Source organism: Emys orbicularis, chromosome 7 (genome assembly GCF_028017835.1).
Source record: "Emys orbicularis isolate rEmyOrb1 chromosome 7, rEmyOrb1.hap1, whole genome shotgun sequence".
NCBI lineage: Eukaryota > Metazoa > Chordata > Testudines > Emydidae > Emys > Emys orbicularis.
The window spans coordinates 22,209,753-22,353,931 of NC_088689.1; the positions used below are offsets into that span (position 1 = coordinate 22,209,753).

Below are 144,179 nucleotides of genomic sequence, written 5' to 3' on the forward strand. Positions count from 1 at the left end.
ACACACAAATACTTTCTCTGAGGTTTCTACTTATTTTAGGAATTCTGAGTTGACCAAACTAATACTAACTTGGTCCAAGGCCTGAGCTATACACAGATCTTGCACTGGTATAACTATGTCAGTTAGGGATGGGAGAGAGAGATTTTAAACTGATAAAGTTATACCAGTACAAACCCTACTGTGGACACAGTTATACCTGTGTAGAAGTGTCTTGTACTGGGAACAAGCTATAAATATTAACCACATTTATAACTGCACCCAGGCTATATTCATCCAGGATGCAGGAGACCTCAGTTCAATTCCTCCCACAGCCTGATGAGAAGGGATTTGAACAGTGAGTTCCCTATTTCAGAAGAGAGTGCCATAGTCACTGGTCTGTGGAGTATTATCATGTGGGTCTTCTCATTCTCTTGTTGAAGCAGTTTCACTTTAATTTAATTAAGTTAATGACTCACTCAGAGAGAGTGAGTTGTTCTATAGTTTAGTGGTTAGGGCACTCACCTTCTCCACATCTGGCAGAAGGGGGAAATGAACTGGCATCTACTACATCCCAAATGAGTACCCTAAACACTGGGCTAAAGGCTATGAGGTTTTCCACCCCTGCCCCGCCACTTAGTGTGGACTTAGGCATCCTCTGAGCTCACCTATCGCATCAGGCAACATAGGCAGAAGAGCACCTATCTTCCCCAGTGTGTGGAACATGCTGCAGTTTATGGGGGAGATAGGCATCTCAATGCCTAAAGATAGCAGTGTACAGAGGCAGAAACAGGTGGTAAGGGAACTTTTACAATAAAAATTTAGGTGGCAAGTGAGTTTAGGCACTTACAGGATAGGGCAGGCAGGGGTTTGTGGATTGCAGTACCACCTAACATTGGTTGTTAGATGCCTAAATCCCTTTGTAGATCTGGTCTCAGAAGACCAAACACTCCAATAGATTGGGCTTCTCATCAGTTATTTAAAAATTACATATAGTTACATATATTGTCTCATCTATAAACATATAAACATGTTCTTTAGAGTATCAGGGGGATTTGGGAAATCACCTGTTTTACTCAGCCCAACTATGATAATTTAAATTCTAGTTTGGATAGAGAACATATTTACTCCACTTTTTCCTCTGGCATCTATTACAATCCTGTTTGAGAATTTACTGACAAACTAATCCACAACTACTTTTTTTTTAAACAGTTTAAGTCAAAATTTAAACAAAGCAAAAATAAGTCAGAGAAACAAATTTGGAATCTTTTGATTGTTGGGGAAAAGCATAACAAACCAGAGACTCATTTCACTATATTCATTTGTAATAGTAAACCACAGATACACATTCTTTGTGCATTTGTAATGTTTTTCTTCCTTCTGGTGAAGGCCTGAGATTACCCTCTTGGGTATACTGAACAGTGTGGGGTACTTCACATACCATATAATTGGCATGCACATTGGTTTTGAATCAGTTTGGGGGTGAAATTTGTTGGCTAAAGCTTTGGAAAATCTGATTTTAGAGCTGTCAGACTGGTTCTATTCACTCTGAAACAAACAAACAAAATTATTCTTTTTTAATGACCCTATGTTACTTGGCCTTTTATCTGTTTTTCCTATGGTTTAATGATGTTTTGTATTTCAAAATGTTGTGCAGTACCTCAGTAGGGGGGCACTTTATAAATAAAATCATTATTATATTATTTTATTTATTTATTTATTTATTTCCACATGTGCTAAGGAAATGACTACATGCTTCTGGAAATCTTCCAATATAATATATTTTGATGTGATGTGAGGAGATTTTCCATTGCATGTTGGTATCCATAGATTAAAAATATGTCAAAAATAACTCTTGCATCTTTCCAACTCAGTGAATTCAAAGTGGAAATAAATGTATTTAGTAGTCAAGTCAACCTTTCCTATAAGTTTGTGCTTTAGTTGCCTGTTCTTCACTATTTTGCATGGTGATGTGTTTGTTTACAGATTATTCTAAGATGTGTACATTTTGGTTTTGGAACAATGATAAAATATGAGTTAAAATGCTCTTCAGAAGGAAAACACGTTGTTTTTTGAACTAATCTTACAATTCTTCCACATGTTGCAATCCATAGGAGTTTCTTGTGCAGAAGGCTTGTAGGATCAACCTTTAGTTTATTTTGCTTTTGGTGGTGTTTAAGCATAAGAACATGAGTTCTTTCCAGACCCCATCTACCCTAAGCTCAATGAAAGCCATCACACAGCTTACCATTCTAAACCTTTTCCTAAATTATTTCCTCCTGGTCCTATCACTATCAATGTTATATGTAATCACATACACACACTGTGACATGCCTTTCTGTCCATCTCCTTCTTTGTTACGCCTACACTTATTTTACACCATAACATAGAATTCAGTTGCTTTATTACGTAGTTTCTCTCATGGGCCATATCCACCATGATTAAAACTCGGGCAGAGGTGTGTGTGTTGGGGTGAAAGTAAAGAGAGGAATCCCCCCTTCACACCCATGACACAGCACAGCAAAGTTCATCCCCATGTCTGAAACTACAGTGTATGATCCTGACATGGTTCCTGGGGGGGGGGGGGGTCCCAAGGATCCAGCTTCACTGTACCCACCTGACTGCCCAGCCCCCATCAACTTCTGCACATTGCCCCCCCATGCTACTGGTTCCACTGCTGGAGGAGCTTCTGCAGCAGCAGAGACAGGGACCATGATTTGTGCCTAAAGGCATAAATCAATTTCAAATTATACTGTACAAGTATAATCACTGTGGCCCAGATCCACAAAAGGACTTAGGCACCTGACTCCAATTTACGCACCTAAGTCCAAAATTTAGGCACCAGAGAGCCTCAAAACTCCTGCTTGGCTGCTGCCTAACCCAGTAGGTGCCTAAAATCCCTCAGTGCCTAAATTTTTTCTGTCAAAGTTCCCTTGGTGCCTACGTTTCTGCCACTGGGCATGCACACAATGCCTTACACTCTAGCCATCCAGGTGAATATCTCATGCCTAAGCCCCAGAGGATCCTCAAACCAGGTGAAGATAGGCTTCCCTCCACCTATCTCGACCAATCTGGTAGGTGAGCTCAGAGCAACATATAAGTCCCCTTGTGGATCTGGGCCTGCCTCTCTTCTTCCAATATTGCTATTTTTAAAAATATAACTATACAAAGACAACTATATTTTACCTCCCAATGTTGTTGTGATTCATTACAACTTACTTTATTGTAACTTATGTTTTCATAGTAATTTTAGTTTTCAGTAAAGCTAAAGAATGCAAACAGCAAGATAATTGCTAATTTCAATGAACCTGCCAACTGTAAATATTTGCAACATGTACTGCAGTATACATTTTACACAGATATTTATTCCATCATGTGTTTGATGAGTAAGAGTGGTTCAGACCCAGAGAAAGGATATTGATAAATAAGGAGTAAATAATACTAAATAATTAATACTAAATAAGGAGTCCTGCAATTAACACGGTGGTTTGACTACATGTGTTTTTCATTCTCAGGAATAGATTTATAAATGTAGCACCTTTCTAAGTGCTGTTTTGGATATCGTCTACAAAAAGGACGCTTGGTATCTTGATCACCTATGAATGATGTTTGATAAATGGTAAAACCATCATGACTGTTAGGAATGTACTCATGTGCCCACAGACAGAAGTTTTGTGAATTCTGTTGCCTTCTTTCTGGTTCAACCTTCTTTCGTCCTAGGCTCTAGGAAAAAGATTAAAGGAAAAACTGATAAAAATGTACATTTCAGGATCACAGTTTCACTGTTAAAGTTTGGAATGTTAGGGAAGAAATCCACTACTTTGTCATGGAACAGTTAAAAATTAAAGAAGTACTTACCAAAGTTATTATCAGAACCACTGCTGATCTGCTGCAAGCAGTTAGGTTATAAATATTATTCTCTGACCTACCAATATATACCTTTCTGGTAGCATGATTAACTATGCTGGTGCACAGACAAAGGAAAACCAGAAATAGACATCTTGACTTTTGATCTATTATTATGAATAAAATAATAATTCTTTTACTTGCTATAGCACTTTATATATTCAAAGTGCAGTACTAAATAACTGAATCTTCATAACAGCCCAGTGAGGTACATAAATAACATTATTTATGGCTTACAGATAAACAAACAAAGTGTAAAACCAAGTTTTTCAAAAGTGTCCCTTACTTTTGTGTGCCAAAACTTGAGACCCAGAGAGTCTGATTTTTCTTATGTGATGTACCCACAGCTCCCACTGAACTCCCACTGAAGTTCCACGTGATCAGTGTCTCTGAAAATTATTAGGCATTGAGTATAGCACACTGGGCAAAAAAATGGAAGGTTTTCAACATTAATGAATGCTTTTGGGAATCTGGGCCTAAGAGTTGCCCAAGGTCACAAAGGGATTCAGTAGCAGAGCAGGAATCAGAACATGGGAGTTCCTGACTCCCTACTCTGCGCACTGTCTAGTCGATCATGCTGTCTCTTTTGTTGCCATAGAAACATATCAACATTCCAAAAAGGAAAAAAAATCAAAATTGAAATTATTACGCATGCAAACGTAAAAGGCAAAAGAGGAAATTTTAAAAATTTGCTCAGAATGGTGGCTCCCTTAAGACAGTGCTTCTCAACCAAGTGTACGCAGAGGTCTTCCAGGGGGTACATCAACTCATCTAGATGTTTGCTTAGTTTTACAGCAGGCTACATAAAAAGCACTAGCAAAGTCAGTACAAACTAAAATTTCATAGAGACAAAATGAGAAAGTAAGCCATTTTTCAGTAATAGTGTGCTGTGACACTTTATATTGTTATGTCTGATTTTGTAAACAAGTAGCTTTTTAAGTGAGATGAAACTTGGGGTATGCAAGACAAATCAGACCCCTGAAAGGTTGAGAACCACTGCCTTAAGATACCTTTAAACACATATCCTATAAGCTCCTCTAGGCTACTAAACTTCCAGGCAGAGCAGCTACATAGGGAGGCCTCTATAACTCTTGCTCACCACAGAGGTAAGCTCCATGCTAGCTCCAAATAAGCTGGGAGAGACGGGGTTGTGCCAGAGGGGCACATGATCTATACTTGTGCAGATCCAGAGTCTGGGATAGCAGGACAGCCTTTATTTTAGCTCCACAGACTGTAACAGGGTATGCTACTATCAAAGCAGAGTATATTAAAACACAATATGGAACTTTTAGTGCATGGTAGCAGGGTCCACATGGACAGTTAGTGCATAGCAGGCTAGTGCACTGTAGATTTACACCCTAGTTGGCCATGCACTAACTGTTCGTATAGACATGTCCAGAGAGGTTGTGCTGCAGTCCTGAAGCTTGCTCACAGGTTGTTTCTTACAATCCCTACTTTATGACCCTGCCAGCAGGTAGGGGATTTTGGGGGACAACTTTATAATAAAAATAAACTTTATTAAGAAAATGCAAAAACAGGGAAAATTCAATAGTGAGGGGTATGGGGTTTGTTAAGGTAGACAGTTGGGGAGGGGTTTCTTTTAGTAAATAGGATAGGGGGTTTCAATAGTGGGGTACAATACAGTGGGGTACAATACAGTTGGTAACCAATTAACACAAGCCGGCAGCCCAGGATACAGTCCAGGAAGGCACAGCCTAGCAGTGGCACAGGCTTATTTCTAGCAGCAAAGGCGCTGCGGAGCAAGAAACAGATTACAGATACAGACCAAGGAGTTAGCTTGGGTCTGTCTGCTGGGGAAACAAGGCCAGCAGCTAGGACAGGGGGAGTTTGCAAGAGGGAGTTCTTACCAATCCCCAGGACAGCAGCAAGCACAGAGACAGGAACGGCAGTAGCATCGGAGGATGGAGAGAGGACTCGATTCGCTTACAATAATCAGGAGATCTCCAGGCACAAATTCGTTGTTCGTGGGAGGGGAGTTTAAAAACGGGGGTATGCTCAAAAACAAACAAGTGCGGGGAGAGGGCCCCCCAAAGACCCCTAGCTGATCAGACCAGGTGGCAAAGCAAGGACCTTCTCCGAGGTCTGATCAGAAAATGTCCAGCTTTAAAGGCAAACTCAGGCAGTTTCCCACCAGTACTTTTGATTGGCTCCTCTTGATACAGGGGAGGAGAGAAGGCAGGGGAAGGCTGCAGGTAAGCATAGGCATGCCTGGGCATGTTCTGAGCCACAGGTATGACTCATATGCTTAATTAGTTGGCCACTTCAGGTCTTGCATTTCTGGGCAGCGCCCCCCCACACCGAGCCCGGGTCTGAACAAAGGAACCAAACAAAGAAGCAAGAAGCCCCCTCTCTAGGCAGAGCAATGGCTCCAGTTAATCTGTACAAGCCATTCCTATGAATAGGGCTGTGACTTTAGTTAGCACAATGGCCGGGAGGGGCGGCCACACAGGACAAACAGAAGGGAGAGGGGAAAAAAGGAATGCAGCAGGGGGACAGCTGTAACAGACACTTTATTGCCCACAAAAAGACCATTTATTCTAACTTTTTGAGAAGAGATGAATTTCACCAACACAGCAGTGTGAGAGAGAATACTTCCAAAACTCTGCTTCCAAAACAGAATGCCAGATCTGCATTTGCACACCAAGCAATCAGTGTGTCCAGATAAAAAATCAGTATAAAAACACTTTTGCAAGTGGCTAACCCATAAACCTGTAGACTAAGAGAAAGTGACATGATTTGGGCTGCTATGCTCCACAAGAAGTCAATTATGTATGTATCACACTTGCCAGATCCTACATACTATTCTAGGTATCTGTAAATGCTATATTATACTGTTATGAGGATTGAGAAGACATACCCACATGTAATTACGCATAAGAAGTTATGTCCCAACAATCTGTGCATGTTATCAGTGCTGTTTAGTGTGCATTTTCTCTCATCACCTTTTTGAGCATCCATGAATTTTGCAAGAAAATTGTCTTTAATCTCTGGCAGGTTGAGAGATATGAACTTGCTGATTTTCTCAGTGCTGGATACTCACAAAATCAAAGTACTCTCCCACATTCTGTAAACAATGCCTGTTGTCATGGGTTGAAAATGGAAAGTGATTTTTTACTGCTTTCTGAAAAAGAGATCAAGAAAAGATAAGTTATAATATACCTTATGCCATCCATCTGTGCTATAATCTTAGTTTGCACTTTCTGACACATGCAAAAATTATGTTTTTCTTAACAGAGGCATTATCTGTTAAATCTTCTTGTACATGCGTTTATTCCTGCAAAATTTGCTCTCTGTATTTTTCTCCAAAATCATCTGAATTTAATATTCTCAAGACTTATTGAACATGCACAGGATTAAATGCAAACTTCCAAATCAGAGAAATCATATTCTCCATAGAAGCACCAAGATATCACAGAAATGTCAAGACTTTTTTGTATGGCTCATTAGTGAGCCCTCAACAAATGAATGTTGAACTACAAAAGGGAACTCAAAACTGAGTTAATCTGAGATTTAAGTGTTGAATACCATCCAGTAACCAGGCTCTGGGAGCCCATTAAGCACAGAACTAGTTTTTAAACTCACCTTTTACGCATACTTTTTATCCATTTTGTAAAATTAAAGCACTATTTTAAAAAAAGCATCTGAAAATGCATAAACAGAGTTGTAGGAAAGTAATAAATGTAATAATTTACAAATTAATTGTGCATTATATAACGTTTCAGTCCTATGTGTATAAAATGGTTAAAATATGAAATTCCAAAAAGTATTCTGGACTACTAGACTTGTCTTTTTTGCTTCTCCAAGCACCGTCTTTCGGTTTGTGTTGGAAACGGTTCATTTTTACAACTTCTCTAATGATTTTTATACTTAATATGGAGGCAGGAATATTCCATCTTATAACTGTAGATCTTCATCTCAAGGGGGCATATCTAGTTTTACTGTGCTATAATACAAAAGCTATTTGAAATAAATTGTGGTTTGTAACAGAAAATATAAATCAATTATAAAGAAAAATATAATTATGGTCCTGATCCTGAAAGGACAGGCAGATGCCAGGGTCTGCCTGCATGGAATCAGCTGCAGGATCAGGGTTTAGGTTATAACTGAAGATCTCCATTTGGTACACTTTATAAATCTTGGTTTGGTCTTGTGCTGTGTGCCTCATGACCATATAATCTCTCAAACAAACTCAGCTAGTCTGTAGCATGCTTTTGCTTAATTATAGATCTGTAGTACTTTTCAAGTGTCCAATTCTATAGCTACTCCATGCATAGAACTCATAGTGAAGTCAGTGGGATTTTCATAAGCAGATCAGCTACACCATGAATATGCCTCTAAGCCCCAATTTTGCAAATAGTTACACACCAGAGTTAAGTTATGCATGTGAGTATTCCCACTGAGTTCAGTGGGACTACTCATGTGTACTTGCTTACAGGATCAGGGCCCTAGGTAATTAATCCTGCATGGATAAAATGCACAGAGCTACCACTGAAACACATGAGTGTGGTTAAGACCCAGTCACTTACATCTTTACAAAGGAATAGTGAGTTTATTTATAGTTTTTATGTGCTGCAGGAAAATTGAAAAACAAAAGATACATATATATTGAATAATATATCTGGGAATTATTTAACAAATTAAGTACAGCAAAAAAAAAGCTATAGTAAAAATGGTTTTAAGATTACAGCAAAGTAAGAACAATGAATAATATAATCTAAGAAAGAACTATATTCCTGCCTCTGAGAAAAGTAATTAACCTCGCAGCCAGGAAGTTCCCTCACACAGAGAGATTAGAGACAGTCAGCTCTGGCACACAGTGACCTTCCAGCTCCTTTCAAACTGAAACAGTTTTCATCAGCAGTTTTTTTTTAAAAGTCAAAGCAACACAAACTTTCTCAAACTGTGTTTTTATGACATCACATTCCAGTCTCTTTAATATATCTTCCTTCTCTTTCTGCTGACATCATTCTAATCCATCATAAATAGATGAAAGGGCCTTCATTAATTCTTCCGGATAGTGAAAACAGCTACCCAAAAAATGGATGTCACAACATAAGAAAGGTCATATGAGTATGGACCAATGGCCTGTCTAGCCTGGTATTCTTTCTCCAGCAGTAGCCAATGCCAGATGCTCCAGAGAAAGGTATAAAATCCCATAATGCACTGTAACCTTCTATTCCTCTCTTCACTATTCCAAAACTCCCCTGCTAACTACTCTCTTTTAGTCAAATTCTGCTCTTAGTACACTGAGGTCAGTGAAGTTACTCTGGTTTTAAACCAGTATAAATGAAGTAGAATTTGGCCTCTGGTCTCATGTGATTGTAATAGTGCTATGAAGATGTCACCTTCTCAGGGAGGACAAGAGAAATCATCAAGAAAACTGCAGAGTTGTTCAGTAGAGGGGTAGGAATTTCACCCTACGGCAGCCAGGGACAAACTGATGACAAACTGCAACAAAGGATGCAGTTTGTTGTCTCTCCCAGATTAAATGTGCCAACTTCCAAGAAAGCATACTAGATAAATCCAAACAGTGGTTGTGTTCAATGAAACCAAGACATTCAACTCTTTGGGAAAGTGGGTTAAGTTCCCTACTTTCTATGGGACAGGGATCTGAGTATAAGACAGCCTGACTTCCAGAACTGGAGCCCAGTGTGCTATGTATGCTGTAGATTCTGATAACTTTACACATTAGTCTAGTTGAGGAGCAAAGTTATCCAAAACTGGCACTATGTGAGCTAGTTATGGCTTTCTTTTGTTTTACTATGACATCATGTTAAAATGATAGCATTCACCATATATTAATAGCAATCTATAAATAATTAATATTAACACAACTACCATTAATTCTGCCTTTATGGACTCAGAAATCAGGAAATTCTAAAAATTAAGATTGTTGCCACAAAGTAAATGTGGCCCCAAAGCACATTCTATATATTTTAGGTATGTGTTAAGAGTTGTCCTTACAAAAAGCAGAAACGGAAAATACTCTAAATGAGCAATGTAGCACAATTAATGTTGTGGGTACCACTTTAACTTTGGAATCTGCTGCATTTGGAGTGCACAACATTGCAACCCTTGTGTTGCAGAACACTATTTTTTTGCATGCAGTTTCCAGGGGTCTTTTGAAAGAAGGGAAAAAAGCAAGGGTCTGCATGCATGGATCCAATTGTAGGATCAGTGTGCATGCATGAAACTGTCGCCTTTAAATGTTCATAACTTTAAAAACACTGTACTGATTATTTTGAAAAAACTTGGTTTGATTTCTAACTCTCAGTAAAGTCTTTAAAAAAAAGAATTCAAGTTTGAAATTTCTGGCTTTAACTGTTTCAGTTATCAAAACAAACTTCCTCAAGGGAACACATATTCCCCACACAATTCAAAATTGCTTACCAAATTTCAATCAAACCTTCATACATACATATTTTATCCACATTTGTTGGACTGAGACCAATTATAGTCTTATAGAACAGCCAGCATGGATTTGTAAAGAACAAATTGTGTCAAACCAATCTGATAGCTTTCTTTGATAGGATAACGAGCCTTGTGGATAAGGGTGAAGCTGTGGATGTGGTATACCTGGACTTTAGTAAGGCATTTGATACGGTCTCGCATGATATTCTTATCGATAAACTAGGCAAATACAATTTAGATGGGGCTACTATAAGGTGGGTGCATAACTGGCTGGATAACCGTACTCAGAGAGTTGTTATTAATGGTTCCCAATCCTGCTGGAAAGGCATAACGAGTGGGGTACCGCAGGGGTCTGTTTTGGGACCGGCTCTGTTCAATATCTTCATCAACGACTTAGATATTGGCATAGAAAGTACGCTTATTAAGTTTGCGGATGATACCAAACTGGGAGGGATTGCAACTGCTTTGGAGGACAGGGTCATAATTCAAAATGATCTAGACAAATTGGAGAAATGGTCTGAGTTAAACAGGATGAAGTTTAACAAAGACAAATGCAAAGTGCTCCACTTAGGAAGAAAAAATCAGTTTCACACATACAGAATGGGAAGAGACTGTCTAGGAAGGAGTACGGCAGAAAGGGATCTAGGGGTTATAGTGGACCACAAGCTAAATATGAGTCAACAGTGTGATGCTGTTGCAAAAAAAGCAAACATGATTCTGGGATGTATTAACAGGTGTGTTGTGAGCAAGACACGAGAAGTCATTCTTCCGCTCTACTCTGCTCTGGTTAGGCCTCAGCTGGAGTATTGTGTCCAGTTCTGGGCACCGCATTTCAAAAAAGATGTGGAGAAATTGGAAAGGGTCCAGAGAAGAGCAACAAGAATGATTAAAGGTCTTGAGAACATGACCTATGAAGGAAGGCTGAAAGAATTGGGTTTGTTTAGTTTGGAAAAGAGAAGACTGAGAGGGGACATGATAGCAGTTTTCAGGTATTTAAAAGGGTGTCATAAGGAGGAGGGAGAAAACTTGTTCACCTTAGCCTCTAAGGATAGAACAAGAAGCAATGGGTTTAAACTGCAGCAAGGGAGGTCTAGGTTGGACATTAGGAAAAAGTTCCTAACTGTCAGGGTGGTTAAACACTGGAATAGATTGCCTAGGGAGGTTGTGGAATCTCCATCTCTGGAGATATTTAAGAGTAGGTTAGATAAATGTCTATCAGGGATGGTCTAGACAGTATTTGGTCCTGCCATGCGGGCAGGGGACTGGACTCGATGACCTCTGGAGGTCCCTTCCAGTCCTAGAATCTATGAATCTATGAATCTATAATAGTATATTTCAGCACAGGGGTCGGCAACATTCGACATGCGGCTCGCCAGGGTAAGCACCCTGGCGGGCCGGGCCAGTTTTATTTACCTGCTGACGCAGCAGGTTCGGCTGATCGCGGCCCCCACTGGCCGCGGTTCACCTTCCCGGGCCAATGGGGGCGGCGAGAAGCGGCGCGGGCGAGCGATGTGCTGGCCGCGGCTTCTAGCCGCCCCCATTGGCCCGGGACGGCGAACCGCGGCCAGTGGGGGCTGCGATCAGCCGAACCTGCCGCGTCAGCAGGTAAATAAAACTGGCCCGGCCCGCCAGGGTGCTTACCCCGGCGAGCCGCGTGCCGAACGTTGCCGACCCCTGTGCTGAAATATACTATTATAGATTCATAGATTCATAGATTCTAGGACTGGAAGGGACCTCCAGAGGTCATCGAGTCCAGTCCCCTGCCCGCATGGCAGGACCAAATACTGTCTAGACCATCCCTGATAGACATTTATCTAACCTACTCTTAAATATCTCCAGAGATGGAGATTCCACAACCTCCCTAGGCAATCTATTCCAGTGTTTAACCACCCTGACAGTTAGGAACTTTTTCCTAATGTCCAACCTAGACCTCCCTTGCTGCAGTTTAAACCCATTGCTTCTTGTTCTATCCTTAGAGGCTAAGGTGAACAAGTTTTCTCCCTCCTCCTTATGACACCCTTTTAAATACCTGAAAACTGCTATCATGTCCCCTCTCAGTCTTCTCTTTTCCAAACTAAACAAACCCAATTCTTTCAGCCTTCCTTCATAGGTCATGTTCTCAAGACCTTTAATCATTCTTGTTGCTCTTCTCTGGACCCTTTCCAATTTCTCCACATCTTTTTTGAAATGCGGTGCCCAGAACTGGACACAATACTCCAGCTGAGGCCTAACCAGAGCAGAGTAGAGCGGAAGAATGACTTCTCGTGTCTTGCTCACAACACACCTGTTAATACATCCCAGAATCATGTTTGCTTTTTTTGCAACAGCATCACACTGTTGACTCATATTTAGCTTGTGGTCCACTATAACCCCTAGATCCCTTTCTGCCGTACTCCTTCCTAGACAGTCTCTTCCCATTCTGTATGTGTGAAACTGATTTTTTCTTCCTAAGTGGAGCACTTTGCATTTGTCTTTGTTAAACTTCATCCTGTTTAACTCAGACCATTTCTCCAATTTGTCTAGATCATTTTGAATTATGACCCTGTCCTCCAAAGCAGTTGCAATCCCTCCCAGTTTGGTATCATCCGCAAACTTAATAAGCGTACTTTCTATGCCAATATCTAAGTCGTTGATGAAGATATTGAACAGAGCCGGTCCCAAAACAGACCCCTGCGGTACCCCACTCGTTATGCCTTTCCAGCAGGATTGGGAACCATTAATAACAACTCTCTGAGTACGGTTATCCAGCCAGTTATGCACCCACCTTATAGTAGCCCCATCTAAATTGTATTTGCCTAGTTTATCGATAAGAATATCATGCGAGACCGTATCAAATGCCTTACTAAAGTCCAGGTATACCACATCCACAGCTTCACCCTTATCCACAAGGCTCGTTATCCTATCAAAGAAAGCTATCAGATTGGTTTGACACAATTTGTTCTTTACAAATCCATGCTGGCTGTTCTATAAGACTATAATTGGTCTCAGTCCAACAAATTTCAGCACATAAAGAATTTGTTTTAGAAAGTTATCAACACTAATAAAAAATAGTACTAACTGAGCAACAGTATATCTTGGGATACATTTTTCCTTACCACAGATGACCACCAACTTATTCCCCTAAGCATGAAAACTGGAAGCCATTACACTTTTTATGTTAGTTCTTATTCAGATAATTTAGTAAGCATTTACTCAATAACATCCCGCAGCAAGGAGTTCCATAAGTCAATTATATGTCCACAATAACTAACCTGCTCCCGAATTTTGTATACTAGTGGCAATCTCTTCTCAATATATTGAACCTCTTCTGGATTTTGTACCTGTTTTAGCATACAGTCTGTGATTGATTCAGGTTGACTATGGAATATTCCAAGGTGTGGGAACTAGAAAATATAAATGTTTTGATCCAGAAAACAAACACATCAGCATCAGAGAAGCAGTTATTTTTATTATTTATATTTTCATTTATTTTTATTATTTGTATTAAGTAGCATTTGGGGCCCCAGTCGGAATTGGGATCCCACTGTGCTACCACCATAAAAAACACAGAAGAGAGCACAATCCCTGCCTTGAGGAGCTTCTGATGTAGAAAGACAAAATAGATGAAGGAAGGAGAAAGGGATGTAACATACAAAGAGCATATTTAGAATGATGGGTTGCAACATCCTGTTAGTTCTGCAGGGGGTTTTCTGAAAGTCCATAATTTAGTGGTAGTTAATGTTGCAGGAGCATCCTTTACACAGTCACAGCTGCAAGGTTGTTATCTTTACTATTGCTGCTGTTCTTGCCGCTATATGGAAAGATACTGGACTTGATGGCACTAAGCAGGAGATGCCCAGCACATTATAGGTTCAGGATCTTAGAACCTGCACAAAGAAGCAAAGCACTCGTGGAATATGTGTGTACATACATTCACAATGCTGAGGAGCCTAGACCTCAGCAACAGTGAGATCAAGCTGCTGCTGCTGCTCTTGTGTAACCTATAATTGAGACAAGTATAAGGTAGACTTCTCCTGGAGGAGAAATAGCAAATTACCTATAAGTAAAAAGAAAGAAGAGGATTCAAGGCAGCTTAGAAACATGGAAAAAATCTGTTGAAAATGTGCACTGAACGTAGAGATTTTTTGTGAAAGTCTAAGAAAGTTGCAAGGGAAAAAAGGATCTAGGTTTGTAAAGTGATTTTTAGTATGTCTTTACAGATTGATTTCTAAACCCATATGGAACACCACACCATAGGGTGATGAGATTGTGACGTTAAAAGTTATTCAATCAATTCTAATAACTGTAAAGTTGATCTCACTTCTTTCTGTGTTGCTGTCCTATTCATGAAAATGTTGCAAAAAGTTTCCAGTGGGAAAGGGGAAGCACTTTTAAAAAATGTTTCATGTGGATTTAACATCACAGCTCTAGCATGTAATTTGATAATACCCTTGTCACCACAAACTAATTACAAATAGAAAATAATAATAATCATTTCACTTGGGGCAACTTTTTGAAAATGTAAATTAATTAATCCACACAATAATGCTGTGATGTAAGGAAATAATCATGATTATCCCCATTCAGAGAAGTGGAAAAAGAGAGAGATTAAAGGTGATCTATATAGAAAAAACTGTGGTTATGTTTCTTTCCATTTCTTTATCACCTATAAAAAAGATCTGAGCACATCAGAAATATCAGTAATGTCAAGATTTCTCTGACTCTTCCTTTGTTGGTTGAAAAATTTATTTGATTCAGAAATGAATATTGCTAGCTGTCTTGGTCCTTAGTAGAAGGGGTAGAGGAATTGAATTTTAGTCACTATCTCAAGTAACTAGGTTTCATTTTCTTGGTATTGGTAATGTCAATATCCCAGACCATAGAGTAGGTTTGCTTGAAAATTTTCCAACAAAACTGTTTTTTAAATGGAAAATAGGGTTTTTGATAAAATAAAACATTTTGCATGAAGTGTTTCCTTTCCATGGAAGATTTTGTTTTCTCATCAAAATATTTTGGCCAAAACCTTTTGGTTAGTGAGTTTTCTGCTGAAAACTGGAAAATTTCAGAGGATATGTCAATGAAAACGAAAGGCTTGTTTTTGTTTGTTTCAATCAAAAATTTTCACGGGGGGAGGGGACATAGTCAGACCAGTTTTATCAGAACCCTGCCAGGTTACACGAGGCCTGGATGGATTTCTACAAAAATCAAAGAGAAAGAAGCCTCGCAGGCCTTCTTCCCCTGTCCCAGGGAGAAAGCAGGCTCACGGCCACGCTTCCTCTTTGCGGGGCCCGGTTAAGAAACGTGCCCACGGCCACCCAGCTGCTCAGGGGCAGAGAAGCCAGTGGGGCTCAGGGCCGTGAGCCAGACAGATTCTGGCCCGCGCTCCAGCACTAGGGCTGCCCGGGCCAAACCCTCCCGCCCGCTGATGGGGCGCTTTGCCAGCCCCAGGGCTGCTGCGAGCCTGGAGCAACCGGGGCGGTTGCTATCCGCTTCCCAGCGATAAGCTGCCCCTGCCGGGACCAGCGCGTGCCGCTGCTTGTGCCATGGCACCAGGCGGGGGTGGGTGCACTGGGCTGGGCTCTGCCCCCGCTCCCCACGGGCGGTTATTCCTGCCCGGAGCGAAGGGGGCTGGCTCGGGTCCTGCTTGGCCGGGGACGGAAGCCGGGTCGCCCCCGCGCCGGTCTCTCACCCAAGCGCCGTCCCGCTCGGTGCTGGGGTTGGCCAACCTGCCTTTGGGCATCGCTGGGCCCGGGCCGCCACCTGCTGCCGCGCTGCGGGGCCAGCCTGCGGCCTCAGCTGCCGGACAGTGGTTGCCATAGTCACCGGTCCGCCGCGCGACCCCTGAAACTCAGGGGCCCGCCGTTACTCCGCCAGCGGAACGCCCCCCGCCCACTGGAGACCCCCCATTTCAGGGCTGGGGAGGCCTTGCTATGGGAGAAGGAAAACTCCCTGGATTAGGGGGACCCCATTCCTTTAAAGGGGTGGAGGAGATCCCCAGTGGGTGAGAGAGGCTCCCATTTAAGGGGACTGGGGAGGCCCTGCATCAGGGGATGGGGGAGACTCTCACTTATGGATCATAAGTGAGAGTCTCCCCCATCCCCCATAACCATAAGTTATGGTTGGGGAGAACTCAGTGAGGCAGTGAAGATCCTTGTGGATGCAGGAGACCCCTCCCTCATTCTGGCACAGGGAGAGAGACCCCTTTTATGGTTGGTGAGACCTTGGTATTCATCAAGTGTAGGGCCCCTTATTCTGAGGGAGGGAGAGTACCTGTGGGGGTGAAGACTCCATCATCTGAGGGGTGGGAGAGACCCCCCTTATTGTGTGGATACCTTCCCCAAAGTGAAGGATCAGAGAGAATGGGGGACTTACACCTATACAAGGAGATTCCTCTGCTTCACCTATGGATACATTTGTTCTAAACTCATCTCCTTAGGGAAAGGAAAGTAGCTATACCTTATTTAAAGGACGCTATTTTTAAAATACAGGAATCAGCTAAGAAAACATCAGTGGGATCATTTTCCTTTGCCTTATATGCATTTTGTGATATGAGTCTATGCAACACTTTAAGTGTTTCAGGCTGTACACCAAGAAGCTTTGTGTAAAATCAACCAAGTTATATTATGAATCTCCTGCATGTTCATTTACTTAAATCAAGCTGTCATGTGGTTCTGATATTTCAATGAGGTCCCGGTCAACACGCAAGTGAAGACAAAACCATTCTTTCCTGCGTTCCAACGCAGCTGGACAAAAATGAGATAAAGAAATAAAATCTTGGACAGTCTCTTAAAAAAGGCAGTAGAGACTCTGAAACATGTTTAATTTGTTTAGAACCAATAAAGTATTTTAAAACAAGCATTTCAATAACATTTTATAATCTGGATGATAATATCTGTAGAAAAAAGAAAGAATTCTAACCATAAAAACAAGGACACTTGAAAGCAGTATGGCTGTCACAATGTTAGGATACTATTTCTGAAACAGAAAAAACACAAAAATTCCAATCAAATATTATTTGATTTAGAAAAAATATATTTACAACAGTGATTGATGTTAAAAAGTCAACATCTAGCTTTTTTGTAATTAAAAATTATTTATAAGCAGAACATTAGCAGTGGAAATAAACCCTCTCTCCCTGCCTTTTTTTTCCCCATGAGAGAGTTTGTGCACTCAGCTGTGGCTACTTCCACACTTAAACTTTGTTACACTAACTGTTGCCATAGGATAGTGCTGTGTATAAAACAGGTGCTGTTTTCTCACCAATGTATTGTCAGTGAGATATATTTCTGTGTACTTATACTGAATTGTTTTAGACTTACACACATCAGTGTTCATTTTAAAAAATCTCAGTTTCTTAGATGTGCAAGAAAATGCAAAGCCAGTTTATACTGCAGATGATAAGCAAGGCTATTTGCCACACACACACACACAAAAAAAGCAAGAGGTTAAGGAAGTGTAAAAGATGACCTACCGATTTCAATATTAACAGATGTGAAGAAAAATATTACATACTACAGCCCCAATTCTGCAAGAATTTATGCACATGCCTAACTTAATGCACTGTGAGTAGGCTCATAAAGTTCAGTGGGACAACTCCAGTATCACCAAATCCAAGTGTTCAAAAATCAAGAGTAAGGCCCAAAAAAATCATGGTATTGACTTAAAAAAAAGCACTAGATTTAAAAATAATAATAAATTTAAGGGCCTTTTATTTGCCTTCTAGCTTTGAGCCTGTAAAGTTAACATTTTCAAGCTTTTCTCTGTAACTATGAGGGCTAGAAACTTATTTTTGAAATAAATAAATACAATAAAAGCTGAGAGTCTCAAAAAATAACAGGACTCGAAGAGCTGGTATTTTAAGAAAAACAAATATCACAAATCTTGTGATTAAAATGGTGAGATTATGTCATTGTGCGTAGTCAAGCATGTGTATACATTTTTGCAAGATCAGGACCTAAATAAATACTCAGCACCCAGTAAGGAGGTTTTCATCATACTCAACATCTTACCAGTTCAAGCGACTAGGAAGGAAATAAACAATATTTTGAACCACCACTGCTTTTAAAACAATTGTAGGAAAAGTTTTCAAGTTAGATTATAAATGTCCATATGAACAATGGAATAATTAAATTATGAATTTAACAATTTAGTTAAGTGCAGGTGAGCATATAACCAGAGAACTACACTGTGAAAATTAACATTAATAGATTTTAGTGATTTTGAGATTATTATTATTATAACCGTGAGTCAAATGGGGAGATGCATTTTTATCTTATTTAGATAACATCGCATCTTAGATCTGAAAATTTTCTTTCACTGTTCTCTAACACTTTTTTATGTATGTGTATGTGAAGCTTTATTTACTGTTTAACCAACTGTTTAAAAGATTTATCTAAACATTCTCCCATTTATTTGAAACTTTTAAGAATACTTTGTGCGCTACAAATTGAATTTAAACCTTCCCGAATCTACTTTCCTATTTTCTTTTTCTTTAGTGCAAATTTATTTAAAATAGATCTGCAATGTACAAACACATCTTGTTTTCCATCATTGATTTTGACAGAATGAAATTTTTATTGTGCTCTTCATAAAACTGAATTTATGTGATACATAGTTTTAAAGTTATAGTCAAAATACAATATCCTTTCATTACTGTATGACATTTGTTCCTTACTTAACATATTAGCCTGCCATTCTATGTTGAAAGCTATAACAAACAATTGCATTACTTCTTGTGAAAATGTACCTTGGTAATGTTGCTAAAAGTATAGAAAAAAGCCTGCTGAAATGGTAAAACAACTTAACAATATTAAGCAGTGATTGGCTTCCCCATCCAGTCAGTAGCTCCACCACCCAATGTGGGTCCTTCAAGCAAATTGCCAGTCAACTCTAATGGCTCTAATTCTACCTGCGTTTAAACCTGTGAATAAAAACAAAAGCCTGCAGCTGCTTTTAAAATGTCACTCAATTTACTGGAAAACTACAACTCTGGCAAAGCTTGTGTAAGTTAATCATGGGCAGACCCTCATTACAAAACTCACTAAGTAAAAGAGGCATGAGATGGCACCCTTGTGACAATGCCAGTCTTGGAGGCTAAGGATAATGAACAAACACTCATCACTGGTAAGCTATGAAAAATAGGGTTGTGACACATTGCAAAGGTGGTCTTGTACTGCCACTGCCTGTGCTGTAAGTGTTAAAAATGGAAAAAGAAAGGACCTCAGTTTCTTGTCCTTTTGGAATGAAACCTTTCATGGGCACTGTATTTTCTTTAAAAAACAAATTATTCATACCATATAGCAGAATTTATGCAACATGAAGATCCCTCTTGTGAAATTGGTGATTTCTGGTACCAAAACCTTCAATTCTAAAATTATACTCTAAAGGAAAACCCTTCATAATTAGAGATGCAGATGTATAGAAAGAGTCCAGTTCAGTCCTCAAAAACATCTGTGTAACTCTCTCTGAAGTCAATAACCAAATCTTGAGAGTTTGCTGTTAACATTAAGGAGACCAGGATTTGGCACACAGAGAATTATATGTGAATTTCTGATGGCAGAATATGATCCAAACATTGCAACAACTACAATGCAAGATAACAGGTAAATAAGAATTCTATATTGGACGTACATCTTTCATCTGTCTTTTAAATTATTAAGTTATGATGTTTCTAAATAGAGAGAGAAAGAAAATAGTGGGGTGTAAGGTGATTGTATCTGAGTTCAGACCATATTCCAACTACAGTACAGACCCGTTTACGTGTGAATCTGCTTAGCACGCGGTAGTGCCATGCCTCCCAGTGCTACCTATTTAACACGCGAGACTTGTTAACACGCGGTACAGGAACTTGCTATGAAGCGCTACAGATTTGCTTACTAACTCACTGACATAGAAATCGACAGGAAGTGCGGAGCAGAAACATGTTGCATGTCTTTACCGCCGGGGGGGGGGGGCAGCAACATGAAAGCGCTGCCACAGCAAAGGACCCTGCAGCGCTTTAAGGTCCCTGTCCCTTTTCCCCCCCTCGGCCGCCGACAGGGGGGAGGGGAGGCAAAGGGAGCAGCTGCCCCGGGGCCAGCGATATAAAAGGACCTGCTGCGGTAGCTGGGGGATGCTGAATCCTAGCCTCGCCCCTTCCGCCCGAGGACCCGCCCCTTCCAGGGTCCAGAGCCACCCCTGCCCCGTACCGGTAAGTGTCCTGAGTTATTTTCACCTCTGTATAGTAATAATAATGTTTTTATTAGATTACACATTTGAAGTTATATTCTTGCAAAGTGCCATTAACAGATAGGCCTGCAGTATTTGAGACGCTGTGAATATGTATGTAATCCTAGATAATTAGACATGTATATATAGATATCTTAAGATATTTCAGCATGGCCCTCTTAACCCGCGGTCCGTTAACAAGCGGTCGTGACGGCTTGACTCCCGACATCCGCGCGTAAACGGGTCTGTACTGTAAAACCAAAGAAATTAAATGCAAAAACCTATATGATTTTAATTAAACTGGTGTAAATTGGGTGCGGTTCTACTGATTTTAAGGTAGTACTCCAGAGTTGCACTGGAGTACCTGAGGTCAGAATGTCATCTTTTGCCTCTTTTCTTCTTCTTACCATGACATTTTTATGCTGCACACCACAGCTGGACCAGCTTATGACTTCCTTTGTATCACACGATACCCTCTCTTTCTTTGAGTCCTCCTTTACTTAGCTTTCTTTGCTACTCTCCTTCTGAATGTTGTCAAGGCCTATCCATGAGCTGGATTATTCTATTGTTAGTCTATTGGTCTGAATCAGGCTTCTTGTATTTCATAAAGTCTACCAAGGGATCTTTTGGAAGGCAAACTAGCAAGTAGAAATCAAAACCATTTGTGATGAATCAAGTGTTAGCCCTTTGTACATTGATTTGTACTCTTTTCTATCATTTTGTTGTTGCTGATTATGACATTAATTTTTCCATTCTAATACTCAGAAGGGGTGTGCCACACCACTCTTACAGTTTTATTGCTAAAATTTAAATCATGTTTTGTTTTGTTTTGTTTTAAGGGAGCTGGGGTTGGACTTTCCACCCATTCCTTAGGACATTAGAAATTGTTTCTCCTGTATTCCTTCACACTGTGCATATAGTGGATTTGCTTGTGCTCAAATGTTAGGCTTGTTCCTCTTCTCAATCACATCTGATTTACGCTAGTGTAATTCCATTGACTTCAATGGAGTCACTCTCAATTTACCTGGGTGTAAATAAGAGAACAGGCCCCATATCTTCAGGCTGTTCTAGGGTTTTGACAGCTCTTTCCCTGCTCCATGCTTCTACTGCAGCAGTTAATGTAGGAAAGAAGAAGAAGCTGTTAAAAATCATTTGTCTAGTTTAGCCAGTAAGTGTGAATCTATTATATTTATAGTGTCCAAGGAGACATGACAACACCATTTCTACATTAATGCTTTCTCTCTGTGTCTTCGTACTACCACACACTCTGGCACAGCAAGATTTAGATTTTGTAGATGGGGGCTTGAATGTTGAAGGATGAAAGTTGTAAAACATTATGGTTTATATTATAGGAAATATAAATAATAGTAATAAAGAAAACAGAGTCAGGGAAGGCTCTATACTATAGTTGTGGATGAGATTTTCAGTCTTAATAGTTCTAAGTTCACTTATGTTGTCTCAGTATCTTTCTGAAATATTTGTAATACTTGTTTAGAGCTATCCTTTATAGGGGAGCAATTAGAGTTCAATTATCCATTAGTGCTGTACTATTGGTAACATTACACGTCAGACACAGTATGTCATGAAAACAAGACACTGAGCAAGGAAATAAATTGATATATTGGAGAGAGTTCAGAGAAGAGCTACGAGAATGATTAAAGGATTAGAAAACATGCTGCACACTGACAGACTCAAAGAGCTCATTCTAATTAGTTTAACAAAGAGAAGGTTAACGGATGACTTGATTACAATCTAAAATAATCTATATGGGGAACAAATATTTAATAATGTACTCTTCAGACTAGAAGAAAAAGGTATAACATAATCCAATGGCTGGACACTGAAGCTAGACAAATTCAGACTGGAAATAAGGTGTAAATTTTTGACAGTGAGGGTAAATCACTGGAACAATTTACCAAGGGTTATGATAGAGTCTCTATCACTGACAATATTTAAATCAAGACTGGATGTTTTTCTCAAGAATATGCTCTAGGAATTCAGAAGTTCTATGACCTGTGTTGTACAGGAGGGCAGATGATAACAATGGTCCCTTCTGGCTTTGGAATCCATGAATCGATGAAATCAGGAAAATTATATTTTTAAGTAGCGCTGTCAAGCGATTAAAAAAATTAATCACGATTAATTGCGGGATTAAAAATACTGATCGTGATTAATCCCGCTGTTAATAATAAAATAGAATTTATTTAAATATTTTTGGATGTTTTCTACATTTTCAAATATATTGATTTCAATTACAACACAAAGTTACAATACAAAGTGTACAGTGCTTACTTTATATTTATTTTTTATTACAAATAATTGCACTGTAAAAAACAAAAGAAATAGTATTTTTCAATTCACCTCATACAAGTACTATTGTGCAATCTCTTTATCATGAAAGTTGAACTTACAAATGTAGACTTATGTACAAACAAATAACTGCATTCAAAAATAAAACAATGTAAAACTTTAGAGCCTATAAGACCTTCAGTACTACTTCTTGTTCAGCCAATCGCTTAGACAAACCAGTTTGGTTACAATTTGCAGGTGATAATGCTGCCCGCTTCTTGTTTACAACGTCACCTGAGAGCGAGAACAGGCGTTCGCATGGCACTGTTGTAGCTGGCGTTGCAAGATATTTACGTGCCAGATGCGCTAAAGATTCATGTCCCTTCATGCTTCAACCACCATTCCAGAGGACATGCGTCCATGCTGATGACAGATTCTGCTCGATACCAATCCAAATCAGTGCGGAATGATCCATGTTCATTTTCATCAACTGAGTCAGATGCCACCAGCGGAAGGTTGATTTTCTTTTTTGGTGGTTCAGATTCTCTACTTTCCGCATCAGAGTGTTGGTCTTTTAAGACTTCCGAAAGCATGCGCTACACCTCATCCTTCTCAGATTTTGGATGGCACTTGAGATTCTTAAACCTTGGGTTGAGTGCTGTAGCTATTTTTAGAAATCTCACATTGGTACCTTCTTTGTGTTTTGTCAAATCTGCTGTGAAAGTGTTCTTAAAAAGAACATGTGCTGGGTCATCATCCGAGACTGCTATAACATGAAATATATGGCAGAATTATGCTCTTGTTCCTTGAAGTTGTGTTGGTGAGGGTGGTGCTTTGAGAAATTCTGTCTGCACAAGGCAAATGCAGTCAGGATGACTGAAACAGCACAGCTTATGCCTGCTGCAGAACAGTGCAATATGGGCTCCTTTCTCCAGGCCCACAAGGGAGGTTGACCTCACCAATTTACGGGCCTTGGGGGTTCATTAAGTGCACTAGCCACATCTCCTTTTGTGCTCAGGAAGAGCTATCAGCAGCACAGTCCCTTTGTCATATATGAATGTACTGTGGGAAAAGACTCCCTATGTCATATACTTCTAATACACCCACAAAAGACTATCAAGAATCTATCTCTAGACTCAACATAAATGTAAAGAACTCTCTAGCTTACTGAACTCATTCACTCTGACTGGACAATGCCATAGAATTCAATAAGGGCCAGATCTAATGCCCACTGAAGTCAATAGAAAGACTACCATTGACTTAATTGGGCTTTGGATCAAGCCCTAATGTTCTCCACCTCTACAGCAATCAGTGGGCCTTGTGTAAAACCTAATAGAGATATCTTAAGGCCTGTTTATTCTTTATCCGCCCTCCCCACCCCCCAGCATCCTAGTTATGGATACGGAGGCTTCTTTCTAAACTTTACATTGTGCTCAATTATGATTTCATTATGCCGACAAATGTCTACTTTGAGAAACATGGAGATCACGAAAGTCAATTCACACAATCTAAATAATAATACAATGCAGGTCTCTGCAGGATAAAAGCTAGTATATTAATTTAATACGAATAATAATTTCATTTTCATTAATAAACTCACTGTGCCTCCCCTGCCATAGACATGTATTTAAACAATGCTATTCTTGAGTATTCAATTAAAATATATCCTTTCCAGAAAACATGTAACCAAACATAGAGCAGTATTTCCTCGCATGCTTCACAATGACCCAACATTTCTCTAACCTCTCTCCCCATGTCCCCAAGTATTTTGTAACCTCTGAGATGACCACATTAGCACAAAAGGAAGGAGAGGCCAACAAAATGACATTTGTGTAGGAAATGCATTTTCTGTGAAGTTAAAACTAAACTATATAAAATGAGCAAACAAGTTACAATATTGTTTTTATGGTGAAGCTATTCACGATACAATTTAAAATTACATTTTGAGCTTAAACAGAGGCAGTTTGCACCACCTACTGGTATATATTGCTTACACTCAATCTTGAAACATCTGTCCATGAAAAACCTTCTAAGAAACTAGTTACATTTGCCAGATCTTAAATAATACTTACAATCTCAATTTCTTTCAGAAACCATTTCCTAAAACAAGCTATTTGGAAGCCAGATTTATTCATCTAACAAAATTAGTACATTGTACAGCTTGCTTCTGAAATACAGGAATGATTAAAACAATGCTGCCAGCCAATGAGATACAAATGTAGGTTTTCAAAGGCACTCACTCTTGGCGAAACTCTGCTCCCATTTAAATCAGATTTCAATGGGAGTGTGTTAGGCCAATGCTGAGCACCACCTATATATTAAAAGGAATACAGGAATCAATATATATTATCAGTTGTTAAAGTAAAAGATTCAACTAGGCAACTAAAATTACAAGAATCCTAAACAAACAAGATAATAAGTTTAACATGTTCCACAGTAGTTAAAAAAGAGAAATCACCCATTGAAAATATGATAGTTTTATATTAATAATCATCACCATCATTAACATGGCTTAATTCCAGCCAGGTAATGGAAACACAAAATATTCATTTAGGTTCTTTTCCATTACAAAATAAATACATAAATTAAAATAAATTTCCTACACGTCAAAGCCAGAAAAAAGCAAAAAATACATTTGCCCATCTGTAGTGAGAATACTGAAGGCAAGATTGTGGCTGGCCTGCACAGGTCCACAAAGAGTGGATGGGTGAAAGGAACCTTCTCCCTGCTGCTTACAACCTTGACGGATGATGTGTGTTACAATTTCAGTCTTTGCACTCGTGCAAGGACAAGAAACGTCTACCAGCAGCAGCACTAGACCGTCAAAGATGAAGGGAGCAGAAGGGTGTATCCTGGGCATGCCCATTCAGTAACACCTGCTAAGGGAGCTGAACCAGAGTTGGGAGGAAAACACATGGCTCTCTGTTAAAGGTTAATGCAGATCCTGCTGTGTACTCTCCCACCAGTAATCTGGCAGATGCAGTAAGAATGCTTCTGCCTATCTAGATAACTTATATTGTCTCTATCTTGCCCGTATCTGAGCACCTCCCAAACATTAATGAATTTAATGGTATGTCTACACAACATTTGGAGTAAGCCTTCCATCTGGGAGTTAACAGATTTGGGTTACTGGGCTGGCGCTAGCGCTCTGAAAATAGCTGTACACACAGCACTTTGAAGTCGCAGCCTGGGCTACATTCTGATTCTGCCGCAGAATGTCTGATAGTTAATTATCTTTAATTAAGTCTATGGCAGAGCCAGGAATTGATCCTAGTCTGGTACCCTAGCCACAAAACTAACCTTCCTTCCTCCATATTTTCCATTTGGTGCTGAGCTCCTCTGAACCACTTCTTCCCCCTACCCACCCCCCATGAGTGAAGGTTTGCATACATATAGCCCATAATATGTTAAAGGGTTCCCATAACATGAAATCCACAATATCTTCTTGACCTAATTAAATTGCTCTAGATGAGCTGAAGAAGGGAGTGATCAGTGAGGTGATAAAATTTGCAAATATAAAATCATTTAGATTATTCAAGGCTAGAGATGATTCTACAGAAACTGTAGCTAGACCTAATAAAACTGGGTGAATGGGGAACGTTGGGATATGCCCTCTGAACTATGTAAATAGAAACTGCGCCTATCATATAAGATCTATATGCAAGATTCATCCTGGAATTAATTTTTATGGCAAATATTCTATATGCATTCAAGATGGGATTTACAGTGGAAGAGCTGATAGAACCTCACAATAGTGGAGCAACTGTCATTAACATTAGGTATTATAAACAGTCTCTAAAGCTAACAATAAATAAATGCTTTGTTTAAAATTCTAGTTTTTATAAATAATCAGAATTTCCACTATCTTTATTTAGAATGAAGAACACTAGTTCCCCTAGCAATTAAACATCTAATTATATAAAGAGATATCAAGATAGGTATTAGATATTTCTTTCTTTCACTGATACTTCAGATGTCTATTAAATCCTCCCCAGTAAATCCTTGGGGAACTGTACTAGTGAACAAATGTAGCAAACTTGTCATTAGTTAGCTCTGTCTGCTGAAAACAGCCCCGTGAGATCATAGGGCACAAATCAGGTTACAAAGAAAGAGCTGTCAATGAGAAATTCAAGGTAACAAATGGTGAAATTGTCAGATGACAGTGGGATATAATCTGCAGCATCTCTCTCTGGAAAGAATCTGTAAACAGTGGGATCACTTCATCTTGTTGGCCCTCACTCACTCTGAGGTGGACATGGCAGCCATTTTCTTTTGTTTACCAACACTTCACAACAATTTTTGTGAAGGGAAGTGAAGAATAACAGTCAGCTGAATACTAGGGCTGCTTTGCCCATTTTACAGACAGAGAAAGGAGGCATAGAGAGGTGAAGTATTTGCTAAAGGTCACACACTGAGTTTTGGCACAACTGTAGGTAGAACCCAGAAGTCTTGACTAATCTAGAGATTAGACAACACTTATCCTTATCTTCTTATAAACTGATCAGAGAATGACATTTGCATTTTAGATGATGCTGGCTTGTTTTATAAAATGTGGACAGGTTAGTCTAACTTTAAAGGGAATTAAATGCCATGGTGGCAAATGCAGCAAGAAAAAACCGACACTAAATATGAATAGTTCGGAGCATCGCAAGCCATTTGTTGCAGGCAAGTACAAATGTCCAGATCCTCAAAGGTATTTAGACAGCTAACTACCATTTATTTTAATGAGAGTTGCATGCCTAAATACCTTTGAGATTCTGGGCCAAAGCTCCTGGTGCTTTCATATTCTACATCTCATCTTACTAATTAGCTAACAAAAGAACACACATGGATAGTGAGATGTGTGAATAACAACTGCATTAACTAAAGAGAAAATGGGTTTCAGAGTAGCAGCCGTGTTAGTCTGTATCCGCAAAAATATGCTCTAATAAATTTGTTAGTCTCTAAGGTGCCACAAGTACTCCTGTTATGCTCTAATAAATTTGTTAGTCTCTAAGGTGCCACAAGTACTCCTGTTATTTTAAAGAGAAAATGTAAATAAAAGTGCAAACAGCTGTCATTCGTAGGTAACTACCTAAGCTCATCCAGGTGTCAAAAAAGCTGTTACTCAATTTTAAATTATACTACCAAACATACCTCCAGGCTTTAGTCTTCAACACAAGTTAAACTGACTAGTCAGAGTACTGTAAGCATCTGCTAAAGAATGTCTGGTAATTACAGATCAAAGCAATAATTTGGATGCCATTAGTCTTAATATTAAGGAAGCTCATGGAGATAGCTTACTCTAAGAACATAAGAATAGCTATATTGGGTTGGACCAATAGACTATCTAGCCCAGGGGTGGGCAAACTATGGCCCGCGGGCCACATCTGGCCCGCCAGCTGTTTTAATCTGGCCCTCGAGCTCTCGCTGCAGAGTGGGGTCTGGGGCTTGCCCCGCTCCGATACTCCAGCTGGGAAGCAGGGTCGAGGGCCGCTCCACGCAGCTCCCGGAAGCAGCGGCATGGCCTCCCTCCGGCTCCTACACATAGGGACAGCCAAGGGCTCCGCTCCGCACACTGCCCCCACCCCAAATGCCGTCCCCGCAGCTCCCATTGGCCAGGAACCGTAGCCAATGGGAGCTGCAGAGATGATGCCTGTGGACAGGCAGTATGCAGAACTGCCTGGCTGCACCTCCGCATACGAGCTGGAGAAGGGACATACCGCTGTTTCGGGGAGCCGCATGAGGTAAGTGCTGCCTGGAGCCTGCACCCCTGAGCCTCTTCCCGTGCCCCAACCCCCTGCCCCAGCCCTGTTCCCCCTCCCACCCTCCAAACCCCTCAATCCCAACCCAGAGCACCCTCCTGCACCCAAACCCCTCATCCCCAGCCCCACCGCAGAGCCTGCGCCCCAGCTGGAGCCCTCACCCCCTCCCACACACCAACCCCAATTTTGTGAGCATTCATGGCCCACCATACAATTTCTATTCCCAGATGCGGCCCTCGGGCCAAAAAGTTTGCCCACCCCTGATCTAGCCCAATATCCTGTCTTCTAGCAGTAGCTGGTGCCAGATATTTCAGAGGGAATGAACTGAACAGGGCAATTATCAAATGATCCATCCCCTGTTGTCCAGTCCCTGCTGCTGGCCGCCACAGGTTTAGGAAGATTCAGAGCATGGGGTTGTATCTCTAACCATTCTGGCTAGTAGCCACTGATGGACCTACCCTCCATTAACTTATCTAATTCTTTTTTGAACCCAGTTATACTTTTGGCCTTCACATCAACCCCATCAACGAGTTCAAGAAGTACTTCTTTTTGTTTGTTTTAAACCTGCTGCCTATTAATTTTATTGGATGACACTTGGTTCTTTTGATATGTGAAGGGGTAAATAACACTTCCCTCTTCACTTTCTCCATACCAGTCATGATTTTATAGCCATCATATCCCCCCTTAGTCATCTCTTTTCTAAACTGAACAGTCCCAGTCTTTTTAAACTCACCTCATACAGAAGCTGTTCCATACCCCAATCATTTGTCTTGCCCTTCTCTGTACTTTCCCCAGTTCTAACAGAACTCTGTCTAGATGGGACAGAACGCCACACAGTACTCAAAGTGTGGGTATGCCATGGATTTATGGCTTTATGCTATTTTCTTACTGTCTATCCCTTAATCCTAATGACCCCTAACACTCGCTTAGCTTTTTGGATGGCTGCTGCACGCTTTGCACGGGCGCCAGTTCCACGCACCCCAACATGCCACGGATTCATTGCTGTTAATTTTATGAGGGTCACAGGCACGGCCATGAAACAAGCCGCCCCCCACAGTGGAGCCTTAGCTGAAGCCCCCGTGCGCGGCGCGCGGACACGCCCGGCCAGGGACGCACGTGCCCAAGCACGTTGGCGAGCCGCGAGCTTACACAAGGGCTGCGGCAACGCCTGTAGCCTGCCACTCTCGGCAAGTCCCGCGAGAAGAATCCTTCTCCGCGAGATTTCCGTTCCCCCTTCCCCTCCGCTTCTTGGGCAGCCGCGGCCTCACGCTCCTTCCGGTTCTGCGGCAGCCTGCCCCCGCCGGGGCCGGGCTGGCTGCGAGGACAGAGCCAATGGAGGGCACGGGGGCCCCCGCGTCCCGGGGAGCCTGTGCTGAAGCGGGCCCCGCCGCGGGAAGCGACTTAGGGGCGCCCGTCCCGCTGAAGGGAGACCCAGAAGAGCTGAAGCAGGTGAGCGGCAGCCTCCCCCGGGGCTCCGAGCCCGTAGCCAGGCGGGGAGCCCGCGGTTCGGTGGGGCCCGGTCCGCTTTTGGCTCCGCTCCCGCACCCCCTCACACGATGTTCTAGAGCCGGGGTGCCCGCTCCTCTCCCCCGTCTACACACACGCCGGGGTGTCTGCCCTGCGGACTCACACCTGTGTCCATAGCCGGGGTATCGCCCACTTTATCCTCCTGCGGTGCGTGGGAGGGGGTGTCAGCAAGCCGGGGGCATGGCCACCCGCACCGTCTGCCAGCATGCGGCCCGGTTGGCACCAGTCGGATTACCAGGTGTCACTCAGGCACACGGACATGGTGGCAGTTTCCCATTGTCTCGGTGCCTGTCAGCCTTCAACTCTCCATACCTACAGTTATAAAGAGTGCGCTGTGAAGTGACTGTCTCGGTCCGCCCTGGGTTTTCTTTTGGCACGTGGAGTGGGCTGCCACTTAGGGATAGTGTACACTAAAAACCGTGCAGCTGCACTGATGCAACTGTGCCACTCTAGCGCATCTGGTGAAGACACTGTATGCTGACAGGAGAGAGATGGCTTATTCACGCTCCTGCGGGACATAAGTTATACCAACATAGGTGGTAGTGTGTACAAACCCTAAGTGCAAAGTAGGGAAGAGGAGCATGGTCTGAGCACAGCCCTGGATGCCAGGCACATTCAAATTCATTCTAGACACAGACCCTCTCTGACTTTGGGAAACAGACTTTCCCTGTCTTGAAGAGGGGAAACAAATATGGGCCTACTCCAGAGGAGTTGCTAGGACTATATTTCTCTAGGATGAGGGAGTGCTTGTAAAGTACTTTGATAAAAAGTGCTAAATTTAGATAAAATAGACATCTGTTTATCTTGTCAACATTGCACCTTGCAATGATCACTACTGAGTTCAATTTCTTTCATTGGATTCTGCTCCATAGAGGTGACCTGATTTCAGGGTAAACATGTAAAGGTGCCTTTTTAAACATTGGCAATTAAGTGTCCTGTATGCAATTAGAGAGGGTTCATTAGCCATCCTCTTTCAGCATAACTCATAACACGACACATCTAGCTTCAGTTTCTCTTCTATCACAGTAGGAATGGCTTCTAGAGAATACCCCTTAAGTACAATTCAGTCAGTTTAGTAGGTGGGGTGCATTGCTGCCGACACTGCAGTTTGACATCTGTTCCACCTTGTATTTAGCTGAGACACTCTGAGTGCCTTTTCCAGACCTGTAGAAGAACTCTGTATAGCTTGAAAGCTTGTCTCTTTCACCCACAGACATTGAGCCAATAAAAGATATTACCTCACCCTCCTTGTGTCCTTGGACAGCTAAAACTGCACTGCAAACATGTAGTAAACTGACATACCCTGTGAGGATAATGATGAACTGCTACCACAGTGCAAACTTCCTAGTATGCCAAATTACTCTGTGTAGTGCTGTGGTGCCTGAGCTGCAGGGGAAAGAAGAGGAGCTCTCCAGAGCCACTGTTGGGATGTTTTTCAATAAAGAAACCAGCATAGCTTTAAATTCTCTCTTCTCTCTTCAAACCATTTCCCCTTCTTGCCTGCCTTCATTCTCATTGCTCTGCCTTCCCCTCTTCCTCCCCTGCAAAAAAAAAAAATCCTACTCTCCTTAATATTTCTTTGGTATTTTAATGCAACAGCCAAAACTAGGGTTTGGGGCATAGCTAGTGAATCTTTGTTGTGTTTAGCCATGCTGTAACTATGCTTGTGTGGCCCATTGGGTTGCAAAGCCAAGCCCTCTGAAAATAGTGATTAGAAATGAAATATAGGGGTCTCTCTGGTCTTACTAAACTCAGGGTTGCTAACCTTTCTTATAAAAAAGAATATTACAAATGCGTGGCTCTACAAGATAATCAGTTTTTATTATTTATTTGCTATGCACTGACAGAGTATTTGGTTCTGTACAAGACCAATAAAAATAGCCTTGTTAAATTAGGATTTCAGCTTCTTGTATAGCTTAATTTGTACAGATCCCTAGTGTAGATCTGATCTGGGGAAGTTCGCTTCAGTTTCAAATTAAAGTAAACTGTACCAGTATAAATTGTCTAGAGTAGGGGTTTGCATGGTGCAGCTACACGAGTGTCAGAAATCCCAGTGTAGACAAGATGAAGCTGCCCTGAGGCAATCATCTCAAAGAATTTTCATGTTTGTTGTCACATAAGAGATTACTGGTTACTTTTGCTATGCGTGACTGTTGCATATTCAGACTTTACACCTATTGTATGCAGCATTGGCAAACTAGAAGCTCTAGTAAAGAGACATACAGGTACAGGCCCCAGTTCAGGTCTTTAGGGGTCTGCCTGGGCTTAAGGGTCTGTTCACTCAGATTCATTTGCAGAATCAGGACCTTTCCTACACACAGCATGCACATTACTGCTATATAACAGTAACTCTGGGGTAGAGAATGAGCAACTGCACATTGCAAAACAGCTGAACACCAGAATGAGAGCTTGTTTCAGTTTTCTATGTGGTAATACTTAAAATGCATTTATGTTGCTGTTTGTTTTTTCTTATTCTGATGTTCAGATATTATGCGATATGCTGATATAGGTTGGTTACTACTAATCTTGTGGGAATGATACATATTCTGCATATAGGTATAAAACACCTTGGGAGGCTTAAAATGAAAGACGCTAATAAGCAAAGCATATAGCAGCACATGTACTTAAGGTTGTCTGACTTGTAATACACTGTCTTCAATTGTGTTAGTAATAGTATATTTACACTAGGACTGAGGTACAGTAGTTAAAAATGTAATTATAAACCCTTATTTATGTCAGCACATAATGCTTTTCACTATTATACTTAATCTGTAATGAGACCAGTGTTCTGCAGTGTGTTTTCTTAATTTAAATCATACAAAGATTTATAAAGCATTTGTTTCATTTTACAGTCTGTGGTAAATTCTACTGACTTCAGTAGCATTTCTCCCAGTACATAAAATTAAGCATATGCTTAAGAATACTACTGAAGTCAGTGGAACTCATCACAATGTGTGAAGTTAAATGTGTAAATCTTTACAGGATTAGGCCTTAATTAAGTTGGGTAGAAAATGGCCTATTGTTAATTGTATTTCTAGTATAGTCAGTTAATGGAATTGAACTGACATCAAGTAAAGTCTAGTAACTTTTTAAGAAACTAATTTATAAATGAAGGACTCTAATTTCTGTTCTGCAAACTAGGGATCAGTGTTATTTCTTGGAGGTAATGAAGTAAAAAGCAGTGCTGTGGTGAAATATTCATCTGCCCCACCACAAGCAGCATTTGCCCGTCTTCGAGAGAAAACTGATTTGAAACTTCCACCTGCCAATTGGTTACGTGAAAGCGCCAAACTGGGGCCAGCAGGAACAACCATTCTTGGAAACAGCAAGAAGAGCAAACTATTTTCAAGGTAACACTGACATCACTACAAATTGTCCTATTCTCTATTATCCCTTCTGTTTCTCCTTCTTTCTCTGTCTTTGCACTCTCCTTTGCCTTCCCTCACCCAATATGCTTTAATCCCTCTTGCTTAGGCGGTGATTAAGAATTCCAGTTATGATGGTAGATTTTGCGATGTGTATGCTGGCAACTGGACTGAGACAATCAAACTCACTTCATGTTGACTACAGACCTGCAGTTGGATGGTATCAGTTGGTCAGGCTAGATTGACTGAGTAGTAATAGGAATTCTGCTCTTTGATCACATAAGGAAAAAGAATAATATTCTGAAACAAATTTGTAGCCTCCTGACTGTTGGTCAGGAATTGGCTGCCGGCTGGGAAATTCAGGAATAGGAATGGACACATTTATGGAAATTTTCTTGCCATGCCTACAATAAATGTATGTTTTAAAAATAAAAATAGGTGGCAAATACCTAAGAAAAATAATTAGGAAAACATGGTGGTTTGATATTTTGGAAATTGGACAAGGAAAGTTCAGCAGTGAAAAAATGTCTCTTGTATCACAGCCAGTGTCAAGTCCGGGATGATCTGCTGAACGCATGCAAGTCACTCAAAACAGATTGGCATGTAGGATGAAAATCACACAGGGCTCACACCTCTTAAATTGCCAAATTAGGGCTTAAGTGGCACTTAACTCTTGTGGACCCTGTGCGCAGCAGGGAATTTTACCTCTAATCTTTAAAAAACATTAAACACTGGGCAGAATTAATACATGTGTTTTGGTTAGGTAGGCTAGTGAATTCCGATTTTTACTTTCTCTGCCTCTTTTATTTTGGAATTGTTCACAGATGGAAATGCACAAACTTCCAAGGGAAACACCAAATTCTAGTAGTTAAAGCACTAGTTCAAGGCTATGTGAATATCTCTGGTCACATTGAGATGAATGCGCCATCTGGCTTAATTTGAAAAAGTGGTCTACATAGGAAGCTCTCTTCTTTGAATTACATGCAACTTGGAGAGATACAGGTTTTAAATAAGGCAGACAAACAATAAGGATGTTGTGTTTATTAAAATTAGGCTGTTCTGTTGCTGAGTCATTTTCCATAAAACTTATTTAAGTTTTAAAAATAATAAAATAGTCAACATTATCTTAAATGGAAATGAAGGGAAGGAAGAAGTCCAGCTCTTAAACAGGGCTTAGCTCCTCCAGTTTTAATCACTTAAAAGAACACAAACTTTTGGAAAATGTATGTTTATTCCCTTCTGGCAAATAACCACTTTTCATGATATGCTAACACATTTATTGCAACTCGCCTCCTTTCCATTACAAAACAAATAAAGCATCTTGTATAGTTGCCCTCATCTCTCTAAAACACTGTGTTTTGTAATGACTGAAAACTGGATTTCAAGAACAATTTAAAGATGGCTTCAAAGAAACAACTTGTAACTTCAAAATGATTTTGTGGCGTTTAAAGCTCAGATCCTGTTGTACTTTGTAATGGCTCTGTAGATTCTTTTTTCATATAAAAAAAAATGGGTTTTCTTAAAGAGACACTAGGTACTTTGATGAACAAGCAGTTATGTTTTAAATGTCAAAATGCAATGGTTTAAACTTCTAATTTTTTTTAAATAGCTTTGGCATGGCATATGACTTCATCGACTCAGTTGGAAATGATGTGGATGTTGTGTCCGATTCTGAGGTATGTGCAATTTATAGTTCAATAATTCTTCAGTTTTGTAATTGTATCTTGATTATGGCTTATGCTACAGTGACTTTGTTTTATTTAGTAATCTTTTATTTAGTTAAATTATTTAAGAAAACCTCATTTCACTTTGGCTATTTGCTTATAGTTTAAAGGAAGTTGTGACAATTGAATAAAGTACAAATAGTTTCAGATTTTTATTTGCAGTGTAGACATACCCAAAGATACAGATGGACAGAAGAGCATTGAGGAAAGGTGAGAAGCAAAGAGGAGGGGAAAAGAAAATTGGGGGGCCCCCCAAATAATTTTACATTTGGGGAAAAAGTTGAAATGGTGAGCTGCTAAAATCAAGCATTCATGGTATTGTCCCCGTAAAGTCAGTGGGAGTTTTGCTATTGACCTGAATGAGAGCATGACGAGGACCACTTCAGTAGCCTATTTGAATGCATTACAGTAAATTTTACTATATCTAACTCAAGTTAGCAATAGGGGAAGAGCATTCTAGTAGCTTATACCCACACCTAGTCAAATATGAGTATCTAGGTTATAGTTGCGAGGAAGACCCATTGCCAAGCTGTTCCCTGACTTTCTGTCTGAAAGCTCCTACAAGAGATCTGTTCCCTAATACACTTATTTGGAACTCAGTAGGTCAGTAATGGTATGGGGACAACCGCTTATCCACTGTGCCAAGGGCCCTCCAACAAAATATTTGCATCTAAGTGAGGCATTTTTGTATATCCAAAACACTTATCAGTGGAATAATATTGTTCTGGGACCAACCTTTCCTGCTTTAAAAATAGAGCCTCCAGTTTTACCTTGATTAAATATTCTGATAAATACTCAGACATTTATCGTTTGCTTATATGACAGCTATATTATCTGTTGTACTCTCAAAAGTATTAGCACAAGATGACCATTATCTCCAAATAAAGATCTTTGTAGGGCTTGCAGAAATACAATATTTTGGGATAACTTCTTGGGTGGGGGTTGGGTTTTGTTTTTGCTTTGAAAATCTCTTGTATTAAATTCAAGCATTTAAAACATTTCTTTGGATAATTAATATTATATAACTAACTGTATTTTCTGTGGTGGTATTATGCAATAACATTTAAACATGAATCCACATTTTCTCTTTAATGTTTTCATTATGAGAATTTGGTTTTCTGTAGCATATTCAACATCTAACTTATGTTTTCAACTTCTCTTTCCTCTGCTTTCATTTTCGTGATCCTGAGTAACAATAACTCAGTCAACTTGCTGTTACAGTATTCATGCAAACTTTTTTCACTTAAAAATCCCTCTCTCATTTTAAAAGCTTTGGAGGTTTTCTTTTTAGTTAACATCAACTAAAAGGGACTTCTGTGAGCTCTGAGTTAGTATATGCTAGTTGAAATAGCACTATAATATTCGTAGTGTAGAATTCAAATTTAATATTTTTTTAATCCATTTGCAATACTTTGCTAATGAATGAAACTTAGACAAATTGGGAAACCAACAAGTCCTTTGCAAGTGCTGTTTAGGAAGAATTTTTTTTTTTTTTGGTAAGATTCCTACTAGGAAATCTGGAGAGTGAACTTGGGAGAGAATCCCACGTCTGCAGTCTCAGCCACCTTTTCGCCATCTTATCTCTACTTCTCTCCACACAGGATTTTGTAAATTTATTCCAAAAGAAAATTAACAAAATAAATGATCTTTCCCCTGCTCAGCTTGCCTTCCATTCATTTTCAACTCCTCTCTCCTTCTTCTTCCCTATCACAGACACAGAAGATTCCTATCTGCACTGCTCCTTTAACACCTCAGTGGCCACATTCCATCTGCTGATCTCCCTCATGCCTACTCTCATCTCCTCCCTTACTCTTTGCCTGAACCTCGCATTCTTCTCTGGCTCTTTCCCCTCACAATACAAGCATGCTTTAGTCTCTTCCATCTTAAACAAAACAAACAGGAAAAAACCCAATCCCCCCCCCCCCCTTCGGCCCTATTTGCATCTCCAACTACCACCCCCTCTCCCTTTCATATCTAAGCTCATTGAATGCATTGTTTACAATTGCTGTCTGGAGTTCCTCTTTTCCAATTCCAGCCAAGATCCTCTCCAATCTGGTTTCCCCCTCTTGCACTCAACACAACATAAGAATGGCCATACTGGGTCAGAACAATGGTCCATCTAGCCCAGTATCCTGTCTTCCAGCAGTGGCCAATGCCAGATGTTTCAAAGGGAATGAATAGAATAGAGCAATGTCAAGTGATCCATCCCCTGTCATCCACTCCCAGCTTCTGGCAGTCAGAGGTTTAGGGACACCCAGAGCATGGGGTTGCATCCCTGATAATGTTGGCTAATAGATTCATCAGTGACTATCTTTCATGAACTTATCTAATTCATTTTTGAATCCAGTTATAGTTTTGGCCTTCACAACAACCGCTGGCAATGAGTTCCACAGGTTACTTGTGCATTGTGTGAAGAATTACTTCATTTTGTTTGTCTGAAATCTGTTGCCTATTAATTTCATTGGGTGACCACTCACTGAAACTGTCCTTGCCAAAGTCATTAATTGTTGTGCGCGTTGTAATTGTAGCCGTGTTGGTCCCAGGATATTAGAGAGACCGGGGGGGGGGGGGGGGGAGGGTGAGGTAATACCTTTTATTGGACCACCTTGTGTCTCTAAAGTCACTGATGACCTTTTTCTTAGCCAAAGCTCAGAAGCAGTACTACATCCTCAGCCTCCTTGACCTGTCAGCCACTTTCAGCATTGTAAACCATGCTCCTCTTCTTGAAATCTTGTCTTTTGTGATTCTGTCCTCTCATGGTTCTGTTCCTACTTCTCTCGTTACTCCTTCAGCATATTCTCTGGAGGATCCTCCTCTCCTTCCAACAACTTTCTGTGGGGGTTCCACAGGGATCCATCCTTGGTCCCCTTCTCTTCTCTTTCTACACCTTATCTCTGGGTAATCTCACCTGCAAACAAATTCAACTGTCATCTCTGTGCTGACAATTCTAAGATCTACTTCTGTACTCCAGACCTGTCTCCTTCTGTCCAATCTAAAATCTTGGTGTCTCTCTCTGACATCTCCTCTTGGATGTCTAGCTGTGGGCTCAAGTTCAAAGTAGCTAAAACAGAGTTCTTAATCTCCCCCTTCCAACTCTCATTTTTCAATCACTGTGGACATCAGCTCCATTCTGCCTGTCATTTAGGCTCTTGAACTGGGTGTCTGCTTCTACTTGGGCCTTCCTCTAGGTCCTCACATCCAGTCTATATCTAAATCTTAGAGATGTCATACTGAAAAAATCTGCAATCTACAATTAAATTCTGGTCTAGGTTCTCATCATTTCAATTAATTAATCATCCTTCTCTCTGGTCTTGCTCTCATCCATTCAGAATGCTGCTGCAAAGATAATTTTCCTATCCACCATGCTTTGACCATGTCATCCCTTCACTGGCTCCTGCTTCTCTATCAAATCAGACATAAGTTGCTTGTCTTCGCTTTCAAGGTCCTTCATGGCCTATCCCCTCTGTTTATCTCTCATTCACTCCTGAGATGTTGACTCCAGCCTCTGATCGCCCCATGATGCCATCCTCTCCCATTTGCTAAAGTTTCAAACAAGCATCTTTCTCCCAACCATGGAGGAGGTGCATGGGAGATAGTCTTGCAGATGTTTACAAGTAGCTAATACATCATCATCCTTCAAAACCCTACTTAAAACTTTCCTTTTCTGTGAATTCAACTAAACACTTGATGATGGCTAGATTGTTTAGACCACTGCTCATCATGCTACCAGTTTTGTCTTATTTCTTCCTTTTTACGCCTCTGTCTATTGGTATGTATCCATCGGTTGTCTCTTGTCCTATGCTTAGATTGTAAGCTTCTTGGTGCAGGTACTGTCTTCTTTGTTCTGTTTGTACAGCGCCTACACGACGGTGTCCTGGTCCCTGTGGCAATACACATAATAAGTAGAATCTCTGCAGTTGAATTAGTAGCATACTGAGTAGTAATATCTTGAGTGCTGATATCAAAGGCTTGTTTTTTTTCCAGATATACTACTTCTATAGGAATGGGCTCTGCTCAAACTAATGATGAGCACATACATTTGCAATGACAACTTCCACTTGCAGTGTAAATTAGAATCCAGTTGCTTAATGATTCTCTTCAACTGTACTAGTTTGAAGAGAGATTTTCTGGCAGTGATTAAACTTCATAGACAAGTAATCCTGATCTTTTGTGCTTGATCACACTGGCTGCTGAAGTCTTAGTTGCTGGCCCAGGGGCCGCCTGAGCAGCTCAAGCAGCCCCTGGGCCAGCTGCACCGGCCGCTGCTGAGGCAGTCTCGGGCCCCCGGCATCAGCAGTAGGAGTTTGGGTGTGGGAGGAGGTTGGGGTGCGGGAGGGGGTGAGGGCTTTGGGTGGTGCTTATGTCGGGGGGGGGGCTCCCCAGAAGCAGTGACATCCCTCAGCTCCTAGGCGGAGATGTGGCCAGTGGCTCTGCGTGCTGCCTCCTGCCTCCAGGCACTGCCCCCGCAGGTCCCATTGGCCGTGGTTTCTGGCCAATGGGAGCTGCAGAGTGAGCACTCGGGGTGGAGGCAGTGTGCAGAGCTGCCTGGCCATGCCTCTGCCTGGGGTCCCCCAAGCACCCACGGCACTCCTGGGCTGTCCCCCCTCCTCCCCAAGATTTAGTCAGGGGTGTATAGTACATGTCATGGACAGGTCACGGGCTGTGAATTTTTGTTTACTGCCCTTGCCCTGTCCATGACTTTTATTAAAAAATACCTGTGACTAAAATGTAGCCTTATTGATAACCCATTGGGGCAGCCTGGTGTACTCCCTCAGAGCGGACTATTAGAACTACAGCTAAAATTAAAAGCGGCAAGGCTTGGCCAGAGGGGCAAGAGGAAGGGGAGGAAAGCCAGAGGGAGAAACACAGAAGATGGAAAATGGAGGCAGATACACAAGATGGTCTTTTTGCCTTCAGAAATGGTGCCTTTTGTTACTGTCAGATAACAAACAAGGCTTTCTGAAAACCTAGTTGAGGCATACTTGGTTCAGGAGTGTTAGATGACTGAATGAAGGTATTTATAAAAAAAAAAAAGGTGACTTGTCCTTCTTAAAAATATTTACTATTTTTCCCCCCCACTCATGATAGTTTTTTTTCTGAACACTCTAATTACTAAATCTTCTCTTATAATTGTGGGGAATATAACTTTTCTGTTTTGTCTTTTTTGCAAGAACATAAAAAAACTTCTGAAGATACCATACAGCAAGTCACATGTGAGCATGGCAGTACACCGTATTGGACGAACCCTTTTACTGGATGAGCTAGATATTCAGGAGCTCTTCATGAGATCATCTCAGGTTAACTATTTATTTTGTTAATGTCCTTGGCCACCTGGCAAATATATTGTATTATATATAAATTTCAAGTGCAGTGTTGTCAGCACAAAGGTATAGCAAATGTAGCAAAATTGCTGAGAATTATATAAACCTCTACCCCGATATAAAGCTGTCCTCGGGAGCCAAAAAATCTTACCACATTATAGGTGAAACCGTGTTTTATCGACCTTGCTTTGATCCACCGGAGTGCGCAGCCCCCCCCCCCCCCCCCGAGCGCTGCTTTACCGCGTTATATCCGAATTCGTGTTATATTGGGTCGCGTTATATCGGGGTAGAGGTGTACAAAGACAAAAAGGTGTTCACAAAACACTTGGTTATTGTGGATTCTCTCTGGTTGCTATAGAACTACAAGTTGCACTAGCAGATCAGACATCTTTTTAACTGAGGGCATTGTGTGCTTAAAATATCCCTTCTCACCTTTTCATTTAATGTCTTTGATATTGCTGGACAGTTTTACAAATCTATTACTCAGTCTTTTAACACTGCATGAAACTATAATCTGTTTTTTGAAGAGCAGATTTCACTGAAATATGTTAAGTATAACTGAGTTCTGATAGCAGAGTTCAGCTGTCAAGGCACTTCTGTTAAAAGATAAGTTTTCACAAATTTTCTTTTCTTTTGCGCCATTTCATGTTGGATGGGTATACTGTATCTGCTAAATGCTTAACTTAGATTCTTTTGTTTGTGTTATTTCACATTAATTTCATGCTTATTTATGCTGCTTAGACAGGGGACTGGACGTGGCTAAAAGAGTTCTATCAAAGACTAATAGATCAGAAGTGGCAAAGAAAGAAGAAGAGTAAAGAACACTGGTACCAGAAGGCTATACTTTCCAAGTTTTTATATTACAGGTAGTTTGATTATATTAATTTTATTTGCATAACTTGTGAGTTCTACCCCAATTTACTTTTCTCTTGTTCATTATATTGAAATAAAAGTTAAAGATATGAAATTGTCTCTTTATCCTAAAACAAAATCCAGAGAGGATGTAGTTTTAAGAATATAACACTGATGCAAGTAAGTTCTTTATTTAAAATATTTTAGTATCTAAGCATGATTAGCTGAAAACACATTGCAGTACTGCTCTCTGGAAAAACACATAATTTTCAAGGATTTTTAACATGATCCTGAATACCCATCTTTCTGCTCTAACTGATGAATTTACAAGATGGGTATTGCTGAGTAGTTTTATAACTAAATCAGCATTTGTCTCTCTTTTTTTGTGAAAATAAAATGCTGTAAATATTGATTAGACATTGAATTTGAGATTTTGTTATGATATTTAATCTCTTTGAATTTGTCTTTTTGTCAGCATTAATGGTGATGGGGCTGCTCAGCCAGTTCCTTCCACTGCAGAACAGCATCATGAAGATCCAGCTCCTGACGAGAGTGATGAAGCAGGAAGGGCTTCCTGGCCAGCCCCTTTTGAAATGCCTTCTTCAGTATCTGAAGATCCAGGTTCTTCTAATCAGGTTAGTATGGATTAAATCTTAACAAACCTTAATTTTTATAGGAGGGAGGTATTTGGTGCCTAATATAAGCTATAAAAATGTAGTAGTAAAGATTCCTCCTTTTATCCGAAGAAGCAGAATTTAACGTGTAGAAGAAGCCTTGCTCAGCTAGACTCTAAAAGCACCATTTTTGACTTTCTTTGAGCAGTAATATATGATACCTAATGCTTTATGAGCTGTATACAGATAGACATCAAAAACTAATTTTGCCTATAGTTGATTTTCCTTAAATAGGATTAATGTGTTTTCTATATATAATTCTAATGTTGGGTTTCATTCCAGAATGAGCAGTTGCCCTCCATTTGTGGCTCCATTTTAGTATACTTGATCATAAAAAACTGGAATATATTTATATGTCTGTATTTTTCACTTGAATGGCCTGCCTGCTCCTAGAAAACAAAAGTATGGGAGGGTCTGAGAAAAGTGATTTTTTTCATACATTGTGTTAGTGTGAAAAATCATATTTGCACATTTTTGCTCTATGTTGGTTTTAGTCAATGACAATCTTAAAGGAACTGCCTTTTGACAATTTGTTGTTTCTTCAACAGTCATACTGAAAAAAGATGGCTCTTTCCTTATTCTGTTTCCTGTGTTGTTTCCACTGAACTTCTATTTTAGCCTTTTTTCTGGTACTGTGAGGATGTGCTAAGGTGTGGTGATCATCATCTTTTGTAGCATTGACATGGGCTGAAGTGGATGAACCTGGAATCTGGAAGAATTTCAGAATACTTTGTCTTCTCACAGTGCATGTTAATATTATTCCGATATTTATTGATGTTGAAGAAAACATCCAGACTTACTGAAGCAAAATCTTGGTCAAACTGTATTTATGTTAAAGAACAGAAAATCTTGATGCTCACCAAAAGAATGTATGTAGACAGGGAGTTTTTTAAATCAGTCATTCAGAATGTATTTATCGAACTTATCTGGAATTTTCTGCATTATGGCCACGAATTTATTAAGTGTAGTAGACTTTACACTAATGAAAACGAGAGAAAGTTAGGCATCCAGAAAGATGTTAACCTCTAAGCCATTCAAGCAGCATATGCAAATATCTATTTTGTGATTATATATCAAAGTAAGCAGCGATCATATGGTATTGGCTCCCCCGAGTAGAAGCGGTTCTACTGAACTCCTACAATATAATACAAGCAATTGCATGTGCATTTTGATTGGTTAGTATTGCTCCAGACCTCAGTATAAATGCTCACAAAGGGGCCAAAATGAGACTGACTTGTGGCTGAAAACATGTGTGCAACATAGGAGCCAGGTTTTTCTTTCTTTATCTTATCAGACAGTAGAGTTGAATATTAAGGTTCTCTGAAGTTAAAGGGACTTTGTACAACATTTTAAGAGTTCAGTCTATGCAATGGATGTTTAAATACATTATGAAAAGTAGTATTGTTGTGCGTGTAGAGTAGACTCATAATTAATGTAAGTTTAATACATTTAAAAAACTCCAGCATTCTATTTACATTCAGATGGTAATGATCACCCACCTTTGTGAAGACACTACCACTAATAGGGACACTAGATGACACAGATGGTTGATAAAGAATTATGAAGATTCTCTGCTCTAGATCACCACATAGAATCTAGATTGCATTGGTAAAGGTGTCACAATTAAGATTTACTTTGAACAAATTATACTAGAATTCCAATGCAGTAGCTACAGTAAGAAACTAAAGTAAGCCACTGGCTGAAGAAAGTTGTACACATTAAAATAAAGTTGGAATTAAGGTTTTCACTTTTTATGCTTCTAATGTTCAGGATATATATACACTTTTGAAAATGGCCTACTTGACCTCAGCAACAGAATCACTCCTTATGTCCTTGTGCTTTTCACAGGGAAGTGTGCCTCTTGAACCCTCATATGTAGTGGGGCATGTGGCCTCAGCCCCCAAAGAACAAAACCTGAGTACTTTGTTCAATGACGGGGAAAACAGTCAGGTATGCTTTATGTGGAATCTGAGCGGAAACACAATCCCCAGTTTAACAAATGGTTTTAAATTTGGTCTAAATTGGATTTGGGTTGGTGGTGACGGGAGAGAAATTAAATCCTTTTGTAGAAATAGCTCTTGTGTCATCTGTAATCTTGGTCTTTTAAGTTACTGTGAACACATAGCATAGTCTTTATGTGCTGTCCTTTATTTGCCTTTTTTGCATTTTGCTTTCTCATAGTAATTCTGTGGATTGTGATGGAGAAAAAATTAACAGAGTGGATTATTTATAGGCACTTTCTTTTTTTTTTTTTAAACAAAGGGACTTAAAAATGACTTTGTTCGGAACATCTTGTGGACCTTTGAAGATATTCACATGTTAGTAGGATCAAATATGCCTATATTTGGAGGTGGAAGATACCCTGCTGTGAGCTTACGTCTCAGGTGAATTCTTAAACTAATGTGATGTGCATCCCAAACATGGCTCGTTTGTTGCTTCAGTTTCATATTCAGTTGTGTGTATATATAATTTTGTAGGATAATGTATTTCTTAATCTGCATTTAAAGATTAATTTTATACTCTAGTATTGAAATGGTAATGATTTCATAAGGTATTAGAAGGGTGTTTCTGTGATTAAGGCACTGAATTGGGACTCAGGATGTCTTGGTTCTCTTTCTGGCTCTTCCTCAGACTTCTTGTGTAACTTTCGGCAAAACACTTAAGGCCTGACTTTTGGAGGTGCCAACTATCTGCAACCCATTGCCTTTACTGGAGTTGTAGGTGTTCAACACTTCTGAAAATCAGGGTCCTTAATCTCTGCTCTAATCCCCAATTTGTAGAATGGGAGTATCACTTCTCTACTTTTCACAGATGTTGTAAGGATAAATATATTAATATTTGTGAGATGCTCAAATGCTTGTGTTGGATGCTATGCAAAATATAGTTACTGATTACTGTCCATAAATAGCTGAAAATATCTACTTGATGTTGTGGTTACTCTGTTCTCTGATTCTTTTGTTCTTGCTGTGGGTTCTTTTTGCCCATACAGAGGTGAAGGAGCCTGGTCTCCCACAGCAAGGGTGGGAGGAAAGACAAGTATACCTTTTATAGGGTGGGGAAGATGGAGGCAAGCTTAAAAAGTTGAAGCCAGTTTGGGCCATCTTTGTTCAAAAGACACCCAGGATTCACATAGCTGGACACTGTAAATGCAGCCCAGAACTGAGGTGCCTTGGAAGAACTGTGTAAGAAAGTTTGAAATGTGCTTGGTTCCAGCTAATTCTATTAATCCCTTAGTTTTCTAAACACTTTTTTTAGGGGAAAAATTATGGGTCATCTCAGTAATAATGTGGGCTGTAATTTTAAAGTGGTGAGGGCAGTAATGTGCATGCATTCCATTAGCAGTAACAGATGCTAGTATCAACACAGTGGTTAGTATAGCTCCCCCATGTGCTACTTTAAAATATAACCTTTGTCACAAATGAAAGCTTTTTTACCTCAATTTTAAGGTTGCTCTGTTCTCCTTGTACTGACACACATAGCTAAGCTTTTAACAGACATTTATCGTAACTGGTGATTTTAAAAAAACAAACAAAACCTCTATTGGATGTACCCTGATGACTTAAAAAAAATCTTTATTTGCTCCAAGCAATACCAGAAATATTTTTGTTGTAGGGATAACAACAAGCCAATAAACGTGTTGACAGGAATTGACTATTGGTTGGACAACTTAATATGTAACGTCCCAGAGCTTGTGATGTGTTTTCATGTTAATGGCATTGTTCAGGTAAGTCCTGATGTCTTACATTATGTCCACTTTACCAATTCTTTGATTAATTCAACTTATCCATTCATAACAATGAAGTTGGTATGTGGGAACTGGTAGCAACATTGCACTAGAAAAGCTCTTTTCAACCTTTTTTTGAGAACCTGTAATACCTCCATTGTTTGTCCCTGCCACATTTTAAAGGCTGACTGCAAACAAAGTCCTGGGGCTAGAGATATCACTCTTGTTAGTTCCATGAAATTCTCTTCAGATGTGGCTGAACTGATAAACAATTAAAAAGAGGCCCTTCTTCCCCCACCACCCGAAAATAGGTTAACAGCCGCCTCCTGCTGCCAGCTAATGTACGTACTTCTACCATTTGAAGTACAGGACTATGTGATTTAGTGCTGACGGTATTCAGAATTCAAGCCCTGCTGAAGATGCATGAAGGGGACATTTAGGCTATGTCTTCACTACCTTCTGGATTGGCGGGCAGCGATTGATCCAGCGGGGATCGATTTATCACGTCTAGTCTAGATGCGATAAATCGATCCCCGAGCGCTCTCCCGTTGACTTCTGTACTCCAGCTCGGCGAGAGGCGCAGGCAGAGTCGATGGGGGAGTGGCAGTAGTCAACTCACCGTAGTGAAGACACCGCGGTAAGTAGATGTAAGTACGTTGACTTCAGCTACGTTATTCACGTAGCTGAAGTTGCGTAACTTAGATCAATTCCACCCCCTTTCGCCCCCCCCCCCCCAGTGTAGACCAGGCCTTAGTTTGCTTTGTTTCCTTACTAACACACAAACCTAGGAAATCGGACATTAAAAGAATGTTATCTATGTTGAAAAGTCAAGCACTTCAAAGTTAGGAAATTCCAGATTTACAGGTGAAACTTTATTCTCTCTTCTTGTTGTTGTGTATTATGATAGTGTCTTTAATTACATGATTGCATATGTAGTTTGTTTCCACAGGACTCCTGCCTCATTTGGTGTACAGCTGGATGCACAAGGAGGTAGAATTAAGGATGCCTGGGCAACTGTAACTCTTGGATGATTTTTTTTTTTTTTTTTTTTTTTTTTACTTTTTTACTTTTGAGTGCTTGACTTTGTAATCTAAACAACGTTCTTTTAACATAATCTTTGTATTTAGGATATATATTGTGGTAGCACCTAGAAGCCAGCTAGGTTGAAGCCTGTTGTGTGACGTGCTCTGAAAACATGAAAGGGCCAAGTGTCAGCATTTCCATTTTGAACTATCATTTGTTGATATTTATAGGTGTATCTTATAACTACCTCCAAATTTTAAGAAGTGTACAACTCCAAACTCTCTTTAAACTTAATTTTGCAGATTTGAAAAATCTTAAATTATACAGCAGTCTTGAAATTTGTAAAGAAAATACAGAAATGTGGTTATAAACTAGTGTGTAGTAAAAGTATGGATCTGCCATCCAGTCAGTACAGACTTTATTTAAATTACTAATATATATTGAGGCAACAGAGTTGTTAATTTGCTAGACTATACCGTTTACAGTTAATCTGTTCAGCATAACCACATTCATTCTGCATCATTTTATTGAGATTACTGTACGTGTTAAATGCCAGACCACAGAATTTCTCTTTGTTTGGCCCTGACAAGTCCTTTTATTAAAAGAATCCTACATGAAGCAATTTACAGTACAAAGGGTATAAGTAGTAAAATTACACAAACACAATTGGATGCAGCACTAAATTCATAGCTCATAATTTGAGGGCTTTCAGTATTAGCAAACATAATAATGGAACTCCTGTTTTCAGTTTAATAGATTATGAAAGGCTTCTCTGTTTGTATAGCCAACCTTAGTATATATTATGAGGATTTTTCAAAATGTGTTTAAAATACATTCTATACAGAAATATGAAATGATCAAGACTGAAGATATTCCCAATTTGGAAAACTCCAATTTTTCTACCAAAGTGATAAAGGATATTGCTCAAAATATCTTATCTTTTCTGAAATCTAACTGCACCAAAGAAGGACATACTTACTGGCTATTTAAAGGTAAGCAATTCCTTGGTTGGGATAATAAGTAATGTTTGAGACCTATATATTGTCAGGTTGGCTAATGGAAAAATCTTCTCTTTCAGCAAGTGGAAGCGATATAGTAAAGCTCTATGACCTCACCACTCTTTGTGAAGAAACTGAAGATAAATACCAAAACCCTTTCACAATGCCAGTGGCAATTCTCTTGTACAAGTAAGTGTGTCTTACAGAAGCAAAACTCTGTTGCAATATTTTATTTACTTACTTAATGTCTTAATTTAAATCTATCTGTCTTGGGCACTTAGGTACTCTGGCCATCAGTTAAAAAATGCAATCCAAAAATCATAAAACCAAAACATCACCACATTCCCCTTATATGTACAACAATCAGCCAGCCAAATCATGATATTAACTGAATCAGTGTCTTGCCATTCCTCAGATTTCTCGGTCACCTGAGTCCTTCTCTAGAAGCCTGCTCAAAAACATGGGATTTGTAGAATGCTTAGATGTGCAGAAAATAAAAAGAAAAAAAATTATAATAGGCATTTCAGTGACATTTCTGTGTCTACTATTTTGTTCAACTTTCTTTTAGAGTTGCCTGCAATATGATGATGAAAAAAAACCAGAACAAGAAACACTATGGCACCATTAGAACATTGCTCCTTAATTGTGTTAAGTTATTGGATAAAGCCAGACATCCACAAGTAAGAATTCTATTTTAATGCATTTATTTTTAGTGTAGAGATGTGTAGCTTGTATATAATGAAAATACAGATGTTGATGTTCTACCTTCAACTAAAAGCACTAATAAGGTAACCAAATGCTATATTAATTACAATGTGATTGCAAGTGTTAATGGGCTCATCTCATCCTCTAATGCAGTGGCAGTGGGCCTTGGTTATAAAAGTTCTCTGGACTGAAAAGTGACAATTGAAATGTGCCTGCATTATTTTTTTTTTAGGCAGAACCTCACTTTTCTTACTTTGAAGATCAAATCACCAGTGTGGGTCTAAAATCCCTCCTTATGATTAAATTAAAACTTCACATTAACTTTTCTTTGGGGGAAAGTTCTGTAATCAAGATCAAGGGTCTTTCATGCTTAACACTGTACAAACACATATTAAGAAACCAGTCTCTGCCCTGAAGAGCATCTAATCTAAATAGACAAGACAGCCAGAAGGTAGGAGGGAGACACAGACTTGCATGGCAGAGCCAGGAATAGAACCCAAATGTCCTGACTCCTAAACACTAAACTGTGGTGCCTCTCAAGTTGCTGATTGATTGGCATCTTACATATTCAGCAGCAGTAGGAAAGGCAGTAGAAATGTCTGAAGCTAGAACACAGAAGGCTTATGCTGCTTCATAAAGCTGCGGTTTCAGAGGTAGAGGCTGTTTCTATTCATACTCTAAGCCAGTGGTCCCCAACCCTTTTCGTCTGGCACGCGCCAGACGATGAGCCAAGGAGGACCGTGGCGGCGGACGAGCATCTGCCGAAATGCTGCCGACAAGCGGCAATGTCAATAGGTGTGGCCGCCGAAATGCTGCTGACAAGCATCATCATCCAGAGGCGCCGCCGCCGATAATCGGCGGCGACACCTCTGGATGACGCTGCTTATCGGCGGCATTTCGGCGGATGCTCGTCCGCCGGCCAGTATGCGGGCGCAATTAGATGCCCCGGTGGGCGCCATGGCACCCGCGGGCACCGTGTTGAGGACCCCTGCTCTAAGCCAAACCAGAATCTGGTTATATTGGGGAGAGTCAATCCTAACCCAGAAAGAACTGGCTATGGGGTTTGGGGAGGTCATGCAGGGAAGTTGCACTTGAGGTGCTCAGGTCTGGACTTGTTGCTTTAAATCTGGCCCTGAGTATTCCTGCTGACAAACCTGAGCTTGCTTCCCTTCTGGCAGCAGAGGATAATGGGATCTGTGTGTCTCGTTCAGCATCCTCTGTCAGAGTCTTTTCTCTAAGGTAATGATGTATTAGATTGTGAGAATCTAAAGAGGCTTTTGGGCTCAGATGTAGAATTGCAGAATGGACCGTGATGTCTCTGAAGCAGCTGTGCGGACAGTAAAATGTATTATCGTGCAGACCACAATACAATATTTTTAAGGAAACATCATAAACTTTGCAAAGAAAAATTATCTAGAAAGATAGCTAACACTGAAGCTCATATATTTACTCTAAAATTTCACTTAATGTTGGCAGTTTCCTAGCCTAGATTTAAAACATTTTATTCAGACTGTTACTGTTGTCAACTGAAAATTGACTCTGTACATGTGAAAGGCAGATCATGAAACAACCAAATGGTGGTTGTCATCTGGACTCAGTGTATAGCTTAGAACATAGGGAGTTAAAATTATCAGTAGGATGCTATGGATCAGAGTTGTGAAGTGACATAAAAATAATCTTAAAATATAGTATTACAGCTCATGGATCACTTTTAAAGTGGTATATCTATCACCATGGTAAAGGCCATGATGTTAGCTTTCACTATTCTACTTCATTACATCTGTATTTTGGTATTCGACATAGTGTTGGGGAGGTAGGGGAAGGGATCCTGAACGGTCTTCCATTCCTTACCTAATCTTGCATAGGGGAAGGGAGTGACTTCTAGTTCCAAATTCATTGTTGCTCCTCCTTGCACCTAGGTGGTGACCTCCTCCACCTCCTGGTTCTCATCACACTGGTTGCTCTTATTCATGCATTGGGACCTCAAAACAGCTACTACTATTTCCTGAAGTACCTGTTTCATAGATACATAGAGGGCTTCAGTTTTCAAAGATGTCCATTAAATATGGTGGAGGTAGGAGGAGAGCAAAAAAAGTAGATATAATAGGTGAGACTTTCAAACTGTTTTTCACAAGAGACTTCATAGCAGTGTTATTAATGACTTTTTTACAGCCTTCCTCCAAATGAGGTATTTAGACTGCTGAACAGACAAAATACAACTAAAGTCCAAAATATAATAAACCATGGGGGCTAATATAAGCTTTTTGCATGAACACTCACTGGCTTTAAAAAATTTTTTTTTTTTAAATGGAGATAACTAACAGTACATAAATACATTACCTCAAAAATAACTTGTAGTCTGTCTCTCTACGGTTTTATACTACCATTCACCACAGTGGTTTGCAGGTGACTTATACCAATATGTGAATTAAACTTCTATAAAGCCAGATGATTAGCCAAAAAGTCCATTGATATATCCAGGGGTTTTCCTCACCATAGTCGTGGACTTATTTACATCACTGAAAAAATCTGGATATACTGTATGTGGGATTTTATTAAACTAATCTTCAAGTGTGGCTATGATCAGAAAACCTTTTTTAAAAACAAACAGAAGGTTATATAAGAGAAAATGCTACATTTGTCTCCTATTATTTATTTGTAGTATTGTACAAAGAATCCCTGTCATGAACCTGTTAGGCACTGCAAAAAACACAGAACAAGAAACCAGTCCCTGCCCCAAAGAGCTTAAAATCTACATATAAGACCAGAGACAACAGATGGATAGAGACAGACTGATGGAGTACAAGGGAACAATGAGATAGTAGTAGTAAATATAATAGACTGTGTTCTCAGCACACTACCAATCTAGGCCACACAGGAAAGGAGGGTTTTGAAGGAGGATAATGAGTTCATGGGGAGCGTCTCCCAAGCCTGAGGGCAGTATAACAGAAAGAATGAAGTTGCCAGTTTGAAATATTAACGAGTGAGGAATGGGCCCAACTGGAGGTGAGAGTTGACCTTTCAATACTGAATGTGAGATAGGTCGGGTGGGGATAGATCATAAAGGGCCTTGAAAGTGAAGACAAGTAGTTTGTTTGATATGATAAAGAAGGTGCCATAGAAGGGACCCAAAGAAAGGGATGACATAGTCAAAGCAACAGGCTGAGAAAATTATCTTTGCAGCCTCGTTCCGAATGGATATCAGCGGTGCACAATTACACTTGTCAGGCCCACAATGAAGGGTGTTGCAGTAATCAAGATATGAGATGAGGAGAGCCTGGACACGCGTTTTAGCTGCGTGGATGGTTAAGAAAGGACATATTGTTGGGCATGTCTACACAAACACTTCCTGCATGTAAAACTGTGCTCTAAATCTATAGCACTCCACTGTGTTGTGCCCTGACCGTGAGGACGCTACTCCTGTGCACTAAAGGTTCCCTAGTGTGTCCCTATTAGAGTGCTGTAGATTAACACCTCAGCTTGCCATGCAGTACGTGTTTCTGTAGATATGCCCCTAGAAATGCAGTATTGTGAGCTCCTGTGATTTTTATCGCAACTCTAGCAATTTTGGGATTTTTTTTAACCTGTTCCATGAAAACATGATGATAGGCTGCCAATTCATTAATTTTCTCTTATTCAAAGTGGCCACCATCTCTGTTCCTGTCAGTGGGGCTGTAGCCAGCAAGATGGTCTATCTACATGGGGAAGTGCCCTTAATAAAGTTGGCTGACACCTGCCACTGTTCTCACTAAGGCTGAAGCCACAATGACAGGCAAAATGGCTGACGTGCTATGGCTCAGGAGAGCTAGACAGGACACAGGGACTGTGAGGTCAGCTGAGACACTGCAAGATGGATGGACAGAATGAGTAGGAGTGGGATGCTGGGGGGACCAGGAGGCAGATCTTGGAATTATAAGGGAGTGGGAAGCAGGGGCTGTGGGGACAAACGGGAGGCAGAGTGTGGGTTCAGAGAACTGTGATGGGGTGAGAGACGGAGAGCATAGAATGGGAGCTCCCTCAGCCGAGGGATAGTGGTGGGTGTGGGCAGCCCTGTCTGAGCAGCCAGGGGAAGGCAGAGTTGTGTTGCCAGCTCTTGCAAATAGATCATGAGTCATGGGATTTTGGCAGCTGCAGGAGGAGCTCTCACAATGATGCAAGCAGCTCCTCTGATCCTGTGATTTTTTTTCAGGGCTGGGCACATGGGCGAAGCTGTGTGAGAGCCTTGGAGCACAGGACACAGATGGGTCTTGCCACTGAGCTCTGCCTTGCATGGCTCTATAGTAGAGAGGATGATCCTTGGAGAGAGAGTGGAGCGGGAAGTCAGGGGAAAGTCCGGACCCAGCAGCAACACTTTCTTGTTTCCCACTGCCTGGGATGACTTCTCTACTTGCGATCCAGACCGAGGAGAAGGGAGTGTCAAGCTAGGAAATATATGGCAGTTTCCCTGTTACCCACTGCTCTCTCCTAAGATAGTAAGTGGAGTCTCCATCTGAGCAGCCAAGAAGAGGCATGCATTTTTGTGTGCATTAAAGGTTGACTTTTCACCTAAAAGTATATCATACCATGTATTTTGGTATGTCTTGACTTAACTTCCCTTTATTCTTCTGGCTGTGTGTGTGTGCCAGAAGAATACAGGGAAGTTAAGTCAAGACATAACAAAATACATGGTATGATGATTGGCCCCAGAAACCATGAGTATATCTCATGATTTTGGGGGATCTGGTTTGCAATTATTTTTTTTTTGATCACGTCAGGCTGGCAGTACTGAACATAGCCTGCATGTGAGGACCGAGAAAATGGTCTGACTTGAAGATAACACCCAGGTTACAGGCCTGAATAACCGGTAGAATGATGGTGTTGTCCATAGTGGTTGAGAGGAGGTAGCAGGGAAGGTTTGGAGGGGCAAAATTACGAGCTCTATTTAGCTATATTGAGCTCAAGCTGATGGTTAGACATCCACAAGGAGCTGTTGGAGAAAGAGAATAAGACTGTAGTTTGAACAGAAAGAGATGGGTCTGGAGTAGAGAGGTAGAAGTAAAGGTCTGCAGCCAGAATCTAGCTTTGGAACTCTGTAGAAGTGTAGTGCTGTTTTGCTGGTAGTCAGGTTGGATCTCAAATGACTGAGTTACTCTCTGTGTCAAGAAATGTGGCGAGAGGGATACAAAGTAATATGGAGAGGATCGCCAAGAACAATCTACTTAGGAGGGAGCTGAAGCTAAAGTTTGTTACTACATTCCTATCTCAGGGCTTTTGTTACTTTATAAAGGCAAACCTCCAAAATGGTGCAAATTTTGACCACAACCTGTTATATGTTCATTGCATTGAGAGTAGGGTTGGGATCTTGACCCTTTATAGGGTTGTAATGTTTTAGGCCTGGTCTACACTAGGCGTTTATGTCGAATTTAGCGCTGTTACATCAAATTAACCCTGCACCCGTCCACACCACGAAGCTATTTAGTTCGACTTCTGTACTCCTCCCCAACGAGGGGAGTAGCGCTAAATTCGACATGGCCATGTCGAATTAGGCTAGGTGTGGATGGAAATCGACGCTAATAGCTCCGGGAGCTATCCCACAGTGCACCACTCTGTTGACGCTCTGGACAGCAGTCCGAGCTCGGATGCTCTGACCAGCCACACAGGAAAAGCCCCGGGAAAATTTGAATTCCTTTTCCTGTCTGGGCAGTTTGAATCTCATTTCCTGTTTGGACATCGTGGAGAGCTCAGCAGCACTGGCAACGATGCAGAGCTCTCCAGCAGAGATGGCCGTGCAATCTCAGAATAGAAAGAGGGCCCCAGCATGGACTGATCGGGAAGTCTTGGATCTGATCGCTGTGTGGGGCGATGAGTCCGTGCTTTCCGAGCTGCGTTCCAAAAGACGGAATGCAAAGATCTACGAGAAGATCTCTAAAGCCATGGCAGAGAGAGGATACAGCCGGGATGCAACGAAGTGCCGCGTGAAAATCAAGGAGCTGAGACAAGGCTACCAGAAGACCAAAGTGGCAAACGGACACTCCGGATCCCAGCCACAGACATCCCGTTTCTACGAGGCACTGCATTCCATCCTAGGTGCGGCCGCCTCCACTACCCCACCACTGACCGTGGACTCTGAGGATGGGATATTGTCAACAGCCGGTTCCTCGGACATGTTAGCGGACGGGGAAGATGAGGAAGGAGATGAGGAGGACGAGGCAGTCGACAGCGCTTACAACGCTGATTTCCCCGACAGCCAGGATCTCTTCATCACCCTTACAGAGATCCCCTACCAACCGTCCCCAGCCGTTAACCCGGACACAGAATCAGGGGAAGGATCATCCAGTAAGTGTTTTAAACATCTAAACATTTATTTTTAACAGAACAGGAATATTAACAATAATAACAATGGGTTTCTCATGATTAGTGTGCCCTAGGCGCTTAAGGTTTCAGTCCTGGGCAGTGCAACTATTGAAAAAAAAAAATCTAACAATGTCCGGTTTTGCATGATTGTTCTGCCCAAGCCGCTCTACTGTTTAGTCCCTGCCAGTGCAGCTACAGTAAAATGCGGTCTATATGTCCGGGGATAGAGCTGAAATCCTCAATGGACATCTCCACGAAGCTCTCCTGGAGGTAATTGGAAAGCCTTTGCATCAGATTCCTGGGGAGAGCGGCCTTATTGGGTCCTCCGTAATAGCAGACATTTCCGCGCCAGGACACAAGCAAGTACTCCGGGATCATTGCCCTGCAGAGCATGGCGGCATACGGCCCTGGTCTTTGCAGGCTTTCCCGAAGCATTCTTTGTTTTTCTGTGTCTGAGATCCTCATCAGGGTGATGTCGCTCATGGTGACCTGCTTTGAATTAGGTAGGGGAATGTTAGTATTGGGACTGCTTGCCCGTTCCTTTACAGAACTGTAACCGGCGGTTTACAGCCACGCGGTGGAGGCGGGAGAGGAGCAGCACACAGGGATCTTTCCCTGGGACAGCCGCGAGGGGGTGGGACAGGGGCAGAGCTCATGCTTGCCGGATTGCTGGCAGCAGGGACTGGCATTGCTTTCAATGTGAAAGGAGGCCAGTGCAACTATTAAAGTTTTAAGCAGCCACAAGTCTACGGCTTACCATGTCGGCCTGCTACACAAATTCCGGTGTCCTGCCCCGCTTCTCTGATCTGCACTGCAAGACCCCAGGCACTGAATGCGAAGGCCGAAAATTCGACCTTGTCCTGAGTGTGCATGTGATAGGTGCTGTGCATGGTCTTCTTTACAGAGAAAGACTATGTTCTTTGTTCACAACTAAATTTATCTTTCTGAGGAATTCACTCCCTTTTTCCCATTCCCACAGCTGCGACTGTCTCCCAACCCAGCCTGGCATCACACTCCCAGAGGCTAGCGCAGATTCGGCGTAGGAAGAAGAGGACACGGGAGGACATGTTCTCGGAACTTATGGGCTGCTCCCGAGCCCAGGCAGCACAGCAGACCCAGTGGAGGGAGAACTTGTCCCAAATGCACCGTTCACACATGGAACGGGAGGAGAGGTGGCGGCAGGAAGACCAGCAGGCGACTCAAACGCTGCTTGGACTACTGAGGGAGCAAACGGAGACGCTCCGGCGCCTTGTGGATGTTCTGCAGGACCGGAGGCAGGAGGACAGAGCCCCGCTGCAGTCTATCTGTAACCGCCCTCCCCCGCCACCAAATCCCATACCCCCCTCACCCAAAGTCCAAAGAAGGAGGGGCGGCAGAGTTCGTGAAAACTCTCACTCCACCCCTGCAGACTGCTCTACTACTAGAAGGCTCTCATTCCCCAAAATTTGACAAGTCCTTTCCTTCCCGCCTCACCCAAGCCCCCGTCCAAGTTTCACCCCCCAGTTTCATGTGTAGTTGCTAATAAAAAATACGTTTCTGTTAATTACTGTTTCCATCATGTTCTTTAGAGGAGAGTCTGTCTGAAGGGGGGGAAGGGGGTTGGTAATTGGACAGAACAGTCACCTTTACCAGGGTACAGAGGCGGGGGCAGGTTCAGCAGCAGGGCACACACACATTGCAGTCACTAGTTACCCTGGTCATTCTGGGAGGTGGTTTTAGTGTTCTGTGGGGGGTGCTCTGTGACTCTGTGGCGGGGGAGGGCAGTTACAGATCTTATGCAGCGGTCCTTATCCTGGATCACGGAGCCACGCAGCAGGGGATCTGTAACCATCCTCCCCCTGCCATACAGTCACATAGCCCCCCCACACACAGAGTCCCGAACAGGAGGGGTGGCAGGGTCTGTTGAAACCACCAGTCCACCACCGCGGAGCCTGTCATTCCTGGAGTTTGGAAGCGTCATTTGCATCACTACACTACACCCGCTCCCCACCACAGTCTGTGTCCCAGGTTCAACACTTTCCCACGAAAACAGTAATAAAGAAAACGGTGTTCATTAACAAAATTCAAGTGATTTTATTTTTAAACGTGTGTTGGAAGGGGGGGAACGGGGTATGTAACTGGAGAGGATACTGAACACTTAGTGGGTAAAGAAACGGGGGCAGGTTCAGCTTCTCTGTACACAAACTGAAAAGTCACTTGTTACCCTGCTCACTCAGGAACCTAGCTTTCAAAGCCTCCCGGATGCACAGCGCGTCCCGCTGGGCTCTTCTAATCGCCCGGCTGTCTGGCTGGGCGTAATCAGAAGCCAGGCTACTTGCCTCAACCTCCCACCCCGCCATAAAGGTCTCCCCCTTGCTCTCACAGAGATTGTGGAGCACACAGCAAGCTGCAGTAACAATGGGGATATTGGTTTCGCTGAGATCACAGCGAGTCAGTAAGCTTCTCCATCTCCCCTTGAGACGGCCACAAGCACACTCCACCACCATTCTGCACTTGCTCAGCCGGTAGTTGAAGAGTTCTTTTTCAGTGTCCAGGGCGCCAGTATAGGGCTTCATGAGCCAGGGCATTAGCGGGTAGGCTGGGTCCCCGAGGATGACTATAGGCATCTCCACATCCCCAAGAGTTATTTTGTGGTCCGGGAAGTAAATACCTTCCTGCAGCCGTCTAAACAGACCTAAGTTCCTGAAAACACGAGCGTCATGAACCTTGCCCGGCCATCCGTTGATGTTTGTAAAATGTCCCCTATGGTCCACCAGTGCTTGCAGCACCATTGAAAAGTAGCCCTTTCGGTTGATGTACTGGCTGGCCTGGTGGTCCGGTCCCAGGATAGGGATGTGAGTTCCATCTATAGCCCCACCGCAGTTTGGGAATCCCATCGCGGCGAAGCCATCTATGATGGCCTGCGCGTTTCCCAGGGTCACTACCTTTGAGAGCAGTACCTCAACGATTGCGTTGGCTACTTGCATCACAACAACCCCCACGGTAGATTTGCCCACGCCAAAGTGGTTCGCGACTGACCGGTAGCTGTCTGGCGTTGCAAGCTTCCAGAGGGCTATGGCCACTCGCTTCTGGACAGTCAGGGCTGCTCGCATCCGGGTGTCATTGCGCTTCAGGGCAGGGGACAGCAACTCACAAAGTTCAAGGAAAGTCCCCTTCCGCATGCGAAAGTTTCGCAGCCACTGGTATTCATCCCAGACCTGCAGCACTATGCGGTCCCACCAGTCCGTGCTTGTTTCCCGTGCCCAGAATCGCCGTTCCACAACATCCACATGACCCATTGCCACCGTGATGTCCTCGGCGCTGGGTCCCGTGCTTTCTGACAGGTCTGTGCTACTCTCAGACTTCAGGCCCTCACCACGGTGCTGTAGCCTCCTCGCCTGATTTATCTGCATCTGCCTCTGGGAAAGGTGGATGATAAGCTGCGAGGCATTGACAACGGCCACAACTGCAGCGATGGTCACAGCGGGCTCCATGCTCGCAGTGCTGTGGCGTCCGTGCTGTCACTGACCAGAAAAGTGCGCGAACTGATTTCCCGCCGGCGCTTTCAGTGAGGGAGGGCGGGAGTGACGGTTGGATGACGACAGTTACCCAAAACCACCCTCGACACATTTTTTTCCCCAGAAGGCATTGGGGGCTCGACCCAGAATTCCAATGGGCAGCGGGGACTGCGGGAACTGTGGGATAGCTGCCCACAGTGCACCGCTTCCAATGTCGACGCTTGCCCCGTTAGTGTGGACTCACAAAGTCGAATTACTGTCCTTAGTGTGGACACACACGTTCGACTTTGCAATATCGATTCCACATATTCGATTTAAGTAAAATCGAACTACTCTCGTAGTGTAGACATACCCTTAGTTTCCTGTAAATTGTTTTGTCACGCACATCTGCAGAGCCAGTTTCTGCTTTGTGCACCAGTGGTGTGTTTATCTTTAAAATTCTGATTTAAAGTTTTATTGTTCGCAGCGATGGATGTATTTGAGCTTGATTTTTCTTGATAATGGAGCTAAGGTTGGAGGATGTTCTTGTAAATTAAGCAGATTTAAATGTATTCTTCATTAGTAATCTTCACACTTATGAATAACACCTTTGGATAATCAGAATATAATACCTTGTATATCAATAGTGCCTTTCATCCAAGTATTTGAAAGCTTGACAATATTAATTAACCTTATCAAATATATTATGCCTGTTTTTGTAGATGAATAAACTGAGACATTGAGTTGAACATCATCGTGCAGCTAGTCTAAAGCAGTCAGAAATAGAATCCAGAAGTCATCATCACTCCCCCCACCCCCAGATACTGCTCTGATCAACTGTTGTCATAATACCTTTCAATTGTAGAGTCACTTCTTAAACCTAATATTAAATATTTCATTACAGGACTTCTACAGTGCAAAATGTATAACATCCATATCTGTACAGTCCATGTGGACTGTATCTTAGTAGAAGTCAAATACTATTAAAAATGACTAAAAGTTGTTAAGGGAAGAGTGATCCTGGAAGAGTAGTTTAGTTTTGCTCACTAAACAGCTGTAAACTTAAATGTATTAATACACTAAAAAAAACCCACAGACCATTATTCTTTTACTGTAGTGGCAGTCTTTTTAAATTGGCGATGACATTTTAAGCATATTAATGCCTATTTGCATGCACTGGTTAGGATTTTGCAGATACCTGTACAGTCTTGTGCGTGCATTTATTGGACCCTTTTCTAAACTTGTTCTTTGTCTGAGTGGAAAGATGCAAACTTCTATTTGAGTGGCCTACTTAAAAACTTGTTAGTAACTTGCAGTACTGGGATACTCTAAAATACTTTTTTTTTTTTTTTTTTTTTAAATAAGATTATTGCTTCAGCGAATTACATGCTCTCGGAACTCTTCCAGTTAGATGAGCCTAAAAAAGAAGGTGCAGAGTTTCCTTTAAATGGGAACTCTGATGAAAGTTATAGTGAAGAGGAAGAAGAAATGCCGGATAGTGATGAAAATGGTTCCTACAGCACCAGCTCCGATCCGCCAGATGACAATAAAGCAGTAGCTGTAATCAAATCTGTTGGAGAGTTATCGGTACCAGAAAAATATAAATCTATTCACCAAATACGAGTAAGTTACAGTACTAACAAGCTGTGCTGAGTTTAAGGGGAAAAAAAGGCTTGAAATGAACATAGTGCGGCTTGTATAGTCAAAATATAGTTAACTGTGAGCAGTTCCTTTTTATGAAAAAAGGAACTGTTTAAAGACCTTTTATGCCACCAGTTATTTGTGTACCTGAGATTAATTGGACTATGGGTCAGAAAGGAAATAAAATCTTTTGGCCGAATTGTGGCTCTGAGTTTTATCCTATTGCAGATGCACGTTAATATTGTTTTTGCTTTATTATCTTGGGTGTGTATTCTACTTGCCTGTTAATTTCTGCACAGACACCTATAGAGAAATTACTCATCCTTGTAGGAATAATCTGAATATGGAAATGTATTTAACAGCTGTGGAGAATTAAGGGTGGTCTATACTAAAATTTGTGATTTCCCAGCATATCTCTGGAATGTACCTAATCTGAGCGTTACTCCATGGATTTGCAGGGAAGTTACTTCTAGGGGTACGTCTACACTTACCTCCGGGTCCGATGGCAGGCAATCGATGTTCTGGGATCGATTTATCGCGTCTTATCTAGACGCGATAAATCGATCCCGGATCGATCCCGGAAGTGCTCGCCGTCGACGCCAGTACTCCAGCTCAGCGAGAGGAGTACGCGGCATCGACGGGGGAGCCTGCCTGCAGCGTCTGGACCCGCGGTAAGTTCAGACTAAGGTACTTCGAATTCAGCTACGTTATTAACGTAGCTGAATTTGCGTACCTTAGTCCGAATTGGGAGGGTAGTGTGGACCAGGCCTAAGCTACCTCCTTGTCCTCTCTCATAATTTAGGAATCTTTGTTTGAAAGTGTGGTTGTGTTGAAGCCATTCTGAGGGAAGAAATCTTACCTCCTGTCCCACTTGCATGTATGAAAAGATGCTTCTAATTAGGCAGCGTTAGTGTAAACCATAATGCTGTCTGCATGCACCTCAGTCATAAATTTTCCAAAAACTTGTCTGGTATATGCTTCCATAATATGTAGAGAGCAAAAATATAATGCAGTTACTATCTGTCAGCCTTCACCAAAGCAGCTTTTCTTTAGTACGATATTTAAAACAACCAAATAATGTGAAACTGAGTTTTGTCATTTAGCTCCCAAATGTTAACAATGTTTCACTTTGCCTCTTGACAGTTAATTAAGCCATATCTGTGGCAGTGAAGCGCTTGATTGCCTCATGCTTAGTTATCCTGCAACATGTATATCATATCAAAAAGGTTGACTTTTCTTATAAGTCCCTATGCCAAATAAAATTGATATTCTGCAAAATCTGTCTATCACCTGTGCTGGTTGATATCCTGCAAGCTTTAGTACCTCAAGGCCCCTCTGCTGAAAATATAGCACCCTGTCGGTGGTGGAAGCCCTACATTGATTTTTCTTCTTAAAACTCAGATTCATTACTGGAGGGTACTGCACTTCTATTTGCAGGGATTGGATTGATGATATACTGGCAGGATTTCATCTTTCTCCCATACTAAAAGTTGGTCAATGGAGATTGTTCCTGTCATTCAGAAAAGGTGGTTAGGGGGAATTCATCCCTCCTTGCACAGTTAGAGTAATGGGTTATGTGGAAGGAAATAAAATTTACATGCCTGCCCGCATGCTCCCTCCCCTACCTCCTTCTAGGGTCTGGGGCTGCACTGCAGTCACTGTATGGCTGCTTTTCTGGAAAAAAGGCTGCTACCCTTCTATGGCCCTTACTTTAGGTTTTTGGGTCACTAAAACAGGCTGACTATGAATTTTGGTCAGTTTAGGTAAATAATCTAGTTAAACCCTACAATGAAGACAGTATCTTCAGTTGCTGAAGTAAAGGAAATAAATGTTGTGGTCTAGATATAGTATGAAGTTTAGCATACTCCATTAATGGCTTTCATTATAGTCTAACGTATCCCAATAAACTGGATTTTGCTGTCTATCTTTTAAAGCTTCATAGTTAGTTTGCTTGTTTTTCTTTAAGTGGGTCTGCCGCCTTAAATTTTTTTTTTTTTTTAATTAAGCCTAGTTGTGCATTTCCTGTTTGCCATGACACTGAGGAACGGTGTAGACTTGTGCTCAGCTATGTTCTAGAGGTAAGTTTCCTAATGCTGTTCTGTCCTGCTCAAAATGTGTGGGTTTTGTTATGTTTATATTTAGTTCACCTTCCAAGTAAATACTTAATGAAAGGCTTTTTCTTTTTAAAGGGCTTGAAATCTGTTGACAGCAGCATTAAAAAAGACGGTGACCTTCCTGCAGCCGACCCCAACACCCCAATCCCATTAAAATACGAAGATGAATCCACAAGTGGTGGTCCTGAGTGTCTGGAAAAACAGATGGCTTTGTTTTTAGACAAAAGTAAGCTGAATTGTTTTGCAAATAGGACCTTTTCAATGGCACAGCACACTGCTGCTATTTTATTTTGGTCGTCTAAACAGTGTACTTGTAAATCATCAATTACGCCATGCATTGAAAAAGCAAAAAAGTATATTGCACACAAACAGAAGTGGAGAATATAGGCCTTTCCTTTTAAATATGAAAAGAAACAGGACAATAGGGATTCTTTTAGCATATTAAAGATCCTTTTATAGTAAGTACATAAGGTTACTGCATTTTATTGAGATGTGGCTTGCCACTGGCTTCCATAAGGATTTCATTTTGTTCATAGATTGTGATGTCGTGCCCCCTTTAGATTTTTTTTTTTTTTTGGCAGTGTTAGGTTTTGTCACTTAGAGAAATTATTTTTATAAGACTGTGGATTTTGGCAATAATTTTAGTGTCAACATCATGCTCATTGTTGTGCTACACATGCGCATGTTGCCAACATATAAAATGTTAACCAGGATATTATTTACTAGCCTTGCAGTTATAATTCTGCCTTTTATGCAAGAACAGTAGGAAGTGTTTGAATGAAAATGTCTTATTTGAGTGTGTTTAAATCACTAAAGCTGCAATAGCCTGCATTTACTGCTTCACCATAGTATTGGAGCACCTTGCTATAGTGTTCTGGCTCTATGTAAAATAGCAATAAGACACAGTTGTCCTGTAACCATAATTCAAAAAACAAATGTAGGGGTTCTTAGATGCGTAATTAAAATTTAATTTTTAGTTAGTTTCCTTCCATTAATCCAGTAGTTTAGTTGAAAGCTGAATTGGCTGCTAAATATTTTTTTGGGGGGGAGCTGAAAATGACAAGGTATATTCAGTGGAGGGCAGCTTCTTTTTCTATACTCTTCTAAAGAGTTAACTTTTTAGAATATATATTAAACATTGAAATCTAGCTATAAATAGCTATATTGTTGTAGATGAAATACTAAGAAGATTATTGCCATGAAGGTAGGTAGTGACTATTGCTTCCAAGATATAAAATAATATTGCCAGGCTTTGTCAACTCTTAAACCAAAAAAGTATACTAAAATTTCCCAAGTCTTTCTGAATGAATAATCATTGAAAAGGTCTACTATTTCTCCTCCAATTTTGATTTACAATAGATGGTGTCACTTGGAAGTCAGTGATTTGTAGATCTGCAAATGACATATTGGGTTCCCCCCCCAATTACTGGTCCAGAATTTAAGACTAAACACACCACCAAATAGCTGCATTACAATCTGAGCTAGGATAAACACCTAAGCAGTACCTCTGATTTCAGTCTCCCCTTTCAAGCAGCAAAACTAAAGTCTTTCAGGGTACCAGCTAGTGTTTGGATAATAGAGATTGAATTTAAACTAGACCAAGAAATTTCAAAGATAGGTGAGAAACAAAGTTTCTCCCTTTATTGTACCTATGGTTTGTTGCGCAAAACATGTGTAGTATCATGCTTCTCCTGAAATCTTTCCCATACATGAAGAAAGAGTTGGGGGGGTGGGGGGGGAGGAGGAAGGCAGGATCAACAGCAGTTTTCCCTCAAATTTAATGTTTTAAAAAGAACCTTTGCTGACACCCACTGCACTGTGTGTCTGAACTGTTTAGGTTGCCTGTATGATGTATCATACTTGTCCAAAAAAGAGAGGTGTGCTCTTCTCCAGGCTGACTTAACGATGTGGTTCTATAAGCCAAACCCTGGGGTCTGCCTTCCTATACAGAAATGAGTCTCTGGCGTGAACATTGTAGATCTTTGTCTGCTTCAAAGCCCCCTGAAATGATGAAACAGCAGTCTTTGGTGCCAGGACCAGGACCTTTGGCTCCAAGCAGTGGCGCATTCTGTCTGGTACCAGGGCTACTCCAGCATCAAGGAAACAGCCTCATCAGAAGAGTCGAAGGATGCCTTGGCACTAACAGTGTGGAAGATTTCAACAGTTCCTTCTTCCAGGCAGAAATTGGACAGTACAATTTCCTCATTGCTGGAGATGATCTCAGAACCAGGGAAGCCTCCACTTATTGGCTCTTGTCGATTCTGAGCTAATACTAGGGTTGTAAGGATTCAGTACAAACCAAAAAAGTCACATTTGTGGATCCGGCTCCAGCCCCAGCTGCAGGGCCGGGGCGCACAGTTCCGGCTACGGCTCCGGCTCCAGCCCCAGTTTCAGCAGTTGACAACTGAAGTTGAAGAAGTCACTGTGGTTCCAGTCAAGTCACAGAATCTGTGACTGCCGTGACCTCTGTGACTAAATCATATTCTTACGGATTAGATTTAAGATTTACTTATTTTATTTTTGTATTTATAGTGGGCTCATTTCAAAAGGATAAACATTCCAGTCAATCAGGAATGATTCCTGGATCCTGGCAGTATAAAATGAAACTCCAGCTGATTCTGAAGTCATCGAAGGCTTATTATGTTCTTTCTGATGCTGCTATGAGTCTTCAGAAATATGGAAGAGGATTACGATACATTAAATTAGCTTTACAGTGCCATGGTAAGTAATTGGAATATTTTCTTCTTAAACAATGCACATACACAAACTGGCAAATACTTCTGCCACACATTGAAAAAGTCTGTGGCATCTGAGGACTGAATTTGGCACATAAATCCCATGCTTTTAACAAATAGATTATAGTAAAGAACTGGCTTGGGCGGGTTGGACACAGGGAAACCTTTTAGTTTGGATCATAGGTTTCTTCTGTCTCATTCCCTTTGTCCCCATTACAAAATGATCACAATTTGCACAAGTGGCAGTTTCACTTTGAAGGCAGAGGGGTAGGACTCAGCGTATAGATGGCAGAACTCAGTGTATAGACTGGGACTTGAAGTCTGGTGCCTGGAATGTGTGGAAAAGCTAAAATAGCACCTTTATTCATTATACTTGGCTTGAGCTATTCTTATACATTCCTCATTTTCAGAAGTGCTATATTCACTCAGAAACTTTAAGTAGATACCCATAGAGTGGAGTGCGTCCCCAACTAATACTGAGGCTTTGAGTAGAATGATGGAGAATATTCTGATTCTGTTTCCTGGTTATAACACTGTGAGTTTGAATAATCAGAAAATATAATGGCTTTAAAGTGAAATTCTATTCTGTTTAAAAAAAAAAAAAAAGTGCATTGCGATTTGCCGTATTCATTGTCTTTCAATGAATTGTGATCAAGCTCTATTTGTTAGTAAAAATATGTGAGGGGAATAGTTTCTAATTGTCATCCCTAGAAAATCAGTCTGAGATCTGAAAGTCAAACTCTTCTTCCTGGTTCATACATCATCATTAGTAATAAAAATTCTGCAGGCCAAATCCTATTGTCTTCAGTGGTTTTACACAGTTATAACTGAGGGAAGGTTTAGATCTTGCATTTGTAGCTTAGTTAACAGTTCTGTATGAGCAGGGATAGAATTCAGTCCATCTTCCTTATCTGTAATTGCTGTGCAGTGTTAACAGGGATAAAAAGTAGTATCTGACTCGGACTACATACAGGGGTCAGAACTGTTGTGTAAAATGTTACCAGTCTTACATGCAACAGAGGGTCCTGTGGCACCTTTAAGACTAACAGAAGTATTGGGAGCATAAGCTTTCGTGGGTAAGAACCTCACTTCTTCAGATGCAAGAAGTGAGGTTCTTACCCACGAAAGCTTATGCTCCCAATACTTCTGTTAGTCTTAAAGGTGCCACAGGACCCTCTGTTGCTTTTTACAGATTCAGACTAACACGGCTACCCCTCTGATACTCAGTCTTACATGGTCACTCTTCTACGAATAGTTAAATTTGGATTCTACATGTCTCAAGTCTCTTAGTGCTTAATTTTGCTTTTTTGGGTTTTTCCCCCTACCAGATACTTATTGCTGCCTCTGCACCAATATGCCTGCAGAAGTGCTTCTGTTTCTTTGTCAATGTTTAACCCTTTGTGGCGATATCCAGCTAATGCTTGCCCAGAATGCAAATAACAGAGCTGCGTATCTTGAAGAATATAACTACCAAACAAAAGAAGATCATGAAATATTGCACAGTCTTCATAGAGAATCCAGCTGTCAAGGTATAACATCAAAATAATAATATATTTGGCTGAATTAGTGTGGTCCTGTCAGCCAATACTTATCCCACAGTGTTTCCTCAGATTTTGGCAAAACAGTATAGTATATCACTTCTGGGGGTGGGAGAACCTTTTGGTGCTTTGGTGCTATTTCTTTCTTGTCAAAAAGAAAGCTGAACATAGAAATTAAAATAGCTTTTTAGGAATATGACTTTTCTGGAGAGTATATGATAAAATCATGTACTTTAAATATATCTAGAGTTTCTTTAAAAAAAAATTCTTTACATCTTTCAAGTAATGGCCAAATTCTGCCTTTCTCTAGACTCTGTGGAACCCCTTTGATTTTTGGGCACAACTCAGTCATTTTATCAAACCTTTACTACTACTACTACACTTTTTTCATAGTCCCTAAAATAAATAAAATTTGTTTAGAAAGAATTTATAATTGACATGCAGTTTTTGCTGTTTGTTTTCCAGTATTTGCGTGGGCCACTGACTTGTCTACAGACTTGGAATGTCAGCTTTCAGTTAGCTGCAAATGCTATGAGGCAGCTAATGAAATCTTGCTTTTTAGTAACTTAAAAAAACAAAATCCAGAGCAGCATACACAAGTCCTGAAGAGGATGGGTAACATCAGAAATGAAATTGGAGTATTTTACATGAACCAGGCTGCTGCAGTGCAGACTGAGAGAGTGGGTACGTATTATTTTTTTTGCACTTGTTACATACACTATTCTATTCAGAGGTTTACATCAGTGAAGCAGTGTAACAGTGATTATCATTTTCAGCAACAGTGTTTGAGAGATGCCTCCTGAACTCTTCATTCCAGGAATAAAGGGAATTTCAAAGAACTTCTTTGTAACAGATACTCTCTCCTGTAGCTAATGGTATATTAGTGCTTCCATTATAAGCAGTGTTTTTCAGAGTACTCAAACTTACATGTGAACACCTTAGTCTGCACTAAAATATGGAGAATCTTTATAGTAGTTATAATTCCCTGGAAAAATTAAGAGAATACTAGCACAATTCTCCTCACAAAAATGCCCTCAAAATGTCAGGCTGCTATTGTAGGATATTATTGCCAAATTTCTGATTTGATGATTACTTTTCTGTCCTTTCTTTTTCTTTAACAGAATAGTATTTAGCTGAAATCGAACCTTAATGGTAAACTTTAAGCAATTGATTATTAAATAATTTACTGATGGTTACTTCATAGCATAGTATCTGAGTTATTTTTATCTACTTACTACTTCTTTCCTACTGTAAGTATCTTTGAGGTAATTGAGTAAATTAATTGTCTTTTTAATGATGGTCTTTGTCTTACCAGCTCTCTGTTAACTTTCAGTGGTTTTTGACTTAATGTTATCAGAAGGCACTGACCGTTTTCAGCAATATAGTTCAGGGTACCGTTTATTGGCTTATTCAAAATTTCAACCTCTTTATGACACTAACCACATACATCATTGCTAGTTGCCAAAAGATAATGGATTAAGTTTTCCTTTGCTCTGGCCAAGACCGAGCACTCTTGGTGAACTATTAAATCTTCAGTCTTGACTTGTATGCTTTTCTGGAATTTAACACTATATAGAAACATGAGAACAATAATTTAATATAGATGTTGATGGTTTAAAAATCTTTAAGAAGCTTGAATTAAATTGTAAGACCTCTTTTTCCTTTGATCTAGTGAGCAAAAGTGTATCTGCAGCAGAGCAGCAACTGTGGAAGAAAAGCTTCTCTTGCTTTGAAGAAGGGATTCATAACTTTGAGTCAATTGATGATACAACCAATTCTGCCCTTCTTTTATGTAACACTGGAAGACTGATGCGAATTTGTGCTCAAGCACATTGTGCTGCCGGAGGAGATTTTAAGCGAGAATTTTCCCCAGAAGAGGCCCTTTACTATAATAAGGTAAAAGGACTGTTGATCAGATCGCAGTTCCTTGCTTAAAAGAATGGGCCTTGCTATTTTGCAGTGATTTCCCACTAAGCATGTACATAAAATACATTTCTCTGGATGGATCACTTGCTGTAGTTCAGCATTTTCAAACTAATCTTTATTGTGAGCAGTGGAGGATTAGCCGCTGGGCCCGTGGCTGGGGGCCCTGGTCAATTGGGCATGCCCCGATCCGCTCTGCCCACCCGGCGCTCCTGCCAGGGAGCGGGGTTAGGGTGCAGGGGCTTCCCCTGGCAGGAGGGGTGGGCGGAGTGGAGCAAGCCCCTGTGACCTGATCCTACTCTCCCATGGCAGTAGCGCTGAGGTGTGTGGGGGGACTGCAGGCGGAAGGGGTGGGGAGGGGCCCCACTTCCTCTGGCCCAGGGCCCCACAAATCCATAATCTGCCTCTGATTGTGGGGTTTTACCTTTGGATTTAGACACACTGATTTCTAAGCACTTTGAAATGGCAGAAATGTTATGACTATTTCAAGTAAAGCTTTAAATGTAGAAACTAAAAATATTTTGTAATTTTGTGTATTGATTTCATATTAATTGAAAGTGGTATAGGAAAATACTAAGAATAAACATAACTATGTAAAGAAGGAGCTCGCTATGAAAAAAAACAGGTATATGTTTTGTCAGTTACAAAAAGTGAAGTTGGTGGTAGATTTTTTTTTTTTCTTTTCCCTGCCCTCCCTCCCCCGACAAGCAGGCAGTTGCTCTCACAAATGCACGCTTAATTTGTGAGTGCAATTTCTGTGAAGCAATGTGCTGATTTCAATATGTGCACACAGTCACTTACACATGTGTAATTACACATTCAAATTAAGTGTGAAGTGGCATGTCTGATTTTAGAAAATCTGACCCTTAGTATTTTGATTAGTAGTACTTATTCCAGATCTGATAATCTGTAAAAAGATTGCTGTTACCTTGCTTATCTGATGTTATACACATAATTTATGAGAGGTAAATAATTTTGATATTTCTCAACATATGTATTTCTGTTTGTCCCAGGCCTATAATGTCTCTTGTGCAGTGTTTTTGAATGGTTACATATGGCAATAATATTGGGACTTGGAAAGTGGTATTTAACATATGACCTTAAACTAACATTAAACTCTTTAAAAAACTACTTTTTTTTGTCTTTTAGGAACCATATAATTTTATATTTTAAACATTCAAAAAGTGTATTCAAAATTGAGTTTTCAGATTAGCTATAAAACAGTCCTTAATGGAGTTTAGGACCTCAGTTAAAGGAGAGCAAAAATTGTGAACATATCTGATGGAAACACTATAACCAATAAACTTAAAGATTACCCTTGCTATAGTTAAATATTGTCCTTTTTAGATTTTGCATCATTCATTTCATGATTGGACAGATCACTAAGCTACTAGGAGAAGCTGGGGACATTCAGTCTTCTCCGTCTCATTGCTGACTGATTGGTAAAGGTCTCAGAAGAAAATAACATACATTTAAATAGCACTTTTAATTCAAAAGGATTCTCAGGGCTTCCTGAAGTACATAGAAGACCACTGATATACTGTTAAAGTAGAATTTGACAGCACTTTTTAAGATAGAGGGATCTTTTTGACCTGAACAGTGGGACCCCCCAACTCTTATGAATAATGCTATGGAATCTTTAGTATCTGTATAAACAAGACCTCAGTGTGTTAGGTCTTGGGCAGAAATCCTCCTGGCAACTCGGTGGGCTCAAAATACCCAAACTGGACAGTTCATTTGTGCAGGAAAAAGAGTTGGATAGCCTTTGCAGTCTCCTGTACATGAAGCCGGGCTTTGCAGCAGTGTCTTTGTAGTATCATGTTGGAGGTAGGCTTGTGTGTGGACAGGGAAGCTGGATGGACCATGGCTAGGGAGTGTCTAAAGTACACCACATTTCCCATGTTTGTGGGGACTAGCTGCTCATTGTATAATGTACTCTGCTTCCAGGATTGGGTGGATTCTGTCCCTGCCCTTGTGTAGCTCCCTTGGACCAAGCCCTCCCTTCTACACAAGAGATAAGGATTTTATCTTTGCTTAATTTTGCTTCCATTTCCATACCTACACACTGTAATGTAAACATAATTTGTGTTGTATATTTTTAGTCTGAATTAAACTCCAATTTTGTATTTGCATGGTATTGCCAGTTAGATGTAGGAGATGCATGATTTAAATAGATTACAAAAGTGATTCTGAGGAAAATGCTAAGAAAATGTCCAGATGAGTTGTGAAATGCTTCCATATTAGAATGAGTAGAGGATACTGGATTGTTACCACTTACTATGCTATAAACCCGTGTCAATAGCTACTGCTTTACTACACATTTATTATATTCTATAGGCTATCGATTACTATCTGAGGGCTTTAAGATCACTGGGCAAAAGAGAGATGCATCCAGCTGTTTGGGATTCTGTGAACTGGGAACTGTCCACTACCTATTTCACTATGGCAACTCTGCAGCAGGATTATGCACCATTATCTAGAAAGGCTCAGGAACAGGTAATGAAAGAGGATTTATAACAACATCCACTGAAACAAACATTCTTCATGGTTTTTTTTGAAGAACAAGCAGAATGGTAGAGAACTCCTGCTCTGAGCCAAAGTGCATACATAATTTGTAAATCTTTGTAGGATAAAAACTTGTGTAGCAGCTAACAGAATACGGCACATTAAGAAGAGTACACCGTAAATAGTTATATTGTCATATCTCCTTTTTTCTTTTGTAGAAACTAAAATATAAACTGCTATGTAAACATCTATATGTTCTTTCATATTGGGTCTTCGTTATTTCAAAGTAAATGTTTTGACATTGCATCATGAAATCTTGTTTTTGTAGATAGAGAAGGAAGTTAGTGAGGCCATGATGAAATCTTTGAAATACTGTGATGTTGATACAGAGTCTGCACGACAACCCCTCTGCCAGTATCGGGCTGCAACTATTCACCACAGACTGGCTTCCATGTATCATAGTTGCTTGAGAAACCAGGTAATAGTCCAGAATTTTGAGATTTTTTTTTCTTGTGTGCTGTAATTTATGCTCTGTATCTTCTTGGCATATGTGCAACATGCCTCAAGTGGCACGCGACCAGGATTCATCATCAAATTTGGTCCACTCAATAGCTTCCCCGGCTTGGGCTGGGTACTGACGAGGAGTGCAATGTGTATGTGTGTGTGTGTATATATAAAAATATAAATACAGTATGTATACATTATACTCCTGTTTATCTGAAACCCTATTATCTGAACACCTGCATTATCGCATCCCTTCCTTGTTCCCCATGTATCTCATTCTGGGGGACAAGGGAGGGATTTGGATAATGCGGCATTTCGGATAATAGAGCAGAAACCCCTGGCCAGGATCGTGAGGAGGATGACTAGCCTGGCCATGAGGGAGGCCCCCCTGCTGCTGAATGGCTCCTGCAGCAGTGCAGGGCGCACTCTGCAGCCCCCGTCACGGGAGTGTCAGCAGGGACATGACAGCAGAGCTATAGAGGGCTTCCTGTCTTGCCACAGGGCTGGTGACAGCTGATCACTGCAGACACAAGATGTGGTGGGGGAAGCTGTGGTCTTGGAAGGGAGAGCAGAGTCCTGGCCGGGGGTAGGGGGACTCTGTTTTGCCCCACATCTGGTGAATGTAGGGATCTCGTATCAGTGACAGTGCAGGATTCCTCTGCAGCCATGCTGTTATGGAAGTGAGTGAGCTGGGCAGAGCAGAAAATCCAGGGTAAGACTGCGAGGAGGATGACGAGCCCCCAGTTACAGGGGAGGCCGCCTCGCTGCTGAATGGCTCCTGCTCTCTCGATTATCTGAACACCTGATTATCCTAATAAAATCCATGCCCTCCATGCTAGTCAGATAATGGGGAGTATGCAGTATATGTATACATGGGTGATATTTTTAATGATTATAATCTGAAGTGGATTTTTGTTTACAAATCCTGACCTATGAAATTTATGAGCTCTTTTAAGCAAGGCTGTCACTGTGTTTGCATACTGCCTAATACAATGAGGCCCAACCTGATCATGGCCTCTAGCATTACCACAATATAAATGTTTAATAAAACACATTCTGCTCTCTTTGAAGACTGGCAGTTTCTTCGCCTTCCATGGCATTCATCTGATTTTTTTTTTTGTTTGTTTTTTTTGCTGAAGGTCGGTATTCATAGCTGTGGGTTATTTTCTTATAACATAAAGAAATGGTGGTTTAAAAAGTGCTTGTTGCTTTCTAACTTTATTTTGCTTTTGCACACACATTACACTGTTTTACATATGGATTCAAATTGTGGTTACATAAGGCAGTAGATTCAGAGATTAATTTAGGATTGTACACACATCTTCAGTGGACATAATATATATATGTAATATTGAACATGGGAATGTCTGTATACTTTTGGTTTGATGTTTTCTCAAAGAAGTTAAATGTCATGACTCATTTCAGTTTTTCAATATTATTATATAAACAAAAGTCAAAAACACTTCATTATATGAAAACCACAACAATGCGGAGTTGTAGGCTTGAAACATTAAGCAGTCAGAAGCATGCAGAGTTGCAGGCTACTAGTCCAGGTCTGTTTGGCCACGCAGCATTCTGTAGCTGAAGACCAACTCTGGTGTAGTGGATAGACCGAGCCTATTGCTCAGTTTTGAATGGATGTATCCAAAGTTTGAAAAGATTTGTCCTGAACGTGCTGGACACTAATGTAATGGCACCACTAGTGCTTTGAAGTCAGATGGATTATCAGCATTCTTCAGATTTTTTTCCACCTTTGTTACAGCGGAAAATTGTCCTTGATAATGGATGAGAACATTTTATTTTTTGGATTTGGAGCTTCTACTTTAATTGCAAATAAAGGGAGAAAGTTGTGATTTTTGCTGAGCAACCACTGCTTTGCAATTTCTTCTTGTTCACCTGAGCATTTCTTTCCTGTGTATTTTGGATGAAGGAGGATGGGCAAGATGTGTGCAGGAGTAATTGCCTCATGCAATCTCTCTTGTACTTTTGCTTTGTGTGGTGCAAGATCTTCCTTCATCAGTAGATCTAGTAATATTTCGCATACAACAGCAATTGTTGATGTGTCTCTCTGGGATGTGTCAAGTGCCAGAGCAACTGGTTTCAATTGACTGATCGAGTTCTGTGCTTCTTGGTAAATTCCTTGATTATTAATTATACTGACCACTTTGTCTTCACATTCTGCCTCATAATCACTCACAATCCTGAAATAATGCAGCCAGTTTTTAATGTGTTTCCAGGCATGATGTTTGACTGTTCCATCGTGTTACCAGGAATTTGGGGTTTTACAGATTCTTGGACTTCTTTTAACTAGGCTATAGGCTGATGGTGATTACATATATATATATATATTTGTAAATCTACAACATATACACCAAATGCTTTGATGAAAGTCTTGTCAAGTAGATTTAGCCATTGTGATGCACATCAGTACGTAATCCATATGTTGTCATCTTGTTCCAAATTACTTCCCATATTTTGCATCTTTTTCTGTGTCTGTCAAGTAGCTGTTAGCATCACAATCGTGCAGTTCATTTGCTAATGCCTTGGCTTCTCTTGTCAATGTTGCACAGTACTTTCCAGTCTTATTGCTTCCACTATCAGCCGCTGATACAGAAACTGCAGTATTCCCTATCTGCACACAGTTAGCTATCACTGGGTCATTGTGCACATCACTCCAGCTATCTTGTAATAATGTAACTGCTTTTTCATGTATTTCATTGAGTGTTTCCACACTCAAGTCATCAGTAACTGCGTCTAACAGTTCATCTGCTACCTGCTTTCGATGGAGTGCTTTGTAGCCTGGCCTGAGACAGCTGATCATTCCTTGAAAAGTTGATTGGTCAGCAACAGAAAAGGAAATATTACAGCATGATAGAGTGCTGGGCGCTGGCAGATAAGCCACCACTCTGATCGCTTTGGCACCCATTAATGTGGGAAGCATGGGGGAGCTGAAGAATTAATTAGCACACCAGCTAAAGGTTGATAAAAAGAGACAAGAAGGAAATGCTAAGGGGGGAAGGGAGAGGAGAGGAGAGGAACAGAGATAGCTGAGCCTAGACTGATGGAAATCTCAGAGAAGTTGGATGTCTGCTCCTCTCAGACCCTGAGGTAAGGGATTAAGATACAAAGGACACTGTAAATAGCATTGCTGCATGGAACTGTAAAGGTGTTGGTGGAGAGAACATAAACTATGTAACATTGCTACCAACTGGCAGAGTCTGAGCAGGTTTCTGTGTTACCAGAGCGCAGGAGCGGTGTGTTTCCTGTTATGTATAGCCATTTAAAAAAAAAAAAAAAAGATTTTCAAGTTCTTTTGTTTCGGTTTTGAAAGAGTATTGTTTCAAACATATCCATATGTGATTTAAAGAAGTGATAATTCATCCTCATTGTCTTTGGGCAACCTGGATCTGGCTTTCTTTTGATGTACTTGGCAATGGCAATGTAGTGTTATTAGTACTTTCATCCTCAGTCTGATTCTGATACTCGCATACGTTTCAGCCAAAGTCAGTGGTTCTGGTGTCTTTATTCTTTCAACTGCATTTTGCCATAATGTTTCCTCATATTGTCTGCCTTTCTACACACTTTTCCTTTTAGTTTCTGTATCTAAGACTCTCTTTGTCATCTTCATGAACTTTCTCAAAATAGCCATGAATTGGGTCAAGTGGTTGTCCATCTTTGCTCCTGTTGGAATATTCTGACTTGAGTCCTCACTGAGTTCAGGTGAAGCGGTTGTACTCCAGCCAGCCAGATCAAGAGACAGAGTACTAGACTGGACAGTTTATCTCAAACAGAAACTGAAATTTCTGAATCTCGGAATTCCCCTTCTTTATTTGCTCAACAAACCTAAAATTTTCATTGCCCGACAAAGAAGGGAAATTCTCATATTCAGAAGGTTTTTGTTTGAGGTAACAAAGACAATATCATACAACTTTAGATTGATGCTATTTTTGTTTTATTTCCTTTAATTGAAATTATAGACTGTTACTGCAAAACTATTATCAAATAGCTAAGTATTTTTCAGTAATTTCCATTGGTATATTCTAAGAATACTTGTATTTTTCCTGGTTTAAATGGGTATTTACCAGCGCACTGTCTTAAACTAGCTTTTCCTGGGAAATTGCCGACCCGGCATTTCCCCTCTCCCCCCCCCCCCCCCCCCCCCCCCCCCCCCCGCAAATTTCACAATTGTGGATTGAGCAGAAGAGTGATTGTGGCTGTGCCCTACCCCCCAGGCAGTTTTTTTTCACTGTTACGTGAATGCCTAAACACTTACTACATAATGTACTTCTGTTACAGGTTGGCGATGAGCATCTAAGGAAACAGCATCGAGTACTAGCTGAACTTCATTACAGTAAAGCAGTGAAGCTTTTTCAACTCTTAAAGGATGCACCCTGTGAGCTCCTTCGTGTGCAGTTGGAAAGAGTAGCATTTGCAGAGTTTCAGATGGCAAGTAAGTTGGACTACAAATAAAGAATCTCTGTGGGAGAATCTCAAAAAGGAGTAAAATTGTTACTGAGACAAGGTGGGTAAGGTAATATCTTTTACTGGACCATCTGTTGGTGAAGGAGACAAGCTTTCGAGCCCAGACTTGAAGAAGACCTCCGTGTAAGCTTGAAAGTTTATCTCCTTCACCAATGGAAGATGGTGCAGTAAAAGATATTCCTTAACCACCTTTTCTTTCTAATATCCTGGGACCAATATGGCCACAACTACACTAAAATTGTTACTGTCCATTTCCCCATTTTCTTGAGAAAGTAATAATCTTCTACTGCTTTGGGACACAACCACACTCTGGGAAAGACCTATTTTAGTCCATTGCCCACTTGTGAAATTTTCAAACAAGCACCTTTGTGCTTTCTCCTGTGCTGTCCCCACCCATTTGGGAGGCACTCCCCATAAGTATTATCCACCTTTAAAATGCCTCCTTAGTAGTCTCCTCTTTCCACAATGCCTCCCCCTACCCCAAACCCCCCCCCCCAAAAAAAAACAAAAACTAACCCTTGACAACAGCTAGGCTGCTGGAATGCTGAGACCACTGCCTGTCATGCTGACCAGTCTTGTTATATTGTGTACTTGTACTTCCCTGTCTGTATCCATCTGTTGTCTCTTGTCTTATACTTTGGACTGTAAGCTCCTTTGAGTGTGTGTACAGCACCTGGTACAGTGGGACCCTGGTTCATGACATGGGCTCCTAGGCACCACAGTAATACAAATGATAATAGCTTTGTAAGACACACTGAGATCCTTGCATGAAAGTAGCTGTATTGGTCCAGAGCTCATGTCTTTCTAATTTTAGGTCAAAACAGTAGTGCTGGAAAATTAAAGACTCTGTCTGGGGCTCTAGACATATTGATAAAGACCCAGTGTGCATTCCAGCTGATCAGAAAGGAGCTTTTAGCTGAATGTGAACAGGTAAGCAAAAGGACAAGTGGTCTGATTATCTATTGCTTTGCACCTTGTGTAGTCACTTTTATACCTTTTCATTTGGGAATAAAATACTGGTTTTTAAATTGTAATTGAACTATTCTTTAAATATTAAGCTATCACAGTTCATCTTCAGGTTTTTGTTAAATTCTCTTCGTTGTGTCTGGATTGTCCTGCCTGGCCCTTGAGTTCCCGCCGGGGAGGCTAGCCCCCGGCCCCTCCCCTGCTGCCACGCGAGCAGCGCTCTGGGCAGCAGGGCTGCGTGCTCCTGCAGGGCAGCGCGGCAGCGTGTCTGGCTCCGGCCGAGCGGCGCGGCTGCCAGACATACTGCTCTGAGTGGCATGGTATGGGGGTCGGGGGGTTGGATAAGGGGCAGGGGGTCCCGGGGTGCAGTCAGGGGACAGGGAGCGGGGGGGGGTTGTATGGGGCAGAAGGTTCTGGGGGGGGGCAGTTGGGACAGGGAGCGGGGGGGGGTTGGATAGGTGTGGGGGTCCCGTGGGGCCTGTCAGGATATGGGGGTATGGATAGGGGTCGGGGCAGTCAGGGGACAGGGAGAAGGGGGGGTTGGATAGGGGGTGGGGTCCCGGGAGAGCGGTTAGGGTCGGGGGGGTCCCAGGAGGGGGTGGTCAGGGGACAAGGAGCAGGGAGGTTGGATGGGTCGGGGGTTCAGAGGGGGGCAGTCAAGGGACGGGAAGCGGGGGCCAGGCTGTTTGGGGGAGGCACTGCCTTCCCTACCCGGCCCTCCATACAGTTTTGCAACCCCGATGTGGCCCTTGGGCCAAAAAGTTTGCCCACCGCTGTTCTATAGGCACAGAGAGAAGGCACAAGTTAAACAATCTTATGTTTTGAGGCTAAACCCATTTTGGAATCCTGTCAAGTTCTGCCTTGTCAGACAGCACCAGAATAGTTGGAGATCTAAGCAGAACTGAAGTTCTGCATTAAAATGTTGAGGACAAAAATAGTATACCCAAACCTCATTATATATTATTGGCATGACATATTGTAACTCGGTCAGATGAATTCAAGTTAATAAGACCAGTTTTAATGTAATCCTAGTAACACTGGACCTAACTGTAGTTTTATTAAAGTTAATTGCCAAAATTTCAAAGAGAAATGTAGTTCTGAATTCTCATAGTTCTGCAGAGATTGATTGGGACTGATGTATTTCTGCATAACGGGACATGAGTCTTTCCTTTCCAGTAGTAGTCATCATCTATAGTACACTTATTGATCTTCTGAAGTCTTTGAGAGTTGCATATAAACTTCTTTTGAACGAGGTTTATATTTTCCACTAAGATCCACCATGTCACTCAAGTGTTAACAATTTTGAAGGTCATTTGCAGTTGAGCCCTATCAGCGGGATCCTGATGGTTGAATAAGTAAATATTGCTGCTTATGCTGAGATACATTTGTCATTATCCAATGGCAATGATAATCTGAGCAAGATACTAAAATCCATGCTTTCCCATTATTTTCATAACTAAATTTGATAGAGTACATAGAACATATTAGAGCTACTTCAAAAAAGTCACAGCCAGCCTTATGTAACTGGTGAAAATGCTGATGTAAGTTACTACCAAAACAATTTCATAAACAGCATGGAATAATAGCCTTGACATTAACATTGTATATTTTAACAAGTGAATTAAATTGAAATTGTACTATTTGAACCTGGTTTAAAAATATAATTTGCTAGCTGGGTTAGGTGAAATACCTTTCTGTTTTTTAGATAAATGAGGATGTGAAAAGTAGTGATGAGAAGACACCACCTGGTGACTCCTCTTCTAACCTTAATAAAGATGAAGTAATAAAACTCCTCAGTATATTTGAATCTCGATTGTCATTCCTCCTCCTCCAATCAATTAAATTGCTAACGTCAACAAAAAAGAAAATTGGGTAAGTCGAGACTTGTTAAGCTTTGGTAAGATGCATCCTGGATTATATGCATTGTAAATTTGATTCTATACATATTACACACATGCAAGAAAATGCAGTGTTTGTATATGTCATTTGTATTTTTTTGGAAAGATAATTTGTATGTGTGCGTGTGTAAATGATCAAGCTACATCTCAACTCTGACTTACTCTTCTGAGTATTTACTATTTTGTGATTTGTGTAACTGAGGGAATGACCTAAAAAAATTGTCTGCTCTTTGTGTGTGGGCAGATTCTTGTATCTGTTGTTTCCAAAGAACTGCCTAAAATCTTGAGAAGAGAAAATAAAAACAACCTATGAATGGCCGTAACAAAAAGAAAAATTATCAAAACTTTATATTGTCCCTGGTAGATAGAGAGAGGGAGTGTCTGTTTCACCATGTTTCATAATGTCTATCTGCCCCTCATCCCGGTGGAGGGGGCGCGCGGGGAAGGTGCGTGCACATGTACAGGGATAATCTATAACTTGCACTGCAATCACCTATTGGCAGGTAGCCTAAAATCTCTCTGACTTTTGGCATCATCTTTCTATAGTGATATATTGTTTGTGCCGCATGTTAGGTGGATGTGCTTTCCTTTGACATGGGTGGGTCTACCTTACGTTTCCACCTATGACAGAACATTGCTAACAGACACTGGGAGACCCATTGCAAAGTACTGAATTTTGCGGATGATGATGTAGTTTGAAGTATGACATTTACGGTATGCTGAAGTCCCCACTACAGCTAAAAAATATGAAGTGATGTTTTTATGTGCAAATTTGGGGCTAATGCTTAGCAAGGTTGAACTGTATATTTTCTAAAATAAGTATTGGAGTGGTAGCCAAAGCTTTTTTTGTGTAAGCATTTCCTTATGTTCTCAAACAGTATCTAACTGCTAGGATTTAAATCAAAACAAAAACATGGCCTTCTTTCTTTCTTTCTTTCTTTCTTTCTTTCTTTCTTTCTTTCTTTTCTTTTTCTTTTTGAGTTGACCTTAAAGTGCTCTCTAGAATAGAGTTGTGGCAGTGTAATGATTGCCGACACCAGGATCACTCCTCTTGAATGTAATTATATTTAATCTTGCCTAGGGAGAGCCAGAAAATACATTCTATCCCATCAGCTGCAAATATGTGGTGACCTCATCAGCTGAGACTGTGTAGACACTACGGCAGCTTGTAGAGCATCAGAAATAGCATAAATAATAGCAAAAAATCACCTTTTTGGAGTCATGTTTACAAAACCTGTTCTACCAGCTAGTTCCAGTCTTGTGTACATTGACAGGGTTTTTTTCTTTATTGTTGAATGCTGTATTAGCTGCACAGTTGGCATTAAGATCGAAGTACTGTATTTTCACATTAGAATACAGTCGCTGGCCAGGGTTTAAGCAGCTGTTATGTTGGATGCTCTGTGGCTAAATGCAATTTAGGGAAGTATCCATCCTCCTGTATACAAGGACCATAAAGCAGAGGGGGGAGAGATGTATATATGGAAGGACAAAAGACTAGAAAAGAGCCTGACTTTTTCTATGTAGCAGCAGTAAGGTGCCTTTAATTTTTAAAAAAGCTTCCACAGGGTGGCAGTGTAAATATACGCAATGCCAAGGACCAGAGTATAACTATAATCCGTCTTTTTAAACAAATTGATGTGCAGGGTAATTGACTAACACTAGTAATTGTGTTGGTTCTGTGCTATCATACTTCATAGCCTTGAAGAGGGTGTGATGTCAGAGTAGAATATTTAGATTTTCTTTTCCCATCTACTGTTCTAATCACTAATATTCTGTTTAAATTGATAGGCTGTATACATGGTACATACATTTCAATTTAATTATGTTATAGTGTTTAATTTTTCAAGGTCTGCAAAATAAAAGCAGAATGCTATTGTCATACAAACTTAATACAGCTAATGTGTGTCATTCAAAAACTGTAGAAGTGGGTAAGTTAAATTCTCTTTTCTCTCTAACCTTTTTACATGAACTGGGCATACAATATTTGCACCCTATTTGTCCATAGGGTGAGGGGGGAATGCCTACCCTCCCCCATGCCTCCACACCAATGGTTAGCTTGGTCAGATTGGAAATTGAGTAATTGCTCCTGCTGATCCATGGTTATTGATGCACTCATTCAAGGGGAATACAGAAGGGAATTTTTTACCTCATCTTTGAAACTGCGGTGCTCAAGCCACAAAAGTTACAATCTGGCTATAACCCTGCATAAAAGCAAGATGTGTTTAAAAATTAAGTGCTTAAGCAGAACTGAATTTGGCTGTGTAAAATTGTGAGCAGGGGAATAGTAATTCAAAGTGATGTTTCATCCTGGGCATTTTTGTAATTTGTCCTGGAAATAGCTTGCATTTCAGTGGCTTTTTTTTTTATTGAATACCTGTTCTCTGTGTTAAATAAACCTGCCACTGCTTTGGGCCAAATGTTATGAACTAATTGCTGCTTTATTTCTTGGCAATTCTTGATGGATTTACAATTAAACCAACTAGTCACATATATTAAAAAAAAAAAAAAAAAAAATTACCTGTAATATCAGTGGCAACATTGTTATTTTTTCTAAAATTTTAAAAACTGGCTTTTAGAGTTTTATTTCCTAACGTGGCATAAATGTACTGGAGAAGGGGAAGCCAGTTTAGGGATTCAGAGAGAAAGGTAATACAGTTGAAGCGATGAGCCAGCAAAATTACCTTAGCATCAGTGTTTTGAATGGATAAGTGGGGCAAGATGGCATTTGTCAAGGCCAGAAAGGAGAAGGCTGCTGTAGCCAAGACACAAGATGAGGAGGGACTGGATAACATATTTAGCTGTGTATGGAGAGGGAAAGGCAAGATCCTAAAGATATTATGTAGGAAAAATCTGCAAGATTTAGACATAGCTTAGGTGTGAGGACCCAGAGAAAGCGCTGGGTCAAAGATGATGCCCAGATTACAGGCCTGAGTGACAGGGAGAATGATGGTGGCGCCCATGGTGGCAGAGAAAGCAGAAGGGCTTGTGTAGGGAAAGATTAAGAGTTTTGTGTTGGCCCCACTGAGTTTAAACTGGTGGCTCAATAGTCATGAAGAGCTGTCAGAAAGGCAGGCTGAGATTTCTGTTTGGAGACAGGTATAGCATGGAGAAATAGAGATGGCACTTGAAGTCATGTTTGTGCATATGCTGCCCAGAGACTGTAAAGGAAGATGACAAGGTGAGGTTCAGAGCCCCATAGAACTTTTTCTGAAAGCTGGAGTAGGGATGAGGTGGATACTCTGAATGAAACACTGAAGGAGTGATTAGAGAGGTAGTGGGAGAACCAGGAGTCATGGAATCCCAGGGAGAACAAGATTTTGATGGTGTGGGTAGTCACTGTTTTAATAAATTAATATTTGCACAATGTAATTGTTTATGCTTTGATACAATGTAATAGTTCAGGATACCTATGGTTCCTTTTTCAGTGGCAGTAATGAAGAGGAGGAAGTTCTTAAGACCAACAAGCAAGTTTACTCCCTTTTATTGCGTGCAACTGCCAACAAAAGTGTGACTCTGCTAGCAAGAATAGAAGTCATTTTAAATTTGCTGGAGCAGCTGACTCAGAACAGTGAAGCTGATAAGACAGGAATTCGGTGACTTACCAAATATAAAACTGCTACAGATAACAGAAATATCAGTGCCTTGTTAAACATGGGGTCAGTGGTTTTGTCCCATGTGGTGCTTAGTTTTATTGAAGTTGAGGTAAGCATTGCCTATTTATAACATGGTACAGCTGGGAAAGAACAGGAGTTCATCGCTATCCCATGACAGCTCAATTATGATTTGGTTATTAATGTTTTTACATTTGTGAAGTGCTAAAATTGAAATCTAGAGGTAAAGCTTCCAATCTCTAACATTTGAGAAATACAAAGTTGATTTCTCTGAAAAGCAGTGGGCTTTGCAGTGATGCAAAATAAAATGTTTAGCATAAAAATGTAATCTGTTACAGTTGGATCAGTTTGATATTTTTTGTATAAAATGTTACTTCGTAAGCAAAGCGGTATTGGAAGACTTTTTCCAGTAATGTTAACTGAAACTGTACAAAGAAATTTCCCTTATATATGCAAACATATTTCCTTTTTAACTACAGTTAATACCATGCACAAAAATAAATGTGTGCCTTTTTAGCTTCAATACAAGATTTTTCAAAGATATTAGCCTTTGCTGGAATGTCATTTTCACCAGAGTGAAATGGATTTAACTGTATTTTGATTTTTTGGATCAGGAATAGTATTATCCTCTTCTTCAAACTTGAAACTGTGAATAAATGATAAAGCATATTTTAAATAAATTTTATTTATTAAAACTAGAACATACAAATCTGAGTTTTTTGTTTTTTTTTATTGCTATCATTTAATGTTTCTGTCCAAGAGATCACAAACTCCCCAATCACATTGAAAACAGGTTTAAAAAACACAGGCCTCATTTTCATATGTGCTGAGCATCCGTAGCTCCGATTAACTTCACTAGGAAATCTGAAAATCAGGCTTTAGTCTCATGTCAATCTGTTAGGACTTAAAACATGTAGCTATCTCTCCCAAAGTGTCAATGAGGAATTCAGAAGCATGAGATACGAAGTCACTTTTACTAGTGTTGCTCTAAAAATTAGAAGTATTACAACTATATTTGTACAGCAATGATCTGTCATCTGATTTGTCAGAAGTTCTTAGATGCAAGTTTTTATTTTGGTGAATAGCTATCATGTTCCTAACTCTCCTGAATCAAAATCAGATTGGAAGCCATGTGTCTCTCTCTTTTCTTGAAGTAAAAAGTTACACAAGTTAAACAGTACTGTATATGTGTTCATCATTAATCTGGATTCCCTACAATCTACCTACTAGTGGTGTTAGTGTTGGACAGCGCCTTCCATTACTATTTGTAATTGTCCGCTCCATATTCACATCAAGCAAGAAGAAATTCTGTGTCTGAAGTTGTTTAGAAATTCTCTAAATGCTAGTGCAAAACCAAAGCAGTGTTTTCTGCTTAAGACTGAAACCTATTTCATTGCCTTTCTTTTGAGAACTAGCATGTAGCCATCAGTGGGGAGGGGGAGGGAGGGAGTTGAACAGTATTTATCCTGGAAGGTCCTATATTGGGGGGGAGGGGAGCAGAGGGAGGAAGTAGGTCTCATGATGAAATCCTGATTATCATCATGTTGGAGTGCAGTTTCACTCTGAAAAGTGACTATAAAAATTATATGGCTTTTCATGTTGTATCTCACTGATCTTAATATTAAATTTGCTCATATTATGAAGAAGACATTTTTCTTGTCAAACTTGACCTGGACTCAGCAGGTCAAGGTAGATCTTTTTCATTAGACATCAGGACCCATCAAATGAACAAGCCAAATGTATTACCAAGAGAACATCCTTTTACAACCTCCTGTCTTCAAATCATACCCATTGTTATGCAGCCACCCAAATGGTTCTGGAATTGTCGTGGCTCGCTTTGGACCTTGCCATTTATTCAGCGGTGTCTGCATATGAATAATACGTTGAATCTAGATTTCTGCTAGGATGGCCATACTTTCCTAGCAGTTATATCAATTGAGGATGATTAGCAACTTCAGTGTTTTTTTTTTTAAATTTTCTGTTTACATCAAAAGCAAACACCTGTGAAGTAAGAAGGGGTAAGATTCTTCTGAATTTGTTTTTTAAGGGCTATAGTTATAGAGCCAAAAAGTAAACAGGGAGCCAAAGACTTCTAATCTAATCCATTGAGTCTGATTCCCTATAAAAATTGTAACTTCTGTAGGTAGCTTCTGTAATTTCTTAATGGCTAATCATGATACAATTCCACACTGCAGTGGAAACTAGATTGCAAAACAGAAGAAGTTCTTCTTTGACATGTTCACCAGGCATTTGTGGTTAGCAAGCTACACCTTTTTCCTCAAGCATGAAAACTCATCTGTTGTGAAGCACTGGGAAACAACTTTGGCTTGCTGTAGTCAGAATTTGGAAGAATAATCCCATTGATATACATAATCTCGTCTGTTAACATCCCTGTTCTATGGGTGTCATCGTGACTTGTTCAGTGGATATCTAATCTTTCATGATCCTATCTTAAATACTGAGTAGCTGATGAGAGAAAAACCCCCACCTAGTTATCATTTCATCTGTGTACAATCTCTAACTGTGCAAATAAATGTAGAGTAATGCGGACAAGCTTTTCCTTGGCTCCTCAACTGGTGCTGATAGTGGAGTGCTAGGAAATGCCCCCACAACCATCCATTGATGCAAAAGTACAAAACTTTGAAACTAAAGGCCAGTTGTCGTTTGTTATTGCATTGGTCTCTAACTGCTAGAAGCCCAACCTAGTACTGTAAACTAATGCAAGTTTTAAAAAATGCTTTAAATATTTGCAGAATTTATAAGAGCAGGGTCAGGTATTTTCTGCTATTTAGCATCTGGCTGAGATTATCACTTGGACTTTCGACTGCTATCAAAACTGGAATTTCAGCAGGGCATCAGTGTTTAAATCTACCTCCCAATAATTGTTCAATAGTTGCTACAAGTGGTTAAGATCTCATTTTTTAAGCCTTGATCTGCAAGGCAGCATGGTGCATTCTAACACGATTCTGCCCCATTAATTCAGTACTAATTTGGGTCCTGATCCAACAAAAAATTATGCATAAATAGCATCACTAGGAGTTCAAAGGCATGACGTTATTCATGTGTGTAAGTCTTTGCAGGATCAGGACCTTCACCATCACAGTACCAACTGATGAATCATAAGCACCAGCTCCTTCACATGTTCCCTGGGGGTCTCCTATTTGGGTGTGACCCAGCTTGACACTGTTTAGCTTGCACCAGCTGATTAGAACATAGCACGGTGGATAGACCATATGATTCATATATATGAAGATGTTAAATCCATAAAGCCAGCCCCCTCCCTTCCTAAAGCATATTCTAACAAAGTTTGACAAGACAATGTTTCTTTCGGGGTTTATGCCTTCACCAGTCAGTGTGTCTGTCACAGTTTGAGGGGTAACTGCACATATATTCCCCTTCCATTGTCCACTCCAGGAGTGCCCAGTCAGGCCTCAAGAGTCCAGCCATCATCTGTCTCGTGGCAGGAATTTGTGTCCTACTCCTTTCTGGCCAGAGGTTTTTAAGGCTGCAGGTTCCCTGCTGTACATTGTGATATCCCAGCAAGCCAGTTTGTCTAATGACCGCTCCTAAACTGTGCTTTCTCTCTGAGGACAATGACAACATTTGTACCAATAATCCATACTGCTTTCTCAGCAAGCATGTTTATGTTTAAGGCAAAAGCATTATAGGGAAAACATATTTTTAAAAGAAGTTCCTATACACTTACTAATAAACATACCAAAAATTGCCCATCAATCTTTCGGACCTTGGTAGGCCAATGCCTTCCAACTCTTCCCGCCAGGGTTGGGGGTCCCCTAGGACTAACGGTCCTGTCTGTTTGCTGAATCAAAAGGAAGACCACATGTAATTTAGTTCATCCTTTTATACCAGAAGCCCTTTCTTTGATTCCTAGTGTCTGGAACACCCAGCCTCATTGAGTATATGCAAGTCATTCCAGGGGGTGGTGCTGCTCTAGATCGGTTTGCAATCCCAAGGGTATTCACACATACTCCGCTCACTGTTTTTAGTTCTCGGAGGAGTTGTGGTAACCCTCCACCATGAAGTAGAACTCAGTCCTACAGAAAACGTTAATGAATTTAATACAGTGGTTCCCAGAGATAATGTGCGGGGTTGCAATATGTGTCACACTATCCATAATGATAGGTTTTTTTTCTTCAAATTACCAAATGCAGTATGGCTAACCTGAACCAATCAAAAGTCATGAGTCAGACACCCACAAAATTATGCATTAAAAGAATAACTGTCTTCTGTTTCTTGTGTATTTAGGGTTCATGTTTTCAAACTGTTTTCTGAACCCATAAAGGGTAGAAACTTAGGCTTTGTCTACACTACAGGGGAAATTCGATCTAAGCTACGTAATTTGTTACGTGAATAGCGTAACTCAAATCGATGTACCTTAGATCTACTTACTGCGGGGTTCACACTATGTGATGTCGACATGCTCTCTCGTTAACTTCCCCTAGTCTTAATCCAGTGGAGTACAGGAGAGCAATCTGCAATCAATTTAGCAGGTCTTCACTAGACTCGCTAAATTGACTACTGATGCATCAATCGTGGCTCATCAATCCCCCAGTAACTGTAGAGAAGCCCATACTTTTACATGAAAGCTGAGAGTCCTAGGTATAACATGATTCCAGGAACTCGGCCTTTAAGAAAAGTACCAAATATGATATTCATGCTAAAACAGTGAGCATTGGCAACACTGCGAAATTCTTTGTTCCTTGAAGTGGACACTTATGCCTTTTTATATATATATTTTTTCCTGTGTATCCAGACATGCACAAAGGCGCCAGTATCAGGCTGCAATTCCATGTTGCTATTTTGGCTTGAGTTGGGGCCCTTCAGAGTGTGCTGTGATTATAGTTCTCATGAAGCCAGTACCAACGGCCATAAAACAAGTAAATATTAAATCATCTCACTAACTCTCCATATCACCTTTTCTTTCCTGGAGAATAGCGTGGCACTCTGTCTGCTAAAGCAGAATAGAAAATGCACCTTTCTACATCTAGCATCTTTAGATTCTCAAATTCTTTTAAATCCGAATTAATAACACTTGAAATTGAAGCCAGGCTGCCTGCTCGCTGTGCTCAGATTTTGTTTGCTGTAAACAAGAAAGCTGGGCAGCAGCAGAGGAACTGATTTTTGGCTGACTCTCGTTAGCCCACATAAATGAGAGAAACCATTGCCAGGAACTGGAACGAAAACACACATCAGTTGCACCTTAGAACCCCCCAAACTCAAAGGTCACTTTGCCATTAGATGTCAGTTGGAACAGGAGCAAGCCTAAATTGTTCTGCGGGGTTTGGGGTTTTTCAGAAGCGTGCGTCAGCCACGCTTTGGGCCTGGAGAAGTGAACGAAATTTGGAGCAAAGCACTATGCCTGTACTCCACTGTGCTGTGTGGCTCAATGTCTCGAGGAAGCTCCTGTGCCTTTGTTTCTCCTTGTTGTTTATAGCGATAGCCGTTGATGGGGTTAGGTTACCTTTTGTTTTCAGACCAGGTTACTGCCATGTGGCCTGTGTTTCACCCTCATTACCACTCTTCCCAAGTGATGTTAGTGGAATCCTTCATTATCCCAACTGCCATTCTAATTTATGGGTCTCTATTTTTATCATTTTAATTAAATTAGTAAGCCCTGTTAGCATTCTCCCTTAAATTACAATTATAGATATCGGTGGCAGGAATATAAAAATAACTTAAGCCATGTATTTTTACCTGTTGGGATAGGGACCAACTTCCTCCATCAAGGTCTGATTCAGATGGTTTATGTGGACACTATTGGTCATGTGGTTATGCTGACCAGTCATTGTAAAAACAGCTGAATGGCTATAGTGCCTATAATTCTGTTCCCTGTGTTTTATAAGCAGCAATTCACTCTCCCGTCTTCTCACAGTTAATGCACTTTGGCATCTGAGCGAAATTACACAGCAGGGACTGTCAGAACACAAGTCAGAATACTAAATAACCTGGGTAATGTACCTTTTCTTTTGCTCTGTAGTAAGGTGGCCAGGCAGCCCATCTCTTGTCTGAGAATTAGGAGCTTCTACTACTGGAGAGGTAGCTGGGTAGTACGGTCTTGGTGCTATTCAAAGTACAGATCTCCTAGAGAAGTAAGTGAAACATTTCTCCTCTGTGAAATAATATGCATTCTTTATGCAGAGCCTCCACATTGTTACCTGGTCTCTCAGACTTCCTTGTCATGCCGCTTTTGTACCATATTTCTAAAACCCAGTTCAAACCCCATCTAATGGGGGAATATATGAATACAGTGCTCTGGCTATGAGCCAATGCTAGGACCTGACCTCTACAATGAACTGCTGTCACTGAGCTGAACTCAAATTAACCAGCATTAGCTCCGTTTTTAGATGCCTTCACATTAATAGATACAGAAATATTTTAACTCTTTCACTGCCGGAGATTTTATGAATAAATTGCAGGTGGAGGTGGGAACACATCTTGTGTTTTGGGGACCAAATGTTTTCTACTTAGCCTAAAGTGAATTTTCCCTAGTAACCAAAAAAAAAAAAAAAAGTGCCAGAAACTAAGCATGTGCAAATCCCTGATTTGTTGATCCAGTGTACTTCGCAAGCACACCCCAATTTCTGACCTAAACAGAGCAAAAACTAATCCTATTGCACCAGGTATTGCGGGGGGTGGGACGGGAGGAGGGAGGAAGGGTGACAGCTGTATTAACCATCTTTTTTTTCAACACATACAGGCTAAATTTTCACAACTGGCCTCTAATTTTAAATGCCTAAATGAATAAAACCCCTTTACAAAACACACGAACCAGAGGTCACCCAATACAATTAACAAGCAGCAGGTTTAAAACAAAAGGCAGTAGTTCTTCACACAACGCACAATCTGTGGAACTCATTGCCACTCATTGGCTAAGTTTATGAAGGATCGGGCCTTCAATGGCTATTAGCCAGGATGGACAGGGCTGCAACTCTATACTCTGCTGTCCCGAAACTCTGACTGCTAGAAGCTGGGACTGGATGACTCGATAAATTGCCCTGTTCTGTTTACTCGGTCTGAAGCATCTGGCACCAGTCATTGTTGGAAGACAGGATACTGGGCTAGATGGACCATTGGTCTGACCTAGTATGGCCGACCTTATGTTTTTCTGAGCTACAGAAAAAGGCAGGAGAAAAATGGGAAAAAATGGAAGTCAATGATAAAATCCTGTCTGGAGCAAAAGCAAGGGATGACAGATTACGACTACTACAGCTCAGTAAAGATGCCTCTTTCTGAGCAGTTTCCAGCAGTCTTAGAGCGGGGGGTGGGGGCATTAATACTTAAGGAGGCCTCTGTGCAGTAGTGGCGTGGTTTCTGGTATTTCTAATGTAAGTAACTGAATGGGATTACAATGGTAACTGTGTGATAGGGAAGAAAATGTATACTAGTGGCTTGAGCGCAGGTGCAGGAGTCTCCATTGACTTCCATTTTCCCCCGTATCTCTTGCCTTTTTCTGTATCTCATAAAAACATAAGAGGGAGTCTATTCCCTCTAATGCCAATGCCTGTGTGACCTTGATTAAGGGTACGTCTACACCCAGCCGCTAGTTCGGCGGCTGGGGATCGAAGTTCCGAGTTCGATTTATCGCGTCTGGTGTGGACGCGATAAATCGAACCAGGAAGTACTCGCCGTCGACTGCGGTACTCCAGCTCAACGAGAGGAGTACCGCGGAGTCGACGGGGAGCCTGCCTGCCGCGTGTGGACCGCGTCTGAACCGCGGTAAGTTCGAAGTAAGGTATGTCGAATTCAGCTACGTTATTCACGTAGCTGAATTTGCGTACCTTACTTCGACTTGGGGGGCAAGTGTAGACCAAGCCTTAGTCATTAACTTCTGTCCTTCAGTTTCCCCTATGTGAACGAGGGCTAATAATACTGCCCTACCGCTCAGGAAGTGTTTTGAGTATAATTTAATGTTTGTGAAGCACACAGGTTCTTGCAGAAGGCACTACAGGACCGGCCCTTTAAGTAGACCCAGCAAAGTCTGGGGTGAAGAGACGGTGTAGCAGAGTTGCATGGAAAGGCAGCTAGTAAATGACCTCTCCATCTTCCATCCCACACAGAGCCATGATTTGGGAGCATATGGCCTCAGCAGTTCCAAATATCTCAGTAAATGCTCCATTGTTGTTAATTAGTAATAGCCCAGAACCTTATCCCCAATATAGGAATGCTACCAGTCTGAGAAGCACCAGCCTCTACCTTAGAGGGATTCCTGTCACTTAATTTCACACCCAAGAGCACACTTGTCAAGTTTGGTACTTCAGTGAGAGTTCTGGGGAAGACAGTGGCATGGCATCAACTGGGAGACTGAATTCACCCTTGGATTAGCTTTCGTGGCTGTGGAAGTGTCAAGGCTGTATCCCCACTTTGAACTTTAGGGTACAAATGTAGGGGCCTGCATGAAAACTGCTAAGCTTATCTACCAGCTTAGCTCTGGTCCGCTGCCACCATCTTAAGAATTCCCTCCCTGGGAAGCCTTGAGAAACCTTTCACCAATTCCCTGGTGAATACAGATCCAAACTGCTTGGATCTTAAACAAGGAGAAATTGACCCTTCCCCCCTCCTTCCTTTCACCAACTCCTGGTGAATACAGATCCAAACCCCCTTTGGATCTTAAAACAAGGAGAAATCAATCAGGTTCTTAAAAAGAAGGCTTTTAATTAAAGCAAAAGGTAAAAATCATCTCTGCAAAATCAGTATGGAAAATAACGTTACAGGGTAATCAAACTTAAAGAGCTCAGAGGAATCCCCTCTGTCTTAGGTTCAAAGTATAGCAAACAAGATAAGCACTCTGGTAAAAGGTACATTTACAAGTTGAGAAAACAAAGTAAATCTAAGACGCCTTGCCTGGCTTTTACTTACAATTTTGAAATAAGAGAGACTTGTTTAGAAAGATGGGGAGAACCTGGATTGATGTCTGGTCCCTCTCAGTCCCAAGAGCGAACAACCCCTTAAACAAAGGACACACACAAAAGCCTTTCCCCCCCCCAAGATTTGAAAGTATCTTGTCCCCTCATTGGTCCTCTGGGTCAGGTGTCAGCCAGGTTACCCGAGCTTCTTAACCCTTTACAGGTAAAAGGATTTTGGAGTCTCTGACCAGGAGGGATTTTAGTACTGTACACAGAGAGCTGTTACCCTTCCTTTTATAGTTATGACAGGAAGACAGGAGGTGGTGTGAGGTGCTTCTGTGCCCCAGAAGTTGAGAAGGCAAGTTTGGCTGGATTGATCCCTTTGAATAAACAAGAAAGTTAAAAAATATATCATCTGAAGTGCTTCATCTTATAGAATGGTGGGAGGTTTTATGAAGACAAAAAGGTGTGATTTCCTCTTACCTGGGCAGAATAGGGTTCAATAACAGTAGAAATCTCCATCGCTGAGATCTCAGCTGAGGAACAGTTTATTAGAGTACCCATAGCTGGGACTTGTAAGCCAGCAGAGTCTGCTGGAAGGGAGGCCAATCCATCTGCTGCAGTACTTCTTCCCTTAGTGGAGACAAGATGATCCATGTGCTTCATGCACATCTGAGTGTGCCTTGCTAGTGCCATATTATTGACTTGCAACATAGACCCTGTCAGACCATGCGCCCGCAAACAGGCCTTCAAATAAGGATTTGCAAAATACTTTTCAGCAAAAGCTGAAGTGTGCTGACCAGTGACATGCTCAAACAAGCCCTTGATGAAGATCCAGACTACCTGGTTCCTTTGTTTTAGGCAACATTGTCACTACACTACAAACACGTTACAACCGTGTTAAGGAAGCCCAGAAACTAGGAGGAGAGTGCATCATTCCCCACTGGCCCTGCAGGGAGCAAGATAATTTAGCCCCTGACTGCTATCTTTCCATGGTGCCCCACTCCAATGTTGGGGACCTCAGGGCAGCTGCTGATTGCAGCAGCCCTGATAAGTGATGCCATGGCTACATAACTCGTACAAGGTGCAGGGTCTCCATTCTGATGACCCCTGCCCTCCTGCTGATTTCCTGCGATCCACAGGGGTTGGAGGCCAACCCTAGGGCTTGAACAATGGGGAGAGCAAACCCCCTAACAGAATGCCTGGGGACAAACTTTCTTGAGGAGAATCTGGTAGTGTTTACATCCCTGGGTTTTCTTGCAGAAGGGTGTAATTGAGTCCTAAGTTATTTGCCAGTAGACAATAAAAGGGCTATTTGGTAAATTATTAAGTGCTTGTTGTCTTTAGAGTGTAAGATCCTCAAGAACAGAACCTGTTTCGGTTTTATTCATTGTCTTTAAAAGGTATCCTGCAATACACATCACGCAGTAGCATTAATAACTGCAGTATACAGGATGCAACTTTCAGTGATTCAGTCAATATTTCCTGTTTATCAGCAAGCAATGGATGATGTTTCTGGACTATACTTCCCCCACTTTTTTTAAACCATCCTGTGCACTAAATATCTGTTACTCAGATTGGATTATAGACGTTGGTGTCTGCCAGAAAGACAGATAGTTTAAAAGAGGGGTCTAAATTTAGTAACAGGCAAATAATTGAATTCATCTTATACTAATGCTGTCGAGGGAGTAAATGCAACCATCAGAGAAACTTATGCTCATCTCTGTTCCCAGTCGATTTTTCTGCCTTTCCCGTCCTTGAACAGTAAGTTTCATATAAATCTGCTTTCAGATGTCTGACATATTTCAGACTATGAATGTGCTGAAAGTTTAAAGCTTTCCGAGTGGTATATTGCAGGGAACCTGAGCAGATTTCCAAATCCTCAACCAGCTGTAGGTTTATTTCGGAAAGAAGGAACGAGCTGAACTGCTATTTTCTACGACATAATGATATTACATAGTTGAATCTGAATGCTATACAATTTGGCTTAGTGTACACTCAATCATGCTAAAGAAAATTGTGACAGAGAAGGTCAACAATGTTTTCTAATCATTCTCTTCCACTTTTCCTTTGGGACTTGTCTATACACAGTCTTGCAGCTACATCCAGTGAGCACAGCAACACCAGAGAGTTTTAGTAGATTTTTATGATGACCAGTGTTGACCACTATTGTTGAGAAGAGTAATTAAAGATTGCATGTTGTGAGGGCTTTCAATACCCTTAGGCAAAAACTGATACAAAGTAATTCCCACAGCTGTTACACTTCTGCAATTCTATTCAGCCTAAGGAATCGAGCCACTATGGACCTCATATGTTTACTGGGCTGAGTCATACTGACATACATATGTACAACTTCCATTGACCCATGTGAATTGTAGATCAGAATTGGAATCTGACTTTTAACTACTATTTTGGGTAAGGAATTTCTTGTTTAAATAACTTCATTCAGTTCAGAAACTTTGAATTAAACCAATAGAAACTTGCAGCAAATGAGACATTTATGTGTTGTGCTGTGATGTCATGGCCCCTTACCAGCATTAAAGATTAATTACTTAAATCTTAATCATGAGGATTATAATTGGGCACATCTTGATTTAAATTTTCTTTGAAAAAGAATGTATGTTAACATCAGCTGAAAGTACCCATAGTGCTAAATTATTATTTTTCTCCTGCCCCAGAGAAACAAACTATAAACCCTATCTAACATTGACAACTATGTAACCACAGGAGTATCTTTATAATGCTTCTTCATTAACACTAATAAACTAGTATTTCTTATTACAAATAAACCTCCTTTCTTTGAAGGACAGAAACCAAAAGAATTAGAGCTGGGGACATATGAGTCGAAAGGTACAGCATGAAAAGTGTATATAGTAGCGCAGATTGATCTACTTTTAGCTCCATGACTGCTACAATTTTTGCAATATTTATATAAATACTTCATAATATTTTACTACCATGCTCTACAACCATTATCTAAGTAAATAATTATGCTTATTGAGGTAAATAGGGAACAGAATTGCAAAGCAACTTTCACAACAGATTTTTTTTATTGTAATTATAATTATTTACCACGATCTGTTTTAAACCCCAAAATGTGCTCACAAACAATATGACATTGAAGCCAAAGAGTAAAACCCTGTTTTATATGCTATCAGCTACCCACTGTGGTTTTCTGTGTGTGTGTCTGTGCGCGCGCACGCAAGTCCAACACTAGCCTTTCGCAATTTGTAACCAACTGACTTTTAAGGAACTACCATACCAAATTATCCATACTCCAGCCATGGGTTGAAATTAAAGGGAAAAAAACTAACTTGTTTCATGCTACATATGTGGCCAAATTCTGCTTTCAGATACTGACGTGCAGCTCTCATTATTTCCAATGGGAGTGCACGTATGAGGGTGGAAATTGACCCATGAAGTTTTAGATGCAGCAGTTTTTGAGTATTCAAGAAAGGGGCAATATAGAATACAAAAGTGTCCAAGACAAACCTGACCACTGACTGAATGAAACAATTTCACTTATTCCAAGTCACTCTGAACCATATTTTTGAAAGGTATTATGCCATAATGTAAAGTATATCTGGAATATGAAAAATAGCAGATATAACACTACCCAAATACTTGTTTAATAATCTGATTCCTTTAACATGGTGGTTGGTATTAGTTACTGACTTTTTATGTTTTGGACTTCTGCTGGCTAACATATGGTGAAAATCACGGTCTTCTCTTAATGACCATTATTACAGTGGGTCATCAAAATTAGCCATATATTTGATCTTGACTGGTCAATCTAGCTTTTCCACTCCCACCACACAGTGCTGTTAGAAGATGGATGGTCAAGGACGGATTGAATGATAAGGCAGAGAGCATGGCTTTTAAAAAAAAAATCCAAATGAATGTTAATATCCCTGTTAAACACTGATGAATTGTCTTAAATTTCTAGAGGACTATTACAGCAACATGTGTGGTGCTTCTACTCAGGTAAACAGCAATTCTACAGGTGAAGGGCTTTTTTGATACCAGCAGCAAGGTCTTGGGGAGAAGGGTTCTCTGCGGTGCAGCTCACTGGGATTCCTTCAGCTTCCATTGCTTCAGCTGTCGTTGGACCTATAGCAGCAAACTGAAATGACAAATAACATTTATACTCGTATATAATAGAATCAGATGTGGTGTTAGCATCAGCTCTTGCTACATTATCTCAGTGTCTTCTATCATTCTGTCCTGCCTCTAATCAAACTTAATGAACATGTCCAACTTGAATACTTAAGTGTAAAAGTTGTTTGGGGCTGAGGATTTTCTATATTAAAATAATACATCAAATTTAGCTGCTTTGTAATGACTAAGTAAAGCTTATGGCTTAGTTCACTGGTCCAAACACCTTAAAAATCCTATTGTTTTCATACTCAAGGAAGATAGATTCTAACATGCGTCAGCCTTGTCAGTGCCAATTCAAGCAGGCACTTATTCTTGGCTTATAATAATCATGAGAAAATCAAATCCTAGCCAAAGGAGGAAATGGATTGGGGAAGTCAGAAAAAACAATAACCCTCCTTCTGAGGAGAAATGTCTCTGCAAAGGCTACAACACCCTCATTCATGTTATGCATCCGAAGAAGTGGGTTGTAGCCCACAAAAGCTTATGCTCTAATAAATTTGTTAGTCTCTAAGGTGCCACAAGTACTCCTGTTATTTTTGCTCATTCATGTTAGGCGATCCTGTTGCAGGTGCTTGGCTTACCAGTAAGATGCAACAAGTCAGTATCAGTCAATAAGAGGGAAGAAGGACAAGGCTGATTGTAGTAATGTCGGGTAGTTATACAGGGATGCAATGTGCACAGATTGCTGCTTCTGAATCCTTTAAAACTTTGTGTTTGTCCCACACACTCCCATGAGGAGAATCCTACTATATGCTGAGTAACTCACCATGTATATACATTCCAGAATGCTGTAAACTTTGCTAGAGAGAAAGTGATGTGGCCCTTCTGAGCAAGTTCAAGTTACTCTACCTGTACTGGAATCATCAAGTCAGTCATTCACCAAGTCCCTAAGGTACATGATCAGAAACTGCCAGCACCAGCTTTAGTAGAATTTTTACTGAATGCAAAGAAAAATTTAAAATTTCAACAGGGAGCACAGAGTTTAAGATTATATGTAAGAGTATTTGGACTTCCTTAGATTTAAAGCCCAGAAACCCTGTTAGTAATTTTGTAGTTTCTAACTCCAAGTCCAGTAGCACCTAGAGTTGATCTAATTTATCTCTCGTCTTCTTCATGCCACAATAAGAAATACGTTGATATATTCACAACTATAAAGTACATGAGATGCTGAAAGAATTGTTTACTTCACCCTGGTTTTCCCTTCAATTGCTTTTTAAATTCATAATTTCATCTTTTTATTGGTGGATGATTTATTTCCATATTCCCTGGAAACTCTGTAGTAATTCCCAGCAACTGCTGTGATACATAAAAATGATGATCCAGTGCATACTTCCCTGCTGTTGAACTCACCCCACAAGCTGCTTCTGGATACAGCCTACTGATTCTTTTAGCCTACATAAATATTATGAATTCCTATCCCTCTTACTCTCTGCTATATGCAAATACCACCACATAACACCATGAAAGAGTGTACAAAGGTTTGTCTCCCTGAAGATGAAAAACAATACAGCAAACAACTTAATTTTCATTGTCAAGTTTCACATGGTATGATTTTGTTAGTCTGCACTGCAAGCGTGGTAACAGTAGAGATCTGTTGGGGCCTGTGACGGGGTATATCGGACCCTCTGAGGCCTCCTGCTGGAGGCCTCGTGGCCCTGACACACACTGCCCCAGGAAAGGGCAGTGGAGAGGGTCCTCTGAGCTGCCTAGCGTGGCTGTGTGGGACACAGCCAATCAGGGCCCAGCAGGTCAACATAAGAAGAGCTGCAGGGCCAGAGTAAGTTCCAGTTCCTTGCTAGAGGTGGGAGCATGGATGGTGTGTGGCTGGCTGAGGGACCTGCAGGACCTCGGATGAGGCAGCGCTGCCAGAAGCTGCGGAAAGCGAGAAGGAGCCCTGAGCTGGTTGTGGAGACTCCATCAGGACAAGGCCCTGAGGTAAGGGTGAAGACGGCGCAGGGCCATGGGGAAGTGGCCCAGGGAATTAGAGCAGCAGGGACACAGCGGACAGCTGCTATCCCCCCCAGGGTCCTTGGGGGAACTGAACTGCAGTGGCTCAGCTGGAGAGCTACAGCCAGAAAGGTCCTAAGAGAGCGAAGACTTTTTCACCAGGGAGGGAACCCTGGGGCACTGCTCTATCCTGGAGCAGGGACAACTTGTGGAGATGTTAGAGGCACTGAGAGAGACCCCTGTTGGACTTGTACCCCAGAAGGGGTTTGCTTTGCTTTCAACAAACAGACTGTGTGTAACTCAGCTGGAGTGCTGAGTCACTAAAGACACACTACAGAGAAAGTGCAGGCACATGCACTTGGCCAACGGGGGATGCTCACAAGAGGTGAGTGCACCCCATAACAGGGCCTTCTTTTCATATTTTAAAATTATATGCACTATGCTATCTGTTCTTTTCAGGTTCTTACACCATCCTCATTATTATAGTATCTGAGCACCTTCCATAAGTGCTTTACATGATGTGACTGGTATTTGTCACGTAATTCTCTCTTCCCCTCACCCTTGCCCTTTTGTGAGGATTTTTTCTTTAAAAAAATGTTTATATTTACTTTTTTATGGCTAATGTGCTCTGGGTGCTTGTTCTGGAAAGGTCAAATCAGTGCGCCTTGGAACAGAAAGTGATGATGTTTGAGATAGTTTTTAGTTTGTTCCACAGTCTTGGACTGGATGCTGAGAAAGTTCGGTCTCTTATACAGATGAGCTTTACCCTTGCAGTGGACAGTTCCCTTGTGCTTGTGGGGTGGCGCTGTCAACCACAGTCCTCAGCCTGGAGCTTTGGGCTTCGAAGATACTAGTTTATCTTTTGGATCATAAAAATTATAGGTGTCCAAAATCAGGACTTAGGCATGTGTATAAAAAGCCAAAGTCTTTCAATATGGTCAAGTAGATTTATTTCTTTAGTTATAAAAGGTCTAAACTAGAGAGTAATCCAAACAGCCCTCATTTTTGGTAAACTATGGCTCCAGATCCAACCTCTATAGCTGGTCCTGTTTGAATAATGAGCTGATTCAAATCCCGTACATTTTGGAAAAGTTTATATCCTGATCTGAACTTTACAGCTCATCTCTAGTGTGAATGTAAACTCCTATAGGAAGACATTTCTTGTGCCACAAGAGGAAAAACTATATGAGAATGTGGGGAACTGAAGAGAAATTTCCCTTCAGCTCAAGTATATCTTTCACCTTAGGTCAGAAAGTGGGCCAGAAAAGTATGTGTCCTTGTTTGTCAATTATCATCCTGAATGAGAAGAAATGATTCATTTGAAAATAGATTACCACAAAGAGGCAGCTCAAATTCATATTAGAGAGAGTCAAACAGAAGTAGCTTTATCTTTGTAATAAGTTGCACCTCATTTCTCCTTATCCCCATGATGGAGGACCCTCTCCATAATAGGTGCAGCTTGCCACCATTTCCGTTATTTTCTGAAGGTACCAACCTTATGTAATTTATATTCTAAGAAGGGACCTATGTCGTACAGCATATTGGTTTAATTTGTGTGATGATCTTAAATGCATAAAGGAAATGTGATTGTAGAACTTTTAATTTAAAAAAAAAGAAGAAGACAAAAAAGCCTTAATAATTCATTATCATCCACTTAAAGTCACATGGTAGAAGGAATTTTCAAACTGAAGAGGTCAAAGTTTAAAAATCTATTAGTGAATTATTCATTTCTAATACCTTTAAATACACAGATTTCAACAGGGGATTTACTAACGAAAGAGGTAGACAACTCATTTTAACTAATAATCTAAGATATTTTTTTTTAAAAAGAAGCACTTTGCACTAATTAGCCACTTTCAACTGATGATCTTAAAGCCCTTTCTAATGGCCAGTAAACATTATAATCTGTATTTTATAGACAAGTAAACATAGGCAGAAGAGCCTGGTGACTCGTCCAAGGTCCCAGAGTAACAGAGTGGTAGTAAGGAATAGAATTTACCTCTCCTGAGTCCCAATCCCTTGATCTAACCACTAGACCACATGCCTCCCTGCTATGTTTTAACACTTATTGGATACTTTACCTTAATTTCATTAATAAGATCACCAGAAAACTTCTGAATGTGCTGGAGACAAAATCTGACACCAGACGGACTGAAGAACGTGATGCTTGCTGGAATACCCTGTATAAAAGTAAAGAAGGAACAGCAGGTTGAAACATGTTTCTCTTGACTCTAGCTGCATATCACAACATGTTTTCCTATCAATCTCTTCATCAGTGTCTCTGTGTTGGCACCATGCTGTCAGTGGAGAAGTGTTGAAGTCAGCCAACAGGAGAGATTTACTGAGGACAGTCTGTGGGGCCTGGCCTGATTCTGATAGTCTGCCAAGACTACACTATACAATGGACCAATTGAAATTCAAGTGTTTTGTTTTGTTTTTTAACCAGCCATTTTCCGTCATGTGACGATTGTGAGCTCTTTGATGATAACAATATGGGGATCAAGATGTCTCCTTCTTTATTAATGACCCAGATGGGGAACCCTTTAGATTCACTTACTCCCGTTAAACAGGAAACTTCCATACACTATTCTCCTAACTCCCTTCACAAACACACGTCCGTTCTGGACATATTCTTGATGCCTCCCACCCTACATGTTCTCCCTGTTCACCCCAAACTCTCACGCCCAACAAACTGGAATAGCTTCAACAGGAGAGATTGAGAGAGACCCACCCCAGAATATCTATAGCCCAGTGGTTAGGGCACTCTCCTGGAAGATGTGACCACTGGGCTACTGCTATAAGGAGACTACCACCTCCTCTGTTTTTCATGCAGAAGGGCTGACTTGGCTTAAGTGCCTAACTCCAGGAGAAGGTTCATGGCTCTGTATCCCAAGTGGAGATAGACACCTAACTCCCTTTGAGGGATGGGGCTTAGGCCACACCCCTCTCCTCAGCATTTCTTACTTACTAGCTTAGGCGACTCCCCATTCAGCATGCTGGCTTCAGTGAATTCCTTATTAGGCACCTAACTCTCTCCATGTATTGCATAGGGAGCCTGGATGCCTAACTCAGGGTTGTGAACTCCACTAAGAGGCAGAGAGTCACACTTTGGGATAGATTCCCACAACCACCGCCTTATATTTATGCAGGGCACTGCACATTTAACCACAACAGAAATATCAAAAGTTAAGAGCTAGAAGCTTATAATAAACATTGTATTAGCTTCGCCTTGAATGACAAGAATGAACATCTCTAATTGCAACAGGTAATGAATTCCATAACAAGGATATAAAATTACAAGATGTCCTGGCTGCTACTTACTCACGTTTATGACCTGTAGAAACCATATGATTTCATAATTTTGACTTTAATATTCATCTGGAACATATAGATAGCACAACATAACAGAAAGGCTGGTAGGACCACAGCCATTCAGGACTTTGAATGTAAGAAGAACTTCAAAATCAATATGTAATTTAACAGGAAGTCAATGCAAATAACATGCTCAGGCAAGCGAGTGTCTGTAAGGATGCAAGGCTGCATTCAGAATACGCTGAATCATAGCTATAATGCAGGTTCCTGCAAATAAAAACATTCCAGTAATGTAATCTTGAGAAAACAAAAGTGTGTATCAGTGGCTCCAAATCTATTTTGCTATCCACTGATCTCAACCTAATCACCTTTATTAGATGGCAAAAAGAAGCTTCAGTGTGGATTTTAAGAAACAGATCTATGTGAGGATGGTGTATCATCCAAAATTTTTACACTTAAAATGGAATCAGTAACACATTCTCAAATAGAATAATCAGCGTATGAACATGGCTCAGCAGCCATGGAGAGCTGATAATTAGTGCTGGATTCAGATTCATAAAGTTGTGGCAAACACATTCAGAGACACGGTGACAGAGATCCTACATCTATGGCCATAAGTAAGTAAATCATTAAATACCCTTAGTAATTTTGTCTCTGATGTGACATGTTCTAAAACCAGACTTTTTCAAAATTTCAGTTTTATTAAGCAGATCAAAAAGAACAAGGTGAATATGTAATTGTTTATAAAATAGTTTTTTCCAGTAATCCTGATAAAAAATATAGCTTGGAAACTGGGCAAAAATTTGAAAGGTCTACCATCAAAGAAGGTTTTTCCCCCCCCCTCCCATAGAGGTATTATTATCTATATATTTTAGGACTTTCTATAATGTCTGTTACCATAGTATTTAAGTGCCATTGTATTTACTGAAATTTTCTGTGTACTTTCCCCAATTTTAAGGACTGATTCACTATATTCAAAAGATTAAAGCTATAGGCAAGGGATTCTTCTCACAATAATACCTTGTACAGATAACTGAGGGGAAAACCTTTCATAAGGTTTCACATATATGTCAGAAAGCTTTACATTTACACTGGTGACCATTGACTCTGAAATACCTGTTGTGAGAAATAATTCTTCAAGGATTCTTGGAGACTGGGATGTTGAGCAGTTTGATAAACAGTAAGGCTTTCCAGGGAAATTCCTGTAATTAAAAGAGAGAAAATACACCAGCAACTAAACAGAATTTTAATAGCTCCCATTATTCCAATACAACACTACTATAATATTGATTGCATTAAAATATACTACTTTAAAGCCTAAGATGTAGGAATATTTCTTTTAAAAGATTCCTGGGCAGTTCGTGTTACAAGATGCAATTACAGTTCTTTACATGTCTAGAGCATTTTTAATCTGAGGATGTCAAAGCACTTTACAAACACTATTTAAGCCTTGCAACATCACTGTGAATAAAATAAATATAGTAATTGCCATTTTACTAATGGGGAACTGAGCTAAAGAGAAGGATCAAGTTAGCTTCCCAATGTCAGAGATGGACTCAATAGTAGAAGCACTGAGATCTCCTGATTCTCAGTCCTGTCCTCTAATCTCCAGACAGTACAAATCCAATATACACAAATCCATGGATGGTTCACAATGAAGAATAAGCCTTTAATCTTTTACTATTACTTTGAGGAACGGTGGGGGTTTCCACAATAAGTTAACAAATTAAAATAAAGCTCTAAAGGCTGCAAGCACCTTTTTCTTTGAGTATTGTTGGAAGAACTTCTCTTTTGAGAGATCCACAAGGAAAAAGAAGAGGTGATGAATTAGGTGTTTCCCCTGTAAACAAGCACATTAGCAAATTTAAATCATGGTTACATTTTTAACAGTTGGCACAAATGACACTTTAAAAGTGCCAAATTTTGAATATATGCTGAAAATGCAGTATGCTTCATCAGAGGTGCGTACAAAACTAAAATCATTGAAAACATTTGTAGCTCAAGCCACGTCTGCAATTCAGAAGGCAGAGGCTATTTAGCATGTAAATTAAAAATGATTCCATTGCTATAGTGTGAATACATTGGCTAAAAAGATCTGGCAAAAAGATAAATTGCACTGCTATATTCTATTTCCTTTGCCTTTCAATAGAGAATACCAAGTAAAATGTAAGTTATCTCCTTCTCGTCAGTCACTCCTCAGTTTTCAGACACACACTTGATTTGCTATTCAAAGGCTTAATCCAACAGAACGTAGCTGTAGCCATCTGAGCCGTGGATAACTCCAGGATAGGTCATGCTACGTAGAGGATAGAACAGGCAACTGAAGAAAGGGACAGAATGCTTTGCAAAAGTGTTCCAAAGCTACCTCTAGCAACTTTATTTCCTTATTTGTGGGGGAGGATAGACTCCTACTCCCATTACCATGGGGTCTCAAAGGAGTCTTCCCACCCATCCTTACCCTTTGAGTTGGAGGGCCCCCATCCCTAATTGCTGCTATGCTGGGAGGAGCTTGCTGACATCAGTTGAAAGAGCAGGAAGGCTGCTCTTTCCTGGTTGATTTTGGGAAAGGGGACAGTCTTTGATTTGTATGTTTCTAATGCTGGCTTCTTCATGACTGATCTGTTAAATGGAGCCATCAGCTCAGAAGGAGATAATATATTTGGACTACAGTCTCTCTAAGATCCTTACCCATACTGCTATAAGGCTAAACACATATTCTTAAAAGGCACTATCAGCTGGTATTTCAGATCTCTATGTTGGCATTTTTAAGGGGTCTATCACTGGAATCTATGTATCCACAAACCCTATCTGATATGGTAGGCATGGAAGTGAAGACCGTAATTCCAACAAGAATGACGGCAGTGTTTGTGAATAGAAGCTCCCCCACTGGATGGGAATGAGATAACATTAACTGTATTTTGGGAGTGTTTCAATCTTTTGCTGGATTTTAGGGATTTTTTTAATTAATAATTTAGGTCACTGCTTCAGAAAACTGTTGTTGTTATTTTTTATTGCAAGTGATTGTGTACTTAGAAAACAGGGGTGAAAGATAACAGAGGAAGAAGGGATATGATTATATTTATCTGTAAAATGGTAGTGTGTAGAAGCCCCAAGCAGGATCAGGGCCTCACTGAGCTAGATGCTGGGGGGGGGGAAATAAATACGAGAGAGAGAGAGAAAAAAGAAAAACAACAACAATCTGGATAACTATTTATTTCAAGGTGCGCCAGAAGGCCAGGTGTATATGGGTAGTCGTCCCAGTCTTTTTCTATGCTACTGCCCATCACTGCTTTCTATTTAAAACGAGACGGTGGTTTGGCAGGCGTTTGGTTAACATTTTGAGTGCTTTTAACAAAAGAAGTAACACAGCTCCCTCCACCATATTACAACTTGAAATACTACATCATTCTTGATATTCTAACCAAACTTCCTGTAGTATCTATTTCTAAATAATGCTTTTGCAATTGTTATTTTTACCGCTGAAAAGAGATCCCAACATGGGAATTAATATTTTAATGAAATGGGGGTCCATGTCAGAAGCAAATGAAACTATGGAAATTACCAATCTTCCCTTTTTCCTAAATGGAACAACAAACTCCTTGTGTTTTTTTCAGCATGAAACAACATCTGAGCTGTGGACATATTCTAATAAAGTCTGTGCACACATTTGCTTTTTTATAGGATACTTAGTGTAAAATATATACTGATGCACACAACGGTCTGAGGCAAAATTCTGCACAACTATATCACTCTTTTTTAAATAAATGGGGTCCTTTAAAACTTATTAATTAATAATTCAGTTTGCCCTTAAAGAGATTTTTTTCGGGAGTCTATCAGAACAATACACCACAGATTGGGTTGTTTATTTTAAGCACTGAAAAGAGATTCTTGGTTTTCAGCATTAAGCATCAGAGTTGCCTCTGGGGAAAAAACAGACACCATAGTAAAAATCAAATTGAAGGACCTTATTAGCAGTCTACACAGATTGATCTGAATATCCTAATTGCAAACTGAAGTTTTAGTAGGACCCAGAGACATGTTAGTAATAAATTACAGGAAGCAAAAAATTGAGATAAAATGCAGAAGAGTATTCTGTGAGATAAAGGCAAAATACATTAATATCAGCCCAACCAAAACTCATGTTAGTTAATTGAAATGCCAACGTGATATCTGGAAAGTAACACTTATCCTTTTTGACTTGTGTTTACAAAGCAAAGAATAATAGTTCGATAGCTCTGTATCAATATACAATATAACAAGCACTGGCTCCAGAAGCATCCTCTAACTTACATAATCAACACTACAAACACATTAAATTCTAATAAAGCAAAAAAGATTTGTCTTGAAAACAGACTGAAACTACCTATTTAATTAAGGAGTCATTTGATCTATTCTCCTGATTAGCTAAGCCAAAATCAGCACCAAAGACATAGAAAGTGAATAACAAAAAAAATGTAACCCCTTCAGGGTATTTTTCATGCTGACAGCAAATATAAATGACATACAACCTTTTGTCTATCTAGATTTAGTCTTCTCATTTAATTCCTTATTTGTAATTTTATGTATAAGCAAAAAGAAATGGTTGACTAATAAGTGCATAATGGAAAACACTGATTCAGGACATTATTATAATTTATCTCTTACTTCAGAGGTTGTTATAAATGATTTGATAAATTGATTGCATCTATTTATAACCAAACTTAGATTTATCAGGTTGGGTATGTTCACATCAGCAACAGGAGTCCCCACTGATTGAAATTTTCTGTATTGTTATGATACATTCGGGATTGCATTTTTTGCAAATGTACTGAGACTCCTGCAATTTTGTAGTATTCTAAAATGTTGCTTGAGATCTAACAAGAAGCTGCCCTCAGCCCAGGAATTTTTCCCAAATTGGTGTAAGAGGTGCAGTTCCTGCTTTCTGACTGGTGGCTTCCAGAGGCTGCTGTTGGTTCTGGAGGTAGTTCACCAGCTCTCACCAGAAGGTACTGTTTCCTAGCTGGCTGCCTCTATCAGTACCAGCTCCTTGCTCGGCACTGCCCGAGTGTGTGGAGAACAGGGAAGAAGCTGCTGGGCTAAGCAGAGTCAACAATAAGAGCTCGGATAAGTGTATCAGCAGAGCAACCCACTGTCTCTCCAACCCATAGAGAACAAACATGGAGGAAGAGAAGGGGCTTACAGAGGGGGGAGTGAGACAAAGTCTATTAGGGAGAGGGCTGTGTCTTTAATGCACACACCCAAGTGGGGGCAGGTTATCCTCCTAAAAGTAAAATAAGAAGCAGCCAAACCAAAAATCTCTTTAGATTTAATTTAAAACAAAGGGCTGGTTTGCCCTCCCTCCTTTTCATCACTTTTGAACCCGCAGGGTAGGCAAGCCTCTATTTTTTCCAGGGCTGCTGTTGTACTCATTGCAATGGTACAGTCATTTATTGGGGTCAGATAAAGACTTCCTTTTCTGTAATACAGCACTGTCTTGGAGCAATCAATAGAGCTCTTAAAGGTCATTTTTCTTTAGTGCAGTCCAGGTCTTTTCTTATTATTGGATTTCCTAAAAATGTCACAATTCCAGTCACTGGAAAGTAATCCTTGGTATTACACATCTTTTTTTTTCTTCTTGCATTTATCCTAAATCTATGGTTTTTTCCCACATTCTCAGATCACATGGCCCAGACAGACATCTGTCCTCTCTTCTATCAAATTCTCTTCAAAATGCACCTTTTCTGCAAAACCCACAAATACTAACCTATAATCCAAAATTACAGTTACCCACCATTTTTTTAAATAATCTCAGAGAAAACCTTCTGTATTGCATGATCTTTAGGACAGGGACCATGGGTTGTTCTTTTATGCCTTGTGCAGTGTTGTATAGGCCAAAATATTACTACTTCATTTTTCATTTCCAGAATTTTTTTTCATTTAAGTCAACAGCTGTCTTTCTTGATTATTAAGATGTTTCAATTTATTTAAAAACCTGCTTATGCAATTTAAAAAAAAAATGTTGCAGCCTTTCTGTAAATAAAAGTTTGACTGATCTAATCCTACTTTTTCATTTGGCTACATAAATCTCTGTTGTGCATAAAAGACTGTACTAATAACCCTCCACCCATAACAAATGTTATGTCCAATGGCCAAAAAATAATCTATCTAGGTTCTGACCCCATGCCCATCACTACAGTATCTGAGCACCTCGCTAAAACATACATGTAGTCAGCAGGATGATAAGGTATGGTCAAGTAATAACGTATTTAAGACAGCAGCTACAGTAATTCACCTAACAGCTAAAATAACTGCACTGATCACCATCTGTGTTTCTGCATCTGGCTGCCCAAAGGTGGACCATTTTCACTTTATTGGTTAAATAAAATGACTTTTCAAAGTCTGGGTCATTCTCTGTTCTATTGATGGATACTGCCTATGTCCCTAAACCAATGTTTTCTCCCCCCCCCCAATGTTTGGAGCAGAAAGCTTTCATCTCCCTGGCCTGTAAAAAGCAATTCTTCAGTTGAGTGGCTATCTCCCCCAATCTTCAATTTCACTGTCTCTTTGAGACTCTGCATTGCAGTTTCCTTAACACCCTGATACCTTGCATTGCCAGCAGAGGAACAAACTCAGTATTCAGTGGACTTAGGGTACAGAGCACCTAGACACTTGGTGCACAGCCTCACAGAGTTTCTACAGCTGCCACACACACAGAGCTCAATAAATCTCAAAGCCTTTTTAACATTAATTCCTGCCTAAATCTGTTGATCTTCTCGTGTTAAGCATCTCATCAAGCAGATATCAATCTGAATTTGAACACACTTTAAAGTCAGTATGAACATCAATTATGAACTCTCCTAAACATTATATATATCAGAAGTTCTGATACCAGTCTCACTTCCTTAGCAATTATCTCTTATGGCGTAGGTTTCTCCTAATTCTAGAATCCCAGCTGTTTGATCATGAAACATCTCTGTATGGCTTGTAGTTGTTCTATCTTACAGTTGCCCAATAAACAATAATCAGCCACCAGGCCTAAACATGTTTCTCAAAAACACTACTACAGGGAAAATTGATACTTTAAATTTCTGATTATGGAGCTGGTTGGTTCCCCACTATTTGTGCATACAATACATAACAATTTTAATAGCATGGCTATATGCAATGCAGGCTAGTATAACAACAACTAATAAACACAATACCTAAGCTTTCTAAATTAGCATTTTCCACTGGACCAGCTGACTTGAAATCACATAGAGCAGACAAAAGTTTGATACTGTTAGAAGTAGCTAGTAGTCCCGCATTACAGCTTTCACCATAACAAAAGCTAAGTTCAGCGTTCCATTGGAACCTTCCTCCCACCCCCGCTTTCTTAACTTTCTCAAAACAATTCTCGTTTGGGACTTGTCTGGTTAATTTTGAGGGGGAAAGGGTTATTTCTTTATCTACTTTTGAATCATTGGACAATGGCAGGGGAAAGGGGGGGAATGCCAGCCTCATTTGGTTTGGGATAATGTCTAATTTTGAAGCAAGGAAAGTCAGTATCAAAGGGACATGGAATATCAATTGCACCAAGATAGATAAACAGGCTACATCTGCAGCTCTGCCTTTCATTACATTATAAAAGTCATGGCTAATAGGATCAGTAAATGCCACTTTGTCTGTTGGACCATAAAATATTTTATAATTATTATTACAATTTACTTCATATAAACTAATATACCGATTGGATACTGTATAGCACAAACCTATTTATCCAAAACATGTTGGGGACATCTGAAGCATTCCAACAAAAGGGTTTTCGGGATTCTATTGAACACCTCTACACAGACTATGTGCAGTATTTTAAAATAAATTTAAATAAGTTTAAATGTACCTTAACTGAAAGATTTCTGCATACTTACTTGTGCAAATGTATGCAGCTAGTTTTTCAGCATTTCCACACTTTTCTCCTTGTGGAGCAAGGCCAATTTCCTCCACTGTAAGAAAAGTAACAAAGAAATATATTGTTTGACAGAATGTGACAACCAATCTGATTTTACTTTCAGAAACACTTGAATGGAAACAGGAGATCCAACTTGATCCATCTTTTACTGAACTTTCTTTAGACTTTCTTGAATCATTTTTTTAAGTAACGTACCACCTAAGGATTTGATCCTTAATCACACAGAGGGAACTGCATTAGGAGAGCAACATGGGGGATTATGGAATGTCTGAATTTTGTTCTGGAACCTGTTTGTGAGTAAGGCTGCGAGTCTGTCATGGATTCGGTGACTTTCCGTGACCTCCGTGACTTCTGCAGTGGCTGTTGCTGGCTCAGCAACAGCAGTTTGGGTGTGTGGGAGGAGACTCAGGGGCAGAGGGTTGGAAGGTGCAGGGGGGGCACTTACCTCGGGGTGGAGGGCTCCCACTGGCATGGCCCTACAGCTCCTAGGCAGTGCAGGGGCCGGGGGGGCTCCACACCACGCGCTGCCCGTGCCTGCAGGCCCCTCCCTCACAGCTCCCATTGGCTGCGGTTCCCAGTAAACGGGAGCTGTGGCAGCCGGCGTTTGTGCCCCTCCGCTGCCTAGAAGCTGTAGGGACATGGAGCCGGGTAGGGAGCTCCTGCCAGCCCTGCCAATCCTCCCCCCCCCCCCAAGCACCAGCAGGGGTCCCGGGCCGGCTCCCACCCCCCGCCCAGCACCAGCAGGGGTCCCGGGCCGCGCGCCTCAGCCCGGTTCTCCTTCACTCCCAAGCACCAGCAGGGTCCTGGGCTGCGCGCCTCGGCCCAGCTTCACGCCCGCCCCCAGCACAGCAGGGGTCTCAGGTCGCACACCTTGGCCTGGCTCCCTCCACCGCCCCAGTACCAGCAGGGGTCCCGAGCCACGCACCTTGGCCTGACTTTCCCCCCCCAGCACTAGCGGGGGTCCCGGGCCACATGCCTCAGCCTGGCTCCCTCCCCCCCCAGCACCAGCGGGGGTCCCAGGCCGCATGCCTCAGCCTGGCTCCCTCCCTCACCCCAGCACCAGTGGGGGTCCCGGGCCACCCCTCTCCCCCAGCCTCCCACCCAAGTTTTAGTCACAGGTATTTTTAGTAAAAGTCATGGACAGGTCACATGCCGTGAATTTTTGTTCACTGCCCGTGACCTGTCCATGACTTTTACTAAAAATACCTGTGACTAAAATATAGCCTTAATCATTGGCCCCAAATTTACAGGGGGCAAAGATGCCAGTGTTGGCTCACTGCACAAAACAGGGTGCACTCCCTGCGATTGCACCTGTGCGCCTACTGTGCCTATAGACATGGCTTATCAGGTGTGCAGCTCCCCTCTGCGATGCAGGATAAAAAACTGAAAATCCAAGAGTACTATATGTCTCTTATTTACCTTAAAGGCATATATGGTGGAAATCCCAAGTAGTTAACTAAATAGGGTCAGATGTGACTGGCTCAAGCTTCCTTTCAGTCCATATTATTTTCTGTATCTTGACTGATATTGTGAATTGTGACCTTCTATGTGCAGTTAAATTAATCTCTTCTGTACTTCTAGAAATTAAATCCAGATTATCCCCATGCTAAGCAACCATTCAGGATCAGATTGTATCAGTCTTTTTATTTAATCCATATACGCTAAATATCACTAAATATTTTAGGTCTCTTGCACAAAAGCAAAACATCTGATGCAGAGCTAAGCTATCTTTTGTCTCCTTGAGGCTCTCACATACATCCTGGTAGCCTTAGTGAGATTTATCATAGAATAGAACAGGGATTGGTAACCTTTGGTATGCGGCCCGCCAGGGTAAGCACCCTGGTGGGCCGGGCTGGTTTGTTTACCTGCCGCGACCGCAGGTTTGGCCGATCGTGGCTCCCACTGGCCGCGGTTCGCCGCTCCAGGCCAATGGGGGCTGTGGGAAGCAGCGTGGGCCGAGGGATGAGCTGGCCGCCCTTCCCGCAGCCCTCATTGGCCTGGAGCGGCGAACCGCGGCCAGTGGGAGCCGCGATTGGCCGAACCTGCGGACGCGGCAGGTACCCAAACCGGCCCAGCACACCAGGGGCTTTCCCTGAACAAGCGGCGGACTGGCTTTGAGAAACCACTGATCTAGCTCAACCCCCTGCTCAGAGCAGGACCAATCCCCAACTAAATCATCCTAGCCAGGGCTTTGTCAAGCCTGACCTTAAAAACCTCTAAGGAAGGAGATTCCACCACCTCCCTAGGGAACCCATTCCAGTGCTTCACCACCCTCCTAGTAAAAAAGTTTTTCTTAATATCCAACCTCAACCTCCCCCACTGCAACTTGAGACCATTACTCCTTGTTCTGTCATCTGCTACCACTGAGAACAGTCTAGATCCATCCTCTTTGGAACCCCCTTTCAGGTAGTTGAAAGCAGCTATCAAATCCCCCCTCATTCTTCTCTTCTGCAGACTAAATAATCCCAGTTTCCTCAGCCTCTCCTCATAAGTCATGTGCTCCAGCCCCCTAATCATTTTTGTTGCCCTCCGCTGGACTCTTTCCAATTTTTCCACATCCTTCTTGTAGTGTGGGGCCCAAAACTGGACAATGTACTCCAGATGAGGCCTCGCCAATGCCGAATAGAGGAGAAGGATCGTGTCCCTTGATCTGCTGGCAATGCTCCTACTTATACAGCCCAAAATGCTGTTAGCCTTCTTGGCAACAAGGGCACACTGTTGACTCATATCCAGCTTCTCGTCCACTGTAACCCCTAGGTCCTTTTCTGCAGAACTGCTGCCTAGCCACTCGGTCCCTATTCTGTAGCAGTGGATGGGATTCTTCCATCCTAAGTGCAGGACTCTGCACTTGTCCTTGTTGAACCCTCATCAGATTTCTTTTGGCCCAATCCTCTAATTTGTCTAAATCCCTCTGTATCCTACTACCCTCCAGCGTATCTACCACTCCTCCCAGTTTATCCAGTCATACTGAGGGGAATAAAACCTGTATCTAGCTCTGGAGTCTTGCTTGTCCTCATGGGCATGCGATTGTAAGATATTTTTGCAGGGAACTGAACAATTGCTCAGGCTATGTACTTCACAAAATAGTGGTAGGATAGGCAATGAGATAGGTGCAAGGAATCACATCACATAGCTATTGACACCTGCTAATGACGAACATCGTGCAACTTGTAACAAAACAGTTGCCATATAAATTCATCTTCTAATTCAAACAACAAAATGTCATCTAGCATGCTGAAGTTTACAAGCAGACAGGGTTTACATGAAATTAACATATCATTTAAAATGTGCCAAATTAACAGGAGGGAAAAAACCCACAGTCCTGTACACTTTAAATAACACAGTATTGATTTATCCTGCAGTACCCCAGCTAAATGTCAAATGTTCTACACTGTCTGATTTAGACTTTGGTTACCCATAACACTAAAAACCACACACACAATAGCTAACAATAGCAGAAAAAAATGAGAATCAAACTGTGCTGCTTATCTCTTTATAGGCCTACGTTACATCTTGTTTACCTATGTGATATAGTATCTTAATAGAAGAAAAGTAAAACTTGCATGGGACACCTAGGTCAGACTTAAACATAAACACCACGTTATAGAGTTATAACCAATGTATCAGGCCAATAACAAACAGTGAATCTACACATTAGTTGAAGTGGTTAAAATTAATTCAGCTAACCATATACTGAATAAGTCATCATTTATAAAATAAAGATCAAGTAAATAAATAAAACTGATATTACTGAAAAAGTGCAGTAAACTCCAATTAAGAGAACTATTGAGCATTGGCCTGCTAAACCCAGCATTGTGAGTTCAATCCTTGAGGAGGCCACTTAGGGATTTGGGGCAAAATCAGTACTTGGTCCTGCTAGCAAAGGCAGGGGGCTGGACTCAATGACCTTTCACGGTCCCTTCCAGTTCTATGAGATAGGTATATCTCCATATATTATAGGGGAAGGGATGGCCCAGTGGTTTAAGCATTAGCCTGCTAAACCCAGGGTTGTGAGTTCAATCTTTAAGGGGGCCATTTAGGGAACTGGGGTAAAAATCCTGTCTGGGGATTGGTCCTGCTTTGAGCAGGGGGTTGGACTAGATGACCTCCTGAGATCCCTTCCAACCCTGATATTCTATTCTATATAATAGCTGATTTGTGCTACCAGCCTACCTCTGCTTTGAAATGCTCTCAAAACAAAAGCAAAACAACTTAAGTATCAATTAATAGGATTTCAACATATGGTAGAAGGATTCTTTGCCCACAGCATGAGTTATTTGTATAGCATAATTAAAACAATGTATACAATTCCTTTAAACTCTCTGATGATGGATCACAACATAGAAACAATGGGTGAAATCCTACCCGCTTGAAGTCAATGGGAATGTTGTCACTGACTTCAATGGCACTAGCATTTCATTCATACTATAAACAAACAGAAAATACATATGAATTCAATACCTGCTTTTTTTTCTTTTTTTGACTAATCTTTTAAATCACCATTAATGTAATCGCAATTGCATTATAATGGGGAAAATAACGTGCATCCCAGGGCCAGATCCTCAGCTGGTGTTGCTCTGATGATGTGTATAAAGCTGACTTTTTAGAAACTTTCACTTGTTAATAAAAAGGAGCTTCTTATGCCTTTGTTCTGGGAAACCTTGAACTAAGGTTAATGCTTCAAGAATTGTACTGAAGAGGTTGTTTTGTATAAGGGTTTCTTCTTTAATCCAGCTTACCTAGAGAAGCTGTAGCTTTTCCTACAACATATGCTGATTTGGTATTCCATTTTTCTTTAAGAGAATTACTCCAGGCTGTAAAACATTACATTATGTGTAAGCATTTGGCAATAAAGCATAAACACCAGAGTATTTGGACATCTGCCCAAAAGATTGCTTATTTATCTTGCGAAATCTGTGAGTGCACCAAAATACTAATAACCAATACTACATTATAAATGTCAGCAATTCTACGTGTACAAAATGAAGATTTTAAATCAGTTATATGGTTCACTATAAAAACAGTCTATAACATACTTCAAAAAGCTTTGGTTGAACAAATACTGTTTTCAATTACTTGTGTAAAGTAGTATTTTTAATGCATACTTGCACAGTACCAGATCAACTGTAACTTGTAATGCTCATTTATATTTTGACATTAACTAGGAATAAAAACTCAGTTAAACTTGCAGAAGAAAAAGAATTCCAGAGCAAAAAGTGCAAGATAAACTGATGAATTTCAAATTGTGCAATAAGGATATCCAATATAGATTCAGTCTTAAAACTGAAAGCTTAGATGTAGAATAAATGCAAGATTTCATGCCAACCAATCAAAGAATAGTAAATAAATCCTATATTCATGCACTGAAATACTTTAGTATGCAGCTTTATTATTTTATAAAAATAATAAGACAAATGTATACGCTGATTGTGCTTTGAATAAAAAGAAAAAATAGATCTATCAATATGGAAAAAATATTATCCTAGAGAAGCAGACACCAAAATAAAATGGCTAGGAAATAGCTTTTCCTTCTAAAAATGTTAGTTAAATGATAGCTTCACACTGAGCAATGTTGTTTGGCTCCAGCCTCCTCTTCCTCCCAATTCCTGAAAAACTGATTGAGCAGAGATAGATCTGATAGGTCTCCTATTATAATGCCTTATATAAAACAACAGTACAGACTCACATGAAATATACTGAGTTCATTTCTGCCCTTCAGTTTTTTTAAAAAATGGCTGAATAGAAGTAGAAAAGATCCAGAGAGAGTCGTGCAAAAAAAACCCCCCAAAACCCCAGAAGAATGGAAAGCCTTCCATATAAGGTGATATTGAAAAGATTGGGACTGATTAGTTTAGAAAGGAGTCTGAATAAGAGGAGACATGTGTGACACTACACACCTTGTATTCAGACCCTACAGACTATTGTAATAATCTTTGTACATATATCCCTTGTGAGGTTTCATTTCAAAACTAATAATGCATTGATCATTAACATTTTTGCATGATGTATGCACAGGGTGTGTACAAAAAGTTATGAATATATGCTGGAAATATGAGTAAAGTGTGTTTAAACCAGGCATGTCAGGGGAGATGGTAAACAGGTCTGCCTTAGACAAAGGAATGTGTATTTGATTCTCTGACCAGCCTGATCTTCAGGCAAAGACAATGAAGGTCCACTTTTACATATTAGGTAAACAAAGCTGTTAAACTAAGAAGAGGGGAAAGAAAGAGCATGGAGCTTTCTTTACCACCAGACTTCATGTTGTCTTCCTTGCAGTTTGAAAAAACTTTATTTTGAGGGGTAACCCTCAGAAAAAATCATTTAAAAGGTTTATTAGTCTATAAAGACAGGGGGTCTGAACCTCAAGTGATAAGCAATTGAATTAACTGATTGTATACAATATTACTGTATTATAAAAGTATATAGAGTGAGGTCTTTTATGAAACCCTATGACACAATAGTGATTAATATCAGTGTGAACTGTATGTGTTAACACTACATAAGAAATTATGGAAACTCATTGATATTAGGCTTTCCTGTCTGTGACCAAAGGGAGAAACAAGCTTTCCCCCAGATAGGGATGAAAGCAGCTGTCTACCTGTCTCCAATGAAATTATGCAAGGTGTGACCAGAAATACAGGAAGTTCTATTTACATAGAGATCAGCAGGGGAAGGGAAGACCACAGGAAAGGAAAAACAGCATGAGGTCATCCTGCCTCTTGAAACAAGTTCATTGAACTTTGGAAAATATAAGCAAGGGCAGAAGTCATCTTTGGCATCCATCACTAGACAGACAGAAGGGAACAGAGCTTTTGCAAGCTGAGAAACATGGGTCCTTCCACCAAGGGCGGGGGTAGAGAGGAAGGAAGGGTGGAAGTCTCTGGAAACTGAATATAGGTGAGAAACCATGTTGAACAAGGCCCGTACCTTTAGACTTTTAGCTGTGTGTTTTCACTTTTATTTGCTTGTAACCCTTTCTAACTTTATTCCTTTACTTGGCATGACTTGGCCTACATCCTATGTTAATAAATTTGTTTTATTTTTACTATAGACCAACTCAAGTGTTGCGTTTAAATGGAAGGGTGTATTTACCTCATTTAAGTTAATAAGCTGTGATGTGATTTTGTGTCTTCAAAGAAATAAGAAGATTCGTTTGTTCCTCTAAATTGTCCAGGAGAGGGCTGGACAGTGCACAGCACATGGTTCTGAGAAAATTTGGGATTGGAAGTGTGTTGGGGTCACCTTGCTGGTTGTAACCCAGGCTGTTGGAAGCCAGAGAGGGTCTGTAGTCAGGCTGCTGGGATCAGAGTTGCTGCACCAGGGATGTCTAGAACACAGACACTTCAGGGTGTGACCTGCATGCTTGTAGGCTGGCTGTGAGCATCCCAGGCTGGGAGCTACAGTAGCAAAGCATTGTAAGATGCACAGGTTGCAGGGCAAATAGTGGCACAACCCCCAACCTCTCTCGACTGCACCCTGACCTATGACATGATAGAGGTATACGTAATTATTTAAAATATGTATGTATTCCAGTAGTGCTCAAAAGCCCGAATCAGGATTGGGGCCCAACTGTAACAAGTATTTTACAAATACAAACAACGAGATGGTCTTTGCCCCCAAAAGCTTAAAATCTAAGGTGCTAATCCTGCAAACACTTAAATACAGGAACAGTCTCACTGAGCTGGTATTATTTACATGTGTAAAATTACTCATGTACATGTTTGCATGATCAAAGCCTAAATATGGAGAAGGTAAATCAGGTGTTTCTAATTACCCTTGCTCATAATACAAGAACAAGGGGGATATCATTTGAAATGAAAAGATAAATACATTTAAAACTTGTGAAAGGAAATAATTGTTTAAACTCATTGCCAGAAGATAAAACATTGAGTTCTAGAGTTTAGTAGGATTTAAAAAAAGGATAAGATAGTTTTATAGTTAATGAGAACAACCAGAATTATGTTAGTGCGAAGGGATGCCCACCCCACACAAGGCCTGAAGGGGTTAAGGTGGCGAGATGGGCCAATTAACCACCTAGGCAGCACCTGAAGGAGGTGGCAAGGACTAATTAGAAATGAGGCTGAGCTGGACAGGAACAGACTGGGCCTGTATAAAGCCCAGCAGCTGAGGGCAGATGGGGGCTACAGAGAGTGAGGCTACAGTCACTCCCAGGATAAGAGAAGGTAAGGTAGAACATAGCCCAGGGATACAGCAGTAAGCTTCAGGACTGTGCAGACCTTGATGGCTTGTTGTAGGGTCCCTGGGCTGGAACCCAGTATAGAGGGCGGGCCTGGGTTCCCCTACCAGCCACTGGAGAAGTGGCACTGTTAAGGGGCAGTAAATGGGAAGACTGCCTGGGACAGTGAGACCAGAAAGACTTTGACCCCCCAGAATGGGAGTACTAAAGTGACCTGGCTGGAGGGCCAAGCCACAAAGGGAGAGCAGTTGAGTCCTTAGAGTGAGAGGCACAGAGAGAGTGATGGAATGCCACGGCAGGAAGGGGCCTTGGCCTGGCAGAGCTAATCCCCAGGAGTGAGTAGAGCACCCCAGGACAGTTAGATAAAAATATTAAAGGGTCTATATCCTTGTTCTATGGAGAGTAAACCAACTATTAACTGTCTGGGGCCACGTCGACACTACCTGCTGGATCGGCGGGTAGTAATAGATCTATTGGGGATTGATTTATCTTGTCTCGTCTAGACGCGATAAATCAATCCCCGAATCGACGCCCCGTACTCCACCTCGGCAGGAGGAGTAAGCGGAGTCGACGGGGGAGCCGCGGCGGTCGACTTGCTGCCGTGAGGACGGCCAGGTAAGTCGAACTAAGATACTTCGACCTCAGCTATGCGAATAGCGTAGCTGAAGTTGCGTATCTTTGATCGATTTCCCTCCCCCAGTGTAGACCAGCCCTGGGAATAGAAAGAAACTTTCTCTATATGTGGGCTATTCAATAATTGTCCATTTATATGCTTTCTTGCACCTTCCTCTGAAGCATCTTGTACTAGCCACTGTTAAAGCCAGAATTCCTGACTAGACAGACTATTGATCTAATCTGGTATGACAATTTCTATGTAATGTTCTACAAGACTTTTCCACCCAACCTGGTACATTGCTGTTCATTCATTATCATTTGTTCACTGTCTTTTCGCTACTTTTCAATCCACATGACAGATTTTATATTCAAGATTTGAAAAAACTGTTTCAAGTAAGATTTCATGCATGCATGATGATGGGGATGGCCGGTTTCTAGCGGCTAGAGAATTTTCAGCGGACACCTATGTACAGTCCCAGAACATACCTTTATATATTAAAAACTGAAATAGATTCCTTAGTTGGTGCTTACTACTGTCCTAGCATTATTAAGAAGAATAACTTGCATTAACTTTATGGGGAAAAATGAAGTCTAATTAGTAACTTGAACTCAGAGTTTTTTGTTATAATAGCTAGAAAAATTATTATTATGAGGGGGGACGGACAAACAAACAAAATCTCTACATGTGAAAGCTCACCTAAGCATAAAGCAGCATGGTGCCTTTAAATATTCAAAGTCAATTATTAGATATGATTTTTTTTTAATATACACATACATACACACTAAGCAGACTCTGGTGGGAGCGAGAATGAAATTTACAAAACTTCATTTAAAAAGACATAACCAAAGGTATAAATCTGCACTTACCTTCATTTTTACTATTCTCTCCCAAACATAACTTGGCAGCTTCTACTGCTCTTGGGCTGGTAAAAATTAAACCCTCATAATGATCTGGATGAGAGAGCTACCAAAAACAATTTAGAAAATATATTTAGATAAACTCTGGGAAGTTCAAAAAACATACAGTGAATGTTACAATTTTACAATATGAATGTTACAAAGTGGCAAATATTTTGATCACTTAATACAAGTAGCAGAAATATTAATGAGATTTATAACACTAAATTCAGGTTAACTCAAACTTTCACACAAGACAATGTTAATTCTGAAATCTGAATGTAGGAACAGACATAAATTCTTCTCACCAGACTTGTATGTGAGAAAAGTGTATAGGGTGACCAGATGTCCCAATTTTATAGGGACAATCATGATTTTTGGGTCTTTTTCTTATATAGGCTCCTATTATCCCCCACCCCCATCCCAATTTTTCACATTTGCTGTCTGGTCACCCTAAAAGTGTATGATGGTTTTAAAATTCTTACAGGGGAAGCTAATAATTATTGCTAGCAGTAACTCAAAGTAGCGTGAGGGCAGGTGCTTGCCTCATTGCCAGGGTGAAGACTAGTTCAGATTACTGTCTATGCAAAAAACACCACCAATAAAACATTGTAGGCCTTGTCTGAACATAGTAACAGAGTACACAATTTAAACTCAGCATTTCAGTAAATATCCCTGGACATTTGTAAGAACAAGGATAACACAGAACTATGTATCTCAAATTTTAAATACCATAATTTTTAAAATGGTAACAAGGCAGAGAGAACATCAAGTGTGCAATTTTGTGGGTGCAGCACAAAACTTAAAGCCCAGGGCAAGAGAAGGGCTAAGACAGCTGTTAAGCCATTTTCCCCCCCCTCCTGGTTCTATGGTAATGGGGGGCTGAAAAGTACTGAGCACTTTTGAAAATCTCATTACTTTATTTAGGTGCCTACATGGGAGCTATTGGGTTCTGAGCTCTTTTCGAAACCTGGCATAAAAAGTGTAAAATACTCATGTTATACAGGAGTACAGGACAATTGTTTAAGATACTTTTTAACAACTAAGCGCCCAATCCTGAAACTGGCTCTGTATGGAACCTACTGCATGCATATAACCCTAATATAGAACACACAAATAAGGAATATTAAAATAATGTGGGAAAAGTTCTTTAGCATAAATACCATTTTCTATCACCTGTTACATTATTTCTTTATATACAATAAAATAAAAATTAGGACTGTCGGATGTCTGAGGGTTATAGATAAATTTGGGTTAGCAATCAGAGACCATATAGAGATTTACAACACAAAATGCTAATAACAAATGCATGTATATTGCATACTCTGAGAATCTAAAACGACTGGATTTAAAGTGGGGTGAAATACTGGCCCCACTAAAGTCCATGGCAAAACTCCCATTTACTTCAGTGAAACCAGGATTTCACCAAAGCTGTTTCATTTAACCTCCTCATAAAGTGTATTTAATGCTACTAAAGCTGCAACGAAAGCACTATCTTAGGGCTTTTGCAAGTAGAACATACCTGGGATCGCCCATGCCTCCTAACTCTGGCTGTGTATATTAGCTTCATAACTGGCCAACTCATTCACTGCTAATTAGTTTGGATCATAGTAAGGGGTTCGGGTTTTTTTAAGTCTTTAGTTCTGCAGCTGCAGGGTATCGTAAAGTATGTGTAAATGCAGAACTTGTGCTAATGAGCTGCCTCACAGTAACTTCCATAAACATTTAGAAAACACACTGTGCATGTACAGCAAGCATTTTGGAGAGAGGTGCTGCAGCCTCAATATGTTCATTAGGTGACAGTAACATCACTTGCCTGGCACTAGAGAAATTCTCACACAGCTGGGGATGACCCTCAGCAACCTGGTTTCCCAAACTTTAAAATAATTTTAATTTAAAAAAATGTTTGCCTCCAGCCCAAGAGCAGAGGAGAGGGAAGGAGAAATCCCCCTTGTCAAATTGAGAGCTATATAACCATAACATCCATCATGAGTGTCCTATTCATTGTTTTTCTTTGAACCAGCTAACATTTAAAGCTCTCTTTAGTTGACTAACAGGCCCAGCCAGAGTTCAGTTGGGGAAGAGATGTGAGTACTGTCTAAGCATGAGCATGATTTCTCAAAGCACATTGAAAGATTACAGAGATTTCACCCTTGAAACCTAGGCCAGTTTCCTCTATTGGAATCTTCACTCTTCTGAGTGTCCTTCCTTGTTGCTTGCAGCATAGGTGCGGGGAGGAGAAAAGGCAAAGCATGGGGCCCCCCCTTTGTGCTGTTTTATACCCTTAGTCCATGTGCTTGGAGAACACAAGTCCAGGCATGTCTGGTGGGCATTGCTGAGACCCCATAAGCAATTCCCCTGGTGTGGCCTTGTGCAAGTGAGTCATTGAATTGTAACTCCCTTGCTGGACAATGGCTGTTGATGGTTGTTGGACACCCGCCCGGGCATTGGTTATCCACCTCATTATTGTCTTTGGGGAGCTAGTATCTGGGCGCTTCCCAAACCCACAGCATATTTTAGTGACAATCATACAATGCAATTCTCATAACTTCATATGCACTGGTGATATACACATTTAGATGGAACAGTGGGTTTCAGCAGATCATAATCTTTCCTCTGATACCTCACACGGCATGCTTTATATGCAATATCACAATTATATATAGATGATGACTCTGGGGGCTACCGGGCACTCCCCCAAGGTATAGAGCGTCACAACATTTTAGATGTAAACTTTCTTAATGTACAAGTCTAAATCCAGCATCAGGTTGGAAAACTATGAAGCAGTATTTCAAATGTTCAGGGTAGCTGCAGGTGCGTTTCTCCATCCATGGTCCCTCAAGGGTCACACTTAAATGTTTCTGGCTCCCAGCCGTCACCTCTCCTGGATGGAAACCAGTGTCTCACTCCTTTCTGCCCTGGGAGCTTTAAGGCTGAACAGCTCCCAGCTTTATATTGCAATACCTCAGTAAGCCAGTCTGCCTAAAAGGCCAGTGCCTGTCCTTTGCTTCCTCTTCGAGGGCTATGACCAGTGTATTGCCAGCACTTACAAATTACCACACAGCTCCTTCTAAGCCAGCACATTTATTGTTAAGGTAAAATCATCAGCATATAAAAACAACACCACCAAAACATACACGCATGCTACAAAGCTTACCAGGGTCACTCCCAATTTCAACATAAGTCACTGGTAATGTCAGTCCTTCAAACAGGGATAGCTCAGTGGTTTGAGCATTGGCCTGCTAAACCCAGGGTTGTGATTTCAATCCTTGAGGGGCCACTTAGGGATCCAGGGCAAAATCAGTACTTGGTCCTGCTAGTGAAGGCAGGGGGCTGGACTCGATGACCTTTCAAGGTCCCTTCCAGTTCTAGGAGATAGGATATCTCCATTTATTTATGTATTAAACCTGACAACTAGGTTTTCCCCATGGTTGCAAGTTCATATCAGTCTTTAGATCAAGAACCAGAATGAAGGCCCTGAGTTATTTTAAGATGGGGCTATTTATCCAAAAGTCCTTTCTTGTCTGTTGGGCTCTGGAAAATCTAGTTTGAACTGGAATATGCAAGCCTCCCTCGGAGGTACTGTAGTACCTTTCTGGAGGTGTTATAAACTGAGTGATTTGTGCTGATCACCCCTACTGTTTTCAATTTCTGAAGGAGCTGTGGTAACCCTCATCTCTTGGAGCGGGATTGGAGCGCAATCCCTGGCCCACAGATGTACCATTCATACATTTAATACAAAAGGGTCTCCCAAAGATATTACAGAAAGTTGCCTATCTGTCACAAGTATATTGAAAAGTGGATTGCTTCTGCATGAGATGATCCTTTAATTTAACAAATGCATTCTAAGGGGAGTCTTCCTCTGTGGGATGAACAGCTCTTTTGCTCCAATCCCTCAGACAGAGACAAACACCTACAGGATCTCTATCAAGCGTTCTTAAAACTACAATACGCACCTGCTGAAGTGAAGAAACAGATTGACAGAGACAGAAGAGTACTCAGAAGTCACCTACTACAGGACAGGCCCAACAAAGAAAGTAACAGAATGCCACTAGCTGTCACCTTCAGCCCCCAACTAAAACCTCTCCAGCGCATCATCAAGGATCTACAACCTATCCTGAAGGACGATCCATCACTCTCACAGATCTTGGGAGACAGGCCAGTCCTCGCTTACAGACAGCCCCCCAGCCTGAAGCAAATACTCACTAGCAACCACACACCAAACAACAAAAACACTAACCCAGGAACCTATCCTTGCAACAAACCCCGTTGCCAACTCTGTCCACATATCTATTCAAGGGACACCATCATAGGACCTAATCACATTAGCCACACCATCAGGGGCTCGTTCACCTGCACATCTACCAATGTGATATATGCCATCATGTGCCAGCAATGCTCCTCTGCCATTTACATTGGCCAAACCGGACAGTCTCTACGCAAAAGAATAAATGAACACAAATCTGACATCAGGAATCATAACATTCAAAACCAGTTGGAGAACACTTCAACCTCCCTGGACACTCAATTACAGACCTAAAAGTGGCAATTCTCAACAAAAAACCTTCAAAAACAGACTCCAACGAGAAACTGCAGAACTGGAATTAATTTTCAAACTGGACACCATCAAATTAGGCCTGAATAAAGACTGGGAGTGGATGGGTCATTACACAAACTAAAAACTATTTCCTCACGCTAATTTTTCCTCCTACTGTTACTCACACCTTCTTGTCAACTGTTTGAAATGGGCCATCCTGATTACCACTACAAAAGTGATCTTCCCTCCTGCTGATAATAGCCTACTTTAATTGATTTGTCTCGTTAGAGTTGGTAAGGCAACCCCTATTTTTTCATGTTCTCTCTGTGTGTGTGTGTGTGTGTGTGTGTGTGTGTGTGTATCTATCTTCCTACTGTATTTTCCACTCCATGCATCTGATGAAGTGGGTTTTAGCCCACAAAAGCTTATGCCCAAATAAATTTGTTAGTCCCTAAGGTGCCTTACCTTAAAAAGTTTATATTTGTTTTTTAGTTTTAATAAACATGTAACAGACCCAGGTGCTTGGCAACTGACTCAATAAGAATGTCTAAACAAACATCAGAGTAGAGGGTTTAAAAAAAATACAGGAAAGAAAATCAATTTTATGAGAATAAATTGAAAATGTTGAAGTTGTTTCTAGCTTGCAGGGTTCAAAATGGAACAATTTCTCACGCTCTCCCCCCCCCCCAAATTTTCAGGAAATACCTTTTAAAAAATGTTTGAATTTTTGTGTTTTCCTCCTCTCACTTTTTGCCACCAAGTGCAATAAAATAAATTATGTGCAGGGACATAATTTGTCAGTAACTTTTCATTTTTCCTAACCTTTGAAAAGTTGTAAAATAGCAAAAGGAAAAATGAAACTAATTCTGCCACAGTAATTATTCAGACGTCTCCAGTTTTTGAAGAGTCTGAATTTTCATTTTTCCTTTTGCCACTCTAGCTTCTCCAAGGTAAAGAAGTTTTGAAGGTTATAGTGGCAAAGGGAAAAATGAAAAAGTGACACCCTCCCTCCCCCAAAAACCTAGCTATGATTAATTTGATGGCAAAATGGAGGGGCGAAAGGGGGCAATAATTAAAATTTTTGAAACTTTCAATTTCAAAAAAAAAAAAAAACACAGAAAATTTTTAAAAAACCAAAAGCTTTTTGTGAAAGTTTTGAGTTTAGTAAAAAGACCATCTTTTGTCCCTAAGATGTTTCAAAACAAAAAATGTCAACCAGTCCTACTAAACACATTTCTTTTCTGTTTCTTTCTCCAGCTCACATGGTCCTTCCCTCCTCTCTCTCAGGTCCACAAAATCCCCATTATTTAGAGCATTCTGTGGAACACACCAGTGGGCACCTGTTAGGTAGGGAAACTTGAATAGTAAACAGTGTCCTTAGAATCTAGGCAACAGGTGGTTCAAATCATACAAACAAGTTCTTACTAAGGCCTATCTTTTTCTTGCATAAACCCACCTTCCTGTATACCTTCCTTTATATAAATCCTAGTGTTACAGCATGCTATGCCGTAGGCAGGAGCATAGAAGAAAGCACAGTCATATCTTAGTTTAGTTTCCAGTTAACAAACAGAGGTCACTGATGAGCAGCTCAAACCACTAGGTGTGCTGTCCCCATGCCCAGTGGTTTTCAACCAGGGGCCAGGGTGCCCTGAGGGGCCCCAAGCAGGTTTCAGGGGGTCCGCCAAGCAGGGCCAGCAGTAGACTTGCTGGGACCCAGGGCAGAAAGCCGAAGACCCACCGCATGGGGCTGAAGCCCAGGACCCCAAGTCCCGCCACCCGGGGCTGAAGCTGAAGCCTGAGCAACTTAACTTTGCAGGGCCCCAGGCAATTGCCCGGCTTGTTACCCCCTAATGCTGGTCCTGGCTTTTATATACAGAAAAATAGTTGTTGTGGCCATGGAGTTTTTATAGCATGTTGGGGGGGGGGGGGGGGGGGCTCAGAAAGAAAAAGGTTGAGAACCCCTGCCCTAGCCCCCACTAGTTTGGGGGAACAAAAAAGCAAGTCCTAAATTCAAAAGCCTGTTTTCTTGCCAGGCAGCAGCTCCACTTCCATGGCAAAGGCTTCTAGGCAATCGACCTAGTATTATAGTCACTGCAAGACTGGCTATAGCTCATCCCAGCTGAATCTGTCAGGTTAGTTACATGAGAAGAGACTACATCATCTAAGGGCTGGTCTTCACTACCCGCCCGGATTGGCGGTAGAAAATAGATCTCTCGGGGATCGATTTATTGCGTCTCGTCGGGACGCGATAATCGATCCCCGAATCGACGCACGTACTCCACCAGCCCAGATAGGAGTAAGCGCCGTCGACGGGGGAGCCGCGGCAGTCGATTTGCCGCCATCCTCACAGCAGGGTAAGTCGGATCAGATACGTCGAATTCAGCTACGCTATTCCCGTAGCTGAATTTGCGTATCTGAAATCGATCCCCCTCCCCCCCCCCCCCCGTAGTGTAGACGTAGCCTTAGGATGTCAGGAGGATGAGTTTTGCATGCTCAGTAAGTTCTTCACCATCATTAGTAGCAGCTTTTTGGTCCAATTAGGCAATGAGGGACGAGACTAACAAGATACATACTTAAGGAGGGGACTAGAGTTGTGGAAAAGTTCTTTAACTCCCTATCAATTCAGGAGAGAAATAGCAATACAGATAGCAGTGAGGGGGTATTATTGAATCAGGATTAGTCTTTGTAGCTTGGCAGTCATAGGGCATAATTTCTCCAACAGGACTACTAAAAGGTTGAAATCTTACCTTTTCAAAGAAAGTTTGAAGAGACACAAATTCAAATGACAAAACAGGGATTAAAGCTGCTTCAAATCCATATAATCCTAATTCCTATGGATAAAAGTATATCTAGTCATTGGAATGCATCACAAATAGTGGTTATTTATATTTATAAGAATGGGCTATTTAGCAGCAGAACTATTCAACTACTTTTCTGAACTAAAATCCAACACTGTCTATGGAATTTTTGGTTGTTTTTACTGATGAATTTAGTGCTGCTGAAAGATATTGTACTGACAGTCCTGGAGACTGAAGCCCTCTATTCATCCACTGAACAGGTACAATATAAGCCAGAGTGGGCAAACTTTTTGGCCCGAGGGCCACATCTGAGAATAGAAATTGTATAGCGGGCCATGAATGCTCACAGAATTGGGGTTAGGGTGCGAGAGGGGGTGAGAGCTCTGGCTGGGGGCGCGGGCTCCAGGGTGGGGCCAGAAATGAGGAGTTCAGGGTGCGGGAGGGGGCTCCGGGCTGGGCGGGGGGAGTGCGGTGGGGGGGGTGTGTGAGGGCTCCGGCTGGGGGTGCAGGCTCTAGGGTGAGGCTGGGGATGAGGAGTTTGGGGTGTAGGAGGGTGCTCTGGGCTGGAACTGAGGGGTTCGGAGGGCGGGAGGGGGATCAGGGCTGGGGCGGGGGTTGGGGTGTGGGAAGGGGTCCAGGCTCCGGTTGGGGGTGCGGGCTCTGGGGTGGGGCTGGGGATGAGTTTGGGGTGCAGGAGGGGGATCAGGGCTGGGGCACGGGGAGAGGCTCAGGGATGCAGGCTCCGGGCGGCTCAAGCAGCTCCCAGAAGCAGCGGCATGTCCCTTCTCCAGCTCCTAAGTGGAGGCGTGGCCAGGTGGCTCTGCACGCTGCCCCGTCCGCAGGCACCGCCTCTGCAGCTCCCATTGGAGCGCTGGAGGGGGCCATTGGAGTGGGGCCATCGGCGCGCGTAAGAACTGGAGGGGGGCCATGCCACTGCTTCTGGGAGCCGCGTGGAGCGGCCCCCAACCCTGCACCCCGGCTGGAGCACCGCAGCAGGGCCCTGTGGCTGCTTCTGGGAGTGGCCCCCGAACCTGCTCCCTGGCTGGAGCACCGGAGCACGGCAAGCCCCAGACCCTGCTCCCCAGCGGGAGCTCGAGGGCCAGCTTAAAACGGCTGGTGGCCAGATCCGGCCCGTGGGCCGTAGTTTTCCCACCCCTGATATAAGCGTTCTCTCACCACTGATGTGCCTCAGTACTAAGGGCCCAATCCTGCAAATTGTTGCATACATAGAAGGTTCATTAAAGCCAGTGGGACTATCTGCACAAGTAAGAACTGCCCACGTGAATAGGGTTTGCAGAGAAAAGGCCAATTATAGGGGTAAAAGGTATTTAAGTATCCAATTATGTTCTTGGACTCTCAATGGAGACTGCTAACAATTGTTTATAACAATTACAAAATACTGTAATCATAATTCTGATCTATGTGAAAGCAAACTGATATTTAGTCATTTACCCAGTTAAAAACTAAATTCAATAACAATGGATGATTACCAGCTAAGAACTTTAACTTTGGTTTTAGTGCATAACTGTCATATCTAAAACTACTCTTTGTAATAGTGCAAATTACACTGGAAAGTTAGTTTTCTCAATAGATACTAACATTTCAAACACTTTTCCCTAGTTTTGTAACATCCAATCAACTCAATGTTTAATTGCTAAGTATTATTATTAATTTAATAGTGAAACAACACAAGGGATAGCTTCCCCCACCCCCATGTTACTTACTTGAATATATGGATCTGGTCCTGAGTCTCTGTCTTTGGGCTCCTTCAGTAACAGAACCTTCATTGTTTACCAAAAATGGCTACAGAACATTGAAACACAACAAAGAAATATCTAAATTAGATCTAGAGGACTTCTGTCTGTACAATGCCAGTAAAAGTTATGCACCACAATAAACAGCATAATTGACAGATACACTACTGTTTACATAATGAGTAAGCAGTTAACGAACATTCTCTGGGAGTGAACATCCACCCTGATAAGGCCAGCAAAAAGTATGCTGGTTTTGAATGATACCACTTACAGAGAGACAAACGACAATGAAAACCAACAAAAAGAATGCACTTTAAAAGAAAACACTTTTAAAAAGGAATAATAATCTCAGTAACATATTAACATAGTAATATAATGAGCATCCTCTGACAGCTTTGCTATTCTATTCTATATTGGTTCTTATACTGACCTCATCACATGGTATTTGAGCACCTTCCAGTGGTGCCCTAAGCCAGCGTTTCTCGCACGCAGCCACAGCCGCCTGGGCAGTGATGGGGGGAGGGCGACCAGACAGCAAGTGTGAAAAATTGGGACAAGGGGTGGGGGGTAATAGGAGCCAATATAAGAAAAAGACCCAAAAATCGGGACATCTGGTCACCCTAGGAGGGGGCAAAGTATTGGCCCCTCCTCTGGGCCTGCAAGTAGGGGCTGCTGCCGCGGACAGCGGGGGCAGTCCGTGTGCCATTAGGGCGGCACACGCATTTCCGCGGCGGCGGCAATTCGGCGGCAGCTTCTGTCTTCAGCCAGAAGACAGAAGCCGCCGAATTGCCACCGCGGGCAGCTGAACATAGAAGCTGCCGCCGAATTGCCGCCGCCGTGCAAACGCGCATGCTGCCCTAACGGCACACAGACAGCCCCCGCCGTGCGGGGCGGCAATTCGGCGCCCTGCTTGGGGGGGCAAAAACATACGGACTGCCGCCCCTTGCAGATTGCCGCCCCAAGCACCTGCTTGGAATGCTGGTGCCTGGAGCCAGCCCTGCCTGCCCCACTCTGGAGCCACAAACGCCAGAGCCACAGCCAGTGTGAGTTCCCCACCTTCCCGTAGGCAGTGGGACTCAGGCTTCCAGCTTCAGCCCTGGGGTGGCAGGTGGAAAGCTTCAGCCACGTGGCGGCAGGCTCTGGCCACTGGGGTTCAGGCTCACCACCTGCCTCATCGCCTCTGGCCCGCGCTGCCTCTCTCAGCCCCTAACCCATCCACCCCATCACCCCTGGCCCCCAATGCCTCCCTACCCTCCACCCCATCCAAGGCTTAATTTGTCCCCTGGCTTGCCAGGGCTGTGTAGGTCTAATGTGAAAAGTGATATTTGTATGTTTGTTAATATCACTTTTCTCTGCCCCACAGCTAGCTAACAAGTCTGCTGCTGTGAAAAGTGATATTAACAAACATACAAATATAATTTTTCACAGAAGCAGGCTTACTAGCTATCAATTCTATTTAAAAGAAAAAACCAGAAACCAAAAAAGCAAAAGAAACAACAAAAAAGACAAGAACATGCAAAGCACCTTATTTGTATTTCTATTCTGTTTAGGTCCAGTAAAGAATAGAGACAACTGTACATTGTTGTTATTATTGAGTCTGCAAAAAACCCAACAACCTTACATATATAAATTACAATGATTTGGACAGGTATATGTGCATATTTATTTGTTTTTCCTAAAATTAATTAAGTTTTTCGGAAAAATTGTCATAGCAGCCACCAGCAAGAGTTAGTGGCCGCACTCTGAGGACACCAAAAAATGTGTTGTGAGAACCCCTGCACTAAGCTACATAACTAACATCTGTCACATTTATTCTTTCATCCTCTCCCCATGGAGAAAAGTGTATGTAGCAGAGTGTTTTATCTTGGAATTTATTTTAACAATATGTGTATTTCAGAGCACACACTTCCAAATGAAGTCAACAGACGCTGCCTGTGAGAGCTCAATATGTCTGAAAATCAGACCCCATTGAAGTCAATGAGACCAGCTAGTCGTGCTTAAAAATAGGCATGAGCTTAGATACTTTGTTGAATTGGGGCCTAAGTGACTTCTCTCCTACAGGACGATTCAATATCAGAGCCATGACTGGAACTCATAGTACTACTTCCTATTGCTGAGGTGTTAATCATGTCTCCTGAGATAAGGTTGTGATGACAGTTGCATGATAATAAGTCTAATTTTGACACACACATCCTCTTAACTTTTCATAGGAAGAAAATATTCCTATGAACATTTTTATGCTTAATTTAGAGGAGGCAGCAAATATTTTGGGGAGTGTCAAACAGAGCTTTTTTTTCTTGAAAAATACGTGTTCTTGTGATTTTTCAGCCATTTATAACTTTGAAACAAAATTCCAAAGTCAAAATAAACGAAGTTTGGTATACCCCTCTGCAGAGTATAGGTTATTAGAATTTTGATTCTGAAACTAAAGGCATTAACAATCTTTCCGGCTATTGACTGAATCTCCACTAGCCACTCCACCATATAAAATGTAAGCATTTCAAAACTTCAACCAGTTACTGATTAACACTTAAGAAAAATGAACTTAAAGCACTGGCAGAGTTGTTAAGGTTCACCGAAGGAGAATCCATTTTTGGAAGAATTTATGAAATTTACTATAGCACAGCTCTCCTCTTGTAGACATTAGCAAGTCCACAGGAGGCAACAGAAGGCAGTGTATCAGGGGAAGATCTAAACCCAAGGTCCCTGCCTGTGGCTGACAGACCAAATAAGATACACAGGAGGACTTCTCTGCTCCAAATTCTCTTATATAGACTAATGTAGTAGGTCTCAACTTTGGCAGACTTCATCAAGCCCTCAGCAGGGTATATCTGTGAGTATATACATGTTGCTGGGGAGGGTTCAGATTTTTTTTTTAAACATAGGAAATTCACACAAACTTTAACTTACTCTTAAAAGTTGTTCCAGTAATTACTACAACTGTTATATAAATTACATAAAAAGAACATTACAATTAAAAAACCCAACAGCCTAAGCCTTAGAACGTATTGAAATTATTATTAAGGAAACATATATGTACTCCAATATCCTTATAGTTCATACAGTCTCTTAACAATAGTGACACACACACTTCATAAATTACCTAAACTCTGACTGCAACATGAACTTACAAACTTTTCCAAAATATACATCACTAATTATGTACTTTAAATAATAGATGGCATACATATAATGACATTTAAAAAAATCCTTTCACCTCTTTGAAGACAGATGTATAATGTTTAATAATACTAAGAATGAAATCATCAAAAATGTAAATCTAAGAAAAAATGAAAATCGTCCCAAGGCAATAATTCTACTAGGGAAGAGTAAAAAAGCCAAACTAGAGTTACAAAACCCCAGAATGAAATCATAAAGTTGATTCAGGTGCATTCTGGAAGGAGGGGAGTTGTCATTGATGTTTTGGATGTAGTCAGAACCAAATTGTCTCCCCATCATGTAGCCTGTTGTGTGTCAAATACTGAAGAAGAAGAATAAACAGGTAAGCATCCATACTTATAAGCTTATTATAGGCTTCCAACTATCAAATGAATTCCACTGTTTAGTGCTTATGGGCAAAATATATATTAAAACTAAAGAAAAATTATTGGGAAAAGTCTTATAATATCACAAACTACTTTAATATGCAATTAGCTGAATGTCCACTTTACACAGAAATCACACATGTTTTGGACTCAGCCATCTGGTTTACTTGAGTAAGCCTGCTTGCTCCTGATACCATGAACGTCTTTGGCTTGCTTTAATTTCTGCCAGAAGGCAGCTACTTTATTGACTTCAAAGGGATTGCAAAGTGTGTGACTGAAAACAGAATTTGGTCTAGAGCGGCTGCAGATTTGTGCACTCCTGTAATATTTGTCATGCCATGCTAGTGTCCTTTCAGGGGCTTTGGTGCACCTGCTGTAAAAGCAGCTACAGATCTCTCTGAACTTTGTGTCGTCTTTTCCTTCACAGTTCAGGCAGGTTTATGTGGCAAATATATTGACATGTATTATCAAATATAAAGTGATATAATGCACCAGTATGGCAATGCTCTCACGCAGCAGGGATGTCCTATAGAAGAGACAAACCTTGCATTGTTTTGGCTACAGCCTATCCAAACTCATTTTTCTTAGCAATTATGCCCTAGGACAACTGACATCACCGTGTATGTAGGCACAATGCCACCCTAACAGATGGGGATAAGTATAGACGGCCAAGAAGCCGAGAATGGGAAAATATGCATGTTGAATATGGTATTCCCAAACCAGAAATGTTGAAACAGCTGTTATTGCTGAACTTGTACTCCCATGACTAAGTGAATATACCATCAGTACTTAAACTATAAATTGGATTTCCTTTAGAAATAATACTTTTTAAAAGTAACAGCTTTTGCGGCTTATTACAATGTGTTATAGGTGCCACAGAAACAGGAATAATAATCTGTATTTATAATGGATTCTTCAAGTCCTTGAGACTCTGAGAAGGAGCCCCTGAAATTGGCTAATGAATTATTATTCTGAACAGCTGGATTCCCACTGAATAAACTGAAAGAGTATAGAACCCTGTGAGACATTTCTGCTATATAGAAGAGTCCTATGTATCCTAGAAATGGTGGAAATACATGAATAATACACACAACTTCCTTGGCAACATATTCAATGTGTTCCCACATATAATTAAACATTACGCTTCTTTACATTATCTCCATTTCTCAAGAGATATACACAAACTTGTGACCAACATTAAAAAAAGTTTCTGTAAAGAAGAATCAATGAAAAATGAAGTCCATTTGCTCAGTAGCTGTCGATTTACATCTGGAAATCAGAAATGAAGCAGAAATGTTCCCACTGCCAATTCTTTGTCTAAAAGTCAAACCCTTAAAACGGACCACCAGATGCTTTTTGAACAGACTCCAAAATCTTTTTATTTACTTATCTTTTTTTTGTTATTTTCTCTGGAGTCTGGACCTTCACTATACCTTGAGCAAGAAATTTGGACCTTGACAAAAAATATTTGATTACCCCGCCTTAAAACAAGTAACTGAAGCCAATCTTCCACCCTTGGCTAATACAAAGAGTCCCTCCTTCATAGGTGTTTCAAAATGCCATCATTACAAAGATTGTTCTTCAGTGCTAATGTAAATTGCATAAAGTGACCTGCAAAGGGAGGAGGGAGAGGGAGGGGCTGTTGCCCCTTTTTTGTTCTTTTATGATATATAATGGAGGCCTAAAAAGTGAGGTGGAAGGGCTTTGCTTGATTTTTTACATTAGAAATTAAGGTTTTAACTACCATGTCAGATGCCACGTATCACTAGAAACCTCCAGGACTAAGAAATTACAGAAACAAACAAACAAACAAAAAAATGAAACCTTAAAAATCGGAGCGTTGATTTTATTTATTCATAGCATTTAAACCCCTTTGGTTTGGCAACCCCCTTGTGACAGAGTGGCCGATTTCCAGACTCTGCGCAGAGAGGCAGGGCTGTTCTGCTGAGTTATCCTGCTGTCAAGTTCCCGGACTTCACACAAAGATGCAGAGCCGGTACTTTTGCTGCCGTGTCCCGCAGATCGTGCCCCCCGGCCTGCACCTTGCCTGCCCTCGCCCCCACCCGCACCCTGCCATGTTTCCTGCTCCGAGTCCCTGTGTACCCGGAGCCCCGCCACCCCATCTCCGTGTCCCTCAGCCACCTCCGGGACGCCGCTTAACGGGCCCCGCCGCAGCGCACGGCTCCCCGGCCCGCTCTCAGTCACAGCCCCCAGGCTGGGCAGCGGCCGGGCCCATCCCGCCGCTCACCTGCGTGCGGGGGCCGCCCGTCGCCAGGGCTCGCTGTGCGCCGCCCCGGTCCTCCGCCTGCTCCTCCTCCGCGCTGCGGCCTTCCGGCTCCGGGGCGCCTGCGCGCGGCGGCGGGGCAGCGGCATGGCTACCCGGGCCAAGCGGAGAGCGCCGGGGCCGCCCGAGCGCCGGGAGCCGGACGGGGAGGAGCAGGACTCGGACTCGGAGCAGGGGGACTCGGCCTCCGAGGAGGAAGAGATCAGCGAGGTGACTGGCGAGAGGGCCGGAGGCCCCGCTCTGCGGGCTCCCGGTCCAGCTAGAGCCGCCCCACCCGCGTGGGCAGTGGGGCCCGCTCTGCTTTCCCCTCCCGCGGGTCCCGGAGCCCTTCTGTCTTACGGCCCCCTTGCCAGGGCCGCTCTCCCTCTTTTGCTGCCCCTCTGCCCCTTGCCCCCACTTCTTACAGCACCGGGGCTACGCTCTTCTTCTCCCTGTCCCCTTCTTAATCTCAGCCCCAGTTACACGCTTCACCAGCCCGTGCCTCAGTTTCCTCAGCTGTAAATTTGGGGGGGGGGGGTGCTAAATTTACGCCCTATAGAAAGTGCGTTGAGCTCTGCAGGTGAAAGTACTATAGGGCAGCTAGGAGGTATTATGCTATCCCCGTGTGTCCCTCTTATAATCTCTCACCCTTCCTTTCTCGAGTCTGTCTTTCTACATGTTAATCTACTCCCCATTTTTGTTTCCTGAAGAGTAACTTTGATTTATTATCTCTGCCCTTCCTGGAAAAACAAAAACAACCGCTCCTAGACTCAGCATTAAATGCAGTTTTCAGGCAACATGCAGGATTTTTAAGCTAATATTTTTGTTGGAGCAAAGCAAAGTAAATTTAGCAAATTTAGTAAATTTAGTGCTTAGGTTGAGAGAGGGTGATGTCAGTGTTTGATGTACTGGGTTTTATGTGTATTAAAATAACACTAATTGTGAAAGCTTAAATGCAAAGTTAAAGTTAAAAAATTGAACAGTTCAGAGTTAGGAAATGTAAGCAATCTCATAATATTAAGATTATAATACCAACATTTGTTTGCCCATATGGCATGTACTGGTCCTGATCGCACCAATTCAAGGAAATACCTATTTTCTATGGCCCCAATTCTGCAATGCAGAACAAGCTGTAGTATCAAGGAGGCCTGCTTTAGGACCAGACTATATTAAAATATACGTTTAACAGCCTAAATAGCAATCCACAATGCAGTGGAGGGGGAGGGATAGCTCAGTGGTTTGAGCATTGGCCTGCTATACCCAGGGTTGTGAGTTCAATCCTTAAGGGGGTCACTTAGGGATTTAGGGCAAAATCAGTACTTGGTCCTGCTAGTGAAGGCAGGGGGCTGGACTCAATGACCTTTCAAGGTCCCTTCCAGTTCTAGGAGATAGGATATCTCCATTTAATGAGTTGGTTACTCCTAGAGCCTTAACTTCTATATATTTTTACTTTTTAATGTTTATATCTCCAAGCCTGCAATCAGTTCCACATGGATAAATCCCTACATCTATATGGAGCCCTGTTGAAGCCACACAGGGATAAGGGTCTGCCTAGGTAGATTCAAATTGTAGGACCATGGATGACAACTTGTTGAGAAAAGAATTTCTTCAGTTATGGAAGAAACAGGGAAGAGAGAAAATCACATAGGATACCAGAAAATTGATTATTTCTGTACTGATTTCAGTGTGTACTTCCAGAGCTGCATGAAGTTGAAAGTGTGTTCAGTGAACACCATAGTGAAAATACACTCTCTCTTCTTCAGTATGGGGGAAAGGGTGGGTTTTTAACTGAAGTTAATTAACTCAAAGTAAAATCCTCGAAGACAAAGCAGTTTGTAGTTTTCATGTGAGTTAGTAGGTCAGATTACAGACAAGGCTTCCGTGAAGTCTTCAGCTAGACCTGCTAATGTAACGCCGGCAGACCTCTGTTGTCAGTGGGCAGGATTGAACCTGGGACCTCTGGAGCTAAATACATGAGCTAACAGCCATGTTGCTCTTAGCTAAGGCTTTAGAGCAGACTCATTAATCTCTCTCTAAGTCAGGGGTGGGCAAACTACGGCTCGCAGGCTGGATCTGGCCCGTCAGGGCTTTGGATCCGGCCTGCGGGATTGCCCCCCATGGCGCCCCGCGCCGCTCTCAGAAGTGGCCGGCACCACTTCCCTGCGGCCCCTGGGCGGGGTGGGGGAAGGGCTCTGTGCGTTGCCCTTGCCTCTACGCACTCCCCTCCCCCCCCCGGAGCTTTGGGGAAGGTACCTGGAGGCGCGGCAAGGGCAGCGCACGCAGAGCCCTCTCTCCCCTCCTCCCCCCTCCCCCCCAGGGGCCGCAGCACTTCCTGGAGCAGCACGGCGTGGGGCCAGGGCAGGCATGCAGGGAGCCTGCCCTGGCCCCGGTGCGCGCCACTGCCACCCTGGAGCGGGCCGGAGCCTGAACCCTACCTGCACCCCAAATTCCTGCCCTAAGCCCCCTGCCTGCACCGCACACCTCTCCTGCACCCCAACTCCCTGCCCTGAGCCCCCTGCCGCACCCTGCACCCCAACTCCCTGCCCTAAGCTCCCTGCCTGCACCTCACACCCCTCCTGCACCCCAACTCCCTGCCCTGAGCCCCCTGCCACACCCTGCACCCCTCCTGCACCCCAACCCCCTGCCCTGAGCCCCCTCCTGCAGTCCGCACCCCTCCTGCACTCCAACCCCCTGCCCTGAGCCCCCTCATACACCCCACGCCCCTCCTCTGCCCCAATCCCTTGCCCTGAGCCCCTTCCTGCACACCGCACCCCCTCCTACACCCCGCACTCCCTCCCACACCCCAACCCCCTGCCCCAGCCCTGCATACAATTTCCCCACCCAGATGTGGCCCTCGGCCCAAAAAGTTTGCCCACCCCTGCTCTGAGTGGTTTCGGTGCCACTAGATGGGGCAAAACACCACACCCAGAAGATGTGTAAGTTACACTAACACATGTGAAAACTACAAACTGCCTTGACTTCTAGGATTTTACTTCTAGTTAAGAAGACACTTGTTTTCCTGGTGAAGACACAACCTAAGACCCTGTTTTGATTGGGGGAGTGAGGTATGTTTCAATCATGGTAACACTGAGTTAGCTTTACATGATGGGATCTCTTGGGTATATCTACATTGCCAAAAAAAAAAAAAAAAAAAGAAATCCCTGTGGCAGCAAGTCTCAGAGACCAGACTTGTGCTTGTGGGGCCTTCGCTACATTGTTAAAAATAGCAGTGTAGATGTTCCCACTTGGGCTCTGAAACCCACTCCCCTCACTGGCTTTCAAAATCTGATCTCCAGCCCAAGCAGGAATGTCTATGCTGTTATTTTTATCATCATAGTGCAGGGGTCGGCAACGTTCAGCACGCGGCTCGCCAGGGTAAGCACCCTGGCGGGCCAGGCCAGTTTTATTTACCTGCTGACGCGGCAGGTTCGGCCGATCGCGGCCCCCACTGGCTGCGGTTCGCCGTCCCGGGCCAATGGGGGTGGCGAGAAGCTGCGGCCAGCACATCGCTCGCCCGCACCGCTTCTCGCCGCCCCCATTGGCCCGGGACGGCGAACCGCGGCCAGTGGGGGCCGCGATCGGCCGAACCTGCCGCGTCACCAGGTAAATAAAACTGGCCCGGCCCGCCAGGGTGCTTACCCTGGCGAGCTGCGTGCCGAACGTTGCCGACCCCTGTCATAGTGCAAGACAGAGTCTGTAAACCTGGGCTCTCAGGCTCACTGAAGTTTTTTTTTTTTTTTTTGCTGTGTAGACATACCCTTAATTCTCATTAAGATTCAGGCTAATGTATTCAAAATTATGTCATACACAGCTTGGTGGTTGTGAAATCTGAGGGGAGCCTAGTAATAGGAATTTTTAATCTTGTTTTTAAATACCAGTGAGGCCTTTTTTTTTTCCTGGTAGGTGGATTTCCATAGAGCTGGCAACATAAACATTAAAGCATTGTGCTAGTGGATGGGCACTAAGAAGTGAAACTAGACTAGCGGTAATCTTTGTTTTATTTTCTAAGCTGAATTAAGTGTATAAAAAAAGAGCAAAAATGGTGGAAAAATAGACTCTGAACTTGTCATTTTAAAAAATTAGACTCCAATTTGATCCACGCAGGTGAACTCTCAAAGCTATATGGAGTCCAGCTCTGCATGGCTGTAGTAGTGCACCTGTTTGGACCAGATTGCAGAGTCAAGGCCATAAGGTGGTGCTCGCAATACAGACTTGGAAAATAGTTTGTCTAAAAATGTTAACTTGACCAAGTCTCTCTAAAAGTTACAAAAGAGATGTATAAATGCTTCAAAAACGGCTGATATCAACGAGTGATAGAAATAAAACTTTAGATTAAGCTGATTGCCTTTTTTTCTCTTCTTCATGTCATATATGCTTTAACTTTGTTCTAAGATATATTCTGCTTGCCAACCATATGTGTGATACTTGCTGTCTTCTGCTTATTCACAGGAAGTGAATGTTGAATTTGAAGCACATTCGATATCAGATAATGACTATGATGGGATAAAGAAATTACTGCAACAGGTAGACTCAGAATATTCTTTCTTGCTCCTATTCAGATTTCTTCCATTAATAAATAGCTTCTACAGCCTTAAACTGTCATCAGTCACCATTACTAGTATTGATTTAATGTTTTACTATGCCTCAGTAGATGAAGACATGAATAATTACAGCTACAACATGCACTTGACTAAATGCAGTGGTTACAATCTGTGACCCACAATGCACACCCAGATAGTCCCTTCTTATTATTCTCAATCTTCAAGCAGTGGTGGTTCCTGAGATTTGTATCCCATTGGGTTTCTAGAGGGTTTTTGACCAACTGTAGCTTTAAAAAGTACCCATCTGCATCCTATTTGGCTGCTTCATTCCTCACTTGATCAGTGGTTCCTCTTTTTTCAAATTCAGTCTCAAACAAACTTGCAGACTGTGCCAGAATTGAAAGGGTAAAATACAGAAGAGGACAAACCAAATGCAAAGTAATTTGAAGACATTAGAGTAGTTGGTGCTTCAGGCAACTAGGGGAGATTAGGTTTATTAGTGCTTGAAGTCCTACACCCAGGGTAAGGAAATAAACGATAAAGGTACTGAATGGGATTGGGGGTTAAGAGCATGGTACAAGAACCTAATCAGATTATTTTAAAGAGATTTTATTTTATTTTGATCTTGTCTTCTTAATGCTGTCCTAACGTTTTCATGTAACTGAGCACTATAGCTGCCTCAGAAAATATGTGGGAGCAGGCTGGGAGGAGGTTCACAGGAGGATCTAAGTTTTAATAAGTAGTTCACAACAGGAAAATGTTAGACTGTTTTCACAGTACTTGTTCTTTTTTTTTTTTTTTTTTTAGCTGTTTCTAAAAGCTCCCGTTAATACCGCTGAGTTAACTGACATATTAATACAACAGCATCACATTGGGAGTGTTATCAAGGTAAGGGCTTCCATTCTTGCTAATTCAGCACAGTATAATTTTAAATTGGAATGGAATAATTGAGATCCCCTTCATAATATACATGTAGCTAAGAGTTCTAGAGCTCAGGCTGTTGCAACATAAAGTACTTGGATGTCACTTGTATTTTCATGTTCTAATCCACTCTTCAGAGCAGTGGTTCTCAACCCGCGGCCCAATTAGCACACAGCTGTGGCCCAACTGTGTGCTAAAAAACCCAGGCGCGGTAGGGTCCGGGATCTGGCTTCCTGGGCCCAGGGCTCTGCTCTTGGCCGTGCTCTGTGGAGGGGTTTCTGGGCAGGGGGCACTGGGCATAGGGGTTGGGGGGGGAGAATTACTGGGGTCGGCGCTGTGGTTCTCAACCTGCGGCCCACAATTATAAATAGGTTGAGAACCACTGCTTTCAGAGGTTCAAGTGGAGTTTTTGGGTGACTTCAGCTCTTGATATGGTAAGTTAACTCTTCTATTCCCTTTATCGAGTCTGAGCTGAAGTCAAACTGTTGCAGACTATCCATGTTCCTGTGTCTCTGTGAGTAACTAACAAGAAGAGTTGTGGTGGTGGTATAGCGCTTACAGTAGCAAACACTGTATTGAACATTATTTGTAACCTCCATTACAAATCCCTCTTTTCTCTTGCTTATAACTTTGTTAAAAATTCTCCTTTTGGGGCTGAAATTTTCCATTCTTCATTTCAAACAAATGAGGAGTTTCTGTTGTTTGGTTTTTTTGGGGGGGTGGAGGGGGAGAAGAGGTTATGATATTGAAGGAAATTCTGGAGTATCTGAGAAATAGTGTTAAGTAAATGGGGTAGAAGAGGAAGCTTTAATTTTAAAAAATTGTGACTTCCCCTCACCCCCCCTCCAAATTTAAAATTGGCTAAAACTCCGAACCAAACAAATGTGTGTCTTGAGTTTCTGATTGGAAGAAAATAATTATAAGCAAGTGAAAAATTGTTTCTGTGCACATTCATTGGACATCTCCTAAGAACTTAGCGGAGCCTAATGAAAACCTATCCCCTAACCCACTTGTGAGATGATGTAGCGGGCAGGGAGAATTGCATATTCTTTCTTCCTATCCTGACGAGAGGGTTGGATAGGGATAAGTGTTGCTGTTAGGACTACTTGGGTTAGGGAGAATGTAAATGGTTCACTGAAACACATTAACAATTTCCAAAATAAAATAAACTGCCCTAAGATGCCCCTCCCCCTGCAAAGAAACTTTATTTTTATGGTCTGCATTCTGCTATGTTTTTCTAAATCTAAATAATTTACTCTAAAATTATTTCTAGTGCAAAGGGAGGTTACTACTATTATTTTTGACCCTGCCTTGCAAAGCTGTCTCATGCCAAGCAAATGGTAACATGAAAACTTGCCCCTCCCCAACCCGTAAAACTCCAAGTGTGAACTGCAGTATCCACTTAGACCATTACAATACACAGTCGTGTCATGCCAACATATTTTCAGAACTGTGGTTGCTTCCTCCAAGAAATTGCTAGCTGTCTATTAGATTTTGTTTCTTAATCATTTAAATCTAGAGCCTTGTAATTTGCATTTGGTTAATCTGCCCATCCCATAATTCACGTACACACACACTTCTCTCTCCAGTGCTCAGGAGAGTTTTAATAGTAGAAAACTGTCAGATGGTCTCATTTCAAAGACATTACAAAATATGCCCCAGAACATTTATTACTATTTATCATTATGAAGTATTATGAATAAAACTAAATTACTCTGGTCAGATAAATGAAGTACCTTGATGTGCATATTCTTGCTTTCTTAAAATTTGTTTTTACACAATAATTCCATTGCAAGTAGCTGAATATGGGGGTCTCCCAGTCATTGGTGTGAATTAGTGAGGTTCTGCTTGGAAGTAAGTAAAAATTGGAGGTTGTAACATAGTCTTATAAAGATTTAACAGAATCAATTATTTAGACAACCTACAAATTTTCGCCCTTTTAATGTTCTTGTCTCTTAAGCAATTCCATAGACTTGCAGAATGGCTTTTAGATGTGCATAAAACATCCCGGACATAGAATAATGGTGCTGTTTTGGTTTGTTTTGTTTTGTTTTAAAAAGCAGCTTGATATTAGTTGTCCTTTTTACTTTTGTTAAATAGCAAGCAGAAGTTCAAGAAGAAAGTGATGATGATGAAGAAGAAGAAGAAGATGAAGTCTTTGGCTTCATAAGCCTCTTAAACTTAACTGAAAGGAAGGTCAGTAATACTGGTTAACTTCTGGATGGTAATTTCTAGAAATTAAAACTCTTTCTATTCATCCTGTCTCATTGAAAATTACTTTGTAGACATTAAGCCAAGTGCCAGATGGTTGTCTCTCTTTTTCCCCCCCTGTCACTGTCTACTCAAATGCCTTTTATACTACCAATAATTTAATTGTTCTGAAATTCTGTTCCGCTTCTATAAGGTTACACTGTAAAGCATCTGTACATTGTGTGGCCAAGCAGTTCGGCTGCATTTTTATGGTAATAATGGAAAAGCACTGTAAGTTTTGGACAGGCCACTAAGAATTTCCAAATAAAGCTCATATTTCTGTTAGACCTTACCATTGTACAGGTCATGTCATGATGAATTACAGTCTTCTAAAAATATATTTAATGCATTTGTAAGGCAACTAGAAAGGCATTCATGTCACCTGTACCATAAAATAAAAGTAACCATGCCAAATATACAGACAACCTGAACTAGATCTGGCACAATGACTTACGTACCTGATGATTCTCTGGCAAATTTCACCACCAGTCAAAAGGGATAAAATATGTGCAGAGAATAGGGATGAAAAGAGGCCAGTAAATACAAAATCCAAGGGAACAATATTTAATTAATAATTCCAGATATATTCCCTTCATTATTCTATAAACTCATCTTGGGGTTTGGATTAATCTAATCTTGTGATTTATATCATTAGTTCATTTTAGTGCTTTGAATTACATTTTTCTGTTAACTTGATACCATTGCGTATAGAATGTGTTACAATATTTTAGATGAAAATGGTATGAAAATCACAGTGTAAGTGCTTATGTGGCCCTCATTAGCATGGTATCTGAGTGCCCCACGGTCTTTAGCGTGGCTGCTATGTTAGGTAGGGAAGTGTTGTCATTCCCATTTTACAGATGGAGGACTGAGAGACTAAATGACTTGCCCAAAGTCACACATGAAGTCTGTGATGGAATAGGAAATTCAGACAAGGTCACTCAAGTGTCAGGCTAGTACCCTAACTACTGGACCATCCGTCATCTCATGTTCCATGTTTCTCAGTTGTTGGGGTTGTTCCCCTTTTTTTGTGTTTATTATGCAGAGTGGAGTTGTAACTCATAGCTGCATTGTTATCATTTAGGAACCTCAGCCTGCCATCACCTTGAGGGTGGGTGAATAATAATTTTCAAAATCTACAATACTTTAGAAATCATTGCAGGAAATTGCCCACAGGCCTGTTGAATACTCTCTTGAAGTTCACTTTCAGGTTTTCTTATGTAAATAATTGTTCTGGAATGTAAAGAAAATGTACCCTTTGATTCCTAGGGTACTCAATGTGCTGAACAAATAAAAGAGCTGATTCTAAGCCTGTGTGAGAAGAACTGTGACCAGAGTATGGTTGAACAGCTGGATAAGCTCCTAAATGACACCACCAAGCCTGTGGGCTTCCTACTAAATGAAAGATTCATTAACGTACCACCACAGATCGCTCTGCCCATGCACCAGCAGCTGCAGTAAGAGTCATTCTAAACATGATTTTGAACAGTAATTTTTTTCCTTCAGATATCTTCAGAAACCTTATTTAAATGGAAATGTGTTGAAGGAGTGGGAATGATACCATAGATTTAAGTAAGAAATATATCAAAAGAAAAAATACAATTGTTTTATATAAGGTCCTTGATATTGACTTTTAATTTCTTTATTTGATATTACTTCTTTATGCATTAAAATTTCTAATCATTGTCTCTTGAAGAAATAGGAAGCCACTTTAAAATTATGCCACATACTACTAGAACAGGATAAGTGTGTGAATTGTAGTTGATCTTTGTTTTGAAAATTGAGCAAGCTTATTAAAAATTATACAACTTACAGCATTTTAATAATGAGTATCTGAGGTATTTTTGTTTATTGTGCTTAACTCAGGCTTTGGGATGGAAATCTTGGCTTCAGCAGATTTGTAAGTGCATGATCTCTGGATGAGCCATTGAAATACTTTTTAAATCAGCGTCTGAGATGAGTGTAGAGGGTTAGGCACTACTTTGTCTCCCAACAGGGTTCAGTGTTAAGGCCCTGTCAGGGATATCAAGACAGATGATTTGGAAAGAAATGAGCAAAGAAAGAGTAAGCAGAGATGTCTAGGAAGGGAAAGAATCTAAATTTGCTTGTAGCTTTGACTGAGATGTAGGGTGTAGTAAGATGAGAGAGAGGTCAGGACATCCTTTCTGGTTTTCTGTGTGTGTGGTGTGTTTGTTTTACTTTTTTAAACAACTTTCTGGCAATCTGGTAGTATTTTAATGGGAAAATGAACACCCTTTGCTCTTCTATTTTTTTTCCACTCTTCCTATCACAGGTCACATCACTTGCTGGCCCTTCTAATTTGTCTACTTCCAAATGCCAAATTAGGTTTTCTTTGAATCATTGCCTCCTAGTCCTATTTAGACACTATCTAATCTCCCACAGGGATGAGTTTTCTCTCATTTAGGTCTGCCTTTCCATTCCCATTTGTCTCATCTCCTCTTATTATTCAGGAGAGATTTTTTTTTGTTTTGTTTTAGGACACTTTGGAGTTTCAGTGCTTTTCCCCCTTTCCCTTTGGAGTTTCTCATTCCTTATTAATAACTCCTTTGAAGGAGAATGGCAAATTCTGTTGTGGTTGTAATTGGGCGATATTTGACTTTGGCTTTAGCCGGCTTATCATCTTTTCTCTGTCTCGATCTCAGGGACCACCATCTTCCTCCCCACAGTTTTAAATATGTCTGCAGGAATTAATTTCTACTGCTCCTCTGGCTTGGAGTTATCGTGATCTGAAGCAAACACTTCAACAGGGGCACTGGAGCTTGTGGGAAAAGATTGTCAGAAGTGTTTGAAGAGGGTGTGTTTTTGTGTCTTCTGGCCTTTGGACTTTCTTTTTCTTATGCCTTTTGAGAGCGGATGATTATCCCCATGATGGGGGTTCTTGTCTCTCTACTGTTCACTGTCTCTCTCTTTTTGGGGAATTTATCTCAGGAGAATGGTAGGTCTCTAACCCCTGTGTTCTTTATTTTCCACTATGTGATGGGCAGGAAGAGTTAGGAGTACATCCTTGAATGAGCCAAGAATTATCTTGGGAAGAAAAGAAGTTGTAAAAGATGCCTAGCCAGATAGCTGCCTTGCCCACTTCAGAAATGAGGAAAGATCTTTGAGCTTTTCCTTCTGAGATGGATTGGAGGGTTTTGTGGGGATATTATTAGACTTACCCCAGAACATTCCCTGATTGGTGAGAGTGGTCCAACATATTGAGTCCCGAGTGCTTACGAGGACTGACCCAACTTTGTCGGGTTGCCTCTTAAGGGTTTATAGACGTGTGTGTTGGGATGGATGTGGATGCCTGACTAGACCATCCAGACACTGAGCCCCTTCCCTTGGCAGAATAAGTGTCCTTGGTCTGGGAGTGGAGGTTCCTATCTCTGGATTCTGAGAAGGTCTCCTCACGGAAGGAACTCACCTGGCCTTCTGCTTGGTCTACTCTACTCTGAATTGGGAGGTGGAAACAGAAAGTAAGA

General features: G+C 41.3%; 4 protein-coding genes across 4 annotated transcripts in view; 2 read left to right on the top strand and 2 right to left on the bottom strand.

The window, feature by feature from the left end:
• Positions 1 to 3,468: 3,468 nt before the first annotated feature.
• TEX36 (testis expressed 36) lies at positions 3,469 to 30,320 on the bottom strand. Its single transcript, XM_065407747.1, is given in 5 exon segments — positions 3,469 to 3,699; positions 6,944 to 7,024; positions 13,566 to 13,697; positions 17,212 to 17,268; positions 30,165 to 30,320. Coding segments are annotated over 5 exon segments (657 nt in total).
• On the top strand, positions 29,865 to 82,714 carry EDRF1 (erythroid differentiation regulatory factor 1). Its single transcript, XM_065407746.1, has 25 exons — positions 29,865 to 29,981; positions 33,201 to 33,409; positions 35,034 to 35,100; positions 40,320 to 40,445; positions 41,211 to 41,335; positions 41,797 to 41,956; positions 43,844 to 43,945; positions 44,258 to 44,379; positions 45,608 to 45,719; positions 47,587 to 47,734; positions 47,821 to 47,929; positions 48,309 to 48,420; positions 59,620 to 59,877; positions 61,902 to 61,973; positions 62,085 to 62,235; positions 64,542 to 64,730; positions 66,073 to 66,273; positions 66,748 to 66,966; positions 67,955 to 68,178; positions 70,543 to 70,701; positions 71,039 to 71,188; positions 75,511 to 75,664; positions 76,511 to 76,626; positions 78,368 to 78,534; positions 81,986 to 82,714. The coding sequence occupies exons 1-25, from the start codon at positions 29,865 to 29,867 to the stop codon at positions 82,155 to 82,157; spliced, it is 3,741 nt and encodes a 1,246-aa protein (XP_065263818.1). The 3' UTR covers positions 82,158 to 82,714.
• Positions 82,715 to 94,074: 11,360 nt separating this feature from the next.
• Positions 94,075 to 127,348, bottom strand: UROS (uroporphyrinogen III synthase). The gene is made up of 9 exons (XM_065408582.1): positions 127,145 to 127,348; positions 125,370 to 125,453; positions 118,056 to 118,152; positions 113,116 to 113,190; positions 108,336 to 108,410; positions 102,209 to 102,292; positions 101,569 to 101,654; positions 99,222 to 99,320; positions 94,075 to 95,158 (listed from the first exon to the last, which is right to left on the bottom strand). The coding sequence occupies exons 1-9, from the start codon at positions 127,205 to 127,207 to the stop codon at positions 95,033 to 95,035; spliced, it is 789 nt and encodes a 262-aa protein (XP_065264654.1). The 5' UTR covers positions 127,208 to 127,348; the 3' UTR covers positions 94,075 to 95,032.
• Positions 127,349 to 133,090: 5,742 nt separating this feature from the next.
• BCCIP (BRCA2 and CDKN1A interacting protein) overlaps positions 133,091 to 144,179 on the top strand; it is an 18,483-nt gene continuing 7,394 nt past the window's right edge. Inside the window, exons 1-5 of the mRNA XM_065407836.1 lie at positions 133,091 to 133,213; positions 137,432 to 137,506; positions 138,331 to 138,411; positions 140,545 to 140,640; positions 141,964 to 142,151. Of these exons, the coding sequence (XP_065263908.1) occupies positions 133,091 to 133,213; positions 137,432 to 137,506; positions 138,331 to 138,411; positions 140,545 to 140,640; positions 141,964 to 142,151 (563 nt within the window). The remainder of the gene's footprint in view (positions 133,214 to 137,431; positions 137,507 to 138,330; positions 138,412 to 140,544; positions 140,641 to 141,963; positions 142,152 to 144,179) is intronic.

Excerpts from the sequence above, each read along its gene's own strand:
- UROS (XM_065408582.1), bottom strand. The coding sequence starts at position 127,207 with ATGAAGGTTCTGTTACTGAAGGAGCCCAAAGACAGAGACTCAGGACCA. Across the intron at positions 108,411-113,115 it reads AAAAGCTACAGCTTCTCTAG|TGGAGGAAATTGGCCTTGCT; the intron begins GTAAGCTGGATT and ends CTTTTCTTACAG. Across the intron at positions 99,321-101,568 it reads AGAATTATTTCTCACAACAG|GGTATTCCAGCAAGCATCAC; the intron begins GTATTTCAGAGT and ends ACTTTTATACAG.
- EDRF1 (XM_065407746.1), top strand. The coding sequence starts at position 29,865 with ATGGAGGGCACGGGGGCCCCCGCGTCCCGGGGAGCCTGTGCTGAAGCG. Across the intron at positions 47,735-47,820 it reads TACTTACTGGCTATTTAAAG|CAAGTGGAAGCGATATAGTA; the intron begins GTAAGCAATTCC and ends CTTCTCTTTCAG. Across the intron at positions 75,665-76,510 it reads TGCAGAGTTTCAGATGGCAA|GTCAAAACAGTAGTGCTGGA; the intron begins GTAAGTTGGACT and ends TTCTAATTTTAG.